Source organism: Canis lupus, chromosome 8 (genome assembly GCF_003254725.2).
Source record: "Canis lupus dingo isolate Sandy chromosome 8, ASM325472v2, whole genome shotgun sequence".
NCBI classification, from domain to species: domain Eukaryota; kingdom Metazoa; phylum Chordata; class Mammalia; order Carnivora; family Canidae; genus Canis; species Canis lupus.
In genome coordinates, this window is record NC_064250.1 from 35,652,218 (window position 1) to 35,796,396 (window position 144,179).

A 144,179-nucleotide genomic window follows, 5' to 3' on the forward strand; every position below is an offset into this window, starting at 1 on the left:
TCTACTCTAAAGGCAAATCAGAAAGGACAAAATGAGGGGTGACATCGACAAGCACAAGAAACCCCACTCTGAAGATTTCTGGTATGAACCTCACAACTTCCAGGAGGGGTGGAGGGGCACTTTGCTCTGCTGCTCCCTCACTGAATAATTAAACCCAGAATTTCCCCGGGGCATTTCCTTCTACTGAATTTTTCTCCATATTTTTTCCCTGGTAAAGTAAAACTGAGTCTGCAGAGAGCAGAATAGACCTCCTTGGATTCCCAGTGAGTATCAAGCATTTGCCTGCCCAAGGCCTCCCCAATCTACTAGCTGCAGACCAACCATAGAAAGCTGCAAACCAGGCCAAGGACTGAGCCACTGAACTTTCTAGGTTTCCTGGTCAAACACAAAAGAAAAATAAAGTGGGGGTGGCAAGAAGATGGTTGCCCGCACGGGTGGTGCAAAGTTTCAAAACTAGTAAAAATCTATCCTTCTGTAAAATTAAGAAAAGTCAACCCGAAGGTCCAGCTTTCACCTTGCACTTTAAGGGTGGGATGGGGATCACCGCCTTGTTCACAATGGGGATATTTCTAAGGAACCCAGGGGAGCTTCTCTCCTTCCCAGGGATGGGTGAGGGGCAGGGGCAGGCATGCATTTCTTCTGTTTGTGAAGGTGATGAATGAAAATGTGATCCTAAGTTTCTCAGGGGTGGTTTATTTCCTTCGAGTTAATAAAATTAAACCAAGTCCCCTGTGAGAACAAAGATAGGATTTTCTGATAGTAGACCCGGTGCTCTAGACACTTCTCAGACCTCTGCACACCTGGGGTCCAAATATAGCGTCTGGCAGAACTAAGACTCTGCTGCCCCTAACCAGAGCCCTTTAGCCTCCCTTCCAAGGTGCAGTCAAGCCAGGATTTGGGCCCCAGTTGCCTGAGAGCCCCAAACACGCAGAAGCCAACGTGCTCTCTTCTCTAATATTTGCAGAACTATTATCGAAAAAATGGGATATTCTCATTTCCTGGATAAGGAAGGTAGACTTGGAAAATTAACTCGACTTTGCTCACAAAAACTAAGGGTAAAAACCCAGTCTTCCCTGAATTCACAGTTTTCAAACTGTTTAGCAAAGGGCGGAGAGGCACAGTCCCGTGAGGTACGGGCAACTTCTCACCTCCAGCGGCTAGATGCAGGTGTTGGGGTCCTCTCTGGGCTCTGGGGTTGTGGGGTCTCCCAGACTTGCGACTTCTTCCGGACAGAAGGAGAGCTTGAGGCCATTCTGCTAAGGGGATGGGGGGAACATCCCCAGCAAGGGGATACTTTCCTTCCCTGACCAAAGGTGCGGGGACGGGGAACACAGCCTTCCTGCTTCCGCTTCACCCCTGCCCGATCCCCATAGCCAGGTTTTCTACACTGCGTATTTGGGGCACTTTGTGTGCGATGTTTCTCACTAAAAGTTGTTCGTCAAGCGGATTCGTAAATCACCCCAAGCTAGAGAGATTTGTGCTTTGACATTATCCTCACCGCCCTCTTTATTTTGCCCCTGCCTTGTCGCATTTCAAAAAAAAAAAAAAAAAAATGAACTCTTAGTAAAGAAAGCCTCTCCGTGGAGGCAGCTGGCAGTCTCACAGAAATGATGTAAATGGTTGCAGATCCCACCCCCCACCTCAGCTATTTTTTTCCGAGTGAACTGCGAAGATCTGTGAAAATAATATCAGGGTTTTCCGTCAGAACGAGCTTTGCCCTGCACTCAGGCGTAGCATAATCTGACCCGACACCTCCAACCATCTGTGCTATCTATCCGCCTTCTGATTTACCAGAGCTGTAGAAGCCGCATACAAATTGTACTTGATACTAAAGAAAAGACGCCGGGCCCAGTCCAGATCTGTGGCGAACATTCCTATCTGATTCCTTTAGGGATGGATCTACAAAGATGCTTTTTCAGCCATTTTCTTTGGAATCCGCTCTCCCAATTATTTTCTTCCAACTAAACAAGCAAGTCCCTATCAAAGGGTCAGGTGAGATCGTAGTTTCTTTTGACAGAGACCTCAGAAAATGGTATGATGTGGATGTCAATTGGTAATCAATAAAAGTTGCCAATTCAATCTGTTGGCCCTAAAGGCAGAGCTGCCAAGAAAGCCCTTCCTCTCTGCAGGGGAGGTCAATGCTCAGCAGCTTAGAAAGTGCTTTCTGCCCCCATTCCCATTGCTGAGGTTCCCCCTTCTCTATTTTACTTGCACTGAGTTTCTTTGGTGCAAAAAGGCCAAGGTTAGAGTTTCTATCCCCAGCTCAAGAATTAAATGTTCCAACACAGGGTAGGGCAAAATCAGCCTGCAAGGAGAGCAAATCAATATTTTTAAAAAGATGTTTGAAATAAGCTTTTAAGTTGCTGTCCTGACCTACCAGTGACTTCTCACTCTAGATGTGGCTATGCTGCACATTTGTTCAAGTCCATTAAACTGGGGAGAGAGGAATGAAAAGTATAAACTTTGGGAGGGGGTGCAATGCCCCTTTTCCTGAGTGTCTAACTTCATGGTCAACACCTGTGTTATCAGGTATGGGATTTGTTCTAGTTGGTATTTAAAATGATTTCAGAAGGCTTTTGAAGGTGTTGGGAATAGCTCGAACTGACCTCTTAACAGATCCCTGGTGCTGTTCCTTCTGCTTCAGACTCACTTCCCACTCGGCTGCTTTGGCAGCTGGAAAAGGGGGAAAGGCATGCGGGATAGGTGCTGGGGGAAAAAAATGAAGTAATCTACTTTCCTCCCTCCCCATCCATGCGCTACCCCCAAAGTTTTCTGTTTCATTACAATTACACTTGGCGAATTCTCGGAGGATTTCAATTTGGCCCAGTCCTCATTGTCCTCTGGAGACCTCTTGACCCAGGCAGCGCATCACTCCAAAGTGGATTCCTGTAGCACTACTGCCTCTTTTGGCAAGGGGGTTGGGGATGGAAGAAAAAGGCTGGAGGAAGGAGTTGAAACGCTGCTGTTCTTGCCTCTCTTTTTCTCCTAGCCATTCTCCAGTCTTTTCCTCCTCCAGATTCTGTAAAATACCGAGGAAATGTCCACGGGTGAACGGCGGGCGCTGTCGAGAGCGGGGAGGTGCTGAAATGACCCGGGCGCGCTGGTCGCAGTCTTGATTGGCAGAGAGGGCCGGTGACTGACAGGGGGTCTCCATGGCGCCCGCGCCGCCAATCCGCCCATTCTAGTAGCGGCGCCAGTTCGCCGGCCTGCGTGCCCTAACCGAGCCGAGCCGAACCTAGGCTGCGGGGCCGGCACCTCCTCCAATCCCTCCCGCTCGCTCACTCCCAGCCGTTGAGCCGCCGCAGCTGGCGGGGCAGTGCGTCCCCGCTGCCCTAAGCCGCTTCACGGAGGAGAGCCTGGCGCACCCGGCCAGGCCCGCGGGCATCTGCTGCGCGTCCCGCTCCGCGCTCAGCGTCCCCATTGCAGTCGGCACTGCCTCGATGTTCCAGCTGCCCATCTTGAATTTCAGTCCCCAGCAAGTGGCCGGGGTATGCGAGACTCTGGAGGAGAGCGGCGACGTTGAGCGCCTGGGTCGCTTCCTCTGGTCGCTGCCCGTGGCCCCTGCGGCCTGCGAGGCCCTCAACAAGAATGAATCGGTGCTGCGCGCGCGAGCCATCGTGGCCTTTCATGGTGGCAACTACCGCGAGCTCTACCATATTCTGGAAAACCACAAGTTCACCAAGGAGTCGCATGCCAAGCTGCAGGCGCTGTGGCTCGAAGCGCATTACCAGGAGGCCGAGAAGCTGCGTGGACGGCCCCTGGGGCCGGTGGACAAGTACCGTGTGAGAAAGAAGTTCCCGCTGCCGCGCACAATTTGGGACGGCGAACAGAAGACACACTGTTTCAAGGAGCGCACGCGGCATCTGCTAAGAGAATGGTACCTGCAGGACCCATACCCCAACCCCAGCAAAAAGCGTGAGCTCGCCCAGGCAACCGGACTGACCCCTACACAGGTGGGCAACTGGTTCAAAAACCGCCGACAAAGGGACCGGGCGGCTGCGGCCAAGAACAGGTTGGTACCTAGAGGCCTACACGCCTTGCGCTGCTCAGCCGGGTGGGGCGGGCGAAGGCACCCTGGGCGCCCTTACCCCGGGGGCCGGGCGACTTGGATCCCAGGAGTTGAGAATTCAGTCTGTCTTCAGTTACAAGCCCACTGCGTTCTGGGATCCTGGGTGGGGAGGAGGGGGAAGGTTTCCTTCAGGGCTATTGGTTCTCCATACTCTTTCTCTCGTTCTCGGTGCCTGGAGGTTGCTTCACCTGCTAGTTCCAGTCACCAAACCAAGGCTGCATTGGGAAGGAGAAAGAAATAAAAATTAAAATCCCAGCAATAATTAGGGACCCCGAGGCTAATTCTTGTCAACCTGGGCCCAGGCTCCTAATAAGTAAAGCCTGGCTTATTAGCGATGTGGCAGGTTACTGTGGTCATTTTAAAAGCCCAGATGAATTCTCCTCTAACGGTTTGAAAACAGTTTTCGATGGACTTCTGGATGGAAGTGAGTTGTTTTTTTCCACGCGTGGATAACCCTGCCTCAAAACAGCAAACTAGTCAGCTGAGGCTTTCCCTTCCGCAGAGTGGGGATCTAAATTAGCTAAACATTGCAGCAAGGAACCCAGCCTCATCCCCCCAGGCCCAAACGTTCCGTGCAGTCCTCAGGCAGCCCTTTTTGCTTTTAGCTTTGGTCTGATCCGGCCTCGAGGGCACTGACACGAGCGAGCGCCGGGAGCAGGCGCCCGCTGGGAACGGGGTCCCAATCCAGGAGCCCGATATGTCCTTGTCACCCACAGCTCATTTATCTTGACAGTACTGTAAATCTCCCAAAGGTGGCAAACAACCACGAATGATCCTGTGAGCCCAGCATCTCAGATGGGGAGCCAAGAAAGGATTCGGAAGAAGGATGAGAAAACCGCAGGGCTCTTGGGAAGGCGGCCGCAGACTCCGGCCTGTCCTGTTGCCTCACTTTTCCCACTTAAACTGCCCGGGTCTGTGGGAGATCCGTGGCCGCTGGGCTTAAGGGATGCAGACCCGGGGGGAGGGGGGGCAATGGGCGGCTGTGTTACGCGCTGTGACTGGTATCCCTTTCCTTTCCGTAGACTCCAGCAGCAGGTCCTGTCGCAGGGGTCCGGGCGGGCTCTAAGGGCTGAGGAAGAGGGCACGCCCGAGGTGCTGGGCGCCGCCGCCAGCCCGGCCGCCAGCCTATCCAGCAAGGCAGCCACTTCGGCCATCTCCATTACGTCTAGCGACAGCGAGTGCGACATCTGAACTGCCCACCCAGCACGCTCAGAAACAGAATTCAGTGTAAAAACAAGACAAAATGAAATAGGGAGGGAAGTTGAGAAACCAAGCAAACCCAGCGCTTGTGAAACCAGGTGGCCAGGGACCCGTGGGCTCGGGTTGCCCATTTCCGCCCCCCGCGCCGGCCTGGCTCCACTGGCGCCCTCCGGCCGCTATCACAGGGGTCCGCGGTGAGGCCCAACCCAACGCTACCTTCTCCTTGCTTTGCTTTTTCCCAAGAATTTTGCTGCAAAGATGCCTCCGGAATCCGAACTGCACGCTGAGCGCCTGCCCTAAATCTCCCGTGGGTATTTCACGTCGAAAGGACGCTGTTATATATGTATAACTTTTGCTTTAAAGGTTTTTTTAAAAAACAAAACAAAACAAAACATATATATGCTGTTTATTTACTTATTTAAGAGACTGCCCTGATAGGTTTCTCTGTATCTTGGGAACTTGCTGTTTCTAAAGGGGCAGGGTGGAGCAGATGTGGGTTCCGTGTGAAGAAGCCAAACAATAAAAACCTGGTGAGCAACCTTTCTTAATTAAGTGAGATGCTCTCAGATTCCTTAAAAAAAAAAAAAAAAAAAAAAAAAAATACTCTTCACCAGGTAAGCAGGAGCCCTTGTGCAAACAGTCTCAGGAGAGTCTTCTTTTCTCTTTTGTGTTCTCTGATGTCTCCTGGTTTATATTTTTTAATGGCCCATGGTAGATCCATAACCACCTGCTCAAAAATTGTCTGTATGTATATACGTGTGTATGACATAATTAAACCTAGAAAATGGCAACATGAGCATCCCGTATAAGGCAACTCCACACATCCTCAAGCACAGGTTACTATTGCTTATCTACCTGACACTCACTTTTATGAAGTGTCAATGGCTTTCAGGAACAATTTAACAAGCCAAACTCTGGGACTCAGTCCTGAGTCCTATTTTATAAAAATGCCAGAGTATTCTGATTTAGGCTCAGCAATTAGGAAGGTTTTTGGTCTCCTTTCAGGACCCCTCCTATACAAAAGCAACAGGCACCCATGACCATGCTAGAGTGAGTATGCACTACATCTAGGATTGAACTCCTATTAAAATAAGACAAAAGATAGGAGAGGTTTTAATAACTAAACTAACATCTTCTTGATGAAGAAGCAGATTTTAATCAAACATACTTTCCACAAAGGGATACTTAGATGAAGGAAAGGATGTAATCAGACATATTGAGGTGAAATAGAAGGTTGCAGAGAAATGACTGGCATTTTAGAAGTCTGATATCTGTATTAAACATGAAATGAGTCATCTAGAGCCAAATTGTCCTGTAACTGCCTCAATTGAAACTATCAAATATTTTTAGGATTTAATTTGTCCTCCCAAAGTGTGTAGGTACATGCAGGCACACACATACCAAAAAACAAAACAAACCCACTGTTCTTGCACTAAAAAAGTATATGGAGAGTCTCTAAAGTTTTTTTTTTTCCTGGTGAAATGGGTTGTATATTATAAAATTTGACACTGATCTTTAAATCACTTAAGCTGAACTTCCCTCCTTGAGCTCCTCCTGCCACACACACACACACTCACACACACATACACACACACACTGCACTTTCAATTCACCTCTCTGTCCTTAGCAGATGTCCTTTGGTTCAGAAGCCTACTAACTTATTTGGGTAGAAGTGCCAATGTGCAAACCAAAAAAAAAAAAAAAAAGTGAAGTCATGGAAGACAAAAAGCAGTCAAATGGCAAGATACATGAGAGAAGCCCAAGACATGAATAAGGTTGGTTTTTGGTTTTTAAATCACTTAAACAGATTTGGCCTCATTTGGGCTTTATAAATTGTTTTAATTGTATAGAGAGGGGCCCTTATCGAGAGAACTGTTAACAATCAAAACTCTCTTGCACAAGAGCTCTAGATAGGAGTGGGGATGTCTTTTTGATGGAGCTGGTGTTCCTCAGGAAAGCAAGCAAATGCCTTTCTGTGGATCCAGAAAAGCTAGGATGGTAGAGCTTCCGAAGACTCTTATTTTGTTTCCTAGAACCCACCCCCACCCCCACTTCCTTGAATGCCAAGGAGCTTGGTCAGGATTCCTAAGAGGCAAGGGAGGTACCTAGAGTACAAAATTTAAGGAGGCATTCATTCATTCACTCTCAAGGTCAAGCAAGTACAAAGCATCTGGGAATGAGTGCCTCCTTAAATTTTGCACTGTAAGTACTTCCCTTGCCTCACCCTCATCTTGAATCTGCCGAGGAGTATTGCACTTCAAGGAAAAATCAAGAGATTTCCAGTCTTGTTCACCAGACCTTCTAGGTACTAAGCAAGGAGCTATCCAGATCAGCATTTGGAGAAGATCCTTAGCAAATTTTCTCTCTTAAGCTGTTTTCTGGTCTATGAAGGAAGGGAAAGGACTAATTAGCAGAATGATGTAAAGGCAGTTAAGATTCTAAAAATCCCATCCCACTCACCAGTTCAATTGATGCCTAAAGGGAGAAGAAAATGTCCAAAAAGATTTTTTTTTCTCAAGAACAAAGGGCTGTACTGCTAAGAACTAAGCTATCTCTTTACAAATAATTTTTAAATAACCCTTATGGCTTGGTAAAAAAAGAGAAGACCAAACAGTTATGGAGGACTTTTCTTCCAGCTTTAGTGAAAGCCTTTAAAGTACATTTTCCTTTCAATACATTTAATTTGCTTAAAGTAACATGTTGTCTAAGGATTACATTATAAAGCAGGTATTCTGTTTCACCAATCTGTAGGTTTATTTATCTAATTTCACTTTAGAATCTTAATGGGTGACATATTATTTTAAAGAATTTTTAAAATGTTTATCTGAAACCTGGTGGCACCTAATTGCTCTTGTGAGTAATCAATTCCTTGATGATTGGTCCAAATCTTCACACAGATATTTATGATAATTGGTCCAAATCTTCCCTTGGGCAGGTATTGTAAAAGTTTTCGTTTTCTTTCCAAGATTTTTTTTTTTCTGTATCAGTTTTATCCCGGTCTAGAAAGGTTTTTGTTTTGTTTGTTTTTAATTCCAGGTAGTGGCAAGGCTGAAGGTTTCCGACTTTGGAGAAATCTCCATATGGTGGGTTTCCTTTCCGTCTTCTGAAATTTATTTCCTGTAACAATTTCCCAAAAAGCAGTTACTCCAGCAGAGTGAAAAGAAGCTGCATTTTTAAAAAAAACTGACCAATGTGTGCATTTAACCACCAGCCCCAGCTCAGGCTTTTTTATCGGTTATAAATATTTCAACCACTCGCCAGTTCTACCAAAGGAGCGATGGCTCCCGCTCCCCAAATGCCGCAGTTGCTCGCTTCCTCCACTTTAACGACCCACTTCGCTTCCACCCGCCGAGCACCCCCCCCCTCCGCCCCCTTTCCCTTCTCCAGTTTGTTTATAAAAATCTGGGAGGGAGTGAGGGAGGGAGGAGGGAGGAGGGGGGGGGATGAGAGGTCGGGGTGTGGGGGGAGGACTTGCTCTTTGTTTACATTAAACAAATGACAGGCAAAGAGCTCAATCAAAATCTTCCTTGACCTCGTTCTCTCTCCCTAATTTTAACAAAAAGGAAAAAAAAATATTGTATCCAAAGAGAACGTGAATGGGGGGGGGGGGGAGGAGGGGAGAAGCAGCTTTTCGCTCTATTCAGCCGGGACGCGGGAGCGCGGACGATTTCCGCTCCCATTGTGAGGCGGGGCCCGGGGGCGGCGGTGAATGGGGGGTCTGCGGAGCGGCCCGCGGGGCTGTCAGGCGGCTCAGCGTAATCAGGGCTAATGACGGTGGCCGGGCGCTCCGCGGGACAATGCGCGGGGCCGCGGGGTTTTGTCGGCCTGAATGGCTAATAGGTTCGCCTGGGGGTGCGAGGGGGGCGGTGTCGGGGAAGAGGCGGCGGCGAGGGGAAAAGGGGTCATTGTTCGCGCACCGGCCCGGGCGCCGAGGCGCGTCCCTCTCCCCGCGCGGCGGCCCCCGGGCCGGGAGCGGCCGACTGGAAGGCCGCGGCCGGGAGGCCCCCCGGAGGCCTGCGGCGACAGGGCGGCGGGAACGGCGGGTGCGTGGGTTCCCCGTACGGGAGGCAGCCCCGACACAGCTCTGTTCCCGCGGAGAAGCCCAGAGGCGGGCCCAGAGTCCCCGGGAAGGGGTGTCCCTCCTCCGGGGTTCGGATCGCGACTCCGGGAGGTGACGACTGCACCACACACCCACCTTTTCCGTGCAAGCGCCCTGGAACCTCTCAGACGTGTAGGCCGCGAGCCACTCCTATTGTCAGAGCCCCTGACTCAAATAGCTCGAGGAGAGGGAACCTCTCAGAACCCAGGGGGACGCGGCGTTAAAACCCGAGGCGCGGGGACAAACAAAGGCGCGCGCTCGCCCACAGCCTCGGACGGCGCGGCGGCTCGTGCGCCTCGTGCAAGACGGTGCGCCGCGCGCCGCGAGGCCGCAGCGCGGGTCTGGGCCTGCGCGGGCTGCTGCCGCGCGCGTCCGGCTTGCGTGTGAGGAGGCTGCGCGCCGACGGCCGCTCGCCACCCGCCGCGGTAAGCGCCTCGGGGCGCCGGGGCCCGACCGCCGCGGCTGTCCCGGCGGGCTCTGGGCGGCGGCCGCCACGCGAGCTGCCCGAGCGGGGGCGGGCGGCGGGCGGCGTGCGGCAGAGAGCCTCCCGACTCGGGCAGCCGCGGCCGGGGGCGGAGCGCTCGGCGCGCCCTGCAGATCCCCGCCAGCCGTCGGGGCGCCGACCGAAAGCGGAGCGCTGGAAACCACGAGCGAGCGGCGGCGCGGCTGCACTCGGGCGGGCCCCCGCCGCCACCCTCGCCGGGTCTCTCGGAAGCTTGGCGGCTCCCGTTCCGGCTCTTCTAAATCTCCTCAGGTTGGATCGCGCCTTGCAGCGCTATTTGCTAGGATTCGTATTCCCACACTGCTTCAGACTTGCCGCACCGCAGGGGACTGGTGGCTGGCGGTGTCGCGTTGTGTGGAGACGGAGGGGTGCGAGGGCGATCCCAGGGCAGAACACGCAGTGTGACGCCTGTGCCTCTGCTCGCTGAGGTGGCGGTGGCCGCGGCCGCCGCCTCTGCGCCCGCTCGGCCGCCTGCCTCCGCGGCTCGCCAGTGCAAGGGGAAGCCTGCGCCACCTCCAAGGAGGCTTTCGTGATTCAGGGCGCTCCCCTTGGAGACCTTTCCGCTTCCTTTTTAGTGCGCTCCCTGGACCTTATACGATGTGTGTTTTAGGCATTGTAATATAGGTCTGCGTTTGTCAATATGTTGGACACCCCCACCCCTCGCCCAGAGTGTAAGCTCCTTAAGGGCAGGGATTGAATTTTATCCATCTTTATATTTCCAGGACCTGGCCTAGTAGCAGGTACTCAATAAATATTTTTAAACTGAAAGAATGAATGGGTCTTTCTTGAAACCCGTCTCGAATTAGTGGAGGCTTACTGCTAGTTCTGAGTTCATTTGAAGAGCAAACGTGACGAATATAGGCTGGACCCCAACATTCACTTAAATACTTCAGGTTAGCAGCTCTGACCGACTTGTCAGGTTCTCTGGGATTGATACTCCCTCTTAAGCATACGGTTTTTCAGAATCCTGTGGCTTTGGGTTCCTAACATGAAAATTACCTTATCACATGCACATTTTCCCAAACAGGTCAGAGTCGTCCCTTTAGGTTTCAAAAATTCTAGCTATTACACTCTCTGGACGCTGTATAATAAAATTCATAATGCTTTTGTCTGTTATAGAATGATAGAAGTTTCCCCTTCCAAAATAACTTTCCCTTCTTTCTCTCTCTCCCTCCCTCCTTTACTCCCCCATTTTAGTCTAGACCTACAAATTAAAAGATAAACACACACAAAAAAAATCACAAACTCCAGGTGTCAAATTTTAAGATCTTTGATTGGCACCCCACCCCCATGCTTAGGCTAAGTAAGGGTGAAAACAAGAATTTTCAATAAAATCTTAATCACAAAAGCCCTGTGAAGATCTACTGCTATTAAATTCATCTCGATTTTAAATTTTAATGGACAGAAGCAAGTGAACTGTGTGTAATTTTGAGTTCTGTTAAAATATATATAAAGCTGCCTCGTGGAAAGTCATTTTAGCCTGGCACTGTCAATCTGCAACCTGAGAATGTTGACTTGCTATTTGTTTTCAGACTGAGGAGATTAGCCTTGAATTTTTTAGCATGAAATCAAATATCTTAGTTTAGACTGTGCATATTAATTTGATATGCACAGTCTGGTTGGTAGTCAACTAGTTTATTATGCATTACAAACATTTTCAGACATTTAAAATTCCTATTAAAGATTTGTCCATTCAAATTCAGTACGATTTAAAGGCATATTTTATTGCATTGGATATACACCCGACTTTCCATAAATTCATGATGAAGTATGCATTTGAACTAAAGACCTATCCATATATACTAGACATCTGATCTACAAAATTATTTTTGCAGACAAGTGTGACTGTATGAACCAGATTCAATAGGAATAGAAAAGACAAGCAAATAGGAAAAGAAAAACTATACTAGAAACAGCATGTAGCAATAAACTGATACTTGAAAGGGTGGGATCAAACATACCTTGCTTAAGATACCTTAATCGCGATAGATTTCACTCAACTCTTTGAGCCACAGGTTTTACTTCTACAAAATGAGGTTGGTAATATCCAGGGATATTGTGAGTGCTTGGGATAATGTACATAAAACATGAGGACCAGATGCTCACATATATTAGGTGTTCAGTGAATAGAACTTCCCATTTTTCCTTATTAAATGATAGGCCAAGGAAATAAGCTGTACATATTAAAATTATGTTTTAATAGATGTCATCTACATATTTGAAATATTACTGAATTTGAATGCTAAATGCGGTTTTTAGAAGCAGGTCTGCTCACCACCTCTACCAGGGAGGGCCCGTTATGTTGGTTTCCCAGCCATGGTAACGGATGGACTTGTGCTAATGCAACATCCTTCTTTCTTAGGCTTTTAACTCTGCCTGGGGCTGCTTGTCATCTATATGAAGCTCTCCAAAGGGACCTTAGTCCATTCTGCAATTCCGGATAACCCGAAATGTAAGTATGATCAGTGAAGAAAAGATAACCTCTTAGAGAAAATGCAAGGTCTATTTTTTGGAAGAAGCAGTGATCCCAGTTTACTTACATTTGTATTGCTCTTCATAGCTAGTAATGAGATCCTTTCAGCTGCACCATCTCACTTCCTCACAAGAATGCTGTGAGGTGAGTCAGCAGATATGGATGGTTCTTACCTTCCAGATAAAACTGGAGGCTCACGTTGCTTGTGCAGCCACAGGACCAGGGAAGAATCAAGATTTTACAGGGCTTAAAGTTTAGATAACTTGAAGGGGAGAATACTCTTTAAGATAAAGGATACAAATTTATGAGTACAAAATTGGGTATTAGAAATTACAACAATTACAAAATTTTAAAACCTAGCAAATACAACAAACATCACAAAATCCAAATGATAACAAAATAAGTTTATTAATTTTCATATATATCTCTAGAATAGTTTTTTTCCCTACTTTTTTTCCCCCTGTGTGTCCTTTTATTGCTTCTATATATGACAACAATTTTACACTACAGACTTGAATAGATAATTCAGTCTTTCCTCTATTATGGGTTGTTTTTAACATTTTATTCATGATTTAGAAAAGCTTCTTTCAGTTTCATAATTCGTTAATAATGCCATATGTAATTTTTTGGATTGGTATCAAATTGGGAAAGCCTCTGTGAAGTTTCTTTCATATATGAACAGATTTCAAGACATAGACATTTCAATTTTCCTTGACACTGACAACACTCATTAGCTAGTTTGTAATCAAGGGCCTTACATATTCATGTTGTGACATATAAATTAGCTCAACAGGCAGTAGGAATATTCCTTATAAGACATGCCTGCACCAAAAGAGCTAACAATAACCTAACAATACACAGAAATAACAACAAACCATAAAAATATATGCCAGTAAACCCAAACTATATCCCCAATTCAAGTTCCCTGTATAGCAAAAATGACTGGTTACTTCAGTGCCACCCAGCACTAAGGGAAATGTGACAAAGGGAAAATAGGAGTGGATAGAGACAGTGGTCTATTGTAATTAAATTATCTTGTTTTGCAAATTTTCCAAAAATGCATGATCATGTGAACACAGTGCTAGGATCCCTCCCAGAGCCTTTGAAGGGATCTGTGTAAATAAGGTATTTTACAACCTATGTGTCACTTGCAACCTATGTGACTGCTTCTTCACAGGCAAAGTAAGTCTTTGATGAGAACAGGTTTTCCTTTTCTTTTTTCTTTTGAGAACAGGTTTTCAGAATCCATGTCCAGGCCTGCTTTCTATCATCCAGGACATAATGTATTTCCCCAGAAAATTTTGACAAGATTCTACTCAAAAGCTGTTTTAAAGGATCCCTGGGTGGCGCAGCGGTTTGGCACCTGCCTTTGGCCCAGGGCGTGATCCTGGAGACCCAGGTTCGAATCCCACGTCAGGCTCCCGGTGTATGGAGCCTGCTTCTCCCTCTGCCTATGTCTCTGCCTCTGTGTGTGTGTGTGTGTGTGTGTGACTATCATTAAAAAAAAAAAAATACTGTTTTAAAAAAATGGTTCATTGATAGAAGAAAAGAGTTTCAGATTGTAGCTGGCCTTTGGTAGGACTGTGAGATAGACAAGTTACCCCTGAGAACCTCACCTTCCCTTTTGGGAGTTCTTTACCTTGCCTCCTTATGGGTGCTACATCCCAAACTGTAAAAAACCCTTCAGTGCTCTTCACCACCACCCTCTCCCCCCTTTTATCAAAATATATTCTTGGTTGTTACCAAAAAATCAGATAAGCCAATTCACATTGACATACAAATAGCTGCTAAAAGCTTAATAAATTACCTACAGATGGGGGCCTAAGAGGGTACTTACTAACTGCTAGGAGATAATCCTTTAATTCAATAACCCCAAATCACTAATGGTAGCAATTTGGACATCACTAGTAGGCTAGTACAAAATTATTTTTTGGTTGGAAGGGAGCCAGGAGTCCTTCAAGTCATCCCATGGAAGTAGATGACTGCTTCCTGGGTCAAATAGCACCAATATTAAAAATAAAATGAAGTAAAATAAACTTGTTGGGCCCCAACTTTCCGTTTAAATTTCAATTCCTTCTCTGTCATTCCTTTTACTACCATGCTTTGTGGGAAACAATACAGTAGTCTACATTCTTTGCCACAATTTCTTCATAGATAGTTACTCCTTAACCTCTTGCAATCTGGCTTTAACTTGCATCATTCCATCAAAATTCTCCCCTCAAAGGTCACTCTACTCAGTCCTCAACTACTCAACCTGTTGATCTTTAACACTGTTAAACATCCCCTCCTTCTAAACAGGACCAAGATAAGTTTGGGACAAGCAAGGTACCTAAGGTACAAAATTTAAGGAGGTTTGTGTGTGTGTGTCTCTCTCTCTCTCTCTCTCCCTCTCCCTCTCCCTTTCCTCACCCCTTTAGAGTTCTACAGGTTCAGGGCTGGCATCTGAGAATACCTCTGAAATTTTGCACCACAAATGCCTCAGCTCCCTTACACTAGTCCCAAGCCCTGCTTCTGAAACAAACAAACTTCTCATTACATTCACAGCATGGCCGGCAATTTCCTGCCTTCTTGCCTTTGCTCATGATGTAGGTGAAAGTGGACCTCCCTGCTTTGTGCCTCCCCTGCACTCTTTCCTACCTTCTTCTGATAGCAGCACTCTTAGAGAACTGCTCCTCCTAATTCAATTATGTTTCTGGTGAGGCTGGCAAACACAGTATCTCCCTTCCCAACTCACAACAGAGTACAACCACCAAGCTGGGCCAGTCCTTTCCAAAATTTCTGAATTGGAAGCAAAGGGGTAACTCTCTTTTTGCTCTTGGATTGAGAGCAATAAGAATATGATGCCACTTGTATCACCTGTTACCGGAAGCAGCCTGTTAGGAAAAGGAGGCAGGATGGAGGAAGGAGATACAGAGAAGGATAATGCTATAAAGTCTTTGTATGCTATTGACACTAATGGTAGCTCCAGTCTTGTCTATTCTGGTTTTGGTTACAGAAATATAGTATGAAATCTCCTACTTTTTCTTTATTTTTTAAGCTATTTTGAGTTTCTGTCACTTGGAAACAAGAGTACTGAGATATAACATAGAATGTTCTTCCTTTTTCATTATCCCATCTCTGTAAATACATGGACTCAACTTTCATGGCTCAACTCAAAGGTCACTTTTCTCCCAAAGCCTTCCTTGATCCTTAGGATTGAATTAATCTCTCCCTTCTTTGAACTGTAGTGGCATTTTATACATCTCTCATAATTATTTAGCTTCATGTCTTATATCTCTTACTATACTACATATTATTCCAGGGCAAGATCCATAATCTCTGTAATCTAAGAACTGAATACAGGATCTTTGATACAGCAAGCAAATCAATAGATTTTTGCTGAATGAATGAATGAATCAAATGGATGAATGAAAATAACTAAAGGATACCTGGGATCTTGCTTAATTTCAGGAAACTTGAATCTGAATAATCTGAAATTCTTTATTTTTTTAAAGATTTCTTTATTTGAGAGAGAGAATGAGCCTGAGTGGGGAGAGGGGCAGAGTTAAAGAATCTCAAGCAGACTCAGCACTGAGCACAGAGCTGATGTGGGGCTCGATTCCATGACCCTGAGATCATGACCCTAGCAGAAGTCTAGAGTCAGACACCTAACCGATTGGCCACTCAGGCAACCCTAAAGTTCTTTGAAAAGGAAAAGGGGCCTTTTTTTCTAAAAGAAAAATAAAAAAAGGAATGGCCCACTGATTGCTAGAGAAAATGATGAATGTTAAAGGATGCCAGAGTTCTTTCAAACATGGGAAATGAGACCTATGTTTATGTATACTCATATATGAATAAACAAATTCTAGAAGAATATACAAGAAGTTATAAACAGTAGTTTCAAGTCTGGAGGAGCAACTGAGCAGATGGTGGACAGAAGTGGAAGAGAGATTTTTCACTGTATACTTTGTATATTTTAATTTGTTTAATCATGTACATCATTACCTATTCAAAAGTTAAATTAAAACTAAATGAATAAAAGAATATCTAAATAAAGTAGTTTATTATAGAAATTATCCACCTACAAGATGAAAGGAAAAGTCTTTCTTAATGTAATGTGGTGATAGCACCATGCTCTGGTTTAAAAAGTGAAATAGCTCAAATAATTTATATAGAAAAAAAGATGTTGCAGTCTGGAAAATTCTACTGGAGATCTCAACAGGTGGAACAAATAGCCTTGGTAATGATAATGACACTGATGTTGAAGCTAAATGCAAAGGGTTCAAATAAAATTGTTCCACATTATTAAAAAAGGATAACAGAGAACAGAATTCTCCATCTACTAATTAGTGTTTTTCTTTCCAGGAATCATCCATCCATTCATTCAATATATATTGGGCTCATAGTACATGCAAGGCATTTTCTGCTCTCCAGCCACACTAAAAATCTCTTCATCTCTTAACCATTTAAGTAATTATTAGTAAATGACTGTCCAATAGTTAAAGATTAGAAGATAGAACTATGAGAGGAGTAGAGGGAGAGGGATAAGTGGACTCCATGCTGAGCACAGAGCCCCACACAGGGCTCAATTCCATGACCCCAAGATCATAACCTGAGTGGAAATCAGGAGTCAGGTTCAACTGACTGAGCCACCCAGGTGCCCCATTACATTCTTTAAAAAAAAAAGATTTTACTTTTTTTAAAGATTTATTTATTTTAAAGAAAGAGAGTGCTCACATGTGCTCACATGTGCATGAGTGGAGAGGGCCAGAAAGAGAGAAAGTCTCAAGCAGACTCACCACTGAACACAGAGTCTGAGGCAGCGCTTGATCTCAAGACCCTGAGCTGTTGACCTGAGCCGAAATCAAGAGTCCTACATTTAACCAACTGAGCTACCCAGGCACCCCAAAAAAGATTTTATTTTCAAGTAATCTCTATACCCAACATGAGGCTCAGACTTAAAACACAGAGACCAGGAGTTGCATGCTGTAGTGACTAAGCCAGTCAGGTGCCCCAGTGAATTACATTCTTGGACCTTGAAGGAAGGGACTGAGGTGGTATCTGCATCCAGAAATCTTAGAGAATAAATGGATAATGGGAGAGGTACCAGAATCCTGGAATGGGAAAATAATCTCCTTTGCTCAGAAAGAGAAAAAAGAGTAGATTTTAGAAACCATAGATTGAACCATTAGTTGTCTAACTGCAGGGAAGACCACAGTTTCCATCCTAAGTCAACATTTTTAGTCTGGACTTAAATGAAGGTTAAAAAAAAAGTCAAGTATTTTCAATGAAGAGCATTATAACCAAAAAATAATCAACACGATGGATGATAGAAACAAAATTCAAGACGATCCTACTTGACTGGAATGGTGAGCTAAAACTAGCAAGATAAACTTTAATAAGTCTCTCCCAAATATCTAGGCTTTAGCAACCTGTAACTACAAAATTAGGTCATAGGATCACAGGTCACACTTCCGCTAAATAGGAAAATTACAGTGGACCCTGTTGGCTTGGTTGAAGGAAACTACCTTGGTTGGAGAAATTTCCCCATATCATGTTACAAGTGTCTTTTTTTTTCTGCTATAACCACCTTATCTTGATCCCACACTCTTGATACTACATGAGATTACCAAAATGCTGGGCATAGTTGTTTGTGCTCTATACCTATGATTCCCTTATTGTAACTTCTCTGGCCTCAAGGAAGAAGATTCTGTTCTCCCCTTTTCACCTCTATCCATGTAGGACAGACTCCGCACTAAAATCCCTGAAGTACAGCTAATGTGTAGCCAGAACCTGTGAATAAAATTTTGCTTAAGGGTTAGAGGGTAACAGAAAGGAAGTATAAAGCAAGAAATTCAAGCGCTGCTTGAAGTGACTGTTATTAGGACCCGAAGACTGAGTTCTTGCCAGATCCTGGCCTGCCTCTTCTTCCTTGGACCATCCATTCACTGAGAGTGCTTTGACATCTCTACCCCTACAAGTTCAAACTATACCCCCCTCCCCAAGGCCCAGAGAGAAAAAGAGAGAAGTTTACCCTAACCCATCTCTCAGTCTAAGCTGCACAGTTAAAGATAGCTGAAAAGTGTAGGCCTCCATAGCATTCAACTATATGGCATCTAGAAATGTGGGCAGAAACTGAGCCCATCAGGGCATAGAGCAGTGTTGGACCACAGGGCAAAGCCAAATAAAAGGAATCCGCTAATTAGAGAAATGGTTGATTCCAGGGCTGGGGCAGGATGAGCCTGGATAATCTTGTGGTACCAGAAAACAAGGAAATTCTCAAAAAAGCATAGAATAAGTCAAAAGCCAAACTGAAGGAACCCCACAATGGTCAAATTTGGAACAATTTGACCTAACAAACTGACATCATCAATGATGATAGTATTAGATTTTAATTTATAAAATAAATATCCATGAGTCACATAATTGAATAAATAAATGAGGAAAAATGGCAGCTCTTCCTTATAGAATTCCAATTAATAAATGTAGAGAGAGGGACACCTGGGTGGCTCAGTGGTTAGGTGCCTGCCTTCAGCTCAGGGTGTGATCCTGGAGTCCTGGGATCAAGTCCCACATCAGGCTCCCTGCATGGAGCCTGCTTCTCCCTCTGCCTATGTCTCTGCCTCTCTTTCTCTTTCTGTCTCTCATGAGTAAATATATAAAATCTTAAAAAATAAATAAATAAATGTAGAGAGAGTTTAAGAAGTACAAAGTCACCACTGGGCATACTTGCAATAGTATTTGTTATAGACAAGATCTACCTATGGATGCAAAAATTAAGGGGCAAAAGTTTGAGAAGAAACAGGATATTAGCCAAACTCTCGAAATATCCCAAGATAATTATCAATTGCAAAGGGAAAATAGTGATTTTACAGTAAAGAAACCTGACATTACTAACTTAACCAAGCAATCAAGATTAGCATCACCAGTAATAAAACATATAAATATCATGTACCTCTGTTATATCCTAAGAAGGACATAAAATGACTTGTATGATATTCTTGCCAAAAATGCATAACCTTGTCATGAGAAAACATTAAACCCAAATTGGAGAGACATTCTACAAACTAACCAGTATTCCTCAAAAGTGTCAAGGTTGCAAAAGATAAGAAAAAAACTAAAGATTGACAGAGACTGAAGAGAGATACAACTAAATGCAATGTGGAATCCAAGATGAGATCCTAAATGGAAAAAAAAAAAAAAAAAAAAGACACCGGAGAAAACTGGTGAACTTTCAATAAGGTTCATAATTTAGTTAATAACAGTGTGCCACTATTAATCCTGTTCTTCCATTGTACAATGGTTAAATAATTAGTTAACATTAGGAGAAGCTGGGTGAAGTATATATATGGAATCTTTGCACTATTTTTGCATATTTTCTATTATAAAAATTTTAAAGTATCAGCTTTCTGGAATAAATTAATTAATCAGTTATTCATTTGTTAAATCAAACTGCAAAAACCAAGAAAAATAATTTTGCATAATTTTAATTCACCCAATGAAAAACATTAAATTGATTTCCTCTCTCATCCCCTCAGACACACACACACACACACACACACACACACAAACCAACTGAGGAGGCCTTCAAAAAACATCTGTGTTAAGATTACCATATTACCTTAGCTGAGTCACCATGAATCACCAGAGGACATACTGTTATTTAATTTGTATCTGCTTGTTAATATGGCATTCCCTAATCAATTTTTTAGAATCCTTTAAAATGTACTGTTCCTTAATCTTGAATTCTGCCTCAAAACACACATGTTGTCTCTGAATTATTTCTTAAATTTGCATGACTACTATTGCCTTTAGCATAGACTCTTTTGTTCTTCCCCTTCTACAAAAGAGGTTTAGCAGTTATCCAAGGAAGTCAAAGATGCATGTCTATTGTATATCTTTTTTTGTGTGTGTGTATTGTATATCTTAAGTAATATATGGGAATAAAGACTATTCCTGATTCCTTTTTCCCCTTGTTATGTCAAGTTAGACTTTGAGAGAAGTCCTGGGGACCCTCCCCATCTCAAAGAAAGTTCCAAAGGCTTCCAAAGAGAGCTCACTGCTACAGACTAATAGGAGAGAAAGAGTGAACAGGTGCAGAGTGAAAGCAATGGTAGTATTTTGAAGGTGGAATTGGAAAAAAAAAAAACAAAACCAAGTATCCCTTTAAAGTTTGAAGTCTTCACACTTTCCTATATACTCTTAAATAATTTCTTTGCTCTATCAATTTTTGGTATAAAAATTTCTGAATTTTGAAGACAAATATAATTTCTGGTTATTTGCATTATACTCTAGGTAGATAACCAATCAGATTTCTCCTTTTGCTCTAAAAACCTTATTCTTCTAAGAAATAAATCCAAAGAAGTTAAAAACTAGTCAGGCTTTCAATTTGTATCTTAGGCAAGTTCCTTTGCAGCTAACCAATGAGCTAAGAGGAAATACTACAGTTTAAAGTAAGTATCTTAGATTTAGTAGAGCGTCTGATTAAACTGACTCCTGTGGATGAGCACTGGGTATTATACTATATGGTGACAAATTGAATTTAAAATAAAATAAAATAAACTGACTCCTGTTTGCAGGACCTCTGGGCAATAATACAGACTTAGGTTACAAAAACCTAGTATCACTACTATTCTAATGGAGAGAACACATTTCTTTCTCAATTGACGCATTAACCAATAATGACTAGACTCAGTAATTATAAAATCACAATAAGGGGCTACACATAAAAGCCACGGAACTTCCTCCAAGTTATTACAATAATAACTTGTCTGATTTCTTGTTAATACATTCGTCCTGGGGCACCTGGGTGGCTCAGTCAGTTAAGCATCTGGCTTTGCCTCAGGTCATGATCCCAGGGTCCTGGGATTGAGCCCTGAGTCTCCTTCCCTGCTCAATAGGAGTCTGCTTCTCCCTCTCCCTCTGCTTCTCCCCACCCCACTCACTCATTCTCTCTCTCTCTCTCTCGCTCGCTCTTTCAAATAAATAAATAAAATATTTTTAAAAATACATTTGTCCTTTATACCTAGGCCCTTTTAATTGGGATTTGTGGCTTTACTCCTTCCACTCTCTCAAGCCCCATGACTTCTGCTCCCTCTGGCAGAGCCCTCTTCTTATGCATTAAGGGAACAGACATAAAGCTAGCCTGTTTTTCATCCTATACCTCAGATGTGGTACCTCAAGTTCAACTGTGCTTCTAAAACTAAGCCTTTGCCTTCTCCCTGGTTCCAGTGCCTTATATACTTATCTTGATAATCTGCCCTCTCCCAGTCTCTGTACTTTACCTTGGTCTTTACCTCACTTGTCCAATCTCTATATTCATCCCCCATCCTATTCACATCACTTGAATACTATCCCTAAGCCGCAGTCCTGGAGATGGAGCCCTGTTACTAGCCACCAATTCTCTCTAATTCTGAGGATCAAGAAGTCACACTCTGCCCACCTTGGCTTCTTCCACTGCCCATAGAAAGATGTTCTATTCAGTTTCAGCCTTGCTGCATGACTAGGTCACCCCACCACAGACCAGAGACCTAGCCCTACCCCCATACCCTTCTATTTCTCACATTATATCATGTTTTAAGGAGAATAGTATATTCCAGATGTATCTTACTTTAGTATTTCTTGAAACTATGTTCAAAGTAAGTGTGCTAATCATTGTTCTTCTAGTTGAGAGCACTTAACAAGTCATAAACTGTACATAGTCCAAAAGAATATCGAAATTTATATGGTAGTACTCCTGATAAAGAAAAATTCAAATAATTAAATCTAAAACCTTCACAACTCAGCCTCACACAGGTAATCTCCTTCAGTTTTCTGCTGACCAGATGCTATAAAATTATACCCAATTCGCAAATGTATTCTAGAGTACTGCTACTCAAGGATGGTCCTTGAAGCTTGCTTAGAAATAAGAATCTTGGGGCAGGGGGCAGCCCGGTGGCTCAGCAGTTTAGCACCACCTTCAGCCTAGGGCGTGATCCTGGAGACCTGGGATCGAGTCCCACATCGGGCTCCCTGCATGGAGGCTGCTTCTCCCTCTGCCTGTGTCTCTTCCTCTCTCTCTCTCTCTCTCTCTGTCTCTCATGAATAAAATAAAATCTCTAAAAAAGAAATAAAGAATCTCAGATCCCCCCACCCCAAAACTACTAAATTAGAAACAACTTTAACAAAATCCCCAAATTTGAAAAGCACTTTTCCACAGTTATTAGAACCTTAACTATATTTTCTTCAGTAACTTTAGAAAACATATAACTATTTTCATCTTTGCACTATTCCAGTTTGAGACACCACCTCTCCCCCATTCTGTGTGGATCTGGTGGAGCTACTAATCAGTATCATACTTCCATTCCCCATCACCTCCACCAAGGGGCAGAACTGCAAGCCATGCCAAGCTGACCACAGGACTGTAGTCCTCTGAAGATAGTGACTGGCCTAAGTGGCCAGTTTGACAAGTAATCCAACACAGAGAGATCAATATTCATGAAATTTTCCAAATTGAAAGCCAATAGTTTTCTCTCTCCTGTTGGAGCTGAACATATAGAACAACGACACCAGTAATGACATCTGCATTGCCAGAGGCCATATTTCCGTCATAAGGAGAAATGCCCTATAAAATAGAAAAGAACAAAACTAAGCTGAAAGGAGAGACCAATAAAAAAGGAGAATCCTAAAACTATCATTTGAGACCCTGGATCCAGGTATGCCCAAAGTCAGATAGATGTTCTTCAGATGTTCCCCACTTATGTGAACAAGTTGTTTTTTTGTTTTGTTTTTCACTTAAACTGGTTTGCATTGAGCTTCCTTCATTTGGACCCATGCTTCTTGACTAACACACAATTTATTGCTATAATATTTATTCTTTTTTATTAGTCTAATCAGCTTATTTTTCTTAATCTTTTTTTCCCATAGATTTTTTTTAAACTGACACCATTTGTGGGTTTTGGAGGACTGCTATTTGAACACCAAACTCCTAGCTGTTTTTCCTGATAGTCTGTTTATTCTACCGTCCCTTGGGAACCCCCCTGAAACTCCTAAGAACCCTCTAAAGAGCACTTCTTTCTTATCAAAGCTGACGTGTGTGGGTTTTTTCCCCTTTCTGATTGGCAATGTTTCTGAATATTTTTCAAATCTTATATATGAATACTTAGTTGAGAGGACAATAGATTGGCCTATTGCTAAGTGGATTCAGAGAACACTTAATGGAAGCTCCATGCATTAATTCTACAAGAAGAGCCACTGGACACATTGTAATAATGATGAAAGATCTAAATGGTTACAATGCCTGCTTTCGAAAACACTGAGTGCATCATAGCCATTTTAAAAGATTGCTTCAGCTCAGATCATTTGGTAAAGCTAAAGCAAAGGAATAGAAACATTTCCCTTAGAAAACCAATTCTAACTAGTTATAGGGCAAATGTGAACCATCACATTTATCCACTTATCCTTGGAAATCTAGAGACAATAAATGTGTATATAGTAAAACAGAAGGAGATCATCTGAAATCATTTTTTTTTTTTTGTCTTGAAGTGATGTAGCCATGATAACATGATAAAGCTCTTTTTTACTTGGTTCAAAAATAACCACTTCTCTGTAACACTGGAGTGAGGCTAATGTGAGAAGAAAGAAAAAAATAATACCCCAGTAACACTTCCAAACCACACTCATACAGTAAGGTCATGAGGGTTAGCAGTTCTACATTCAACATAATGGATTTATGCAAACTGGTCAGCATCACTCTGCTTCATGGTCACAAAAGCTCCCTTAACTATGTTTTACAATTGTATCTTACTTGTTATAAATAAAAACAACAACCGGTACATAGTGTTAGTCTAGGTCAGACTAATGATTCATCTACTCCTGTGGTTTTCTTTTTCTTTATTTCTAACTATATAACTTATTTAGGTGGAGAAAAGGTCAGGAAGTCCTCTTACTCTACATGTTCTCACTTTCTAGGGAAAAAAGAACTTGATAATAACAAAATGGCAGCCACACATTCATTACCTTACAAGAAAAGAATAGTAGCAATTCTGTAAATATTTTCATTTACATACCAATAAGAGCACTTTAGAACGATAAGAACTCGAGACATCACTAGTAAATAATAAAATATCCTTCTGAAAAACTGGAATACCAACTATGTATGTATATAAAAAGTAAGAGCTTTGCAATATCTTGTTCAGGCTTATTACTAAGCTATAGTGACTTAAATACATGCCATGCTGCCTTATATACCTTGTGCTATCCAATAGCCACTAGCCACATGCAGCTATTGAGTACTTGAAATACAATACAAATTTTGCTTGGGATGTGCTGTAAATTTAAAACACACATTGGGTTTTAGGGGCATCTGGGTGGCTCAGTCAGTTAAGCATCTGCCTTCTGCCCAGGTCATGATTCCAGGCCCCTGGAATGGAACCCCTTGTCAGAGTTTCTGCTCAGTGAGGTGTCTTTCTCCCTCTCCCTCTGCCTCCTGCTGCCCCCTGCTTGTACACACACTCTCTCTCTGTCAAATAAATAAATAAAATCTTTAAAATAAATAAATAAAAAAGATACACATTGGATCTCAAAAACAGTACTAAAGAAATTAAATATTAATACACGTTTATATTAAATACACATTGAAATGATATTTTGGATATATTGTGTTAAATGAAAGATGTGAAAATTAATTTTACCTGTTTCTTATTACTTTTTAAAAACCACTTTGGGGGATCCCTGGGTGGCTCAGCGGTTTAGCGCCTGCCTTTGGCCCAGGACATGATCCTGGAGTCACGGGATCGAGTCCTGCGTCAGGCTCCGGGCATGGGGCCTACTTCTCCCTTCTCCTGTGTCTCTGCCTCTCTCTCTCTCTCTGTGTCTATCATGAATTAAAAAAAAAAAAAAAAACTTTAAAAACCACCTTGTATTCTTTCTTTTAAAGATTTTATTTATTTGAGAGAGACCATGAGTGAGGAGGAGGGGCAGAGGGAGAGAGAGAAGCAGATTCCTCGCTGACCAGGAGACACAGGGCTTGATCCCAGGACCCTAAGATTATATATATATATAATTTATATATATATATATATAATCTATATATATATATATTCCTGGTAATACACTATTTTTTGTTTATGGACTCCAAATTTTATTATTTCATTTCATATTAGTGATTCATTAGTGAGTGTATTAGTCTGCTTAGACTGGTGTAACAAAATACCACAGACTAGGTGGCTCAAAAACCAGAAAATTATTTTCTCAGCTCTGGAGACTAAAAGTCCAAGAGCAAGCTGCCAACAGGGTTGGTTTCTGGTTAGGTCTCTCTCCTCAGCTTGCAGACAGTGCCTTCTTCATGTGTCCACACATGATAAGCTTGTAACGCTTTGTCTTCTTATAAGGACATCAGTCCTATTGGATTAGGGTCCTATTCTTCTGACCTCGTTTAACCTTAATTAAATGGTTTTTAATGGTTCCCTAACAGCCCTATCTCCAAAGTCACAGCGGGGGGTTAGGTTTAACAAATGAATTTGAAGGTGGGGACACAATTCAGTCCAGAGCAGTAGTTTACATTAAATAGTTCCTTAAACACATATAAAACTGAAAGCCAAAGGACTCAGTTTAGTATCCATTCACAGTCCACCAAGAGGAGCATGTAGCTGCCCATCACTGAAAAATACTCATCTTAATCAATAGGGCCGTTCGTGGCATAAAAGGTATTTGGCTGAGGGGCATGATGGTTACCCCTAACATCAACATCAAAGGACTTCTCTGTATTGCTAAACCAGCCCAAATTTTAAAGTTGGTAATGAATAGAATAGCCCTGAATTTAATAGAACTCTTACTTATTCCATATCGTCTCTTGGAGTATTGAGTTTAATAACTGCCTAGTGGGTAAAGTTGTTTCTTCTTAACTTTTTTATTAAAGGATTTTATTTATTTATTTTAGAGAGAGCTAGAAAGACAGCATGAACAGGGGGATGGGCAGAGGGAGAGGGAGAGATAATCCTAAGCAGACTCTTAGGATTTAAATTTTTTAGTTTGATAGAAATTCTTCATTTTCACCTTAAAAGTTATTTCTCTCAGATTATATTTTTACACTCAAGATCTTTATTGTCAGCCTGTCTTCACTTAACAATTCTTTTATACTCTTAATTGTTTTATCGCCTTTACAATCTTTTCTACTTTATTTGAGATTCACCATTCTAGATTCAAACAGACAGGAGTTTATACACAGGTAGAACATTTTCTGTTTCATTTCTAATTTTGATTATGAGGATATATTACTATTTTTCTCCTCTGTATTTATGATTTAATTTTTTAAAAATATTATATTTATTTATTTGAGATTGAGTGGGGTGAGGGGCAGAGGAAGAAGCAGACTCCTCACTGAGCAGGGAGCCCCATGTGGGCATGGGGCTCAATCCCAGGACTCCAAGATCATGACCTGAGCTGAAGGCAGGCACTTAACCAAATAAGCCACCCAGGCATCCCTATGATTTCATTTCTTTCTTTCTTTTTTTTTTTAAGATTTTATTTATTTATTCATAGAGACACAGAAAGAGAGAGAGAGAGAGTGAGAGGCAGAGGCAGAAGTAGGCTCCATGCAGGGAGCCTGACATGGGACTCCATCCAGGGTCCCCAGGATCAAACCCCGGGCTGCAGGTGGCGCTAAACCACTGCACCACTGGGGCTGCCCTATGATTTCATTTCCTTTTATTTTCCTTAGTTTGGTTTTTTGCTGAGGCAACATATTTGGTCAAAATCTTCAGGAAGCAATCCTGATGAACTCCTAAATCCTGTCCCTATGTTTGAAACTGTAGCTTGGAACTCATTAGCTATATCATCATTCCCAAATTTATTAGCTATATACATCATCATTCCCACATTTCAAGTCTTTTTTTAAAGACTGTATTTATTTATTCATGAGAGACAGAGAGAGAGGCAGAGACATAGGCAGAGGGAGAAGCAGGCTCCTCACAGGGGAGCCCAATTGCAGGACTAGATCCCCAGACCCTGGCATCATGCCCTGAGCCCAAGGCTCAGCCACTCAGCTCAACTGCTGAGCCACCCAGGGAGCCCCCACATTTCAAGTTTTATACTTAACCCATCTAACTACATCCTCATTATATCTTCCTCAAGTTTATCAACAGGTGTAGTGTTGTACTATCTAATGAAACTAAGTGCCATGTACGAACCTCAAATTTTTTCTAAATTACTTTGAAATATTAAATAAATTTAAGCACAGATTACTATCTTCTCTATGTAAAGAAATGGCAGTAAATTTAATTGAATAAATTCTCTCTACCAATTATATGCAAAGCATTAATAGGGATAAAAGTTAATATAATATGGGCTTTACTTTCCCTTCTGGTCTAGAGAAGCAGCTATGTAAACAGCCTTGACAAGCAGAATAAAACAGTGTCAAATAGATTGAAGTGTTAGACTGTTTCTTTCCCCCCAAATTCATATGTTGAGTCTCATTCCCCAATGTGATGATATTTGGAGGTGTGATGATATTTGGACCCTTTGGGAGGTAATTAAATCACCAGAGCAGAGCCGTCATGAATGGGATTGACTCCATTATATAAAGACACAAGAGAGAGTCAATGAGTGAAAAATAAATGTTTATTGTTTAAACCACCCAGCCTATAGTATTTTTGTTATAGCAACTTGAACTAAAATGTCCAAGTTTGAAAGAAGGGAAATGGCTTCTAACTTGGTTGAGTGAGTAAACCTCCATAGAGAATGAGATATTTGAGCTAAGGCTGGAAAAAGAGCACATTTTTTATTGCTACAACCACCTGAGGGCACAATCTACACACACTTGGGAAGAACCAAAAGAGTTCTTGGAGAAATGAAGCCAGAGCCCCGACCACAGCATGCCCAGAAACCACCGTACGATGGACTTGCCTTATCATTTAAGCCAACTTGGGCTAGTTTTTCTATTACTTGCATTCTAATTATTATAACCTTTCTAAATCTCTCTATCTATATTTGTATCTGTCAGCGAAGTGTCTCCAAGTGGATGTCCCAATAATACTTCATGTTAGTACAGGTTGTCTGAGAAGCAGACACCAAAACAGGATTAGAGGAGCAAGAGATGAATTGGGGAAAATATTAATGAGGGAAAATAGAAAAAAAGCATTAAAAATGGTTCATTTGGGACACCTGGGTGGCTCAGTGGTTGAGCGCCTGCCTGCCCAGGGCGTGATCCTGGAGACTTGGGATCAAGTCCCATGTCGGGCTCCCTGCATGGAGCCCGCTTCTCCCTCTGCCTGTGTCTCTGCCTCTCTCTGTGTCTCTCATGAATAAATAAATAAATAAAATCTTCAAAACAAAAACTTCATTTTTTTCTAGGTGCTGCATGAGGGATAATACATATGTGGAAATTTACAAAATCAATTATTAAAGCCAAATGTATTTAAAAAGTATTTCTGAATGAGAAAAAATACTAAGAGTGGATTTTGTTGCCTCAGACCCTTGCAGGATCCTCTGGCTCTAAAGATAAATATCAATCACTGGAAAGTGGCAGAATGGCCTTTAGGGATTTGACAATCTCTTCTCATCTCATCATCTCCTTATCACAGACTACAGCTAAGATCTTAGGGACTGTCTCCTTTATCATTTTATCTTCATCTACTTCAGTGGATGCAGGTTCAAGCCCACATATTTAATTCTGAACCACCTGACTTCTGCAACCTACTTGGCCTTCCCCTCTAAATGAGTGCCCCAGACACTGGCAGATTTTGGTTTGAAATACTTCTCCCTAAATTTTTGGATACAAGTTGTTTCCTATCTTCACAGAGTGGGTGAGGGTACAGAGATATCTGTATCTTCCAGGTCATCACCATCAACCTCAGGACCTTAAAGTCAAAAGAGTTTAAAATAAAAGCTCCCAAGTATATTAGCTTCTCTATTTTCCTGTGCTAGATCTGCATGTACTTTTTTGGTAGGTTTTGTTTTGTTTTGTTTTGTTTAGCTATTTAAAAAAATTAACAGGGGCACCTGGGTGGCACAATCGGTTAAGCGTCAGCTCAGGTCATAATCTCAGGGTCTTGAGATAAAGCCCAGGGTGGGGCTCCACGCTGAGCACACAGTCTGCTTAAGACTGTCTCTCCCTCTCCCTCTGCCTCTCCCTCTCTCCAGGGCACATGCGCTCTCCCTCTCTCTCCCTCTCAAATAAATAATCTTTTATATTTATTTCTTAAAGAGAGAGAGAGAGAGCAAGAGTGAGGGAGGGACAGAAGGAGAAGGAGAAGCAGACTCAGCAGAAAGCCCTCTTCAGGGCTCAATCCCAGGACCCTGGGGTCATGACCTAAGCCAGAGGCAGATGCTTAACCCTGACTGAGCCAACCAGGTGCCCCTCAAATAAATAATCTTTTTAAAAAGAAAATAGATTTTATTATTTAAAGCCATTTTAAGTTTACAGAAAAATTGAACCGAAGGTACAAGTGCCCCCATATATATCTCTCCCTGCCCTCGCTGCCACCCCACTTTCAGTTTCCTCTGTCATTAACATCTTGCATCAGTATGGCATGTTTGTTACAATTACGAACCTAAATTGATACATTATTATTAACTAAAGTTCATGTTTTATATCATGTCATAGTTTATGAGTTTTGACAAATGGATTATGACATACATCCACCATTACAAAATGATTCAGAATAGTTTTACTGCCCTAAAAATTCTCTGCAATCTGAAGGAAAAATAGACTTAACCCAGTTAAAAAATGGGGACAGCAGTGCTCCATTTGCAAAGACAAAGAGATTAGAGATTATTTATATCAAATTTGAATAAATGGAGGAACATAAGCATCCCTAGAATACAAAGTCCAGGAGTAAGAGGAATGAGAGACAAATCCAGAGGGAAGAAAGGCAGTGGAGGGATAATGAAGATAGTGGAATCTAGTGTAACTCACTGTCAGCTAGACAAAGATCTAGATAAGCTAGATCTAAAACCCCATTCCACAGGAGTTTAGAATATCTAAAGTCAGGAACCCCGGGTGGCTCAGCGGTTTAGCGCTGCCTTCAATCCAGGTCCTGATCCTGGAGACCCCAGGATTGAGTCCCACGTCGGGCTCCCTGCCTGTGTCTCTGCCTCTCTCTCTCTCTCTCTCTCTCTCTCTCTCTATATATATATATATATATATATATATATATATATATATACACACACACACACATATATACATATATATAAATAAATAAATCTAAAAAAAATCTAAAGCCTTCTTAAGGATTTCATCAAATTTCTAGTAGATTTATATGAATTTCTGCCTACTTCAGTTAAAGGATTATCACTGCTATGAGTGAGTACTGGTCCTATTTCCTATACAGTGTTGACCAAGACAGGGGACCAACCCTTTCCTTTCCTTTACACACACACACACACACACTTACATATGCATACACACAATCACTGACACACTCAGGTAATTTGTATAAGCAGATTTACAGAGAGTATGAGAAGGTTATAACATTGCACTGTAAAAATTAAATACTGGAATTCTGATTCCCCAAAGTCCTCAGCCACTTCACTGTCAGAACTTTCACCAACTTTATATTTCTATTTATTCTGACTGACAATTAACTTTGTTACCTTAACTTCTGGCATGTCATATCATTCATTAGATCTTCTCTCAGCGCATCCCCATTAGCCTGTTGAAGTATTTTTTCTTAACAAAGACCATTTTCTCCCTACTAAGAAAAATTCTGATTCCAGTTATTAGGATAATAAACGTTCCACCCTGCTACACAGGTTTAGAGATTTACATTTTGTCTAACGGCAACTGGAAGCCATTGGAGGGTTTTAAATAGAGATGTTCCCCTAAGATGTGTTTAAATGATAGATACCTTTGAATGATCAGTCTGAGTGGAGTATGAGAATGGATTGGAGGGGAGTGCTATCTGAAGCAGGAAGATCATTTGGGAGACAGTAATAGTTGTCTAAGTAAGAAACGATGAGAATCTAAATACAGATAGTGGCAATAAAGTGGTGGTAGGGATAGAGATGTAGATGGATACCAAATATAGTCAGGGGGGTGGGGTAAAAGCAACAGGACTTGAAAATTTGTTGGACGGTAAAGATCTATCAGTTTCTGCCTTGGAAAACATGATTACAAATACCAGAGAAGGAGCAGGCATGGGGGAAGATCCTCAGCTCAGTTTTGGTCTTGTGAAATTTAAAGTGCCTATGGGATCCCTGGAGGAATATCAAGCAGGCAAATGAGTGTATTGGTTTGGAGCTCAGAAGAAATTTCAGGGCAGAAGACACATATTTAGGGCTCACCAGCCTATAGATGGAGATGGATGAGCTTGCTCAAGAAAAGAGTATAAAGTAATAAGAGAAGAGGGCCTAAGGTAGAGTTCCAAGGATTCTAGTATTTAAGAGATAAGCAGAGATAGAGGAACTATGAAAGGAAACAATGACTAACCAGGAAAAAGAAAAAAAATTAAAAATATGGTATCACACAAGTGAAGAGAATATTTCAGAACAAAGGGAGTGTCTGAGCTCATCTTTACAGATAAATAAATTGAAATTTAAAAAGCCTAAGTAAGTTACCCAAAGATATGCGTTAACATATAGGGATTCAAACCCAGATCTCTGTGTTCATAACAACTCCATTTTTGAAGGCCTCAGTTTCTCATCTATCATACACTGAGGAAGTGGAATTGAGAAAGGGAGAGATTGGACTGGATAAATTCTATGATCCTCTTCCAGCTCTATAGTTGTATAAATGGGGAAGAAAGTCTGAGATGGAGTATATGGCTAATCATTGGTGTGCCCTTTAGTTCTTTGTTCCTCTACTCCTAATAGTGGGACAGAGCAGACATGCAATGAGTATTTGCTGAATTGAATATGGGCACACAATGATTATTGCCAAAGCAAATTCATAGGATGTCATTAATATCCATTAATACAGAAGGCATTAGAGGCACAATGAAATCTATTGTTAGGTAATCCTTAGTTGACCAATATCCACCCTGGCAAATGCTGTTTCTATTTTTTTTCCCCAGTGCTTTTTACTTGGTTCTTACCCCACAAGTAAAGAAGCCTAGCATCAGCTGCATCTTTTAGCGTTATTATGATATGAAAACATGACAACAGGTTCATAAATGGGATTATTCAATATCTGCAGTTGCAAGGTGGCTCTATGTGTCTGTCATTTGAATAATAAAATGATCAGAGATTAGGCCTTGCTCCATTCAGAGTCCAGAAAGAGATGTTTGGGTTTAATTTTACTAAGAAAGACAACCCTCCCCTACAACCACATACTTTCAAAAGAATTTCCTTTTAGCTGGAATACCCAGGGCAAAAGCCAGACAGATATGGATGGCCACTTGTTGGTAAGGGCCCACAGTGAAGCAAGGACAATCTCTTCCTTGTCAAATGACTCCAGCTCCCTTAACTGTGTGCCTGAATCAGAGCCCACAAATCAAGGAAATACATCTGGTCCTATTTGTTCAGTCAGTAGTTGAGTTTCACCTCAGCATTGCATATAGAGGATCTTTCTTTAAGATTATTTATTTTTTGTTTGTTTATTCATGAGAGACACAGAGAGAGAGGCAGAGACATAAGCAGAGGGAGAAGCAGGCTCCCTGAGGGGAGCCCGATGCAGGACTAGATCCCAAAACCCTGGGATCATGCCCTGAGTGGGAGGCAGATGCTCAACCACTGAGCCACTCAGGCGTCTTTAAAATCAAATATCCTAATGTAAAATTCTAAGTCTTCAAGACAATATGGTGGTTCTTAACAAAAATGAAGCATAGAATTACCATACGATCCAGAAATTCCACTTCTAGGTATATGCCCAAAAGAATTGAAAGCAGGATCTCAAATAGATATTTGAACACCAATGTTCTTAGCACCATTATTCACAATAGCCAAAAGGTGGAAACAATCCAAATATCCGTTGATGGATGAACAGATAAACAATGAATTGATAAAGCATGGTATACTTATTTTTTTAATATTTTATGTATTTATTCATGAGAGACACAGAGAGAGGCAGAGACACAGGCAAAAGGAGAAGGGTCTCCCTCCCCTGCAGGGAGACCGATGTGGGACTCAATCCCAGGACCCTGGGATCACACCCTGAGCCAAAGACAGACACTCAACCACTGAGCCACCCAGGCATCCCATCATGGTATATACTTATAATGGAATACTAAGAAAGGGATAAAATTCTGACACATGCTATAATATGGATGAATCTTGAAAACATGCTATGTGAAATAAGCCAGACACAAAAGTATAAATATTGTATGATTTCATTTATATGAAACATACAAGAGTAGTCAAGCTTGTAGAGACAAAAAGTATAATATAGATTACCAGGGGCTGAGGGGAGTAAGAAATAGGGACTTACTGTTTAAAGGGTATAGAATTTCAGTTTGAGATAAAGAAAAACTTTTTTTAAAAGATTTATTTATTTATTTTAGAGTGAGAGCATGAGCAGGAGGAGCAGGAGATAGAATCTAAAGCAGACTCCATGCTGAGCACAGAGCCAACAATCTCATGACCCTGAGATAACAATCTGAGCCAAAACCAAGAGTCAGGTGCTTAACCAAATGCTTCACCCAGGCTCCCTGAAAAGCTTTTTTTTAAAGAAAAAATTCTCGAGATGGAGGTAGTGATGATTGCACAGCAATATGAATGTACTTAATGCCACTGAACTGTATACATAAGGTGGTTTATTTTTTTTTAAGATCTTATTTATTTATTCATGAGACAGAGAGAGAGAGAGAGAGAGGCAGAGTCACAGGCAGAGGGAGAAGCAGGCTCCATGCAGTCACTGCTTACCCCACTCCATGCAGGGAGCCCAATGTGGGACTCGATCCCAAGTCTCCAGGATCAGGCCCTGGGCTGAAGGCGGTGCTAAACCGCTGAGCCACCCGGGCTGCCCACATAAAGTGGTTTAAATGGCAAATTTTATGTTAAGTATATTTTACCACGATTTTTAAAATTCTATGCCTACAACTTCTAGGGATTATGTGGTATAGTAGAAAGAGGTACTTGAGAGTTCTAGTTCTGATATTTATAGGCTGTATGACCTAGGGAAAGTCATTTAGCCTCTCCAAGGCCAGTTTCCTCATCTGAAAAATGGGATGATAATCCCTACCCTGCATGGTTGTTCTGAGATTTAGAGATAATATATGTAAGGCATCTGGCATCATATCTGATATTCAGGGGTACTCATTAAGTCATTTTTATGAACCTAAAAAAGTGTACACTTCAATTCAGAGGAATATATGTGTTTTTTTTTTAAGATTTTATTTATTTATTTATTCATGAGAGACACAGAGAGAGAGAGAGGCAGAGACACAGGCAGAGGGAGAAGCAGGCTCCATGGAGGGAGCCCGACGTGGTACTCGATTCCGGGTCTCCAGGATCAGGCCCTGGGCTGAAGGCGGCGCCGAACCGCTGAGCCACCTGGGCTGCCCCAGGAATATATGTTTAATAAAATAAATTCACTTTTCAAAATTTGAGGTTATATGCATAAATTATTTATATTACTCCTGCTAATGACCATTTGCTAAAGAGAGACTGCTTAATATCAAAATACCTTATTCCAAACTCTAGCCTCACCATCATTTCTTATGTCTAATTTGGCCATAAATCATAGCGGTAAAATGCTGCCTCCCTGTGGGTCTGAATCTCTGAACCCTGACAGCCAAGGATTATTCTGTTTTTCTCCCCTTGGGCTTCAGCTTACTAATATTTTCATTAAACATTTAAATATTTTGCCATTGACTCTTTATTCAATGCTCTATTCAAAGCTAAACAAGTGGAAAGATTTAATAAAACTCTTAATAGTAAAATATCTAGGGTTGGAATTAATCCTTAAATTACCCGTATGCAGGCATAGACATAACTTTAGGAAGACACGCTAAGGAGAAAAACAATTCCCTGTGTGCTGTTTTGTAAGGGAACAAGAAGGTTAAAGGCAGCAAAACAGCTCTGTTCAGAGAAGGCCCCCAGTGAATTAAGGTTAAAAGGATTTGCCCTTGCAGGACCCCGGGTCTCTAATTGGGACCTTCAATTCCTGTAATCCAGAAGGATTGAGACCAGACGCTTCTAGATTATTGCAAAAGCCCACAGGTGACTCATAATGAAAAAAACAATTAGTGTCCCAAAAAACCCTTCAGATAGAAAAGAGGCATTTAATGAAACCTGATGCGGGCCAAGCCAGGGCAAGGCGCTTAGTGAATATGCAGCCATTAGCAAAGGAGAGGAAAGTATGTATTTCCCTCTTCAGTTTTAATCTCACTAAATACCTGAGGTTTTTCTTAACAGAGTACATTAATTTGCTACTTTAAAGGGAATACAAAGTTGATTAGACCTGTGTTTAAGAAAGATGGTTTTCTTTATAACTCCACAATCTTTAAATAAGAGTAATAAAAATGAAGCACATCACATAAAGGACTCTAATTTTAGACACATTTGTTCTTCTTCTTCTTCTTCTTCTTTTTTTTTTTTTTTAATTTATTCATGAGAGACACAGAGAGAGAGGCAGAGACACAGGCAGAGGGAGAAGCAGGCTCCATGCAGGGAGCCGGACGACGCGGGGCTCCATCCCGGGTCTCCAGGATCGAGCCCTGGGCCGAAGGCAGCGCTAAACCGCTGAGCCACCCCGGCTGCCCCACATTTGTTCTTCTAACCCATAAAGTGTATGTGAAGAATATAAACTCTTGCAAGCCCATGAAACCACAAAGAGCAATCTAAGCAGGGAAGATTGGTATGAAAGGAGGGTTCTGAAAGTTAGGCTTCAAATTTACAGTGGTTCACAACCTGGGCTGCACATTGGAATCACCTGAGGAATTTTTTTTACTTTTTAAATTCTAGTTAGCTAACCTACAGTGTTATATTAGTTTCAAGTATACAATGTAGTGATTCAACAGTTCCATACATCACTTGCTGCTCACCACAAGTACACGCCTATGTAACCCATCCCCCATCCACTCCCCTCTGGTAATCATCAGTTTCTTCTCTATAATTGAGTCTGTTTCTTGATTTGTCTCTTTTTTCCTTTTTGGTTATTGTTTTGTTTCTTAAATTCCATATACCAGTGAAATCATATGGTATTTGTTTTTCTCTGACTTACTTGGCTTAGCATAATACTCTCTAGCTCCATCCATGTCATTTCAAATGGCAAGATTTCATTCCTTGTATGGCTGAATAAATTCCAGTGTGTGTGTGTGTGTGTGTGTGTGTGTGTGTGTGTGTGTATTACATCTTCTTTATCCATTCATCTATCAGTGACACTTGGGCTACTTCCATAGCTTGGCTACAGTAGATAATGCTGCAATAAACATAAGGGTGCACATATCCCTTTGAATTGGTGTTTTTGTATTCTTTGGGTAAATATCCAGTAGTGCAATTGTTGGCTCATAGGGTAGTTCTATTTTTTACTTTTTGAGGAACCTCCAAACTGTTTTCCAGAGTGACTGCATCAGTTTGCATTCCCCCCCAAAAGTGCAAGAGGGTTCTCCTTTTTCCACATCCTCACCAACATCTGTTGTGTCTTATGTTATTGATTTCAGCCATTCTATCAGGTATGAGGTGATATAGTTTTGATTTGCATTTCCCTGATAGCAAGTGATGATGAACATCTTTTCATGTGTCTGTTGACTATCTACATGTCTTCTTTGGAAAAACGTCCTTTCACGTCTTCTGCTCATTTTTAATTGGAATATTTTTGGGGGTGCTGAATTTTATAAGGTCTTTATATATTTTTTGATACTATCAGATAACTTCTCCGATTCTGTAGATTGCCTTATTGTTTGTTGATTGTTTCTTTTAGTGTGCAGAATCTTTTTATTTTGATGTAGTCCCAGTAGCATATTTTTGCTTTTGTTTTCCTTGCCTCAAAAGACATATTTAAAAAGAAGTTGCTATGGCTAATGTCAAAGAGGTTACTGCCGGTGTTCTCTTCTAGGATTTTGATGGTTTCAGGTCTCACATTTAATCTACTTTGAATATATTTTTGTGTACGGCATAAAAAAGTGGTCCAGTTTCTTTTGCATTTTACTGTCCAGTTTTCCCAACACCATTTGCTGAAGAGACTGAGGAATGTTTTTAAACACCAAAACCTGAAACCCTTCCATGAAGTTTGTGATGTAACCAATCTGGGGATAGCCGGTTGGGATGTTCAAAAACTTTCTAGGTAATTCTAAAGTGCAACCAAGGACAAGAACTACTTTCCTTAAAAAAAAAAAAAAGAAAAGAAAGAAAGAAAGAAAAAGAAAAACCACACATACACACACACACAACAAACAACAACAACAAAAAACAATAATAAGAGAAGACAATCATCTATTCGATTCAGGACCAGCTACATAATTTTCAGGGTCCAGTGCAAAATGAAAATACTGGCTCTTTGTTAAAAAATTATTAAGGCTTCAAGATCACAACAGAAGAGCATTAAACCAAGCATGAGATCCATCTAAGCACAGGGCTCTGTGTCACTGCACAGGTCACACACACATGAAACCAGCCTAGATTTCATTCTTTACTAAATCAAATTACTGTGTTTTATTTCGTTGTTTTTTTTTTTAGGATCAGGAAATATGTAATCTTTTCTCAGTGCAGTGTTCACTGTGTCACTATGATCCCACAAATAATTAATCTCCAAACAATATCACTGTCTATTTAAACAACTTGAAACAATTTGATTTGTCTTGAAAGTTCCCTCACTTTGTCAAGACTAACATAAGGCTAAGTTATAGAACCCATGTGTAGAGATATATGCAACTTACACTTCATATCCCCATCCATAATAGAAAAAACATTTTACCTATGAAATATTAATTCTTAATACAGGCTTCTCGATCCAGAAAGCAAAGCAAAACAAAACAAATTTCTGAGTCTAGAATAGTTTATCTCTTTAAAAAAAACTCACTCATTCTCACACCCTACACATCTGGCAATTATACTACAAATTTTAGTAACCAAATCCATAATAAAGACTCAAAACTATCAAACCTCCATTTACTTATTGTTCTTATATTATTGTTCTTTCCTATGTAAAAATTAGTGATTCTTTAAATCTTATTATAATTTCAGGGAAAACCTAATAATCAAAATATTGCAGAAATTCCCTAATTGCAAATTCTGTCAAAATTTCCAATCTTTTCAGGTTTACAGATTGCTTCCGTTTCTTCTGCTAGGGCAGTATCCATTTATACAATGTTAGGAGAGCCCTCTGGTGGCCAAAGTAAAATTCTAATGTTGGCAAATGTAAATAAATAGAGCTCAGTAGATTTCAGGAAATGCACAATTCCAGAAGAGCCTTAGCTTCCATGTCCTGTCTCTCCCCACCCAGCTTATGCTCTTACAGTCACTGCTATTGGAACTACTAAGGGGTAGATCTAGAATTATATTAGAAAGAAGCTGTAAAAATCAAGGTCTGATTTAGGGGAAAAAATCCAGTCAGATTCTTAGATCTCAGGATGCTCACTCATCTCACCCAGAAGTTCTAACCCTCTGCATTTTTCTCATTTTCACTTTGCAATGCTCCACCATCTAAGATCCAATTGGGTTAGTTAGCAGCCTCTTTATTTTTTCAAAATCTATTTTCTTGAAACTATTGATCACAACTTTTTTTTTTAGTATAGCTGACATATGTTATGTTTCAGGAGTACAACATAGTGATTCAACTTCTTTATGCATTATACTATGTTCACCACAACTGTCCCCATGTAATACTATTACAATATTATTGACTGTATTCCCTATACTGTGCCTTTTATTCTCATGACATATTCATCTCATAACTAGAACCCTGTATCTACCCATCCCCTTCACTTATTTTACCCTTCCCCTCTCTCCTCCCATCTAGCAATCATCCCTTTGTTCTCTGTATTTATAGGTCTGGTTTGTAAGCAGCCTGTTTTTAAAATGCAAATATCTCTAGATTCCATAGAGTCTATATAATAAATCAATAGTTTTCAAAGTGTGTCTCTCAAACCAGCAGTATGAAGGTCACCTAGGGATTTAATAGAAATGAAAATTCTGGGGTCTATCCCGGACCTACTGAATCAGAAACTTTGGGGGTAAGGGCTCCGTGATTTCTGTTTTAATAAGCACATCAGGTGATTCTGATGCATGCCAAAGTTTGAGATTTATACTACTTTATACTATTTATCAGATTTATACTGATTTATACTATTGGTGATTCTTATTATTTTTTATTTTTAATAAAAATTGTGTATATTTAAGCTATATAACATGATGTTTTGGTATATATATAAAATGATAACTACAATCAAGCTAATTAATATATCCATCCCCCGTGGTGCCTAAGTGGCTCAGTGGGCTAAACGACCAACTCTTTTTTAAGATTTTATTTATTTAGGGCAGCCAGGGTGGCTCAGCGATTTAGCGCCGCCTTTGGCCCAGGGTGTGATCCTGGAGACCCCGGATTGAGTCCCACGTCGGGCTCCCTGCATGGAGCCTGCTTTTCCCTCTGCCTGTGTCTCTGCCTCTCTCTCTCTCTCCATCTCTAATAAATAAATAAAATTTTTAAAAATGTATTTTATTTATTTCAAAAAATAAATAAATAAATAAATAAATAAAAATGTATTTTATTTATTTCAGATACAGAGCGTGAGCAAGAAAGCTAGGCAGGGGGGAGGGGCAGAGAGAGAGGGAGAAGCAGACTCTTTGCTGAGCAGAGAGCCCAATGCAGGTCTTAATCCCAGGATCCCAAGATCATGACCTCAGCTGAAGGCAGGCATTTAACTGACTGAGCTACCCAGGTGCCCCAGCAACCAACTCTTGATTTCAGCTCATGCCATGATCTCAGGGTTGTGAGATTGAGCCTTGTGTCTGTCAGGCTCCACGCTGGGTGTAGAGCCTGCTTAAAATTCTCTCTCAGTCTCCCTTTGCCCCTCCCTCCTTTAAACAAAATCCATCTCCCTGTATAATTATCATTTGTGTGTGTGTGTGGTAAGAACCATTGAAATATACTCTTAGCAAATTTCCAATTACAATACAATATTATTAACTATAGTCATCATACTGTACATTATATCTCTAGACTTATTCAGCCTACATAGCTGTAACTTTTTACTCTCTGACCAACATCTCCTCATTTCCCCCATATCCCTGTCCCAGGTTCATCCACATGGTTACAAACAGTGGAATCTCCTACTTTTTAAAGACTGAATAGTTTACATTATTGGCTTTTCTGATGAAATAGGAGATTTCATTTCAGAGGTGCCCAATCTAAATGTGATTCAAAGATTTATTGTAAATCCAGATAGATTCCCAGTCCACATCATTGGATATTCTGATTCACAGTAGGTCTACAAGTAGGGTTCAGAAATCTGTTTTAATAAGTATTCCAAGTGATTCTGATACAGGTGGCACAAAGACCATATTTTCCAAATCACTGATATAGTATGTTAGATTTCAGTGGGGAGCCACAAGGTAGAAACATTTAAGATAACATGAGTGCCCTGGATCCTGGGAGAAGGGTACAGAAAGAGAAGTAGGCACTGGCCAAATATAAATTTTTCTTGTTTTAAAATGGTTTGCCTAGGGTTGGCTCTGCCTCATAAAAACAGAGAAATTCTATTTTCTTCTCATCTCTACTTGTTTCTCATCTCATCTCATGGCCCCTTCCCTCCAACCCCAGAAATCAGATTGGAGTTATTATAAAGGTCATCATAGTTTAACTGAGCTTTTGTTGGGTACCCAAAAAAACTAGCCATCTTATATGATCTTTTTAACAGGAATGTGTTCGATTTACAAATACTTAAACTTTTAGTACACAATCCATTTATAAGTTGGGTATTGGCTGATTCATTTGATTTTTCATAATTTTCTCCTGGACTTATGGATATCTCAAATAGTGACTAGAAAATTTTTACATATGGGACTCCTGGGTGGCTCAGTGGTTGAGTATCTATCTGCCTTTGGCTCAGGGCGTGACCCTGGAGTTCTGGGATCAAGTCCCACATCAGCTTTCTGCGAGGAGTCTGCTTCTCCCTCTGCCTATGTCTCTGCCTTCCTTCTGTGTCTCTCATGAATAAATAAAATTTTAAAAAAAAGAAAAATTTTTTACATAGAGTTCCAAATTAACATTTAATTTGATTTGAACTTTAGAACACATAATTACTGATTTATATAGCCCTAAGTCTTTACCAAGCAGTAGTCTTTTTATTGCTTGCTGCCTCCCACAATATACCATAAAAAGCAGCCATACATTAATGTATAATTAAAGTATGTATTACTTATGTTAATGTTGATGCATCACACCAGCACAGTGTATTATATAATTGTCCCATATAATATGCATTTATTGTTACAGGTACTTTATATAACACAGTGTAATGCATATATATATATATGTATATATATATATATATTAAATCAATTTAGGAACAAACAGTGTAATGAGATGTTATGTGGCAGGACACTTTTTTTTAAAGATTTACTTATTTATTTGAGAGACACAGCATGGGTGAGCACAGGGGAGAGGGGCAGAAGAAGAGAGAGAGAGAACCTTAAGCTGACTCCAGGCTGAGCACAGAGCCCCACAAGGGGTTCAAACTCATTATGCTGGGATCAAGACCTGAGCTGAAGTCAAGAGTCGGGTGCCTAACAAGCTTAGCCACCCAGGTGCTCCAGGACACTGTATTTTTATCACCTTCACACCAAAGAGATTAGAAGGATGTGAACATCGGGTCCCATTATTCATACCACTTATTCAAAACAATGTCTTGAAAAAACTATCTGGCATAATTTTCATAGCATTTTAAAGCATATCTTATAGATTTTCTTCCCAGAATATTCCAAAACTTGAATGTGAAAGGAACCAATGGCCAAATGCTAGATTCTGAATGGTAAATGTGTCTTGTGGATTCCAAAGTGCATCAGACTGGACCAGGTTAAAGCCACTCCCTCACCTGCTCTGCAAAAACCAATTCAAAGCAACTTCGTGTCCAATGAGGAGGAAAATCATTTTAATCATTTTAATCTATAACAGTAACCCAAAATTACTAGCCAAAAATACTTCCTCTTTATGCCTCTTATGGAACTCTGAGTTTTTACCTCTTCCCATACATTTGCTTCCCTCCACACCTCCTAGAGGAGGCAGACAAGGAAAAAACTCTTCATTAACTGAGCTGGGTTTTCCTTGTTTAAGAAGTTGGGTGTGACTCAGTAGGAGGAAAACCTGTATTCCTGATCCACCTGGCCAAGCCAGCCTATCCTCCCCAGGGAATGCTCTGGCAAACCCTTTCCTCTTGGACTGCATCCAGCTAACACCCCCATGTTAGAAACAACTGCTGGTTTACGCTGATCACACCCCTTGGCATTCCCAGCCTAGGTTCTGTTCTGAGTGTTAAGGGTCCCCAAGTGGATATTTCAACATGGAATCTGCTTTTTTTTTCCCTTGGTCTTTTGAAACATCCATAAACACCTAATAACTTTTCTTACCAGAAATACTGCAGCAATTGTAAAAAAAAAAAAACTCTAATGCAATTCAGTACTTTGGGGCCTCCATCTCCTGCCTTCATTCCACCCTTTCTAAAAAGTCCTTCCACAGCCAAAGCCATTCCAAAAGTTTGTCAGGCCAACCAAAAATCACAAAACAAAACAAAAATCCCAGAGTATATAGGTAGTAAATACCATATTTCTCAAGAACACTCCCAGGAAAGCCTGTTAACTTTTAGTTAAAGCAAAAGCATTTCCTTTTAAGATGAGAGGGGAATAGCTCTTCAAAAATGAAGCAGATATTTTCATTCAGAAAGTAAACGTACCTAGGAATTAAAAGCTTTAGAAGGCTGAAGACGGTAAAGTCTAAAAACCTAGCTTTTCAGCACAAGCCAAAATATAATAAGAATCTCTTACCTTCCTCTTAGTGATGCCCTGTTCTTGCTACAGAGCAGCAGCACCACCTCGTGTGCAAAAGCTTCTTGTTTTCATTTGTTTCCTCAAGAACCAGCCAACTGGAAACCGACACCCCTTCTGTGCTCTGAATCATGGAGTCTTCCCTAGTTTTCAGGAGAGGCTGAAGATGGAGAAAGACCATCCCTGCCTTCGTCTGGCAAGGAGGAAATAGTGGAAATTTGCTTTAGGCATTATCTCCAGCACAGCCCTAAGCACATTGTATTGGATTGTTTTTCTCACCTGCCACCCTCTTGACTGTGAGCTCCTGAGAGAAGAGACTGGTGTCCACCTCTGCATTCCCATGGTATCCCAACCTTTAGCCCAGGGGTTAGCAGATGGCAGAGACTTAACAAATGTCTGACAAATTAAAGGATTCACTGGAATTTTTATTTTTATTTATTTATTTTTTTAAATTTATTTATGATAGTCACAGAGAGAGAGAGAGAGAGTGAGGCAGAGACATAGGCAGAGGGAGAAGCAGGCTCCATGCACCGGGAGCCCGACGTGGGATTCGCTCCCGGGTCTCCAGGATAGCGCCCTGGGCCAAAGGCAGGCGCTAAACCGCTGCGCCACCCAGGGTTCCCTCACTGGAATTTTTAGATGGGAAAACAAATCAGCTGTAACATCATTACTAAATGTTTTCCATCAACTGGCTCTGCAGGTTGAATTGCAAAACTTACCATTAGAATTTGATCAAATACAAGAAATGAAACCAACTTTGAAATACAAAGACACACTGATACCTAAGAGCACTCCTACCTACATACTTCTTTCTAGGAGCACTGAATGTCCCAACATTCAGAAAGTAAATAAAACTGGTTTATTAAAAGTCACCCAGTGCAGAGTTTGGCCTGACACAACAAAGAAATCATAGCCAATTCACACACACCCTTCATCTGTCGAGAACCACAGCAGTGAATTCAGCAAGCCAAAAAACTAACAAAATTACACAGGCCTTAGCTTCCAAGAACAATCTCTCCATCCAAAACTCTTACAAATTCCAAGGCCAGAAAACAGTGTGACTAATTCTAACTAAAATAAAAACCAGCTGCCTAAAGCACTATAATAACTATATATAAAAATCTAAGAACAATGCTCTGTGATTTAAGTAAGGATAGAGAAAGGTACAAAGTGTAATGGTAGTGAAGAGAAGTGAGCTTGAAAGTATCCTCAGCTCAGTTCTGATTCTCAAAGTTCTGTTTTAATATTAGTTGAAAGGGAATACCCTCCGATATACCGATTTCTGACCAAAAACATTTCTAATCATTTGTAATGGGATTCAATGATGTAATGACATCATTACAAAGCCCTGATTACTGAAACACCACCACCAATGTCCTACAAACTAAATTTAGGTATTTTATCATGAATGTAATAATTTTCATTTGTTTAACATACTCTTAGTCCATAAAGTATATGAGATTTATGTAGCGAAACTTTATGCTTCTAGAATTAATTATTATTTGTCTTTTGAAAGTGCCAGTTAAATCTTAGAAAGTAGATAAAATTTCAGGAGGAGAAAATAAAAAGGAAAGGCAGGCTTAAAAAGCAGTGTTTTCTGAAAGCTTAATTATTTTTGTAAGTGAGCATTTATACAATTCATATTAAAATCATTCACAATGAGATATCATAGTGAAGGGAGGCTGTACTAAGATACCTGGAGATACCAGTGACCTCCAAAAAATACTTGGAGCTCAAACACGGCTGTGGGGGAAACTTGTGCCTGTTTTCTTTGAATATTTGAAAATTGAAGGCACCCTAGAAATTCTGAGATGCTATATAGACACTTTTTCATAGCAGCCCTGGGAAGTAAATTGAAATAACTAACTTTCTCCCTTTCCCAGATGAGGAAATCAAGGAATTCAGGAAACTCAATCAGGATCACACTAGGCAGGACTGAGATTGACATGTGTGAAGCTTATGTTTTAATCAAGTTGAAGTTCTCCTGTCTAGCTAACACTCAGGCACTGTGACATGAAAACCAAATATAAGATTCAGTCCCTGCCCAGGAGAATTGGAATCTAATTAGGAAGAAGAGATACATCTATGAAACACTCTGAACAAGAGATTGTGATAGATACTTTTAAAGTACTTTAAACATTGTGTGTCTCTGCAGGTAAACCTATACTTTGTCCCCACCATCAAGGCTGTTTAGGACTGATTATCTGGATGAAATAGCATGCCAGAAAGTTGAGGGATTTACAAGGTACCTGATCAAACCATCCAAATAATTCCACCAGCACTCAATCAGTTTCAGGGCCTAAGGATATCCTCTGGCTCCTTGGTTCCTAAATGTTGGTGTGCATAAAGAACTATAAGACTTATATTCATTTAAAAAAACATAATTAACATCTATTAAAAGCTTGCTGTGGGCCAGACCCTATGGTAAGCACTCTACACATATTACCTCATTTAATCCTCATAACAGATAAGAAAGTGGAACAGAATTAACTTACCCAAGTCACACACTAGCACTAGAAGGTGAGTCCATGCTCTACCCTGACTATACATTTTCATCACCTGGGAAGTTTTGAAAAAAAAAAAAACTTGTGCTAGATCTTCCCCCAAATCCAAAGAATCAGAATCTCTAGGAACAAAGTCAGAATACTGGGTTTTGTTTTTTTTTTAAGTCTTGCCCAGTTACTTCTAATATGCAGCCAGTGTTGAAACTACAGCTGTTTCATGCACCCAGAGACTCTGGAATGGGGTCTGCCATCTTTAGCTTGAATGGTCAGCCTAAATGATTCCAAAATGTGGGGTCCACAGTCATAGTTTGAGAAATACTAGCCTAGGATGGTGGTTCTCACACATTAGCATACATCCAAAATACCTTAAGGGCTTACTGAAACAGTTTACTGGGCCCCACCTCCAAAATTTCTGATTTAGGAAGTATGGGATGAAGCATCTGCCTTTCTAACAAATTTCCAGGTGATGCTGATGCAAGGATACCACACTTTAAGAATCACTTTGACCAAGGCACCAGGGTGGCTCAGCCCATTAAGCATCTGATTTCACTAGGGTCATGATCTGAGTCCTGGGATGTGGCCTTGTGTTAGGCCTCAAGTTGGCCTACATCAGGCTCTGACGTCAGAGGGGAGTCTGCTTGTTCCTCCCTCTCTTCCTCTGCCCCTCCCTCTATTGGTGCATGTGCAAGTGCTCTCTCTCTCTTTCTCTCTCCCTCTCAAGTGAATAAATACAATCTTTTTTTTTTTTTTTTTTTTTTAAAGAATAACTTTGATCTTCTGAAAAACCACAGAAGGAAAAGACAGATTGATAAGTGGTCATTTGGGTAATTACATATGTGTAAATTTTTTTGTAGGGCTTTGTTGATTCTTTCTTTTGATAATGTTTGTAAGGCTCCACAGTGTGTGAACTGTACTAGCTTCTGGAACTTGAATACGTATCTTTTTATCTAGGAGTTTGTAACCTAGAATCACAATTCCATACTGTGACTGAAAAACATAAACCTCCATGGGAACTCAAAAAAGGGAGTGCTCAATGCTACGCAAGAATAGGGAGAGGTTAGGGTGCCTAGGTGGTTGAGTAGGTTAAGCCTCTGACTCTTCATTTTGATTTCATGGGTCATGAGGGCTCCACGCTCAGTGGGGAGTCTGTTTGAAGATTCTCTCCCCTACTTTCTTTCTCTCTCTAAAATAAATAAATAAATAAATCTTATTTTAAAAAAAGAATTGGGAGAAGTTAGAACTAAAGAAAACTTACTTCATAATGGCAGTGATGGCTGGGTTGAATATTGAAAGTGAAGAAGAAGCTGCCTGGAATGACAGGATGGAGAAGGGCATTCTGGGTGGTCTTGAAAATTTCAAGCCATAATAAGGCTGGTGCATGATGTCCAAGGTAGGTAGACATGATGAAAATTAAGGCTGAGCAAAAAACTAACCATGAAGGATGAGAAAGGAGCTTAGGTTTTATCACTGGGGAGTCCTTGCATAGCTTTAAGATGGAGAGTAATACAAGAAGATTTTCATTTTAAAATATTCACTCATAGTATAGAAAACAAAAAAATTGGAACATGATCTGAGTCAAGGAGACAAGTTAAGGACAATCCAGGCAAGAGAAGATTAGAGTGTGAACAAAGCCTTAACAGTAGCTGTGAAGAAAAAATGTGGGGCTAATGTTTTATTGTAGATGATTCTAAGCAAATGTAAGATGACAAAGGGAGAAAACAGGTACTTTTTTACTTTTTGAGAAAGTTGGCAGTAAATGAAAGAAATCAATAAGGAGATAATTAAAGAGACAATTAGCTATCTGGGTCCCAGAAAAGAGCATCCTGAAGGCAGCTCCTTCCTGTCCATTCCCACAAGGTAACTATCTCTCTTGAGTCACAATGTACTGGGACCTTCAGGCAACTAACTGGGCAGAGGTGAGGCTGTAGCCATTCAGACTCCCAGTGGAGTGACCTGAGGTGAGGCTTCTCTCCCTGTGACCAGACTCAGGAGTGAGGAACAGAGGCAGTGGTTACTGGAAAGATCTTGTCATTTAGCAAACTATGACTCCTGAGATTACCTACCTTAACCCCACATGTAAGTATGCTGGTCTTCCTGACTCCCAAGATCCAAGAGAGAGCCAATGGTAAGACTAATCTTCCCTGAGCTCCAAGATAAGAAGGCAGAGAGCAGACAGCCTTCTCGAGGTGCCTTAGGAGGGACAGGGTTCTGGGCCAAAGATCCATTTACCTTGTACTTCCTGCATTTAAGAATGGCAACCAGGTATATGAGGCCAAGAGATAAATAATGTCTTACCTAAGGCAATCCAGCAGCCATAAAGAGGTGAAACAAATAGGATGGTTAGAATGTAAGCCCAATGGTATAGACCTGCTCCTGGAGGAAGCAGGTAAACTCTTGAATAATTAACACGAGCATTTCATAAAGCAGCAAGCACCTCCTTGTATGACCAGATGAAAGGAAGTGATAGAGAATGCAGATCTTGATAAGGTTATAAACATGAGGTGAGAAGATGAAGGAGCATGTCCCTAAATGACCTTAGTGATGTGTGCATGTTGTCTGCATTGTGTACATTTACAGAGAGGGGATAAGACACACAAAGCTGCTCTACAAAATCACACAATTATAGTGATCAGAGTTATACAAATGTACTGTCTCTAACCTCCAGAAAGTCTTCATAACTATATGATTTTTCATCATCAGTACTTAACAACAAGGGTATAGATACAGAGAAGGTGAATGTATGGAATTGGAGTTTCAGTGAGAAAAAAACTGGGATTAGCAGTGAGAAAGGGTTAAGGCTGCTGGGCCTGTGGCTTCTAGACAAGTACTTTTCAAATCCTGGGTCACACTTCATCAGTGGATCATCAAACCGATTTAGTGGGTGATGTCCATTTTTAAAAATAAAGTTAAGTGAAATGGAACAAAAAATAACTGAGTAAATTACTTTTTAGTAATCTTTGTATCAGTTAAGTACATGCATATGTGTAATTATATATTCAGTTGTGATGTAAAAGGTTTTCATAATGGGATATAGTCAAAAAGCTTGAAAACCACTGGTATAGTCTATACAGAAAAGAATGTTGTATTAGTCCTGAGAGTTTCTGGCAAATATTCTGATTTCATTTCTGACAGGTATATGATATAATTGTACTTCTCTGCATTCCTTAAAGTTAGGTATGGCCATTTAGCTTGTTTTGACCATGAAAAGTGAGAAAATACACAAGTCTGAATTTAAGAGCTAGTGCATTATTAGCCACGTCTTTTTGCCCTGTCACTGCATTAGGCAATGTTCCAGATTTTGCTTCTTAACCTGCCTGTCCTTGAATAAGGCAGCAGGGAGCAGAGCCTCCAATCAACTCAAAAAAGATGCATATTATAGGTAACAAATAAGCCTTTATTGTTAGAAACCATTAAGATCTGATACTTCACTACTGCAGGATAACTTAGCCTATCCACTGGCTAATATAGAAGTCAGGTCTAGAAGGAGATGATGATCCAAGAGAAAATGGAGAGATCAAGGAACATCTTACACATTGGTACTCAATATGTCCTGATAGTCTACCAGAAAATAGATTGGCAAGTAATTGAATAATTATATAACTCAAAAACAGTGAATAGTACATAGAAGGTACATATAATTGTTGATAGAAGCCCTGAAGTGAAAGATTAATTGAATGGGCAAAGGAAGTAGGCCCATTCAGTGAGGGGGAAACAATGAGCCAAGGATATTGGGAGTGGCATTTGGGGCAGAGGATGGGGGTGGATACAGAAATGAGACATAGTCCCATCAGAGCAGAGTTTATGTTAAAACAGAGAAAATGCAATTGGAAAAGGCAGGTAAAATCCAATTTTGGAAGGGTGCTTAAACTATACAGAAATATTTGGAATGAAGTAAAAATAAGGTATGGAAAGCCCTTAGCACAATGTCTAACCATAACTAAGGACTCAGCTTATATTTATTGCTGTTTTTGTTGATGTTGTTGTGCAAGGAAGAACCATGGGAGATTTCTAAGAAGAGATGTACCATGAAAGCAGTGCTTAAAACTAATCTGGCAGTTGTGCACAGAACAGCCTGAAGAAGAAATAAGTAAATATGACAAAAAAGTAAGGAGGCAGTGGTCCAGAGGTGTGACAATGAGAGAAGAAGGAAAAAATAAATTCCACTGTAACTACTATTTTTTTAGTCTACCAGCCATTTCTCCACATGGCCACCAAGTGAATACTCATAAGAACAAAATCATGTTAAGAACCTGTAAAAATAGGGTTCTCTAATCCTATAAGGCACTCAGGGACTATTCTAGTGGTCTCTGGAGTGATTCAGAATTTTTGTGCTTTTATGAAAAGTGAGAGACCATTTATCCAACCCTTAGCCTGCTTTGCTTAGACCCCGAACTCCCCAGTAGTACCCAGAGTAATACCTTGCCAGAGTATCCCCATTCCTCAAAAATCCTGCTTTTACAAACCTCACCTAATAGTATAGAATAGTATAGAACTTATCTAGCATACCAGGTGGAAATGAAGCCTGCAACTTCTGAAGAGAAGACAGAACCAAAGAACCTTGGTAACTTTCCCTCCCTCACTTAGTGTTGCCTCCATTTCTGCATAGAAGACAAACATTCTAATGTCTCTAAGAACTTTAGTCAGTGGCACCAAGACCAACTAGCCTTCTTTCAAAAGTTTCTTAATTACTTAACCTCTACCAAGTAGCTATATAGTGTTGTAGATTAGACCAAGTAATTTATAGTAGTTCCTCTGGTTCTTGATGCTACTGTTCATCTGCATAATCTTGGGCAGCCTCTCAAGTGTTCTATGTCTTAGTCTGCTGTTCTGTGTACCAGGAAAACAATCACATTCACTTCACAGGGAAGATCCAAATCTTAATTAACATTTGCAAAACATTGAAATCATCTAATGAAAAGTGCCATACCTAAGCATCATGTAATTATAGGCAGGTTTGTCCCTATGATCCTTCATGAGAAGGAGGCCACATAGAAGCAATAATTTGCATGTCTATTGTTGTTCATTCATTGATCCAATTTCTGACAAATACATATCACCATCCTTTCTGGTTAAGAAAGCAAGTCTTAAATAACTAAAAATAAAACACATAAAATTACCACATCACCTCCTACTTGTCCAGCCAAGGACACATATTCCTCTCCTATCAGACGAGCAAATCTGGGATCCAGTCCAGTTTACTTAAATGCAGCAGGGGGTAGAAAACACTAGACCCAAAGTGGTAAATGACTTGCCCAAGGTCAGTCTGAATTTGGTCCCAGAAATTTTTATTCCGATTCTATAGCTCTAATTCTTCTTTCTCAAAGTAGTCTGAAGTGATGAGCCAAGTCAGAAAGAATTAAAAGGCAGAAGGGATATCTTTTTTTTTTTTCTAGTTAGAATATCAGACTTTCTAGAATAGAGTAATTCTCTATGCCAACTGGGGTAAGGACTCCTGGAATGTCCGAATTAAGTAGATGTAGGCCAATGACTTCTCTTCTAAAATATTTTAAGTTTGCAATAATGTCCCTTCCATATCTGGGAAAGAGCATTTCTAAATACATAGCAGATTCCTCATATTTTCTCTGGAAGCCTTCCTCAAGCTGTTTCATAATAAGTGGCTTGCTGCTAAAGCCCATTCCATTCTCTCAAAGCAAAACTCTCCCAGTGAGTTCAGCTCCTTGGCCCCAAAGACCACAGTGTATGGGCAGGTCTGGTACAAAGGAATCCTCTTGAAAAATTCTACATTCTTACATTGAAATGCCTAATTTGTGTGCATTTTCTTCTATCAAAAAGAACTTTGCAAGATATAAAGTAATTTTTTTACTCTCATTCGTTTATCAAAAAATTGTGAAAGAATTGCAATTTTGCTCTGAAAACACCATGATTTATAGAGTAGCTCCTTAGATGCTAAGGATTCATTTTCTCCAAGGTAAATTTTGTCCCTACAATAGTACGTCTTGCAAGATTCCTGCAAGAAAATTCTTGAGAAGGTAATTATATGAATATTTACTTCATTTCAGTATCTTTTCTTAGATTGCAATATATGAAACTTAAAGATACTACGTTTGCTTATATATTAACAAATGTGGAATGTATCTTATTTTTTAGTTAATTTTTAGTTTCTACTATAAAAATATATTAGAACTGACCAGTCCCACTTTTTCAATAGGAAGTCATAATAGGGCAGCCCCGGTGGCGCAGCGGTTTAGCGCCGCCTGCAGCCCAGGGCGTGATCCTGGAGACCCGGGATCAAGTCCCACGTTGGGCTCTCTGCATGGAGCCTGCTTCTCCCTCTGCCTGTGTCTCTGCCTCTCTCTCTCTGCATCTCTATGAATAAATAAATTAAAAATCTTAAAAAAAAAAAAAAAGGAAAAAAAATAAATAAAATTAAAAATTAAAAAAAAAAGGAAGTCATAATAATTTTTTAAGAATTGAGAAGGGGCGCCTAGGCAGCTCAATTGGTTAAGCAGCTGCCATCCGCTCAGGCCCTGATCTGCTCCTTGCAGGAGGCTGCTTCTCTCTCTCCCTCTGCCTGCAGCTTCCCCTGCTTGTGCTTTCTCTCTGTGTCAAATAAATGAATAAAATCTACAAAATAAACAAATAAATAAATATCACAGGAAGTTGCTTTTAAAGGGGAGGGGGGATTGAGGAGGGAGACTCTAGATGCAAAATTGCTCATTTCTAGAAAAGAAAATTAGGATATTCCTCACTTGATAATCTACATAATGTGTTTTTACCTTGGTGAAATGAAAACAGCATTAATTATAAATACATTTATAGATTCCATTACTCTATATAGTTTTTTAAAATCCTGATTAAATGGTATAATAGCCCTGAAATATACAATTGGCTCTTTATTATTTAATCCAGAGGTTGGCAGCATCAACCACAAAGCAGAGCCAACTACATCATGTCACAAGAAGGGCACCATAACTTCACGCTCATGGTGAGAATCATATGTTGAAAGCAAATCTGGTAACAAAAACCAGGCTTGGAATGCATGTGGTGCTTGGTGTTGCTTTTCCAGAAAGGTTTTCATTATAATAGTTAATAGCATTTTTAAGGAGGGAAAACAGGAGAAAAGGAGCAAAAAAATATTGTTGGTGGTGGGCAAGAGTACAAGGAATGTTGTCGGGGGGCCAAGGGGAGAACCAGGAATGCACGTGATGGATTACATAGGTGTGCAGCTTTCCTCCTGGGAACTTCACACACCTCTGCCTTTGCCGATATTATATATTTATACTTGGGTTCTAACTCCGGCTCCACAGCAACTAGCTTTGTGACCTTGCCAAGTTACTTTACCCCTCTCTGTCTCAGTTTCCTCATTTGAAAAATGAGGGTTATTAGGATTTGCTTCATAGTGTTGATCTGATGATTCAATAAGATGATATATGTAAAGCACTTAATGCACTACCCAGAACATAATAGGGCTTTTATTTATTTTTTTTTAAAGATTTTATTTATTTATTCATGAGAGACAGAGAGAGAGGCAGAGACACAGGCAGAGAGAGAAGCAGGCTCCACACAGGGAGCTCCATGTGGGACTCAATCCCAGGACTCCAGGACCATGCCCTAGGCCAAAGGCAGGCACTAAACCGCTGAGCCACCCAGGGATCCCCTAATAGGGCTTTTATGATTAGCTTCTTGACTACCTGTAGTATTATCATCCACATTTCCATTTTATTTTTTTTTAAGATTTTATTTATTTATTCATGAGAGAGAGAGAGAGAGGCAGAGATATAGACAGAGAGAGAAGCAGGCTCCTCTCAGGGAGCCTGATGCGGGACTCGATCCCTAGACCCAGGATCAATCTGAGCTGAAGCAGATGCTCAACTGCTGAGCCACCCAGGCGTCCCCACATTTCCATTTCAAAACTTACTCTCAAAGCGTCCTTATTAGAATGAAACCAGTTACTCACATACCAAATTCTAATTATTGCTATCATTTCTATGCAAATATGACATCACTAATCCTTCCCTGCCACTTCAATCACACCCTCAACTCTTTGGAGAGCACTTACAGGATATAGACCTGTCAGACACAAACATGAATAGAACACAAGTCATCTGTGATAAACACATGGTTGAGAGTCACACAAAATACTGGGCACAGAGAAAAAAGCACTTATGCTGAATTGGGGGAATCAAGGAATACTTTACAAAGGAAATGACATGTGAGCTAACTCTTAAATGATAAACAGAGGTTTAGAGTACCTGGGTGGCACAGTTGGTTGAGTGTCTCACTCTTGATTTCAGCTCAGGTCATGATCTCAGGTTTCTGGGATCGAGCGCTGCATCAGGCTCCACACTCAGCACAGAGTCTGCTTAAGATTTAAGACTCTCTCTTTGGGGCACCTGGGTGGCTCAGTGGTTGAGTGTCTGCCTTTGGCTCAGGTCATGATCCCTGGAGTCCTGGGATAAAGTCCCTCGTGGGGCTCCCCACAGGGAGCCTGCTTCTCCCTCTGCCTATGTCTTTGTCTCTCTCTCTCTATCTTATGAATAAATAAATAAAATCTTAAAAAAAAAAAAGACTCTCTCTTCTCTCTGCCCCCGCCCCTACCCTCTCTCTAAAATAAATAAATAGATCTTTAAAAAAAAAAAATAGAAGAAGAAGTTTGAAGGGGAGGAAGGTGGAGATGCATGAGTCTACTCTGGGATGTAGAACTAATATCCTGGTGTGAAAAGAGGAAGGGAAGAGGGAAGGGAAGTGAGAAGAGATGAGCCTAGAGAGTTGACCCATATAATGGAAAGTATGTGAGAGATACAAGTGTGTGGGGTGCGATGGTTAATTTTATGTGTCAACTTGACTGGGCCTCGGAGTACCAGGCATTATTCTGGAAATGTCTGTGAGGGTGTTTCTGTGTGACAATAGTATTTGAATTAGTAAAGTGGGCAAAGCAGGTTGCTCTTCCTAATATGGATGAGTATCACCCAATCAGCTGAAGGAGTGAATAGAACAAAAAGGCTGGCACTCCCTAAAGTAAAGAGGAATTCCTGCTGACTGCCTGGGAGCTAGAACACTGTTGTTTTTCTTTTTTTTTTTTTTTTCTCCCTTTGGACTCAAACTGAAACATTGGATTTTCTTGGGTCTTGAGCCACCAGCTTTCAGACTAAAACCACACCATTGGCAATTCTGACTCCAAAGTGCCAAATGTAAATCTTGGGACTCAAAAGCCTCCATAATCACCTGAGCCAATCCCTCAAAACCAATTGCCAACCAACCAACCAACCAACCCATCAATCCTTTTGGTTCCATTTTTCTAGAGAACCTTGGCTAACACATGGAGGCAGGGTAGTGGGGGAGGGAATATTCAAGTGTCCCTATTCATAGCTCTCTCCCTCAGTTGCCTTCTGAAAACAAGTCTATAACTGCACATGAATTCTTTTTTTTTTTAATTCTTTTTTTTAAATGTTTTATTTATTGATTTGAGAGGGAGAGAGAGAGCACGAGCAGGTGGAGGGGAGGAGGGACAAGCAACTCCCTGCTGATCAGGGAGCCTGATGTGAGGCTCCATCCCAGCACCCTGAGATCAGAACCTGATCCGGAAGTCAGATGCTTAACTAACCAAGCCACCCAGGCACCCCTACACATGGATTATTTGATGTGCTGCCAGGGCTAATAGGTAAAGCTGCAAAATAAAGGAATCAATCTGACAGAGACAGATTGATTTGCAAGTGCTGACATGAAGCTTCTTGAAAAGTTTCAACTCAAAGCCTGAAAACAGAGTATGAAAGAGTGGTGGGCAGAGTTTTGAGAAGATTAGCAAAGAGAGATGGAAAGAAGTATAGTTCAGTGCGTGACTTCAGAGAGAAAGCTGTGCAAAAAAGGGTTCAGGAAAGTTTTGCTGTGAGCTATATGTGGCAATTGTCCCTGTATTCAAGAGATTCCAATGGGCAGCCCCAGTGGCCCAGCGATTTGGTGCCGCCTTCGGCCTGGGGTGTGATTCTGGAGACCCGGGATCAAGTCCCACGTCAGGCTCCCTGAGTGGAGCCTGCTTCTCTCCCTCTCCCTCTGCCTGTGTCTCTGCCTCTCTCTCTCTCTGTCTGTCATGAATAAATAAATAAAATCTTAAAAAAAAAAAAAAGAGGCTCCAATGAATACCATATTGCTTTTTGCAGGCAGATTCCTGTTACTTTTAGATAAGTCACCATGCTGAGGAAGGCATTAAGTAGGGAATAAAAAGGCCCAGTTTTATTTGAGTTGTTCAAAATAAGCCCTTCAGAAAAGATAAAAATAGAAAAGGAAATAAACTACCTCACCAGAATGCCTTTTGGGAAGAGCACTATATTAGCCAGGAGGGTATAATAGATACCCAATAAGCAGAGACTTAATTAAACATGAGCTTTCGTTCTATTCTACGACAGTAGGTCCAAAGATTGATAACCTGAGCAAATAAAGCAGCTCAACAAAGTCTCAAGGTAGTTCTGCTATTTTCCTGCTCTGGTATCTACCTCCCAAGTTTATCAGATGGCTGCAGCCCTATGAATCACGGTGCCTGTTTATCCAGAAAGAAGGGGAAAGGACAGAAAGTTACTACTGCCAGCTGAATCTGGCCTTTTATATCAGGAAATCATAGTTTTTCCCATATAGCCCACATACATCTTATTGGCTCTAAGAAAAGCTTGGGGAAATTAATTCTTTATTTGGGTTCTGTTAGTAAGAAAAGAAGTAAATAAATTTTGAATAGGGAAGGGGCAGGATCTGCCTTATACAAAATATTTAATTGGAAGAAATCTCCTGAATAGTCAATTTAGAGGTTTGAATGGACCTGAAGAAGGAAAGAATTTCCCTGCTTGAGAAGAGGAGAGGAAATAATTGCTCCCAAAGCAGACAAGGAGAGACAAAGAAGAGAAGGAAGGAAGGAGCCAGCAAGATGATTTTAGAGCATTGCACACCACGACTCCCCACTTGAGATCTCTCCGAACCTCAGTAAAAGGGTACTACCCCCCTCTCACTCCTCCAAAGAAATCATAAAATACTTGGTGTCAGTGGCTTTCTTGTGGAAATCATAAAGGTCTGGAACTCTACATCTGTCATGGGCTAGAATGTTAAAATCCTTCTTGATTTTGGGAGCATAGAGACAGGGAAAATCAGAAAGAACAAAAAAGCCATATTTCACATGGGGATTGGAATCCTAGAGAAAGGCCATGAAAATAGCTTTCTTAAGGCTTGCACTTGGAAATCCCAGAAAGTCACTTCTGCGACATTCTACCAGTCGTTTTTTCTTTTTTTCTACCAGTCTTTATGCCTCCATTGACTGTTCCTTATCTTATTACACTGGCTTAGACCCCTCCCCCAATGCAATATTGAATACAAGTGTTAGTGAAGTACATATTTCTCTGGTTTCTGATTTTAAAGGAACTATTTTTAATGTCCCACTATTTGGGATGATGTTTGTGCTATGCATTTGGTAAATATTTATCAGAATAAAGAGCTCCCATTTCTGTTTACTAAATGTGTATGTATGTATGTATGAATTTTTTGAGAGAGAGGGAGCACACATGCTCAAGTGCCAGCAAGGGAGGTACAGGCAGAGGGGGAGGGAGGGAGAGAGAATCTAATGAAGGCTCCAGGCCTACCAAAGAGGCTAGCAAGGGACTTGATCTCACAACCCTGAGATCATGACCTGAACCAAAATCCAGGTTCAACCAACTAAGCCATCCAGGCGCCTCTAAATGTTTATTTTTTATGATGAATGCTTTCTTTGCAACTTTCGAAACGAAATGCGTACATTTCCCACATTTACTAAACCATCCTTGCAAATCTGGGATGATCCAACTTGATTATAGTGTATTATCTTTTTTTACATAGTTGTTTCAATTTGCAAATGTTTTGTTTAGAATTATTGTATTGATATTCATTAGTGAAATAGGCCTGTAATTTTTCTTTCTCATAATGTGTTTCCTGGTTTTATTTTGTATGTTATACTGGCCTTGAAGAACAAACTGGGTAGTATTTCCTCTTTTTATGTTGTCCTAAATGATTTTTGTATTTTATCTGTTCTTTAAAAATTTAATAAAAATTTCCCAAAAAAATATCAATGCTTTCTCTGTGGGAAGACTTTATTGTTTCAATTATTTCAATTACTATAATACTGTAAGATTATTCAAGCCTTTTATTTCTTTTGGTAAATTTTTTTTTTCATATGGTCTTTTCCTCATTTATATTTGCAAAATTGTTGGCAGAAGGTTGTTGGTAGTGTTTTCTTACTTATTAATCTTTACTTTATCTGAGTTATGTTCCCCTTTTCACTCATAAAATTGTATCTTCTCCCTTTGGCTCTTGATAAATCTTGTCAATAATTTGTTTTTACTGTTAGTTGTTTTGAAAAATCATCTTTAGCTTTGTTGGCCTATACTGAATCTTTGTTTTCTATTTCATTTCTATTGTATTATCATATATATATGATATACATATATTATTTAACCAATATCTTAAAATAGACATTTATCTCATTAATTCTCAGGCTTTGCTGAGAAATTATGGGTTTTCTATGTAGTAATTATTATTTGCTTGTAAGTATTTTTAAAATCTCTACTTTAAAAAAACCCATAATTCATTTACTAAAATATTTCATAGATTTTAAAATATGCACAGGACTTAAAATTTTTATGTTTTTGTAATTAATTTCTAGATTACTTACCTTGTGTTGAAAGATTATGGTATAATGATAATTAGTCTATCCATGTCTTCTGCCCATTTTTAACTGGATTTTTTCTTTGTGGTGCTGAGTTTTATAAGTCCTTTAAATATGGTGAATATTAACCCTTTATCAGGCATGTCATTAGCAAATATCTTCTCCCATTCTGTAGGTTGTCTTTTAGTTTGTTGATTGTTTCCTTTTGTGTGCAAAAGCTTTTTATTTTGATGTAGTCCCAATAGTTTATTATCACTTTTGTTTTTCTTGAAAATGGGCAAACAACCTAGACAGACATTTTTCTGAAAAAGATATATGAGAAAGGGAGACAGAACATGAAAGACTCTTAACTCTGGGAAACGAACTAGGGGTGGTGGAAGGGGAAGTGGATGGGGGTGGGGATGACTGGGTGACAGGCACTGAGGTGGGCACTTGACGGGATGAGCACTGGGTATTATTCTATATGTTGGTAAATAGAACACCAATAAAAAATAAATTTAAAAAAAGAAAAAGATATATGAATGGCCAACAGGCATATGAAAAATCGCTCAACATCATTATCATCAGGGAAATGCAAATTAAACCACAAAGAGATATACTTCATGCCTATTAGAATGGCTATTATCAGAAAGATAAAAGATAAATGCTGGCATGGATGTGTAGAAAAGGGGACCCTTGTGCACTGTTGATGGGATTATAAACAGGTACAGCCATTATGGAAAACAGTATGGACTATCCACAAAAAATTAAAAATAGAACTGCCAAATGACCCAGCAATGCCACTTTTGGAACTATATCCAAAGGGAATAAAAACATTAACTTGAAAAAATATATGCACCCCCATGTTCATAGCAGCATTATTTACAATAGCCAAGACAATGAAACAGCCTAAGTATCGTCTATCAGTGGTTGAATAAAGAAGTTGAGCCGGGGTGGCTCAGCGGTTTAGCGCCACCTTCAGCCCAAGGCCTGATCCTGGAGACCCAGGATCGAGTCCCACGTCGGGCTCCCTGCACGGAGCCTGCTTCTCCCCCCTGCCTGTGTCTCTGCCTCTCTCTCTCTCTCTCTCTCTCTCTCTCACTCTCTCTCTCTCTCTGTCTGTCATGAATAAATAAATAAAATCTTTAAAAAAGAAGTTGTTATATCTATATTTATCTGTACATGCACACACATACACAGTGGAGTATTATTCAGCCATGAAAAATGAGGACATCCTACAACTTGTGACAATATTGAAAGCATAATGCTAAGTGAAATAAGTCAAAGAAAAACAAATTGCTGTATGATCTCATTTATGTGTAGAATCTAAAAACAAAACAAATCCCCCAAAACCTCAGCAAACTCCTAGAAAAAGAGATCAGATTTGTGGTTACCAAAGATGGGGGATGGTAGAGGGAGAGTTGAAAGGAGGTGGTCAAAATGTACAAACTTCCAGTTATAAAATAAATAAGTACTAGAGATGTACAACATGATGACTATATAATACTACTGTATAACATATAGGAAAGTTGTATCCTAGAAATTCTCATCACAAGGAGAAATTTTTTCATTTGTTTTATTGTGTCTATATGAGATGATGGATGTTAACTAAATCTAGGGTGGTAATCATTTCACAATATATATAAATCCAACCATCATGCTGTCTACCCAAAACTTACACAGTGATTTATGTCAATTATTTTTCAATAAAATGAAAACTATTTAACATAGCTATCACTTCCCATATCTTTTGGTGTGTTTGTGAGAGAGCTTAACTTCTACTCTCTTAGCAAATCCAATTATTGGCTTAAAGACATTCATAGCATTCTTTTATCATCTTTTTAATTTCTGCAGAATGTGCACCAGGTATCTGTTTCATTATTAATACTGTTTATTTATTCATCTTCTCTTTTTCCTCATCATCAGTCCTGCCAAAGTTTTGTCTACTTTATTAGTCTTTCCAAAGAACCAACTCCTGGTCTTGTTGCTCCTTTCTGTTTTTTATCTTTACTTTTTCTATGTCATTAATGTCTGCTCTTATTTTTCTTCCCTCCTGTTTTCCTTGGTTTGTTCTGCTGATCTTTTGCTCTCTAAATTTAGATGCTTACTCCATTAATTTTTCAGACTTCCCTGTTTTATAATGTAAACATTCAAAGATCAGACATTTCCCTCTGCTTTTTTTTTAAGATTTTATTTATTTATTTATTCATGAGAGACACAGAGCGAGCGAGAGACACACACAGAGAGAGGCAGAGACACAGGCAGAGGGAGAAGCAGGCTCCATGCAGGGAGCCCGACGCAGGACTCGATCCCAGGTCTCCAGGATCACAACCTGGGTGGAAGGCAGCACTAACCCGCCGAACCACCCGAGCTGCCCCATTTCCCTCTGCTTTGGCTATATTTCATTCATTTTGATTTAGTATTTTCATTATGGTAGTTCTAGGCATTTACAAATTTCCATTTTGACTATACTCTTATTTATAAGTTACTTAGTAAATGCTTTTAAATTTCCAAATATAAGAAAGTCATATGGGTTTAATTTTAACTCTTCATTGAAGAATAATATGCATACACAAAGTACATATTATAATTATAAATGCATAGCTCAGTGAATTTTTACAAACTAACTACAACCATGTCACCAACACAAAAATCAAGAAACAGAACGTTGCCAGTACCCTAGAATCCACCCTTATGCTCCCTTCCCATATCTACCCCTTCCTCAAGAATAAACACTATCCTGACTTCTAACAGTATAGACCTGCCTGCTTTTGTATTTAATGTAAATGAAATAATACAATATGTACAGTTTATTTCATTCAGCCTTATGTTTGTGAGATCATCCATATTGTTGCATGTAACTATAGTTTGTTAATAGTCTTTGCTGTAGAATACTTCATTGTATGAATGTACCATAATTTCTTTGTCCATTCTACAGTTGATGGACATTTGAGTAGTTTCTAGCTTAAGGCTGTTGTGAATACTGCTGCTATGAAAATTCTAGTGCATATTTTTTGTTGAACGAACGTATGTATTTCTGTTAGAGGCAAATAATTGCTGGCCCAGAGCTTATGTGTATATTCATGTTTAATTGACATGGCCAAACAGTTTTCCAAAGCGGTTGGACCAATTTATACCCTTACCAACAGGGTTGGGTTTTTTAAATATATTTTATTTGTTTATTCATGAGAGACAGAGAGAGAGATGGAGGCAGAAGGAGAGGGAGAAGCAGACTCCCTGAGGAGTAGGGTGCCCGATGTGAGACTCCATCCCAAGACCCTGGGATCATGACCTGAGCCGAAGGCAGACGTTTGACTGACAGAGACACTCAGATGCCCCATGGTAGGCTATTTTTTGTACTTGACTTCTAACTTAAGTGTGCTATGGACACAGAATATGGTTGGTATACTACTGATTCTTTGAACTTCATTAAGATTCCTTGATGTTTGGACACCTGAGTGGCGCAGTGGTTGAGTGTCTGCCTTTGGCTCAGGTCATGATCCCAGGGTCCTGGGATCAAGTCCTGCATCAGGGTCCCCATAGGGAGCTGCTTCTCCCTCTGCCTCTGTCTCTGCCTCTCTGTGTCTCTCATAAATAAATAAATAAATAAATAAATAAATAAATAAAATCTTTAAAAAAGAGAGATTCCTTGATGTTTGATTTTTCAGAGCTTTCTATGTGTGCTTGAGAAAAATGTGCATTCTATATTATGAAAAATTATATGTCAACATATTGGACAACCTAAAAGAAATGGATAAATTCCTGGAAACATATAAATTACCCAAACTGAACAGACCAACAACCAACAAAGTAATTGAATCAGTAATCAACAAACTCCCAACAAACAAAAGTCCAGTACAAAATGGCTTCACAGGCAAATTCTACCAAACATTTTTTTTTCTACCAAACATTTAAAGAAGAGTTAATATCTATTCTTCTCAAACTATTACAAAAAAAAAAAAAGAAAGAAAGAAAAGGAGGAAAATTTCTAAATTCATTCTATGAGGACAGCATTACCCTAATACCAAAACCAGATAAAGACACCACTAAAAAGAGAACAAGAAAACAGGCCAATATCCCTGATGAACTGTACCACCCAAAGCAATCTACACATTTAATGCAATCCTTATCAAAATACCAACAGCATTTTTTCACAGAGCTAGAACAAACAATCCTAAAATTTTAATGGAACTACAAAAAAACCAAATAGCCAAAGCAACCTTGAAAAAGAAAAGCAAAACTGGAGACATCACAATTCAGGACTTCTAGTTATATTGCAAACCTATAGTAATCAAAACAGTATGACTGACACAAAAATAGACACATGGATCAATAGGACAGAATAGAAAGCCCAGAAATGAACCCACAGTTATATGGCCAATTAATCTTTGACAATGCAGGAAAGGATATCCAGTGGGAAAAAGACAATCTGTTCAACAAATGGTGTGGGGAAAGCTGGACAGCCACATGCAAAAGAGTGAAACTGGACCACTTTCTCACACCATACACAAAATAAATACAAAATGAATTAAAGACCTACATGTGAGACCTGAAACTATAGAAATCCAGAATAGAACACAGTAACTTCTTTGACAGCAGCAGTAGCAAAATCTTTCTAGATATGTCTCCTGAGTCTAGGGAAAATAAAAGCAAAAATAAACTATTAGGACTTCATCAAAATAAAAAGCTCTGCACACTGGAGGAAATAATCAACAAAACAAAAAGACAATCTACAGAATGGGAGAAGATATTTGCTAATGACATAGCTGATAAAGGGTTACTATCCAAAATATATAAAAAACTTATAAAACTCAACACCCCAAAAACAATCCAATTTAAATAGGCAGAAGATATGAATAGACATTTTTCCAAAGAAGACATACAGATGGCCAACAGACACATGAAAAGTTGCTCAGTATCACTGATTGTTAGGGAAATGCAATTTAAAACTACAATGAGGGCAGCCTGGGTAGCTCAGCGGTTTGGTACCGCCTTTGGCCCAAGGTGTAATCTTGGAGCCCCAGGATCGAGTCCCACGTTGGGCTCCGTGCATGGAGCCTGCTCCTCCCTCTGCCTGTGTCTCTGCCTCTCCCTCTCTCTGTGTCTCTCATGAATAAATAAATAAATATAAATAAATACATACATACATACATACATACTACAATGAGATATTACTTCACACCTATCAGAATGACTAAAGTAAAAAACACAAGAAACATGGGCAGCCCCAGTGGCCCAGCGGTTTGGCGCCGCCTTCAGCCCAGGGCTTGATCCTGGAGACCCGGAATCAAATCCCACGTCGGGCTCCCTGCATGGAGCCTGCTTCTCCCTCTGCTTGTGTCTCTGCCTCTCTCTGTGTGTCTCTCATGAATAAATAAATAAAATCTTAAATTAAAAAAAAAAGCACACACAAGAAACAAGAAATGTTGGCAAAGATGTGGAGAAAGGGAAATTCTCTTGTACTGTTGATGGGAAGGCAAACTGGTGCAGTCATTCTGATAAACAGTAGGGAGTTTCTTCAAAAAGTTAAAAATAGAACTACTCTATGGTCCGGCAATTGTACTACTAGGTATTTAACCAAAGAATACAAAAACTAATCCAAAGAGACACATGCACCCAATATTTACAGCAGCATTATCTACAATAGCCAAATTGTGGAAAGAGTCTAAGTGTCCATTGACTGATGAAAATGGATAAGGAGGTGATATAGATATACAATGGAATATTACTCAGCCGTAAAAGGAATGAAATATTGCCACTTGTAGCAATATGGATGGAGGTAGAGAGTACAATGCTAAGGGAAATAAGTCATGGAAAGAAAAATACAGTATGGTTTCCCTCACATGTAGAATTGAAGGAACAAAACGAACAAGCAAAGGAAAAAAAGAGAGGGGTGCCTGGGTGGCTCAGTCAGTTAAGCGTCTGCCTTCAGCTCAGGTCATGATCCCAGGGTCCTGAGATGGAGCTCCACAATGGGTTCCCTGCTCAACCGGAGGCCTGCTTCTCCCTCTCCCTCTGCTATTCCCCCTGCTTGTGCTCTTTGGCTCTCTGGCTCTCTCGCTCTCTCTCTGCCAAATAAATAAATAAAATGTTTTTAAAGTGAAATTTATTTCAGAGATTTTTTTTTTCAAATAACCAACCAATTGCCTTAAAGCAATTCATTCATCAAATAAGCCATCCTTCTACTTATTTGGATTGATTTCTGGGTTCTTGCTTTTGCTCCACTGATCAATCCCTTCAGAAGTACTAACAGAGTTAATAAATGTCGTTTTATAATATGTTTTAAGCATATATTGGGGCTAGTTTCCCCCTACTATTACCCATTACTCTCATTTTCTCATACTTTAACTAGACTTACATTTTAACTAGTAACTTTAGAATTAGCTTATCTAGTTAAAAAAAATCATAGGAATTAACTACTGTATTGCAATTAATTGTTTAAATCTTTCTTTTTTAAAAAAAGATTTTATTTATTTATTCATGAGAGGCACAGAGAGAGGGGCAGAGACATAGGCAGAGGGAGAAGCAGGTTCCATGCAGGGAGCCCGATGTGGAACTCGATCCCAGGACTCCAGGATCACGTGCTGAGCCGAAGGCAGAGGCTTAACTGCTGAGTCACCCAGGCATCCCTAAATCTCTTTCTCCCATTATGAGATTATAAACTCATCATGTCAGGGACCAAGTCAATCTTGTTCACCATTGCCAGAATCTAATATAAAGTGCATTGCAAGTACTCAATAAATATTTGTTGAATAAACTATTGAATGAGTGGGACCAAAATCACACTCTCCTATTCTGCAATTCTGTTAATCTCATTAATGCAGGAAGAAGAAATTGACTCACAGCTAAGCTTCTCTTCTTATTCCTGTTTCCTACTCCCTCCTCATGTTGATCCTGGGAATATTCTTCAGTAAATGTCCTGCACACAAATTTCCATCTGAGCCTGTTTCCCAGGCAGCTTGACCTAAGACATAGAGGAATGGATGGCTTGAATACTCTCCAGGAAATACCCTATAAACATTATTTTATAAGATATTTGATAAGTTAGGCAGCAGAGTTTCAGGTTATATTCCTTGACAAGTACTTGAAGTTCTCTTTTGCTATAAAAGATTTGTCTATGCACTTAAGAAAACTGACGACCCAAAAGAATCATCAATCCTAGATAAAATGCATCCCAATTATCACTTTTGCACATATTCTGAATATCTCTTCTATAAATTGCATCTTGCTAGATACCACTGACATATATTACCTCATTTAATAACAGTGAGAAATAGGTATTATTTCCATGTTATAGATAAGAAGTTAAAGGTTCTGAGATCTCACTGATTATTACATGGCCAGTCAGTAATCAACTCTGGGCTTCAAATTCAGATATATGTGATTCTAAAAATTATGCTTTCCTAAAATCATTATGCCTCATTTAAAAAATCAAGCATTTAATATAGTTCTTAAATGTTTACATGGTTTCTAATTCTAACTTTCTCAAATCTGTCACTTCAATTAATGAATAAATAATCATTTCTTGCCACTTTACTACAGTGGGGCAAAGGATGATCTTTTTGATTGAAATGCTGGATCATTTGGAAGTTGTAGAGAGATGGCTACTTCAGGGTGCCCTGGTAACCTTTATGTGTCTAAATGGGCCATGCAGGAAAATGCTTGAACCACATCTAATTTGAGTGTTGGCAGGATAACTTGTGATCCAGGGCCTGGGAGCATAAAGGCCTGTGAGGAGCCACTCCAAAGCCACATCCTATTTGCCTCCCTATATCCCCTGAAAGCTGTTGTGAAACAGTTTCTCACTGCCTCCTGAGTTCTGATGACATTCAAGGCTTTCTGCTCCATCCTCCTAAGAACAATGCCACAGAATATAAAACCACTTGGCTTCAGTTTAGAATTGGCTCCTCCATAACAGGGTATCCCACAAACTTCAATGCAGTCATCTAGCCTCTGTTTTAGTGTTGTCCTTGGTGTGTGGGACAAGATGCGTCCTCGGTATGTGGGAAGCTTTTATTCTTTCACTGTCTGTACAGTAAAAACTACTTGAATCTAGAAGTGGCTTGTTGTATCTTTATGACTAAGTCAACCAGGTCTTAGTCTTACCTTGCCTTGTGTGTGCTTGACAGATACTCATATGAAAAAGAGCAGAACTTGATCCCTGCCTCACATCACACATAAAGTTGATTTGAGATGGATTGCAAACCTAAATGTGAAAGACAAAACAATAAAGCTTTTACTTTCTTAAGACTTCTTTGACGCATGGATTATTTAGTAGTGTGTTGCTTATTCTCCACATATTTTGGAATTTTCTAGCTTTCTGTTTTTTATTTCTCGTTTAATTCTGTTGTGGTGTGAGGAACACACTAATATACTTTTATGTTTCCTATTCCTCTAAGTTTGCTCAGGTGTGTTTTCTGGTAGAGAATATGGTCTATTTTGATGGATGTTCTGTGTAAACTTGAAAAGAATGTGTATTCTGCTATTGTTGAATGCAGTACTTTGTGTCAGTATTGGATCAAGATGATTGGTGGTGCTATTCAGTTCAGCTATATCCTTACTGATTTTCTGCCTGCTTGATCTACCAATTACTGAAAGAAGGATGTTCAAGTCTCCAAATATAAAGTAAGGGATGTTTGTCTCAGTCTTCTGGTGGCCCTGGATTTCTGGGCTATGATCTTATTTTTCCTCATAGGTGAGATAGGCTAGAAGAGGCTGGAATTGGGTAATTTTCCTTCTCACACTTCAGATAAAGCTCCAGTAATCTTTTCTGTTGCTAAGTATGCCTTTGTTAAGGGGAATACACTAGATGTATTTCAAAATGATTGCTTTCTCCTCCCCCTAGCAGAAACATGAAGGTTTTTCTTGGCTCTTCACTAAAAAACTGGTAGAGTTCCTGGAGGTGAAACTTATAAAAAGTATGAGAGCTTCCTAGGACGACATAAAAAGTTTCTTCCAGCTTTTAAAAATCAAAATATGAAAAGGCAACCTGTTGAATAGAAAAAAATTAAATTAAATAGAAAAAAACAATTGTAAAATTTGTATGGAACCACAAAAGACCCCAAGTAGCCCATGCAACCTTGAGAAAGAACCAAGCTGGAAACATCACACTTCCTGATTTCAAACTGTACACCAAGATGTAGTAATCAAAACAGTATGGGACTAGCATACCATAGTGCAGACACATCGACCAAGGGAACAGAATCAAGAGCCCAAAAATAAACCCAGACATATACAGTCAACTGATACTTTGACAAAGGAACCAAGAATACTCAATGGGGAAAGTATAGTCTCTTCAATAAATGGTGCTAGAAAAACTAGATAATCCACCAGCAAAAGAGTGAAATTGGACTATGTTAGGCAATCATGAAAAAAAGTCACTATAAACATCCATGTGCAGATTCATTTGGTGCATGTAAGTTTTCATTTCCTTTGGGGAAATACCCAAGTTCAATTGCTGGATCATATAGTAAGAATCCGCTTAGTTTTGTAAGAAAGTGCCAATTGTATTCCAAAGTAGCTGTAGCACTTTGGAGTCCCACCAGTAAAATATGAAAGTTCCTATTGCTCCTGATCCTCACTAGCATTTAGTGTTGTCAGGTATTAGATTTGAGCCATGTTAATAGGTATGCAGTTGTACCTCATTGCTGTTTTATTTACAATTCTCTAGTGACATAAGATATTGAACATTTTTTCATATGTTTATTTGCCATCTGTATCTATTCTTTTGTAAGATGTTTAGATCTTTGGCCCATTTTTTTTTTTTTTTTTTTTTTTTTAGATTTTACTTATTTATTTGAGAGAGAGAGAGAGAAAAAAAAAGCACAAGCAGTGGGAGGAGCAGAGAGAGATACGGGGCTCCATCCCTGGAACCTGGGATCATGACCTGAACTGAAGTCAGACACTTAACCAACTGAGCCACCCAGGTGCCCCTAGTCCATTTTTAATCAAGTGGGATTTTTTTCTTATTGTTGAGTTTCAAGAGCTCTTCATATATTTTGGATAACCGTTCTTTATTACATGTGTCTCTTGCAAATATTTTCTTCTGGTCTATGGCTTTTCTTCTCATTCTCTTGACTGTGTCTTTTGCAGGACAGGTATATTGATGGTAAGCCATACTGATAACATAAACGCTCAATTAACACATATTTTGTATGTTATACATATTTTATACTGTTTTCTCACAATAAAGTAAACTAAAGAAAATGTTATGAAGAAAACCATAGGGAAGAGAAGACACATTTACAGCACTGTACAGTAAAAAAAAAGTATATATCTGTGTAAGTGAAACAGCACAGTTCAAATCCCTGTTCAATGGTCAACAGTACACAGAGTTTATTGACTCTTTTCCTATTGTTGAATATGTCTGTTGTGGTTCTAATACTTTGCTTTAGATTAGTATATTTATGCACTATATGTTTTATGTAATATTATGCCCTTAGAATAGATTCCTAGAGGTATATATTCACTGAAAATGAAGTGTGAGTACTTTTAAGAAGCCTCGTGCCGTTTTCCAACTTACTTTGCAAAACAGTCTTATTAATTTGTGCATCCAGAAATTATGTGAGACTGTACCTATCTCACCATACTCTTAGCAGTATTATAATCTTCCCAGTACTAATTTGGCCAGGCAAAATAAAAGCATCTGTTAATTGTATACCTATGACACTAGTGAGACTGACCAATTTTCCCTGTTAATTGAACTCTCTCTTTTGTTTGTTTATATCCTTTCTTCATTCACTTAACCTATTCTTAACAATTTTCTTTTTTTTAAGATTTTATTTATTTTTTCATGAGAGACACAGAGAGACAGACAGACAGACACAGACAGAGGGAGAAGCAGGCTCCATGCAGGGACCCCGATGCAGGACTTGATCCCGGATTATGAGATCACGCCCTGAGCCAAAAGGCAGACGCTCAACCACTGAGCCACCCAGGCGTCCCACAATTTTCTTATAAATTTATATAACATAAGTGGCAATTATTTGTCTATCCTATGTTCTGTGAGTACTTTCTCTGCATATTTGCTTTTAAATTCTTATTTCTTTTTAAACATAGAGTGCTTTTGAGGAATTAAAAAAAAATAGGATACAGTCAGGAGAAGGAAGAACGGTCATGATCAACTTTAGAATTCTCTTTCACGCATGTGACTTCACAGGACATTAATTATTCATCCCTAAGAGAGTCAAATTCTCCAAGACTAAGTTTTCTACAACTGAGCCAATGCTTTTGCATAATATTTAAAAGCAAATTGGCAATTAACCTTGGACAATAAAGCAATGATGTAAGATGACCTTTCAATAAACACTGTTTAAGAGTCAGGTGGCTCCAGTCAGCACCAGCTGGAACTACTCTGTAGAATAAAATGTGTATTACTCTGCTGTTTTCAATGCAAAATACAACAAAGGTCATCATTAATTTGTACCGAAGTTTTCAGAGCAACTGACAGACCATAACCAAGATTCACAATTCTTATCTTGTGAATCAAGGCCAAACCATTTAAGTGATCACTGATTTCACTATGCGGAGCCTAATTTTTCTTTATCCAGAATAAGCATCTTTCCTTGGTAGGCCAGATAACAGAATTTAGGGATAAAGACCAGAAAAGACCTCAAACATAGAAAATGTAGAAATTATCACAACTTTGAACCAGCCACAGATAGTCCAAGAACATTTGTTTATGCACCTGGGCATTTATGAAAACGAGAGGAAAAGAGAAGGTGCGCTTGTTGTGACAGAGCACTCCACTTGGCTTTGCAAGAGGAGGCAGTTCCACCATAATTTCTCTGCCCACACCTGCCATGTGAGGACATTTTGCAAAAGAAATTAGTGAGGATGAAAATTTAAGTCACTTGAGGTCTACATGACTCAAAAAGCAAAACTAGTCACAGCTTCCTCTTCTACCAAACTGGAGTGAAGAGTATAACTCGGGGGGCTCACAGAGGACAAGGTGAATGGTAGAGGAGTAGCTTGTTTCTTGATGATTCTCATATACACATACAAACACAAAGTAGCATGATGCTTTAAGATAGAAAGGGTTGATTACATTTTATTAAATGAGTCACATCAGTTACCATAACTTTCCTGCACTTAAGCCAAACCAATTCTACTTTTTTCCAATTTTATTGAGAAATAATTAATGTATAATACTGTATAAGTCTAAGGAATACAAGAAGATAGTATGATTTATAGACCATGAAATGATTAAAATAGGTTTAGCTAACATGTATCTTCTCATATAGATAAAAAGACAATAAAGGATAAAAGAAAAATAGTTTTCTCCTTCTGATGAGAACTATTAGGATTTACTCTCTTAACAACTCTCCCGTATATCATACAGCAATAGTCATCATGTTGTGTATTACATCCTTAGAGCTTATTTATCTCATAACTGAACATTTGTACCTTTGACAATCTTCCTCCAGTTTTCCCTCCCAGGACCCTGCCTGGTTACTACTTTTTAATGCTGTAACAAGATATTCTGAAATAATATTTTTTGAAAACTACATAAGCATAGGGTATAGCATCTAGTCTATTAGTTATCCCGGATTGAGCGGGTTGTAATGGGGAAAATGGACAGTGTCTGGAAGTCCAGGAAGATGACATGATGTTCCATCAAGGTTTGCCAACGTGATACAAGGAGAGCTCAGAAAGTAGGATTCGAAAATTTCCTGCAGTCCTCCCCTGCTCCAAACTGGTAATTCTGGGGCATAAGATTGAAAATAGGAGTTTACAACGACTTTAGTGGGCAAAATGTGGCTCAGAAAGGATACACATTTAAAAAAATCAAGAAATCTTATGTCAAAATGTGGGCAAAATAGTGAGAAGGCAAAAAGTGTATGAATGAAAAATAATATCATATAATACATGACAAACAAATCCACTTCAAGACAAATGAGAAGGTATATTTAGATTAAGAAGTTGAGACCAGGGGGATCCCTGGGTGGTGCAGCGGTTTGGCGCCTGTCTTCGGCCCAGGACGCGATCCTGGAGACCCAGGATCGAGTCCCGCGTCGGGCTCCCGGCATGGAGCCTGCTTCTCCCTCTGCCTGTGTCTCTGCCTCTCTCTTTCTCTCTCTCTATCATGAATAAATAAATCTTTAAAAAAAAAAAAAAAAAGAAGTTGAGACCATTTCCAAAAATTACTTTGTGTTATAATTTATTTTATGCGATACATCTTCCATGGCCCTTCTTTACTTCTTCCCCTGTACTGTAATATTTATGAGTCTATCTGCACCCTTGAGTTTTAGCTCCTGTCATGTAACCATGCATCATACTTCATTGTATTCTCAGGAATGGGGATGCTGAGGAGTTAAAAAAAAAAAAAAAAAAAAAAGCTCTTTTTTCTCCAGATTTTTCTCCATACCATTTTATAAAAGGATGTTTAGTTCAAAATAAACTATCAAAATAAGCCAACAAGCCCTGGGTTTTAATCCCAATTAATTCTCTGTGAGATTTTGGGAAAATTACTTAACAGCATTTTTGAACCTTGGATTTCCACTCTCACATAATGATGACAATGACGATGGTGATGGCTATTAACTACTTAGTTGCTGGGGCTCCTGGGTGCTTCAGTCGGTTTAGCATCAGACTCTTGGTTTCGGCTCAGGTCATGATCTCATGGGTTATGGAATCAAGCCCCACATTCAGCCCTGAGTGGGGCTCCGTGCTCAGCAGAGGGTCTGCTAGAGATTCTCCCTCTGCCCTTCTCTCTCAAATAAATAAATAAATCTTTTTAAAAAATTAGTTGCTGCTATATACCATGTGGTGTAACAATTTTATGACTGATCTTTGTAGTAACCATTCCAAGTATGTATTATTATCTGTATTTTATAGAAGAGGACTCAAGGTCTCAGATAAGAAGTTGGGAAATATATATAGTTAATAATTAAGAGCTAGCAATTGGACCAGCAGTTCTGGCTACAACACCCATGATGTACCTCAGATTTTGCACCCTATACCATTTGTAATATTCCTATAGGGTGCACTGTAGGTCTTCATTACTTCTCTCCTTTATGCTTTTCTAATGTGGAAGACCTTATTTCTTCTTTTTTCCTTTTAATGCTTCTATATATGTTTATTTTTTTCTTTCCTTCTCCAAATTTTTATTTAAATTACAGTTAGTTAACATAGAATGTAATATTAGTTTCTGGTATAGCATTTAGTGACTCATCACTTACATACAATACCCAGTGCTCATCACAAGTGCCCTCCTTAATACTCATGACATTTAACCCATTCCTCCACTCACCTCCCCTCCAGGAACCCTCAGTTTGTTCTCTATCATTAAGAGTCTGTTTCCTGATTTGCTTCTCTTTTTTTTCCCCCTATGTTCCTCTATTTTGTTTCTTAAATTCCACATATGAGTAAAATCATACAGTATTTGCCTTTCTCTGATGGACTTATTTCACTTGACATAATACTCTCTCACTCCAACCACATTGTTGCAAATGGCAAGATTTCATTCTTTTGATGGCTGAGTAATATTCCATTCTATATACATATAACATCTTTAACCATTCATCAGTTGGTAGACATTTGGGTTTTTTCCATATGCAAAAAAAACTTTTCTTAAAGGAATAAATAAATTCATTTTCCTTTTTATGTCCTGCCTTTTCTCCTACCTCCTCCTTTTATCCTTCGTCTTCCTTTTTTTTTTTTTTTTTTTTCTTTTTCTCTTGTTAAAATAGAAATCAAAACACTTGTGTTCCAGCCCTGGTTCTGACATTAACTCTGTGAGTTGGTGTTTTTCAAAAAAATGGGAATAATAGCACCTATCCTTCTCTAACTCCCTGACAGAAATATTGTATAAATTCTAGTGAAATCACACATGGGACATCAATCAAGAGTAAGGAATTTGATAAATCAAAGATATTATTTGGAATATTTTTATCTACTTACCAAACCATAGACTGGTCTATAAAACTAGAAGACAATTAGGAAAACCTAGAAGTAAATAAATAGGTGTAGCAAGGGAAAGGGGCTAAACTCTCCAAGTGGTATCCAAGGACCCACTAGCGCACCATCAACTTGTCTTCCTTTTCTAGTTAAAAATATAGCATTATGAGAGGCTCATGGATGGCTCAGTCGGTTAAGCATCCAACTCTTTTTTTTTTTAAGATTTTATTTATTTATGAGAGACACAGAGAGAGAGAGAGAGAGAGAGGCAGAGACACAGGCAGAGGGAGAAGCAGGCTCCACGCAGGGAGCCCAACATGGGACTCAGTCCTGGGTCTCCAGGATCAGGCCCTGGGTTGAAGGCAGCGCTAAACCGCTGAGCCACCCGGGCTGCCCAGCATCCAACTCTTGATTTCAGCTCTGGTCATAATCTCAGGGTTGTGAGATTAAGTCCTGAGTCAGGCTCTGCACTGGGTATGGGGTCTCCTTAAGACTCTCTCTCTCCTTCTCTTTCTGTACCCCCTCTCAAAAAAAAAAAATATATATATATAGCATTAATCAAAACATTCTCTGGGAGGTTAAGCAAAACTATCCCCAAATTGGACAACTGACTTCAGAGTATGTCTGAGTTTACCAAAAGCTCTGAAGGAGTTTAGCTTAAAATAAGATTAGAAATAGCATCCCCTCCACTACAACCATTCCCTCCCCACCAGCTTGCCTCATTCTGTTCTACACCTAACATATACTTGAGATCTGACTCTTCAGATAATGTTAACAGTTCTCTAGTGGTTTTTTCTAAAGGGGTGGAGAGGTGTGTTCCTGCTTAGAAATTGCTATATTCTAATTCCAGATCAGTCCCATTCAATGGAAAGTTGATCTAACTAGTAACTGGCAAAGATGCATCGTGTAAAAGAGAAAACCATAATTATAGGAGAAAATTAAGGCGTACTTGGCTCAAAAAAAAATCTCAGCTACTGCCAGAATCCCTCAGTATTTGCAATAAAAAATAAAAAGCCAGGGAAAGTTAACTGCTTTCCCATAAAAATGAACCTGCTCATTTGTGAAGCAAATAAAACAAAACTTTGGTTTATATGAGTCTTTGCTCCTCACAGGTATTACAGCTGTGAAATGTTTGCATTTGCTGCACCAGTAACACAATTATATAGAAAAATCCAAAGGTGAACTACCTTTTTGTATCAAACTAATAAATGTACACTCATGCCTCATGGAGCTCCAGACTTTAATACAAACTGCACTCTTAACATCACTACTTAAATGTTTCAAAGTTACCCTAAACTCAAACTCAATGTGCCCCAAACCAAAATCATTATTTCTTTCACTCCTCAAAACTTGGTCCTCTTCCAGGGATTCCCAAATGAATTAATCCACCATCCGTCTAGTTCTACCACTCAGAAACGTATTATGTTTGACATCATCTTCTTACTCTCCCATATTCAATATGTCACCAAGTCCTGTCCATTTTACCTCCCCAGTGTCTCTCAAAATATCTACTCTCTTCTGTCTCCACCACCACTACCACCGCAACCCACTACCTCCCAAATGGACAACAGCATTGGCCTCCGAACATTCACTTTTTTTGTACATCCACTCTGGCCCCTTCCAATCTGTTCTTCACACTTTAGCCAGAGTTATCATTTCAGAATACAAAACCAATCTTGTCACAGTCATATCCTGTTTAAAAATCCTCAGATTTCTCCCTGTTGCTCTTGGGATCAGGACGAAACTCCTTAGGACAGTCTACAATGCCCTGCATGATCTGATTTCTACCTACCTCACCAACTTCAATTCACACCACACTCCCTCTCACTAGAGAGAGAGAAAGGGTAGTAGACTTGCTTCCAGGACATAATCTCCAGAAATGACAACTTTCCAACAATTTTTTGAGATAATTTGTTGACAAGACAGTCATTATGACTGATGGCATAATTTTAGCCAAAAACAAGACAAAAAGGCAGAGAAAGTATATGCTTGTTCTAAACTTGACACAGTCAGCCTCAAGCACACCAACACCATCCCCACCCCCAAACATGCACACAAAGATGTTTTAAAGCAGCCATAACTCTACTCTTGCCATCCTTGCCCTCGCCATGTTTCTCCCTTCTCAGGACTTTGGAGTGCAGGTGAGATTCAAACCACCTTTGTCTGACTTTTAAGACAGTGCACTTTCCACCATTTTTTCTTGTCCCAAAAGAAGTATTTCTCCACATAAATTTAGATATTCTAATGACAAAACTTAAACATACCTATGACCCAGTATTTTTTAAAAAGCTGAAAATATGCTCTATTCTCTATTTCCTTTCTAATGTAAAATTTCAAACGCATAAGAACAGAATAGACAATAACCCTCCATATGCATATCACCCACACTCAAGAATGGCAAACATTTGCCATTATGTCATCTATTCCTTTTTGTTTCTGTTTTTCTTTGTTGAACCACTTTAAATAAATCTAAGAGGATATATCGTTTTCCCCTCACGTTTCAATATGCATCTCTAAAAAATATGAACACTTTCTTACATAACCATAAGGCCATTTTTATATTCAACAAAATTAACAATAATTCTTTGGTATCATCTAACATCCAGTCTGTGATCAAATTTCCACAATTGTCTCAAAAATCTTTTTATCATTGGTGTGTTTGAATCATGTTCTAAACAAGGTCTGCACATTCATTTAGTTATTATGTCTCAAATCTCTCATTTCCCCCCATGTCATTGACTTACTGCAGAAACCAGGTCAATTGTCCTGTATAATGGCTCATATTCTGGATATATCTGATTCCTTGACGTATGATTTAACCTGTTCCTTTCTCCCTCTGCTCCCTATAGACTGCAAGTTAATTCTAAAACCTTGATTAGACTCAGTTTCAAGTTTTTGGCAAGAATATTTTATCAGGAGAGCTGTGTACTTCAAAGTGCATCTTATCAAGAAATTCACAAGGCTCATTGTTCCATTTTAAATGATACTTAGTGTCATTTTATTTTTATCATTATTTATGAATTTTCATAAAGTCAACAACTTTTGAATCAGATATGAGGTATATTTCCAGGTTTCTGCAAAAAGAAGTAAACATGATAGCAAGGTTCCTGCCTTCATGAAGATTTCACATATTATTATTTCAATGTTTGATCTACAGATTCTTTTTTATGTTAGTGTTCACTAATACTAGTGTTGGTGTTATTAACACTAGCTAGTGTTAATATGAAATTTACATTTAAATACATACACATAAGTATATGTATTTGTACGTTTGCATGTACATGTGTAAATACACATACACACACATCCTTCATCCATTTCTCATACTTATTAGACACTGACTAACTTTCGGGATATCTTCCCACATGCAACTGAAGTCCTCTTCAGTGAGAACTGCCCCTCCCCCTACATTTGTAGTAAATGGCCTGTCCTCTCCACCAGGCCTGATTGAATGAGGAATGGACACCTGACCCGAGATAGCCAATCACAATCTCTCTCTTAAGAATGTAAACAGAGGGCCACCTGGGTGGGTTAATGCGTTAAGACGCTGCCTTCATGGGCAGCCCGGGTGTCTCAGCGGTTTAGCACCACCTTCAGCCCAGGGAGTGATCCTGGAGTCCGGGGATCAAATCCCACATCAGGCTCCCTGCGTGGAGCCTGCTTCTCCCTCTGCCTATGTCTCTGCCTCACTCTTTCTCTCATGAATAAATAAAATCTTTAAGAAAAATAAAAAAGAGGCTGCCTTTGGCTCAGGTGGTGATCCCAGGGTCCTGGGATTGAGCCCCTGGGGGTGGGGATGGGGGTGCCTCCCTGCTCAGTGGGAAGTCTGCTCCTCCCCTCTATCCCTCACTCATGCTTTTGCTTTCTCCCTCTCTCAAATAAATACATAAAATCTTTATTTAAAAAAAAAAAAAAGGATGTAAACAGAGAGACACAGCAAGTGGGAATAGTGGCCTGGGTCTGACAGCCTTCTAACTTCCGGTCATTTCCTTTCCTGAAACCTTATTTAATGATCAACTTCTTGAATTTCATAATCTGTTTGTTTGAGGGGTTTTTGTATGTGTGTGTGTGGTTTTTTGTTTTGTTTTGTTTTGTTTTTTGTTTGCTTTCCTCTTTGGCTAAGCTATTCCAAGTTATTTTCTGTTACTGGCAATCAAAAGAACTTTACAACATTGACTGTAACACAGTGTGTGAGAGAGATCAGATGTCATTGTCAAATAATGTCTTTCTTTTCAGGTGAACACTTCCTCAATGCCTTTGAACATGAGCCTTTCAACCAGATCAGTGTGTAAATGAAGTAAGCTGCAGTCCACTGAGTTGCTTGATAGTTACTGCACTAAAGGCCATGCCTACCAAAAAGCTGTCACCCTAGCCTGCCAAGGTGTTTCCCTTCCTTCCTATGAAATTCCATCCCTACAATCATCCTTTTTATGGAATAATAAAGATGGAAGCATTATCTTCAGATCTTCAGATGCCATCTATGCATTACCATGCAGGAGATGAGGGATTTAGAAGGAAGACCCTAGATCTTCCTCTTTCCTTTCATTTAACATACCTGAATAATTTATCAAGTTAGCAAACTGACATCAAGTTTCAGTAAAAGGTACATGAGATTAGTGCTCAGCATCACTAATCATCAGGAAAATACAAATCAAAACCACTATGAGATATTACCTCATGCCTCATGCTTCTTAGGATGGCTCTTATCAAAGGATAACAAGTATTGGTGAGGATGTAGAGAAAAGGGAGCCTTTGTGCACTGTTCATGAATGTAAATTGCTGCAGCCACTGTGGAAAACAGTTTGGAGGTTCCTCAAAAATTAAAAATGTCCATATGATCCTATAATTCTACTTTTAGGTATATACCCAAAGGAAATGAAATCAATATCTCGAACAGATATCTGCACTCCCGTGTTTATCATAGTAATATTCACAATAGCCAAGACATAGGAAAAGACCTAAAGGTCTATCAACTGATGAATGGATAATGAAGATGTTATACACACATACACACACACACACACACACACACACACACACAAGACTATTATTCAGCCACAAAAATGAAAGCAATCCTGCCATTTGCATCAATATGGATGAATGTGTAGCACAATTTTCAAAGTAAAATAAGCCAAACACAAAAAGACAAATACTGTATATTCTTGCTTATATTTCAGAATCCAAAAAAAGTCAATCTCATGGAGCCAGAGAGTAGAAAGGTGGTTGCCAGGGTTTGAGGTGGAGGAAATGGGGAAATGTTGGTCAAAGGGTACAAAGTTTGGATTATAGAATGAATAAGTTCTGGAAATCTATTGTACAGAATGGTGACTATAGTTAATAATATTGTATTGCATACTTGAAATTTGCTAAGAGAGTAAATCTTAAGTGTTCTCACCACCCACAAAAAATAATAACTATGTGAAATGATAGATGTGTGAATTAACTTGATTGTCATAATCGTTTCACAATGTATATATATTAAATCATCACACTGTACACCTTAAATATAAACAATTTAATTTGTTAATTGTAACTCAAAAAAGGTGGAAAAAATAAAAAAGAGAAAGAAAGTGTGACAACATCAAGTGCTGGCAAAAATTTGGAAAAATCAGATCACTCATGCATTGTTGGTGGGAATGTAAAATGATATAGCCACTCTGGAAAACAGTTTGGCAGTTTATTTTAAAAGGTAATCATATAACTACTATACTACCCAGAAATTGTACTCCTGAGCATTATTACAGAGATATAAAAACTTACACTTACAGAAAACCTGTGCATAAAAGCTTATAGCAGCTTTATTTCTAATAGCCAAAACCCAGAAATAATGTAGACATCCTTCAGGGGGTGAACAGTTTTAAATCCATGGCATGAAATATTATTCAGCAATTTTTAAAAAAAGAACAAACTATTTACCAAAAAAGCAAAACTATTGATAGAACAACTTGGATAACTCTTCAGAGAATTATACTGAGTAAAAAAAAAGTAATCCCATAAGTTTACATACTGTATGGTTCCATTTATATAACATTCTCAAAATGAAAAAATTTAGAGATGAAGAACAGATTAGTCGTTGCCAGGGAGGGGAGCACTGAAAGGAAGAGAGCATGATTTTTAAAGGGAAGCATGATAAATCTTTTTGGTGATGGAAATGTTCTGTACCTTGACTATATCCTGGTACTATAGTTTTGCAGGATGTTACCATTGAAAGAAACTGGGTAAAAGGTATATGAGACCTCTCAGATTTATATCTTACAATTGTGTGTAAAAATAAATTATCTCAAAATAAAAAGCTTACTAAAAGAAAAAAGTTTGTTTCAATAAAAGAGAGAGTGAGGCCATGCCAATGATTATGCCTTGAGAAGTTAGAGAGTAAGAAGGAGAAAGGGTGTTTACGATTAAAGAGTATGAAACTCTTTTTTTAAGATTTTATTTATTTATGAGAGACAGAGAGAGGCAGAGATATAGGCAGAGGGAGAAGCATGCTCTCTGTGGGGAGCCTGATGTGGGACTCGATCCCAGGACCCCAGGATCACGACCTGAGCCGAAGGCAGATGCTCAACTACTGAGCCACCAGATGCCCCAAGAGTAAGAAATTCTTGTTTAAAAATTGCAACTCTAGGGCAGCCCGGGTGGCTCAGTGGTTTAGCACTGCCTTCGGCCCAGGGTGTGATCCTGGGGATCCGGGATGGAGTCCCACGTCAGGCTCCCTGCATGGAGCCTGCTTCTCCCTCTGCCTGTGTCTCTGCCTCTCTCTCTCTCTTTGTGTGTGTCTCCCATGAGTAAATAAATAAATCTTTTAAAAATAAATAAAAATAAAAATAAATAAAAATTGCAACTCTAGGGACGCTTGGGTAGCTCAGTAGATTGAGCATCTGATTCTTGGTTTCGGCTTAGGTCATGTTCTCCAGGTCAGGAGAGATAGAGCCCTGTCTGGCTCCACACTCAGTGGGGAATTTGCTTGAGATTCTCTGCCTCTGCTCCTCCCCCGACTCGTGTGTGTCTCTCTCTCTCTCTAAAATAAATAAGTAAACCTCTACAAAAAAATTAAATAAAAATTGAACTTGCAACTCTACACCATATGAATGTTATCAGTATTTATCTACCACCAGTAATGGTGTTCACGTTGCCAGCTAAAAGGCAGATGATCCAGCTCTGAAATCCCATTTTACATTTTCCTTGCTCAGAGTGCTCCTAGTATCAACTGTAGGTCAGGGTTCCTAAGAAATAGACTCTGATGTGGTGATTTGTGCCAGGCGTTTTACTGGAGAGCAGCCACAGAAACATACCTGAAAGGAGTGAGGGGAACAAGTTTGGGCAAAGGAAGAAATTGAGCTGTGATGTAATCACAACTGATGTCTTAGTCCTATAGGAAGTTCTAGAGTTGAGATCGTCCTTCAGAGTTGTCCTAAATTGAAGCCAGAAAGCCAAGCCTTTTTAGTCTCTAAACAATCAGTCATTAGATGCATGCTGTGGGTCTGGCAGCTACTGGAATGAGTACTTTGGTCATGAAGAAGAGAGCTGGGCAGCACACCACAGCAGCCACTACATCAAAGTTCTACAAACAGCGACAGTGGGGGAGGGGAGGGTTTGGTGGGGGTCGATGACAGAATAAGAGATTTAAAAAGCAGAATGACCAAAAGTAATGTGTGGACTTTGCTTTGATCTTCATTTACACAAACCAACTGAAAAAAAAAAAAAACCACCTTTGAGATAACTGGGGGAAAATTTGCATGTGGAAGGAATGTTAAAGGATAGTATGTGATTATTATTGATTCTGTCACATGTGATAATGGCATGATGGTTATGTAAAAAAAAAAGTCTTTGCCTGCTTGAGATGCAGGCTGAAATAAAGGTGAAAGGATAGGATGTCTGGAATTGGCATGAGAATATTTCAGGAAAACAGTGGAGGAGGGAGGAGATATAACAAGACCAATAAAATGATGATAACTATTAAAGCTGAGTGATGGGGACGCCTGGGTGGCTCAGGGGTTGAGCATCTGTCTTTGGCTCAGGTCGTGATCCTGGGATTCCGGGATCGAGTCCTGCGTCGGGCTCCCTGTGAGGAGCCTGCTTCTCCCTCTGCCTATGTCTCTACCTGTCTCTCATGAATAAATAAATAAAATCCTTATAAAGCTGAATGATGGGTCATGAACATTCATTATGCTCTTCTCTCTACATTTGCTTAAAATTTCCACAATAAAAATATTTAAGGACACGTAATGGGTAGTCAGTGGTGTGCCACCAACCATTGTCCACAAACACAGCAAGACCTACTGTTGCGTCTCAAGCCACAGGCTCCCTTCCATGGTGGTTCTCGATAGAAAACTAGATCCAAATTTAAAATACTAGATATGAGCTGCAGGGAGAGTCTAACTCTTTAGAACACAACTGGAACTATCAAAGGCTGCTAAAGACAAAACTGTTGGTCATCAAATGATACCCAAAGTCTAGCACACTGGTTGGCCCCAGCATAGGTGATGAATAAATGTTTGTGGGAATTAAGATGCAAGAAATATCCCCTGGCTTCTCCCTTCTGTCACCACCCACCACTCCCTTAGCTTGTTTCTGTCCTCTGGACTCTGGATTCTATTAAGAATCTGAGCCCAGTGGAATAGGGTCATGAGTTCCTGCTGTCTTGTTTTTGGCCTTATGGGAGCCTTGGGTGCTTCCTATTATTGCTATTATCCATAATGACCTTCCCCTCTTCAAAAACAACTCCTCTTCCAAGTGGGTGTTCCATATAAGTGAAACGCTGGAGAGGAGCCGTAATAGGTAAAATATGTTTCAGAGAAAGCAAAGCAGCAGGAAGTTGGGGAGGGAGAAGCAGAGCTCTACTGAAACCAGATAGAGAGAAAGGGAGGGAAGAGGGAGCATAAAGTCAGGGCAGATTCAAAAATTCTGAGGACCTGCGGGGGTGGAAAAAGCGACAGACTTCTGGCCAGGAACTGAAGTGTATATCTGCAAAATATGGATAGCCAAGCCAGGGACTGTTTCAACCTCCCAATAGCCTTTCTCTGGGGCCTGTAAGAGCGGTGTTCCCACACCTTCCACCCTCCTTTCCTCGGCAAAGTCCAAAATCAGCAGTCGGTGTTGACATCAGTGTGCAAAGGGCTAGAGCCCCAGGTAAAACAAAAGACGCCTGCAAAAAGGCAAATGAGAAAGGAACTCAAGGAAAGTTCACGATGGAAAAATAAACACAGGCAAAACAAACATCCACAGAGAGGAGAGAGAGGAAAACCAAAGAGACAAGATCAGCCAGAAAAAATAAGAACAAAAACAATGAGAAAAGCCAAGAACAGGAAGAGAGAGAGAGAGAGAGAGAGAGAGAGAGAGAAAGGATGGACTGGAATAAAATACAGACATAATCCTCCAAAGAGAAGTAGAGGAAAAGACACGGACAAAATTAGCAAGGGGGGTGGCGGGAGACACAGAGCTAAAAGCTTTTACACACAATTTCTCACTTAATCTTCACACCACTTTGAAAAGTGAATGTTGATAATATCCATTTTGTAGAGGGAAAAATAGAGGCTTAGAAGCTGAACACATTGTCTAAAGCTTTAACAGGAAATGGAGCAGAATTTGTTTTTGTTTTTTAAGATTTTATTTTATTTATTTATTCATGAGAGACAACAGAGAGAGAGGCAGAGACATAGGCAGAAGGAGAAGCAGGCTCCATGCAGGAAGTCTGACGTGGGACTCAATCCTGGGTCCCCAGGATCACGCCCTGGGCCAAAGGTGGCGCTAAACCACTGAGCCACCCGAGCTGCCCGGTGGAAGAGTTTGAACACAATATAGGAATCTACAGATAGACCATCAAACTACATCCAAACAGCTATAAGGTAAAAGGAGACAACACTACCCACACCTGTTCAGGTCACTGTAAAGCTGTTTTTTAAAAATTCCTTTAGGGACATCTGGGTGGCTCAGTGGTTAAGCATCTGCCTTCGGCTCAGGGCATGATCCTGGGTCTGGGGATCGAGCTCTGCACCGGGTTTCCTGCAAGGAAGGAGCCTGCGTCTCCCTCTGTCTACATCTCTGCCTCTCTGTGTGTGTCTCTCATGAATAAATATATAAAATCTTTAATTAAATAAATAAAAAAATTTAAATTCCTCTAAGTCCACTCTGAAGGCTTGAAAGAGTCGGGGTAACAGGTATTGACACTGTCTCCCATAGGAAAACATCCCAGAAGCTGATGATGAAAGAGTAGGAGCCATGGATATATGGATTTGGCGCGGGTGTTAGGGGAGCCGAATGTGATATATCTTGTATCCCCATTCAATCATAAGTGTCTAAAGGGCAAGGTCCCAAACTGCACCTTTATTTTGTCCTTTAAATTCACAGATATTCAGAGATTCATCAAATTACTAAATGAATATTGGGTGTTACAGCCTTGTGCATCTGGGGGGTATCAAGACACACTTTACCTTTTGAAACATAAAGTTACTCTTCAATTTCATGTTTAATTCTAGGAAGAAGGAAGTCAGGACAATGCCATTACTAAGTTTTGGGACTAAACTAGCTCCTTTTTTAGCAAAAAGGAAAGTAGTGAAGGTCTGGGACATTAGGAGGTATCAGGAAGAAGTGCTAACCTGTCAGCAGTCACAGGATATTGACTTCCCTTTATCCCTTGGATTTCTTCCCTACCAGTTTTTCTGTGTGCCCACCACCCCCCCTCCCACCCCTCCTTCGGAGTTCTTATAGTTTGCATTTAGTAGCATAGAACACATAAGTAGGATACAGAGTCGGTGCAGACAAATACCAGCTGGAGATTTGTGAGCCCGTGGAAGTTTGGATCCTTCCACAAAGAACCTTCTCCAACATGACTTTACAGGCCCCTCAGATTTACTGGCTGAGCTCTGAATACAGTGTTGATTTTCCTGGTTCATAAAGCCAGGCAGAGTTCCTGTTGCCAGACAGGTGTATTTGTTTTTGAATGATAAGGACACTTACTTGCTCTCAGTTTAGGCTAATAATAAACACTTTAGACATCCTTCCAAGTCTGAAAGAGGAAAGAATAAAAAACCCTCAGGCGACAAAGTCTGTTAATGGACTCCTATTCCTTAGAGAACATATGGCCTTGTACAAAAGGTGGTTGCTTGCTGGCAAGAATACCCTCTGAATATTGCATTTGAAAGCTCTCTCCCATCAGCAGAGGCCTGAGGTTAGTTTTACCTGATTAAAAAGAAAGAAGATTTTGAGAGTCAAGAGAAATAGAATAATTAAAACAAGAGTATATTGGCCCTAAAGAGAAACCAAAGAAAGTGAGTGCCAGCAAGGAAACCTTTTCACCTCTTTTAGCCTAGCAGCCTATAAACATGCTGCCTGTGAGAGTGGGGGTTTGATAAGACCAGCAGCAGCAAAAGCAGACACAAGTGGGTAACCAGGGAAAAATAAGTATGACAAAGGAAAATTGAAGAAGAAAGGAAATAACTCTGCTTGTCCTTCAGGCCACTTAACAACCTAATCTTTCAAATAAGGTGTTTTAGAAAGAGATGTATGTCCATATTCACAGTTATAGTTCTCTCTGCCTTAGCTACCAAGCTAATTTCTGGGATCAAGTGAGTGGTCCAGCAACGTAAAGAAGGATAGAAAAAAGCCATTGGCATCTTGGGCACTGATGCCGTAATCCATCCCTACCCCAGGTTGACTGAGTTTAAATCACTAGTTTCACTTTTCACCCTTGATTCTCGCAATCTACCCCATTGTGGGTTTTTTTTCCTTTAACCCCCACCAATCACCTGAGAGGAGCTCTCTGCTTTGGCTAGAATCTGATGGGCCTGGGCACCACGGGCCATGGATTGGTTCCCTCACAGCTCTTGATGGGCTCATGGTTAGTTCTGTGAAGGAGGAAGAAACAGCCCTGCCCCTGGAAGAGGTGATAGAGGTACAGCGCATCAATCATCTCCTACTCCGTCTGCAACTGACCGTCAGCACTGGCCACCAGTGAGATTTGGGCTTTTCTGCTGAGCAATACTTCAGGAACTCTGACACCAATGGTAGAAAGAAATGGCAGCTCTTCTCATAAGGTAGGCATGAAAGAGTGCCTGGGACCAATTTATCTTCTTTTGTTTCACCCTTTTCATTTGTGGATATTTTAGTCTCCACAAATCAAACTAACCCTTCTCTTTCTCCATTGTTCTATCTTGTTTTAATTCACAAAACAACCCTTCTCTGGAATATTTTACTTACACCTTCATTTCTTTCCCTCCAATACATTTGCACTTGAAGATTAAGATTTGTTGTTCTCTTTTCTAAAAGCAAAGTTGTCCCTAAATTTCCATTTTTAATTCTAGGTGGCACAGAAATGAATATTTATTTGAACAACTTTTCTCTAACTTTAATTTTTTCATAATTTAAGAGGAAAGCAAAGGGTAGTAAAAGAACTTGAAAATGTTTCACATTCTGACTTTTTTCTCTTCCTTAAAGTTAGGATACAGTTGGAAAAATTACTACTTAGAAAATTAAGTGTATGTTTCTGGGCCATGACTCTCTCTGATGTGAGCTTTGTGTACAGGGAACACCATGTGTTTGTCAGGTATTAGTAAGGTAGCATCATCCTTAAGGATGAAGCTGTATGGGCACTCCTCATTCCGTGCATACTTGCTTCATGGATTCCCCTTGCTTCTCTTTCTTTATAAATTGTATTTCTTTTTTCAGTCTTTTTGCCACAGCTCTGTGCTGCAATTACACATCCATGTAGAAGTATCTCCTTAAGAGATATATGCTCATGTTATTTAAGGGTGAAGAATCTACAATCTACTTAAATAGCTCAGAGGTAGATAGATAGGTAGATATGTGTATGTGTATATGTATATATGTAGATGCAGACATGTATACACATATACATATGTGTATATCTCATAAACGTGTGTTTAATGATTTTGCATGCAGAATGAAAGGTAAGGTAAAACATGTAAATAATTTATTGAAACTTAATGGGAGTTATGTGGGTATTAGTTCTTTTTCTGTATGCTGAGGTTTTTCATGACTAAAAACTTATATTAAGTCAATCGGAGGACAAACATTATATGGTCTCATTCATTTGGGGAATATGAAAAATAGTGAAAGGGAATAAAGGGGAAAGGAGAGAAAATGAGTGAAAATATCAGTGAGGATGACAGAACATGGGAGACTCATAACTCTGGGAAACGAACAAGGGGTAGTGGAAAGGGAGGTGGGCGGGGGGTTGGGGTGACTGGGTGATGGGCACTGAGGGGGGCACTTGACGGGATGAGCACTGGGTGATATGCTATATGTTGGCAAATTGAACGCCAATAAAAAATAAAAATATATTAATAGAAGGAAAGAGGAAAAATGGAAAGAAAGAGAAGCAGAATGGGAGAAGGAGGGAAGGATGGAAGAAAAAAAAGAAGGAAGGAAGGAAGTCTTCCTTAAGAGCCTGAAAGATGTGAGTTTAGCTGGTTTGCTCCTTCTGAAAATTTTAATGGTCAACAAATGACTTGTAACATCACATTTTAACCATTCCCATGCCCAATTATTGTTTACACAATTACCTTGTGATCACCTGATACTGCCTCCCCTGGACTTCTCCATCAGAGAACCTTCTCTTTGAGAGTCCTCTCAAGTTCAGCTGTAAGGCTCTCTACTGGCCATTATTCCATTGGTCTGATCTGTAGGTGAGATCTCTCTCAGCATGAACACTTCCCAAGTGCTCTTTTGTGCAGTTACAGGGTATCTTTTTATCATTGACCAACTATCTTGAGCTAGTTAAGGTGGATATTATTGAGTGGATGACCCAGTCAACACATGTTGAAATCTGCTGGGGTAGTCCTCTGGATAAGCTCTTGTTTTCTACATGAAATGAGCCTTTTCATCATTTTGCCCTTAAGCCTTTCCCTTCTACCCTTCAGCTCCTTTTTTCCTTCTTCCTGTATGGAATACAAACATGAAGTCTGGAACCACAGCAGCCATCTTAAGATCCTAAGGTGACCACGATAAGAATGTGGAATGGAAAGAAGTCTGGACTCCTGATGGCATCAGTGAACCTCTGTGCCAGTCTCAAAATTGCTATTGAGAAAAACAAATAACACCCTATAAGATTGAAACCTTATGGAAAGGTTTTCCATAATTTGCTGAAAATATATCCAACTGACTTGATGGATTTGCCACCTTCTAGCATATTTGGTAGCATAATTGGAGTCACTCCCAGCTTTATATTATTCACTGATAATGCTCTAATTAGAACTTGGGCTCCCCACAAGTTGCCAAAGGAGTGTCTTTCATGTGTCACATTTCACACACTTCACTGGCAGACAGGTCTTAGGCTCTGAACTTGACTATTTCTTTTGTTTTCTTCAAATTCTTATTCTGAAAGTACAACATGATTTTTTCAAATTATTGCATTGGGCCCAATTCTTTCAGAGTAGGTGACCTTGCTGCTTTTACTCCTAGAGAATTACTCAAATATTGAGCTGATGAAATTGAATACAGTCTATGAGTCCTGGTAAGTACAGGCATGAAATTTTTCAGGAAATAAATCTTCCTGTGGTCTGTAGAAACATCTGGAGATTCTGGGAGAAGAATCCTGGTCTTCTTTTTAGGCAGGAAGACAAGAAGAAAAGACATACTTTGGTTTTGTAAACTTCCAAAGAACAGTTTGAGTAAATAAGGCTCAGCTAGTAACTGGAGATAAAATCCCTCACCTTGGCATTGCTAAAGTGCAAACCAAGACAGAACAACTTTCCCTTACCCTTAGTCCCTAGGCCTCAGCTTTGGACTGGGCTCCAAAATGCTTTCTGTTTTGGAAACCCCAAATCATACAAAATTCAGTAGGTCTGGAGTTTGAACATATGAATAAAACAAGCCAAGTTTCCGCCTGACCTTAGCTAACCTTGAAATCGATCATTCTTCCAGTGCTGGTCTGGCTAACAGTGAAACTTGTGGTTTCATCTTGGTTTTACCACAAAACTTTGTGATGAAACACTAAGACCCACTGAGATTTTCACTTCCATTCCTGTCTTGTTTCAAACTCTTTTTGCAAAATCTGATGACTTCTATAGTATATGACTGTGTAAATCTGCAATTTCTCTTCTGTTCCAAAGAAGCTCAGAACCAAATTTCTGCCCAGCAATATTTTTGGAAAACCCAATGATGAAAAAACAGAGAATACTAAAATCCATTTAGTGTAAAATCAAGAAGATTCTAAGTTATGCTGCAAATCTACATGATAGCACTGTTAGACCAACTGCAATAAAAACTCCATTTGAAAGTCACATTTGAAAAAACTTCCAGGAGTTGCACATTATGGCGTAGAATTGCTAGAGGACAGAAACCCAAGCACTGATAAATGTTGTCCCAGACTGGGAGTGCAAGAAACGTAGAACTGTTATGGCATCCTGAAAGATCCTGAGAAGCCAAAAATCTGAACATGCAATCATTAGCAAGGACAAAATACCTCAATCTCATGAGCTGATTGTACCATTGTAGGTATAAGAAGTCGCATCTCCATTCTGTGTTCTGGCTTGGCATTGATATACGTACAGACAAGAGTGCTAAATGTCATGTAATGTCATATATAGATTCTTTTTTATTGAAGTATATTTGACATATAACACATTATATCAGTTTCAGGTGTTCAACATAATGATTCTGTAATTGTATATATCGCAAAAATAACTCTAGCTAACATCTACAACATAGATTCTTGTCAAGAACCCATCATTTTTCCATAAAATACTGAATTCCAACACCATTGTTATCATGGTCCTAAGCTGCACATAACGAAAAATAAAAACAGAAAGCTCTATCTGCCTTAATCCCCTTCCAAATCTGAATCCTATTTTGTAGTTTTAGAAATTTTAGCCACAAAAATCCATTAACCAACTTTGGAACAAAGAAAGAGAATTTTTGCTTTACCCCAGAAGACTCCTTTGTGAATTATGCATGATGTTTTTCAGTACTAGGAAAAGGGAACTGGGGCAGGAGAAATATATGCCACCAGCTTTTTGTAAAATCCTGAAAGCAGGAAACTGGTCCTCTCATGCCAATAATATACTAAAGAAAATATTTGGGTCAGTGACAACCTACAGACCAACTTTTTTTTTTTTTTTAAGAGTTCAACTTTTTCTTTTTTTTTTAAGATTTTATTTATTTATTCATAGATACAGAGAGAGAGGCAGAGACACAGGCAGAGGGAGGAGCAGGCTCCATGCAGGGAGCCCGACGTGGGACTCGATCCCGGGTCTCCAGGATCACACCCCAGGCTGCAGGCAGCGCCAAACCGCTGCACCACCAGGGCTGCCCTCAACTTTTTATTGAATAGGTTACAGAAGAGGTGTGGTCAAAAAGACCAAAGCCCATGTCATCATCAGACTCCTCTGATTCTTCTTTGCTTCAACTTTCTTCACCTCAGCTGGCACAGCACTGGTGAAAGAAGCAGGACCTTCTACTGGTGCAGTACCCAGCAGCTGGGCAGGTCCACCACCCCCTACACTGCAGATGAAGCTCACGATGTTGACAGTGGCCAGGGCCTTTACAAGCAAGCCTGGCAAGAAAGGGTCAACATTTACACCGGCTGCTTTAACGAGGGCATTGGTCTTATCCCCTGTGGCTGTTACCTCATCATCATGCAGGCGAGCTCCTAGAGGCCATGGGCTGAGGAGTGCTGAGCAGGTGCTGTGAGGCACAGTGCTAGCCCCTGGAACAAGTCAGGGCCTCGCCCCCAATGTAGCCTTAGCTTTCTCAGAAGCACAGAGCCCCTTAGAAGCAGCGGAGGAGGGCAGCCCCGTGGCGCAGTGGTTTAGCGCCACCTGCAGCCTAGGGTGTGACCCTGGAGACCTGGGATCGAGTCCCACATCAGGCTCTCTGTATGATGCCTGCTTCTCCCTCTGCCTGTGTCTCTCTCTGTCTCTATGAATAAATGCAAAGTTTAAAAAAAAAAAAAAGGCCCACATATAAAACTTATGGCAAAAGCAATCAAAATTTTTAAATTTCTGCAAAAGTGGTCAAAAATGATCCAAGGAGAAGAAAGTTAGACAATTGTCCCTTTCCCCCTACCACTCCTAGGTAGCTACCACACAAACAATGCTTTGCAATTTTCATGTCCTTCCCAAGGATCAATCTGGCAGAAATTTCATGAAGCTCTTGATAGGCCAAGACATGTATTTACTTCCCTTAAAGATCCATTTCTACCTTCTTGCCCTCAATGGAAATCACAAGTTGTTCCAATGCTACTATGAGCCCCCATAAAGTCCATAATTCACAGATGAAGTTATCTTCACAGAGCTCATTAACGCGAAACAAAGAGGGGCACCGGGGTGGCTCAGTCAGTTAAGCAACTGCCTTCTGCTCAGGCCCTGACCCCCCCCCCCCCCAGCCCCACAATGCACTCCACAATCAGCAGGGAGTCTGCTTCTCCCTCAGCCCTTACCTGCCTCCCTCCTCTTTTTCTCTCTCTCAATAAATAAAATCTTGGCTGGAAAAGTGAAACAAGAAACAATTTTCCCCAAAGTCCCAAACAGGGAATATAGCACCAAAACTAAAATTGATGAGATTACATATTTAGTATTGAAGCCAACACGTGATCATAGCCAAGGGGTCCCTAATTTCCTACCCTTCTGCAAGATATAGGTACAGGCTCCTTAAGGTAAAAAGCCACCCACCAACTGCCTATGTCACCAATGTGTAAAACTCAGTGAGCTCATAATATAAACAGAGAACTATTTACTATATTCTTGGCACTCGCAAGCTTATAAACAATAGCTCAGTGGAATATTTTGCATTGGATTTGTTTCCAGTGTTTTTCTTATAAAATCTGCACATTTGCCCAAAGATTACATTACTCATTAGGTATTACAGCTGGCCATGTGACCTAAAATCAAAAGGGGTGTTACCTGGGCATTTTCCCATTAAGAACTGAAATGGGTGTTGCTGCCCAAGAACCAGAGATGGTCCTGCTGCGGCCATAGTTCTTTCAGCAGCCCAACAGTGTCGTCTCATTTAGAGCAGCCGCCACATCGCCCCCCAACAACAACAACAACAACAACAACTGAGAGGAAGGTGAACAGCCTTTGCCCCTGCCAGCCAGGCTCAACAGTTCCTGGGTGAAGTTACCCATGAACAGCAGCAATGGCAATGATAATGGCAATGGGAAAAATGGGGGGCTAGAACATGTACCTTCTTCATCCTCTATCCACAATGGAGACATGGAGAAAATTCTTTTGGATGCACAGCATGAATCAGGACAGAGTAGTTCAAGAGCCAGTTCTCACTGCAGCAGCCCTTCCCCACAAGAGGATGGGCAGACTATGTCTGATGTGGAGATGCACACCAGCAGGGACCATAGCTCTCAGTCAGAAGAAGAAGCTGCAGAAAGAGAGAAAGAAGTCGATGCTTTGAAGAAAAGTATAGACTGGGTGTCCGACTGGTCCAGTAGACCTGAAAACATTCCACCTAAGGAGTTCCACTTCAGACACTCCAAATGCTCCGTCTCTTTAAGCAGAGGAAAAGTGGGGCCATGAAGAAAGGGGATATTTTCTCCGCAGGATTCCTTAAGGTGTTCATTCCGTCTCTCTTCCTCTCTCATGTTTTGGCTTTGGGGCTAGGCATCTATATTGGAAAGCGACTGAGCACACTTTCTGCCAGCACCTACTGAAGGAAAGGAAAGAACAGCCCAGGAAAAGCGTGTGGCCATGAAGTGGTATATTGTCACAGTAGTTTCTTTGAACTTGAGACCACTGTAAGCATGACCCAACCTACCACCCTAATTTTACATATCCAAGTTCCAGCAACTCTCAAATCCAGTATTTTATTCATCTCTGTTGAGGCATTTTACTAACCTCATTCCCTTTTTGGCCTGTAAGACACTAGAATTTCCTAACAGAGTTTACTGTTATTTGCAAGAGCTTCTTTTCCTCAAATGCCACCAGCACATTATAATTTTGTCAACAATGCTATTGTCTCCTTTTAGTGCCACCAGGCTTAGACCTGCATCGTTCATGGTATAAATTTTACTCTTGCAAGATGACTACCATCTCTGTTTTAAGATGAGATCAGGTTAGCAAATGATAGAACAGCTTTCTTGTTACTGTTTTTTTTCCCAAGACAAAGCAAGCTTCCCTAAGCTTGAATTTATAGTTGTTAAAAAAGAAAACAAACAAACAAAATAAGACACAAGAAAAAATTTTCTGGGCAATAAAAAACTATTTTAAACAAAACAAAACAATTGAAATGATTCGCCGTTCTTGGGTTGAGGTACAGAAAAGGCTTTGTGCACAGCATGCAGCAGGTGGCGCTCACATCCAAGGCTACAGGGAGCTTTTCCACCCGCAAGGGAAATCTTTGTTCACAAAAGATGGGTTCAATTGCTACTCAGTAAATAGTAGACAGATGGCTTAAAAAAAGACCATGAATTTCACTCCTACTCTCTTCTTAAATGAAGTTTTGACGTTGGATATAGCAGCCAGTCAGTTTATGTGGGATTTTTTTGTGTAAGTAACCCAAGACTAGAGAAATTTCATACTGAAAATTTAGCTTTGTAGACCATGTTTATGCCCCCCACCCCCTGCCAAAATTCATATGTTGAGCTCTAATGCCCCAATACGATGACATTTAGTGGTGGGGGCTTTGGATATAATTAGGTTACAAGAATAGAGCTCTTGGGGGTGCCTGGATGGTCAGTGAATGGAGTTTGCAATTCTTGATCTCGAGGTTGTGAGTTGGAGCCTCACATTGGGTGTAGAGATTACTTAAAAATAAAATCTTAAGGGGAAGCCCAAGTGGCCCAGCGGTTTAAGGCTGCCTTCAGCTCAGGGTGTGGTCCTGGAGACCAGGGATCTAGTCCCACGTCGGGCTCCCTGCATGGAGCCTGCTTCTCTCTCTGCCTGTGTCTCTGCCTCTCTCTCTCTCTCTCTCTCTCTCTCTCTCTCTCTGTGTGTGTGTGTGTGTGTGTGTGTGTGTCTCATGAATAAATAAAATCTTTAAAAAAAAAAAGATTGGGTAAACTAATACTACCTAACAATGTCACTTGTTGAGCACTTATTATATATATAAAGAAAACCTGAAACATAGTGCAATTTAATCTCTATAGCAACTCTATGAGGTAAGTAGCACAATTATCTCCACTTTGTAGGAAAGAAAAATAAAGTTTATAAGCAAATTAAATAACCCATTTTGCCTCATATCTTTATCTGTAAAGTGAGAAAGTATAAGCTATTTCTTACAGTTGTGAGAATTAAATAAAAGAATCCATACAAAGCACTTAGCCTCATAAGAGTGAATCATAACTGTTATTACTAACACTACTGCTGCTCCTGCTGCTGCAATTACTACTACTGCTACTACTACTACATTATAATATGATATGATGTTTTATTATTTTGTTGTATATTGTATAATTATATAGTATTAATCACATTAATAGTCTGTATTATATTATTTTATTACTAATATGGAAGCTAAGTTATTTGTTCAGAGTCACACAGTATGTGGCAGGGTCAGAATCTGAACTCAGGTCTTTTTTTACCCCAACCTTAGGAGCTTAGTATGTAGAAGACAATGCTTTTGAATGACTAAATCAGGGTAATTCTGAGAATAAAATAACACTTCTGGACATACGGAAAATACTCCCTTTTATAGAGAGAATATATAAGAACCATCAATAGAAAACAGCCATCTCTTCAAGTTTCTCCTGTCAGACCCAAATACACACTTGAGCAAGCAAATGCCTTGCCTCCCCTAGCTCATCCTGTAGGTCAAGATGACCTTTTATCTTTCTGACCAAAATACAATATCCTAATGGTCATAAAATTACCTCCTTCTCAAGAGAGGAGAGCAAGGAACTAAAATTTAAGGAAGATGCATGGCTGGTGTAAGCAAGAACTACCCAGCATTGAGCCAAGGTGACCACACCATGTGATGCAGTGCCAAGTCTTGGTCCTGGTTTATCCAGTATCAGCAACGTGGCACAGTGAGCTATGATCCAGGCATATCAGTCACAGCGGATGGTGGTGCCAAATCATGGCATCAAAGGACAAGTTTAACTTTAATAAGCTTGGTGTGGGGGCACGTGGGTGGCTCAGTCAGATAAGCCTCCTGTTCTTGATTTCAGCTCAGGTCATGATTTCAGGGTCCTGAGGTCAAGCCACAAGTCAAGCTCTTTGCTCAGAAAGGAGTCTGCTTGAGATTCTCTCCCTCCTTCTCCCTTTGCCCTTCCCCCACCCATTCTCTCTCTCTTTCTCTCTAAAATAAATAAATAAATAAATAAATAAATAAATAAATAAATAAATCATTTTAAAAATATAAGCTTGGTGTGACTTTGAATATTTCTTGATAGGGTTCTAATCCATCCACCAAGTTAGTTTCATTTGCCAATCTTCTAACTGCCTTCAATGTATATGTGAAATTGACTTGGAGTAGTATATTTTAATATACTGGATTGAAATCCCATCCCTAGTTTATGAGGATAAAGTGAATTGATTTAAATTACATTATTTTTTGTTTTGTATTCCCAAGATTCCTGTGGATCTTTGTGTTTTAAGCTATCATTTATTCAACATCTATCATGTACTAGGCATTATGCTTAGCACTTCAAATACATCACTATATAATTTAATATACATAATACTATATATGTAATTACTGCATATAATATAATAAAATAAATTGCTATTAATTTAATTCAAGTCATTAGTGTTGGCCAGGAGTTCTCACCATCTGCCCCTCCCCCCACTCATCAGCTCTTACAGATATCTCAAAATAAATAAATTTAAAAAAAAATAAATCACCAACATCTCAAAATATCACTTTATACTATACACTTCTTAAAAATTACATTATTAGGGGCGCCTGGGTGGCTCAGTCAGTTGAGAGTCTGCCTTTGGCTCGGGTAGTGATCCCAGGGTCCTGGGATCAAGCCCCACGTCGTCGGGCTCCCTGCTCAATGGGGAGTCTGATTCTCCCTCTGCCCCTGTCCCCACTTGTGCTCTCTCACTCTCTCAATCACTCTCTCTCTCTCTCAAATAAGTAAATAAAATCTTTTTAAAAATGACATTATTATTAGACCAATTATTGTTAATTTCTATTAGGGTCTAATGATAACAAAAGATAATATATGTTAGTAGATCACAAATTTAGTAATTTTGTGAAGTATAGTTCTTTATAGCTGATCTTAATAGTATGCATTTAAAAACATTATTCTAGTGACACCTGTATGGCTCAGCAGTTGATCATCTGCCTTTAGCTCAGGGCGTGACTCCGGAGTCCCAGGATGGAGACCCACATCGGGCTCCCTGCATGGAGCCTGCTTCTCCCCCTGCCTATGTCTCTGCCTATCTCTGTGTGTGTGTGTCTCTCATGAATAAATAAATAAAATATTTAAAATAAATAAACAAACATTATTCTTAAAAGGTGTCTGTGGATGTCACAAAACTACCCCAGGTGTGCTTGGTACAGAATGGAATAAAAACCTCCAATCAAAGCTAATCACAATAACTCCACTTCCCCCCACCAGAGATTGATTTATCAGTTATCATATGACCCAATTCTGGCCAATGAAATAAAAATCTATTGGGCTGGGCTTCCTCCTTCCTTTGAGCTCCAAGAAGAGATAGTTGCTCTGGCCCCTCTGCTTGCAGCTGTGCCTCAGTGAGATGGCTAGAACTGCTGCCACCATTTTGCAACCAATCTAGGGATGGATGACATTGCCACACAGAAGGTGGTCTGCCCTGGAGGACTGCTGTGAGGAGGTTGCCTGGAGGGTCAGGCCTGGAGCTTGCACTACTGTTTTAGCCAGTTTAGGTTGTGGTTTTCTGACATTTGCAGCCATAAGCACCTTAATTCTGCAACTATACTTAGAGAAAAGACTTCTCAGAGAAGGTGACACTCAAGTGGCAGCAAGGATTAGGCAGATGAGTGGCGATTCTAAGGGTTTGAGGAAACAGTGTCTGCAAAGTCTTGGAAGAGTGAGTGAGTTCGGCTTGTTTGAGACACGAGAAGCTCATAGGACTGGATAATGGTGACTGAAGGGGAGAGTGAAATAGATAAGATTACCAAAAAAGGGACGCCTGGGTGGCTCAGCAGTTGAGCATCTGCCTTCAGCTCAGGGCATGGTCCTGGGGTCCTGGGATCAAGTCCCGCATCAGGCTCCTGCAGGGAGCCTGCTTCTCCCTCTGCCTATGTCTCTGCCTCTGTGTGTGTGTGTGTGTGTGTGTGTGTGTGTGTGTGTGTGTCTCATGAATAAATAAATAAAATCTTAAAAAAAAAAAAGATGAGCAAAAAAGATCACGCAGGGCCTTCTAGACCACAGTGAGAAGTTTAGACTTAATTTTAAGTGTAATAGAAAGTCATTGAAGGACTTAGAGCAGAGAAGTGACATGAAGCGAGCTCATTCTGGCTGCTGCTGTTTGAAGAATATACTGGAGGGAGAATATAGCTATGGGGAGATGTGAGGCTATGGTAGGAATCCAGGTAGGAGATGATGATGGCCTGGGCTCTATAATGGAAATATTTATTGGAATTGTTAATCTCAAATTTTAGTTTGTGAAACAATCACTCATTGCATTTGTTTAAAATGCAAGTAAGCTCACCACTAGATTTTGTTGTAAATGGTCTACAGACCACATCCATGAAACACCAATGTAGAAACATTGGTTAGGACCTTTGACTCTCTGGATAAGACCGCTTTCCAAAAATAACCATGTCCCATTCTTTAAATGATCCCAATATAGGGGTTTACAGCTTTCCCAAATAAAAGGTCCTTAAGTCCCAAACTTCTTGGAGTCACATGTTTTTTCCTATAGTCTCACTCAATCTGGCCCAGCAGAGGCTTTCTGTTCCCTCTTATGCTGTAGATAGACGTGTTCCTATTATTTACTATCCCTTACATTCATTTTTTTTAAGATTTTACTTATTTATTCATGAGAAACACAGAGAGAGAGAGAGGCAGAGACACAGGCAGAGGGAGAAGCAGGTCCCATGCAGGAAGTCCGATATGGGACTCGATCCCAGGACTCCAGGATCACACCCTGAGCCAAAGGCAGATGCTCAACCACTGAGCCACCCAGGCGTCCCTATCCCTTACATTTCTGAGCATTATTCTTTTATGCACTCAAAAAGCATCTATTAAGTTTTATCTAGGTGCTTGGTGCTGATCTGGACACTGGTCATACCAAAATAAATAAAACACACCCTGTCACATGAGAAATGTTCATTATTTTCCTTATCTTCCCTTGGATGCCATTCGTGCTATAAAACTTAGTATTATGAAGGAGAAAAGAAAGAACACAAAGGGAAATTAGATTCAGTAGAAAATAGGAGCAGGGGAATAGTCAAGAACAAGACTTTGGAAAAATACAGACTGATGAGACTGTTCCTAGATCCTGCATGCACATCGGGTCTTCTTATGAATATCTTACCTGAACCTTAGACAAAGAACAGCCAGCCTCTAATATCAGGACAGCATCTGACAACCTGAGAGCACTCCAGAGACATGGATTGAATACCCAGAAGAGAAAGTGATGTGTGTAGATTGTTTTATAAATCACTAGGGTCAAGATTTTCTTGTCATGGGGAGGAAGAAACAAAAAGGAGCTCTCGTGCCATCTTCTGAAGTTGTCCAAGACAAAGTCCCCAAATCACTTCATGCTGATCCCATCAGAAAGGTGGACAATTTGAGAATTCATGAGATATATTGGGATTTTAGCCCCGTCCTAGCCCCTTTGATATTAATACACTCGGCTCTCTAACCCTCTCCTGAATAAGACTAGAAGGGGTTTATTGAGAGCATAATTACTGCTTCTAGAAATACCAGAAATTCTTCTCTAAAGGATAAATATTGAGTTATTTGGAGTAGGCATCAAAGGTGACATTAAAGCTTTAAACACCAAAAGCCTTAAAAGCAACAATCATTCAGTAAGTAACAGTCTGTTCTCATGAGTTATCTAGAACCTAATATTTTTTTCCTAGCCCCGCTGAACTCTTCACAATGTGACAAACAATAGGTTAGACAGGAAACAAGTTGACAAACAATAGGTTGCAATAAAGGAATTACGTATTATATACGAGTTACATTATCAATAAATTGACTTTGCCAACATGCTGGCACAGCACATCTTTCAAGTTGCTGGCATATCTCTGATTTAAAATACAAAGAAATACGGGGATCCCTGGGTGGCGCAGCGGTTTGGCGCCTGCCTTTGGCCCAGGGCGCGATCCTGGAGACCCGGGATCGAATCCCACGTCGGGCTCCCGGTGCATGGAGCCTGCTTCTCCCTCTGCCTGTGTCTCTGCGCCTCTCTCTCTCTCTCTGTGACTATCATAAATAAATAAAAATTAAAAAAAAAAATAAATAAAATACAAAGAAATAAATAAATAAAATAAAATAAAATACAAAGAAATTTGGGATGCTCAGTTGGTTAAGTGTCTGCCTTCAGCTTGGATCATGATCCTCGGAATCCTGGGATCAAACCCTGTGACTCCTTGCTCAACGAGGAGTCTGGTTCTCCCTTCCCTCTGCCCCTCACCTTGTGCATGCTCTCTCTAGTGCTCTCTCAAATAAATTAATTAAATAAATATAGAAAGAAATTTAAAAGTATAAAAATACGGGAGCACCTGGCTGGCTCAGTCCAGAGAGGATGCAACTCTTGATCTTGAGGTCATGAGTTTGAGCTGCACTTGGGGATAGAGTTTACTTTAAAAAAAATTTTTAAGATAAAAATAAAAGTATAAAAATAGAGAAATGGAACCCTGGGTTTTATTGTACATTAACAGACCTATGGCTTACTGAAGGGTGGGGGAAAGAGGATGAGGAAACTACCAGGGTTTAACCTAATTTAAATTTACAAACTATTTATAAAATTGGAGCATTCAGTTTAATAAGTATTTTTGCTTTCTGGGATTCCAAATAGCCAGTTTCACAGGGTTTGGGGTAGTCGTTTTGTTTTGTTTTTTCCTGAATTGTGATGCCAGCTTCTGAGACACAATCTCAGGCACTTGGAAAAGTCTAGTTTTAAAAGTGTAACTGTAGCTCGTACACATGCTTATACTTGTCAACCCATACAACTACAATTGTTCCCAAAAGGTACTCTGTTTATATTAGGTTTATTTTCCTGGTTTGGTACACAGTTAAACACCAATAAATTCACTAAATCTAGTCAGATAAAAATCTTTCTTTCATTGCCTTATGAATATTTACTATGGTTAACACCTTCCTAGGGTGTCCTGGCAGCATTTTTGTTTGGCGCTTTTTTAAATGAAAACCATTCCTAGAAAAAGTCTAAAGTCACCTCTTAACACAAAGATCCTCTTGTAAAAATTTTTGGAATAAAAGTATTTATCCTCCAAACATGAGTGCTAATGTAGGTTATATGCAACTGAGTGAAACCAGTCTATACTTTTGTTATAAAATATGTGAAAGCACCATGATGCTTTTCTATATGATTATGCTTCCTACTTCTCAGGGACAATCTGTCTCAAAGGCAGTCATTCAGCTACCTGAGCAGTTTTCAATTTCCAACAGCACAATCTCATCAGGAGAGATTGGACAGAGAGATAAGACTATCCTATATACAGTTGCATCTAGAGTCCAAGGCCAAATCCCACTGTTAATGCTACATTTCACTCAAGAGCCATTTTGTGGACTGCTCATGAGTAACATTTTTAACCGTAATTCTGTATTCGTTGTTAGAAGGAAAAGCTTTTTTTGTATTTAACTGGTCAATTCTTTTAAGTAAATATGACCTCAGTTCTATGAATTAGCTAGTGACCATGAGCAGATTCTTTCTGAGACAGCCACTTTAAATTATACTACTAGCAGGAGAAAGAACTTTCTCAATGGTGGTTTTCTAACTACTGCCAAATTTTCAAGGTAGAAAATCGTCCTTAAATGAGTTAAAGGTAGGTCCCTCCACCCCTTTCCTTACACCCCTTTCCTTACATCCTAAACAAAGACAGTACTGAGTTTGAAATCTCATGAGGGGTTTATTATTTTAAACCTTACTTTTATTATCATTTCTTGTATGTACATGGCTACAAATTTCACTTTTTCTAAGATTTCATTCTAGGCAAATTTTCTAATTAAATTGTAACACTGAGAGCATATCTAAATATTTGAATTCATTTCTGATGAAAGCAGAGGGGCCAGACGTTTAGCAGAGATCACTGTGCTGACATGTCTGCTTTCTATATGTGAAGCTATTGGCTCAACCAAGCAGCACAAGCCCAGAAAAGTTCACTCAATCATCTAATCCCTTCTAGCATTACCTTTTTCCGTTTTTAAATCTTTAGCTAATTAGAGGCACAACCTTATCATGAAAGAAGAGAAAATATTTCCTCTTAGCCCTTTTAATCCACCTTCGTTACCAACTGCACTGTCTCCTCCCACCAGCCTTAATTGACTACCCACTGTTGATGAACAAATCGATCATTCAATAAAGATAGTGCTCATTTCCATTTGAAAAGACAAGTGCATCATATCTACCTGGAATGTTTATGAAGATATGTGCAAAAGGAAGAGATAATGAAAAGGATACAGGAGGATACAGGATTTAAGAGATGACTACATAAGTCAAATTGCTGAGAAATAAGTTACAGTGATCTCTCACTTCCTATATGTTACCATTAGAAATTCACTGCTGGTCTTGTTTACTTTCTCCAAATAGCTGATCCAACATAAGACCTCTTTTGACACTGAGTTGAGACATGGATAATGTACTTTACCTGAGATGGTACTTCATTCATTCTAATAATCCATTGATTTTTTGTAAAATCCAATAACTGATTTTTTTCTTACCAAAAAATTATCAATCAGGTAGCCCATATAGATATATACATTTGCACATGTAGCCATTAATATCACAGCCTCAATAATTTGCCAAAAACATGAAGGTTTTATATTTTTCTCCCATCAAAAGAAGTTGTAGATATTATGATTATTTGTTCAGTTGTAAAAGGTTGAATCAATTAAAATATGTCTAAAAAGAAAGTCTTCAAATGTTCCTCAGCCTCAGTTTAACAGCCATCCGCAAAAAAAAAAAAAAAAAGTAAAAGAAATAAAAATAAAAATACCACACCAAAGTCTAGAACAGGAAGTAAAGAATAAATACCACTTTCAGTTATGGCTGGGACATAAATGAGCACAAGGAGGTCTTAAACTTGAATTTCAGCCAGGACACCAGGATTGTTGATACCATTTCCAAGAGAACTAAAGAATATTAAGGCGAATTATGTGGTCAGGACTTGAGGTTTTCTTTCTCAGCTAAGAAATATGGCATGTTAGAACTTTCTTCTCTTAATGGATGAAAGATATAATTTCAACTCTTAACCAGTTGATATGTTTAGTCAAAGAAGGCCAATGCTGGAATGACAAATAATAATCTGCATCAAATTAGTCTTCACAATATAGACTGCCCTGTGAACCAACAAGGAACCATAGATTAGGCTCTGGACCTTCTACCTCCGTAGAAGGGGATACAATCACCAAAAGAATTTCCCACAGGAAACCGCAAACCCCAAAACCACCTGTCCTTTGCACAAAGGTTGGCCCACCCCAACTTTGTTTAATTCTTGAGAGCCAGTCGGTATACAACCGACCAAAAACCACTGAATTTCACAACGCACCTTGAGACAAACTGAATTTGAGAGGCTATTTTATGGGTATTTTGCCTCCACTCCTACAGGTAATATAATCCACAGTACCCCCACTGGTTAGCAGTATTTGACTCTCCTAATCCTCATTACCATACTTCCGTTGGAATACTTCTCAAGGGAAGTATGGGTGAGGGCACCAGCAAAGAAAATAAGTCTTTCTTAATAATTTGTGTTGTTCATAAAAAGTGTAATGGAAGATGAGAAACAACCTTGAGTCTTGTTTGTGAATTTTGTTCATATCGTCACAAAAATTTGGTACCTTTGTTTTCCTATACTTTATCCACCTATTTTAGGTGGATTCAATTCAAGTCTTTATAAATCCAAAGTTATGCATAGTTTGGCTTTTAAAAAGGGAAGGTGAGGGCAGCCTAGGCTGCTCAGTGGTTTAGCACTGCCCTCAGCCCAAGGCCTGATCCTGGAGACCCGGGATCGAGTCCCATTTCTGGCTCCCTGCATGGAGCCTGTTTCTCCCTCTGCTTGTCTCTCTCTCCCTCTCTCTCTCTCTCTCTCTCTCATAAAAAAATAAAATCTTAAAAAAAAAAAGGGAAGGTGATCACAAATTATAACATTTGTCATATGCATACTTTTACAGTAAATTTACTACCATGTGATGCTAAAAACTTGAACTTGGAAAAATACAGCATTTGTATTTCATTTCATTCCTTGTTTAGCTCAACTGACTAATGCCAAAATCTTCAAATTTTATAAGACATTTTACTTATTTTCCCCTTGTCTTTAGACTTAACAGAAGGAAAAATGCTTTCAACAGTTAAAGAACCAGTTAGGTATTTGAAATCGACCTATAATTAAAATCATAACATGTCATGCATCATGAAATATAGTGAGAATATCCAGCATGTTATCTTCTGAGTACTCCATGCGGGCTAATTCATTTTAGCTATAACTAATTTCCACTGGAAAGAAAGTTACTATACTTCTGAGCATATTGACAAATAAGTCTTTCAGCTTCGTGGAGGTTAAGTGGTTGAGCAGGAAGTACTGCCTCAGCACATATATATCAATCCTTTAGAGAAATTCTAAAATCCAGGGGCCTGGATTTCCACACTTATTTTATTCCACTATGATACATCTGTAAAGCAGAAATAAGACTCCCCTCTTTATCCAGCCTTCAAGTTCAGTCATATATTTTTTTATTTGAAATGAACTAAAGCTGATTTAGAGCGGACATGCCTTTTGGAATGCCCCGAGGCCTTTCATTTCTTGAATGATATGCTAAAGCTTGGAATCCACCCAAACCTCCTTGAAGCACCCTCTGCAAAGTTTAATCTAATTTAAATTAACTTATCCCTCAGCATAAAATGCTCTTACTTATTTCTCTTTATTTTTCAAGTGAGCACATGGACTTATTTTTGTTTCTAAATGTGTAGATGCTGAAACAACTTAGAAAGAAAAAAACCTACATATTTCTTTATTTCAGTCATGTTAAAAGCAATGACAGAAAGCGTAATTATGAGAACTCCTGGCCTGGCACCATGCAAATCATTTCATAATATGCATATGATAGAGCTGCAACATAGTCATAGTGCCTACTAAACGTTTCTCTGATTATGAGACATATTCTTAAAAGTAATGGACCTGGACTCTCATTTTTTCTATTCATTTCTGTGTACTGTTTACATACAAATCTTTACTTTGCAAATAAAAGTAATGTTAGAAGATGTACTTGCCAAAAATAAGCATTTTGTGGACAAGTGCAATTCTGCAGGCATAAGGTAGAGTACATGTATATAACAGACCTTTTTGGTAAATTTCTAAACACTCCTCCACTCCCTCTACCTCTACCTAAAGGGCAATGTGAGTGTAATATAGGGTTTGCTAAACAAACAAACAAAAAAGTGTTGAACTCTTCCTGAGTGTGTATAGTAATTGACCACAAATTGATCTACTTCTCTAAACTAAAAACTTAAATATGGACAGTTTTTAGTTGGCTAGGATACTTGAAAATATGAAAATGCTGGAGAAAAAGGCAATGTTAAAGAATTGAATACAAAATGCTTCCTCCAATAATGACAATGAAATAATTGTGAAGGGATTGAGGTATGTTAAGGATCCATCCTTAAAGACATCTACCACATGTATGCTTCACCTACTCTCTGGGATTGATTTTTATTTTTGCTGGGGTTGTTCCTCCTATGGGTAAAAGTAAATCCCAACATAATCCCAGAAGAAAGTTTCTCTCTCTCTCTCTCACTCTCTCTCTCTCCCCCCCCCCCATTTACCCATGCAAATTTCAGCTATGCATTTTGCTTTCACTAATACCTGAATGAGAAAGTCCTTGAAATGAGAGAAGGATGTGCAATATGTCAAAATGAGCTATTTATCCCTGGTGATTATTAGAGAGTGTCACAAGAGAAGAAATGCACCCAAGAGGGTCCTGCACAATTCCAACTCTGGGAATTGTGTTCTATCTAAAGACTCTGTCATTTCAGCAGCCCATTCATTTACTCAAAAAAATATTTATCAGGTGCTATTATATCCAGCACTGTGTTAACATCAGCAAAGCATTAAATCTTCAAAGTAGTTTCTTACTCTACACTTATGTTGACACATTTAGGTGGGGCCTTAAATTCTCTACTCAGCTGAATGCTTTAGTTCCCTTCTAAGTAATTTGTCATTTTCAGGCACATTTAAGTGGGTTTTATTTTTCATCAATGGAATTCTACCAAATAGGATGGCATCCACAGAAGTGTTCAAATCATGAAGAAGAGATAGGACAAAATCCAAGCATTGTAGATATAAACGCCATTCCAGAATTAAATTACTGGAGTTAAAATGGAAGATTCTAGACTTAGAGCTTCAAGAAATATGTTTTGACCATCCCCGAAGGCTAATCAGACCTAATGTCTCTATTACAGACTTGTGCTTCTTTCAGTGTTTCAGACAAAAGGAGGCCGTGACCAAAACCGGCCCTCACTGGAAACACCAGCATCATGGGAATCTTCCCAGGCGGCTTTGTGCAAATATAAGGAGGCTTCAAGCATGTTATAATTATAGCTATTATTCATTAAATGTCTATTGTGCCAAGCACTCCACATTTAATACTTCCGCTCATTTAAGCTTCACGGTACCCCTGCAGGGTGAGTATCATAGTTCTATTTTCCCTGGAGAGGATCAGAGAAGTTAGGTAACTGGTGCAAAGTCACACAGTTTGCAAGTGTGTCTCAGTGATGGACCGGTGAGGACGCATCATTCTGATTCCCACTTCAGTTTCTCTGTAATGTCTTTCTACTTAAAACCAAACAAAGCCATCTGCCTAGATTCCATGATGGTTGAGGAGAGAGAGATGGGAACCGATAATGCTGTCTGAACTCACAGAGAAAAGGAGATTCTGTAAGAGGACAAGCAGCCGCAGCTGTCTAGATTAAGGAGAAAAGGGCGTCTTTAGGGGCCTTGGGTTTCCTACCTTCTACCAACCCGAGGTTGCGCGGTGACTGGCAGGAGAGTACGACCCAAGGACGGCTGGCCTCGAGGGGGTCTGAGTCAACTTCTCAGCTCCCTTTTCTCTCCTCCCCCCCCCCCCAACACACACACACACACACACACACACACACACCATCTCCCAACCACCCGCGCAGAGCTTCCACTGCCGGGCCTGGTGAGGCGAGGCGAGGCGAGGGGACAGATGGATGCTGCTGACGGATGGGGGCGGCCGAGCGCGAGGGCGCTGAGTGAGGCCCAGCGGCGACGAGGTGCAGGCAGCTCCCCCGCGGGCCCCGGCTGGGGTCGCAGCGGAGCCCTCTGCCCAAGAGCTGGCGCAGCCCGGCACGGGGGGCCCCGGGGGGGCCGAGGCCGCGGGTGTCCCATCTCGCTCAGAGGTGACCCGAAGGCGGATGTGGCGGCTGCGGCCCACGCGGCCTGCAGGTCGGGCCTGGAGGCGCCCAGCGCCCTCCCCGCTCCCCTCCCCGTCGCGGGCGCGGAAGGCCGGGCCGCCGCGGCCCCACGCCTCTCCCTCCCCCGGCCCCGCGCCGGGCTCCGCTTTCCCTCCACCAGCTCTAGGCCGAATTCAATCCGAGAAGGCTCCTTTGAGCTTTTGTGTTTGCTGGGGGAGATGTGGGCGCAGGAGGGATCGCGTTACAACTTTCATTTCCTGAAATGTTTGAGGGAACATCCAGGGTTTTTATCCCCCCATCAGGCCGGGCGATGGGCTCAGGTTTCAGGCCTTGTCACTCAGCTGTCACCAAACAAACGAAGCTCTCAGAGCTCCGGAGAGGGAGTGCTACCTGCTATTCGTGACCCCTGGAGCAGGTGATCGCTCATGGGAAAAACAGGTAGAATTAATCATAGGGCTGTTCTCTGTTTCCTCTCCTTTTTGGCAGACCTGCCCACAGTGTGAAACCTGTCAGAAAACAAATTAACTCTTTCTTGTCCCCCAGGGGAACCAAAAATAAATTTTCGGAAAACCCAACACACATTCACATCAAATGACCCCCGAATGAGAGCTGGAGAGAACAGCTTTACAGCTGACTCCACTTGACAACGTCTTAGTTTGTGGGGTTCCTATCTTTTTGGGACTTGAAACCCGAAGGAACCAGGAGAGAATGGTGCATATTCCTGCCTCCTGGCTCTGCCTACTGAAAGGAGGCCCAGGAGTGGTCTCTGAACTTAGGAGGAGTTCATCTCCTTTCTTCCTGGGTGTCAGTGCTGTTGGGCTTGACCCTGGTTAAAAGAAAACCTTTACCCTACCACAAGTTCCTAAGAAATGTCTGCAAATGTGTGTTTTCCCTCTGCCAGATGCTTGCCTAAGTCAACCTTGTTGAGCATCCATGCTGGGCTCTGCATTAGAAAATCCAAATTATTTCAGAATCCCCCACCCCCACCCCCCGCCATTTATTTCTAACTTAATTTGGAAGTAATCGTTTAACAATTATTTCTTGCCTTAGTTGCTCAAAAACAGAAACTTAGCATACTAGTGTTCTTTGTTGTGTGGATACTGTGTAACTGCTACATATTATATAGTATAATACAAATTTTAAATTATACCTTTATTTTCCATTTTGTTCTACCTTTATTTGTCCTATATCTCTTTCCCTCCCTGGGGGAAAAAAAAAATTTTTTTTTAATTAGAAGGAAAGAGGAAATCCATACAGATTTGCCTCTGAGATACATTAATGTTGGAAAAGTTAACAAGGACAGCTTTAGAGCTTTAAAACAGACTGATTTTTTTTTTAAAACAGAAGTATGATAACGGGATTGCATTGTCATTCAGCCTTTTAGTTTTTCCATAAAAGATTTTTTTGTGTGAGAAATCAGGAGATATATTGTATGTAAAAATAATCCTTCTGGCTTTCTTTATGAAGATTTTGTATGTTTATTTTGAAAACAGCCATTGGTTCCAGATTCCCAGAACTGATTTTCTTAGATTAGCTATTTGTACTCAGAGGTAGAGCCCTGAGCAATATTATTCTTCAATTAAAATCAAGAACTTGACTTTAGGAGGAAGCATGTTATGTTTATATAGCATCAGCAACGCATAGAAAATATTCACCACACATATCTGCAGACAGACAAGGCTTCAATTGTTTAAATGTTCTTTTCACTTCGTAGATTACTAAGGCACATTGACTTTCTATCTGGCTTAATTTTTTTAAGCTTGTTTGTTACCTACTTTCACATTCACGGCATTCTAAATAAATACAGAGCGAATGCTTCTTCCATATAACTATCTCCTTGACTTAGAGGTAAAGCTGCCTTCTGCAAGGTATTGCAGACTATGCCACCTCTCTCCCCCTCAAAATGGAAATTTTCTGTACAAGCACTGTAAGCTTTTGCTCCCTTCCATCCACCAACCACACCAGTCCCTACCACTATCACCCCCACCCTTGCAACACACACAAGCTGCAGAGGTTAAGGGAGTGTTACTACATACTGAGGCTTCCAGTTTAAATATAATATCTGTGTGAGGGCCAACTAAAGATGTCACAGCTATGTGGGTTTGGTTTGGTTTGTTGTTGTTTTTGTTGTTTCACAGTCCCAAAGCCTTTTCCTGGTATTTTGATTATTTGGATAAGTGGCAACTCAAATTAGAATTGAAGTGCTGCAAAGCAGCTAAAGCCAGGCCTGGGGTAGGGGAGCAAAAAAGAGAGTAGTTGAGTTTATAAAAGAAAAATATATATATATATATAAAGAAACCTAGAAAGTTGGTTTTACAGGCTTGCTGACAAGAACCTTCAGATTTTGTATCCAGGATGATGACTAACCAGCTCTATGAAGTGTTAAGGAAGGTTTCAATGTTCTTTAAGAGTCCCAAAACAGTTTAACACCCTATGTTTAGTAAAAATATGTAGTCTAGGGCTGTTTTTTCCTCTAAGATCCCGCATCCATATCAGCTCAGGTCCTGAGGCACTACTCCCAAAAAAACCATGTATCTATTATAAATAAGCCATGATGTTTAAAAAGCCATAATCAATTTTTAAATCCTGAGTTAAATTATCTAGCATATTAAAATAAATTTGACTTGTGTTAATGCATGAGTGCTTCTATTTGGGTGTGCCTATGTCAGTCCTATAAAAGATTTATCTCTAAGTTAGAGTAGGAAGAACAGGGGACCAGATGGAGGGAGCTAGTATGTATTTCCATGTCTCCCTACTATAGTAAGGGCCAGAATCTATCGACTTACCTGTCCTTTTAACGAAACCACTAATGGCAGCGAAGAAAGGAGCGCAACCAATATCACCCAATAGAATTTTAATTACAGTTGGGTGGCCGCTGCAGGTAAGCTTAATAAGTATGTGTTAAATCCGAAGTTAACCTTTTTTTCCTCTCAAGGCTAAGATTGTTTGGGCTTTGGTTTTCAGGTGTTGAGCTTTGTTCTTCTTTCTACATTTTCCTGTCTGATCCAGAAAAAAAGCAAATGTGACTTTTAAGAATATTTTAACATTATGGCAAAGGAAAACAACGAGCACTTTCCCAAAAGGAGAGAGAGAAAAAAGAGACCCCCCCCTGTAGCAAAGAAAAAGAGACAAGCTACTTCTGGTTGTTGGTGCTCTACCTGCTGAGAACGGGGTCTCAGCCGTCCATTAACAAGTTAAACGGAGAGAAGCTGAAACTCAAACTGGAAGAGCCAGCGTCCACGCGCCTCAAGCAGTCTCTTTCTCTTTGTTTTTCAATGCTACTGTAGTGTTGTTTTTCGCTGTCTGAAAGGACCACAGCGTCTAAAACACTGATTGTCATCCTCAGTGGGAGAACAGGTTTCCAATTTCATCAGCTGGAACGAAATTCTGTGTGTATACTCGGCTTAAAACACTAGAGAAAACGCGGCCTTCCCAGATCTGGGCTTTTTCTGGGTGGACAGTAAGCTACCCATGTGCCCGCCCGGGGTTTTGACTCTTTTTGCTCCTGGCGGGCTCATCCATCTCTTTAGAGAACCTTCCAGGTGGAGCTACTGGAGTCAATCAGGCTGGGGGAGGGGTCACTATGTTGTTGAGGGGCTCAGGAGTTTCCACCTGAGGTCGCAGAGCATACCTGCTGGGGAAGGGACTGAGCCCGCGGGTAGCCTCAGTGCGCTTTGCCCTTTGCGGGCGAAATGGGCGCAGGCCCTGGTTCCGCTGGCCTCCGGCCGCTGTTAGGAGGGAGCTTGGGAGTCTTTAGGGTTCCTCCCTGGGCAAAGCTCAGAAAAAGGAGAACCAGCTCCGAGAGAGCACGTGGGCCCCCAGAGACTCTCCTCACCTTATCCCTGACCCCCCTGCCCCTGCCCCTGTCCCTGTCCCCGTCACTAGCCCACCAGAGAAGGCAGATTTGCGCGGCCACAGCCCGGCCCGAAGCGCACTGCAGGCCTCAGCGGGTGCCTTTCCCACCGGGCGGGTGGTGCGCAGGGAAGAGGCGGCGGCAGGCCCAGGGCCACCGGCCAAGGGCAGAGCGTCCGCCCAGGCCCCGCCGCCGAAGTGAGCTGCCGGCCGAGACCAGGGCCGCTCTCCCCGCCATGGACGTTCCAGCACAAGCCCGGGAAGGGACGCCCTCTCCGGCGGGCACTCCTTCGCCAAGGGCGCGAGGGGAAGAGCCCACATCCGAACGCAGAGGCCGAGGCCTCAGGAAGCAGAGGAGACGGGATGCGTCCGAAGCAGGAAGGGCAAGTCGGGAACCGGCGGCGGGGCCTAGGCCGCCCCCCGACGGGGCTCGGAGGCCGGAGGCAGCTGTCCTGGAACCGAAGCGCGGCGTCGGAGAACCGGGGAGCGTCCACACCTGCGGCGGGGCCGGGACCAGCAAGGGGCCGGCTCCAACCCCGCAGTCGTGCGTCCTGGGGCCACCTACGTGCCTCGCCCGGAATCTGGCTCCACGACTCCAAGAGGGACACCCGGACCTGGCCCGGGGAGGTGGCTCCGGGGTGCACAAGACGATGGCCGCTTATTGCTGGGCGCAGCTTGGGCTGCAGCCTCCTGGTCTGGCCCTTCGAGGAGAGCCTCGCAGCCTCTGTTCCCCAAGGTCTCCGCGGGCCGGGCCACGAGGCCCCGCGCGGGAGCGGAGCTGGGAGGCGGGACCCGCGCACGACTCTGCGACCTGGTGGAGACGCAGCCACGGCTGGCGGGGGAGGGCAGCGGCGCCCGGACCCCGCGCTCGGGGGCGCACAGTGGCCAGCGCTGCCTCGGAGTCTGCGGGGGCAGGAGGCGCTCCGCCGGCGTTCTGCAGCAGGAGTCGCGCGGCGTGGAAGCCCTGGATTCCCGGGACCGGGAGGTCCGCCTGCAGCCCTCACCGCAGACCTCCAGGCGGCGGGGGCCGGAGGACCGGAGTCCGGGCGGCTCTGCGTGGTTCAGTGCCAGGTGCCCTGACTGGCCTCAGGGTGCGGGGGAGAGAGGCGTTAACGAGGGTCACCGCTCAGCAAATAGACTTCGCCCATAAACGCCAATGCCAATGCCTCTTCCTGGAAGTTTCCACTTCGGCTCGGGGTCAAGACCGAGCCGTCCTAGCCTGGAGAGTTGGTTTGGGACCCGCAGCGCCCCGCCCCAGTGGCGCCAGGCTCCTTGCCTACAGCTCCTGGGGCTTTGAGGGCTCCCGAGCCCCTACTTTCTAAGCCAAAGTCTCAGAACCGCCGGCCAAGTCCCTTTACCTCCGAATATTTAGGAAGCTTCGTTCTCAGCCAAGAGGTCAAGGCCAGCAGGCATCTGGGACCCGAACAATTGTGTGTTCAGATTTAAAACGTCCAAAAAAAAAAAAAAAATCGCCCTATTTTTTTTTCATTTTACTTGGCAAAAGGCTGTAAGGTTTCGTCCTAAAAACACTATTTATAAGCCGTTGTTCACGGCTTTTGGCTATCCTTATGAAACTTGCAGAGGAGAAAGGAAAAGTGGCTTTTGATTCCGTTAAACTGCGCCGCCGAGAAGAAAAATTGGAGGTCCCTTAACAGCTGGTCCTCGAAGATTTCCTCAAGGAAAAAAAAAATGTGGTTAGTTCCCCCAAAGATCGCTCTAAAATGATTGCCAAGAAAACTCGCAGCTATATCCAGCTTTCTCGCCTCCTCCTGCTTGTCCCTGTTTTAGCCAGACTGAGCAGGGGATGGCGGAGGAAGGCATATTGTGCAATTTCTTATTAAACACATCTGGAATATGCACACTCTGAGTCGAGTGCCAGGGATTTTACAAAGAGTTTATGACTCTGACAGAAAATTGTCCTTTTAACGAGTTTACAAGCAGTAATCACAGGGGTTTTTACAGGACTGGCCGGCTCTGCTCCTCGCCCGATCTGCGGACATTTCATTCCAAGATTCACCAACGGAGGGAGCAGGAAGTGGGCCTGGGCGCCCAGGGAGACAGATCTTCCACGAGTCTAAAATTATACCAAGCAGAGCTGGGAGAGTGGGGGGTAGTCATCAGAGGAGGAAGAGAGGGCATGTAAGAAATTAACGTAATTGGCCCTTCCTTATTTTCCAGGGAGATTTCCGCGGTGTCCTTTGAAGCCTGTCAGGGTCATTGAAAGCTATCTTTGTGCAGGGTGTTTGTTTTGGGGAGTGAATGTGAAGAATGTGCAGAGATCCCCTGTGAGAGCCCCTCCTGCAGAGGGTGGCATTTCTCCGTGGCCCAAGACGTGGAGAATAAACACCCTAGTGACTTAAATAAACACCAACTTAATGATCCAAAACACTAACAAGGGAGATTGGGACCCTGAGCTCCCAATCCAAATGATGGTCTCCCAGCGGCTGTGTGCACATCTGTCCATCACTGATGGGAAAAAAATGACTTTATAAGTAAAAGTGACTACAGTTAAGTACAGTGATTCTTTCTCCTTTGAACTCAATCAAAGCTATTTGACATATAAAAAAAACACCTCATAATAAGTCCTAAATTCTACTGCCCACTCCATACATACACCCTAGTCTCCTAGATCCAGGAAAGGTAGGAAAGAGTAAGAAAGAAATGAATATATTAATAGTGACACAGAGGGGGGAAAAATCAAAATTAGGAAACTGTCATGTCAGAAAATAGACTCTCTGGGGAGCAATATTTTTACAAAGCACAAGCAAGCCAATCCTGTTATCCTGAGTAGAATTTTAATAAATAATGCCATTTGTTTCACTAATTTTAAAAGCTAAATACAAAGATACATCACTTTTGCCCCAGGCAAAAATAATATGGAGCCTACATGATTCCTGGGAGTTTTCTGGACACTATCCGGCAGCAGTGCAAAGAGCTCCTGTCCTACTGGTCTGCTTTCTATTTATACAGATTCACAATGTTGTTTTCCTTGTTCTAGTGCCCCCCCTTTCTTTCCAAGCAGATAAATTATTATACTTTCACAGTCTTGTCATAAACTCCTTAATACAAAAGAGTTAACATATGAATGCTGTGGAGAAGAGCTAGTGGTAAACCAAACTGCATATCTAAATAATAAAAAAAATAAATAAATACCCCAAAGCTAACTTCACTCTTTTTCTGTCACATAATCAATTCAAGTCACCACTCTGGGTTCAGGTGGTGGCCTTCAAAGTACCCTGCAATTCACAACTACCATCAAGTAAGAAAGCAAGAAAACTTCAAAAAAAAAAAAAAAAAAGGGGGGCCCAATGACAGCAATACACAACTCACCTTTCAGAAACAGAATCGTACTCCTGGTGTTCTACTAAGTTTTAATTTAGACTGGTTTAGGTACAATAGAAAAGAAACCTGAAAACACATGCTGTTTTAGTAACAAATACCAGGTTGCCAGATTTGTCGTATATTTTTGCAGGCTAGAAACTAGGAACAAGAGAAACCCTTAACAGGAGTAGGCTACAGATATGAAAGGTTCAAGGGCATGAGAAGTAATGGCATTCAGGAAAGTGTTTTTTTCACATTGATACATTTTTTAAAGTTTGCCATTTAAAAAACCCAAGAAAACAAACAACCCAAAAACCCCACTAAATTTGACAAAAATAGTTGTATTACTAATGGTCACTGCTATTTCTAACTGCCTTACACAGAGAGCATTAAGACATTTAGGCACTTGTTTTTTTCCCCCTAATACTGTTCTTTCATTTTAATCTAAATAAAAGTGTTTAACACTAAATAATGAAAAAAATGTAAACTTAATTTTTCCCCATCAAGAAGTTACAAGATCATATTTTTCCTATTCACCTTACGAATGCAACCAATTCCTCCTGGCTGGAGGATCTTATTTTCACTATTTTGACTTCTTTCTCTCTTTCTTCATTTCCTTTTCTCTTCCCAAAAGACATTTCCATAAATAAATTAAAAGGAAATATTTAAAATCCAGTTGATTTATAATACCCATTCACTGGGGAAAAAAAAAAAAAGGCTACTGAAGTGGCACATGGATTGCCCAGAACCAAGACTGGGTGACTGGGTGCTTTTGTTTGTTTGGGTTTTTTTTGTTTTGTTTTGGTTTGGTTTTTGGTTTGTTTTTTTTTGTTTTGTTTTGTTTTTTGTTTTTTTTTTTCCTGATCTCTGCACTGGGATAGGAAATGCAAGAGTCGGAGAAAAGAAGGCGACTAAGCTTGAAATTGCTGTTGGTTTTGAGTTTTAAAAAGATATTTGTGAAAGTCCACCATTCCTTTATGCGCAGAGAACCCCAGAAACAAGCTGCAAAAAATGTTCCTGATTTCTATTTACAAGTGTCCCTAGTCACTGCTTCCAGGCCCGGTCCCTCCCCATTTAAGACCCCAAGTCCACCAGACTGGAGGTGAGGGGGCCCAGCAGGGAGTCCTGGAGCTGATGCTGGTGGGCTTGCAGGCCGTGGCTGGGTTGTGAGGCCGTTAGGCCAGGGAGAGAATAGTTTGAGCTCCTGGCGTGGCCCATATTGCCCTGCAGCAGAAGTACCGAGTTCTGGTCTGGACTTTGGGGAGGTGAGAATTCTTCTTCTGAGCTGGACATGAGCGGCTTGCCCCCTTCCAGAGGAGAGAGTTGATTCTGCTTGTTGGAGGAGGAGTTATTGTTTTCGGTGTTCTCCCTAAGAAATAGAGGACAACACCATATGGTTAAAAAAAAAAAAAAAAAAAAAAGGTTAAAAAAAGTGTGAGTGGAGGGAGGGGAGCTGGAAGGAGGAAAGGGCCATTGTGCAATCAGTCATATACCCAAATGGAGGAGCTGTGCTCTCCCACCCATCCCCAAGGGTCCTGGGTGGGTGGGTGGGGGAGTAAGTAGGCAGACGAGTCTGGAGAAATGGGGAACTATAGACAGAGCTTGTGGGGAGCCAGGTCCTTTCCTCTTCCAGATTTTAGAGAGCCAGATCAGTAGGACTGATTTGAAACACAAAAATTATTTTCAAAAATGTGTTCAAGCGGCTGTTTTTAAATACTTCTCAACCGGCACCACATTTAGAAGTGATTGAGTTTGAAAATCTTCCAACAAATGGTTGTTGGTGATAAAGAAACACGATCGGGGACAAACAGCCCCACGCGCAGATGTCTAGGGTGAATCAAGTCAATTGTCCTGCTCCCATCTGAGGAAACAATTAAACGTCGAGTTCCCCTGCCCCTGCCCGGAGGTTGCGGTTTCAGAGGCACAGGACAGGTCATGGGAAGTGGTGTCCAGAGCGGCCCAGTGACCTGAGTAAACACAGGGAGCGCAGCCAGTCTCTCGGATTTCATCAGGGAGTGGGCCCTCGGTCCTGGCTTATAGGACGGCCGTTTTGTAACAAAAGTCTAACTGGAACCGTGTCGTCCCCGTCCCCGTCCCCGTCCCCGGGAGGGTCGCTCAATCCTCAGCGCCTGACACCCCGCTCTCAACCCCCTGTCGGACACCCACAACCACAGCGCACCGGCTGCCGGCACAGGCAACTTGGAGAGCTCGCGCAGCCGGGAGCGGGCGCGGCGGGGGCGCGGTGCGGGTGCTCTGGGCGGGTGAACGTTCGCAAGCCCGGGCCGCTCGGGCCTTCGAGCGCCGGCCCAGCCTCCTGGGCCCCAGCGCCGGCCTGGCTCCCCCTGCCCCCCACCCCTTCCCTTACAGTCTCCACCGCGGCCGAGGGGATCCAGGCTCCGAGCCTCTCCACCCAGAGGGCAACGCAGAGGCGACCCCGGCGGCCCCCAGGCTCGGAAGCGAACAAAGGAAACCCAGCCCTCCCGGGCGCTCCGGTTCCCCCCAAACTCCGCGGGTTCCCGGAGCGCTCTCGCCGCCGCGGGCTCGCGCTCCGCCGCATCTGTCTCGGAGGCCCTACAGCAAACCGACGGAGCCGGGCCAGGCGGCCGGGGGTGCTCGCGCGGGCAGGGCGGAGGCACACAGGTTAAAACGGGGGCGCGTGCGGCTGGGGAGCCCTTCCTCCTCGGGGCGGCGGCGCGCGCGCGAGGGAGCCGGGACCCCGGCGGTGCTCTCTGGGCCCGCACGCAGCGCCAGCTCTGCCGAAGCCCCCTCTTCTGCGGATTTCTTTGGGAAGGCTCCTCCCTGCACACAGCTAGTGCGGAGGGAAGCGGCGACCTCTCGCCCGAAAGCCTAGCCCGGAGGGAGCGAGTCAGGGACGCGGCGGCAGTGGGCGCACGGCAGACGCGTCGGGCCGGCTCCACCCCTGCGGGCGCCCGCCGGGAGCGGGGAGCTACCCTCAGCCCCCGCCGCACCCCTTTCCTCGACACACTCATCAACACTTCCCCTGTAGTTGATCTCGAGACTCACTCCGCACCCCCACCCCCACTCGTCGCCCCAGCCAACCAGGGAGGCACGAAAAACAAACCTAGCGCCAGTATTTCCTGACACTCACACCCCGAGGAACCCACGCGCGGGCGCTCAAATCCAGTGACTCCCCATGCCTTGCAAGCGATCTCTGAGTTCATGAACTTTTGCAGCAGTGCCGCGGAGGCCCGGGCGCCGCCCCGCGGACGCGCTCCAGCCGGCCGGGAGGACGCGGTGGCGGGTGCCAGCGGGGGCGAGAAGGGGCGGAGGGGACAGGAAGGCTTCCCGGGGTCGCCCGAGCAGCGAGAAGCACGCCGCGTACCTTTCCTTGGCCTCCGCGGCCCGGTCTCTTTGCCTCCGGTTCTTAAACCAGTTGCTGACCTGGGTGGTGGTGAGCCCAGTGGCCTCGGCCAGCTCCCGCTTCTCACGAGGCGAGGGGTACGGGTTGTGCGCGTACCACTCCCGCAGCACGCCCCGTGACTTCTCCTTGAAACAGTAGCTGGTCTCCTCGCCGTCCCAGATAGTGCGCGGCAGCGGGAATTTTCGGCGCACCCGGTATTTGCCCACTGCGCCCAGGGGCCGGCCGCGCAGCTTCTCGGCCTCCACGTAGTGCGCCTTCAGCCACAGTTGCTGCAGCTTGGGGTGGTTGTGAGGCGAGAACTGGTGGCTCTCCAGGATCTTGTAGAGCTCGCGGAAGTTCCCGCGGTGGAAGGCAACCACGGCCTTGGCCTTGAGCACGCTTTCGTTCTTGTGCAGGTGGTCGCAGGCGGGGAGCGACCACAGGAACCTGCCCAGACGCTCCAGGTTCCCGCCTTGCTGCAGAACTTCGCACACGCACGCCACTTGCTCCTGCGTGAAGCCGAACGACGGCAGCATCGACATGGCTGGGGCCTGCCGGGGTGCACCGCCCGGGCGCACGCGGCAGGGAGCAGCGCCGACAAGGCAGGGGGCGGCGGCCGCAGGGAGGGGGGCGCAGCTGCTCCTAACCCCCTCCCTAGGATTTCCGTAGGCGAAAGAGCCGGTCGAAATCTGGGGCTGGGCGGCCGAGGAAGGAGGAGGAGGGGGGCGCGCTGGGCACCGAGCGGCCGGCTCACTCCGCAGCCTTCTGGGCCTCTCTGGCTCCGGCCTCCCGCCGGGTTGATGCTGCTCGTTGCCGGGGAACTTGGTTTCTGTTCTCCCCGCAGCGGCCTTAAAGCGCGCAGCGTCCCCGGCGCGCTGATTGGCTGCGGGCGGCGCCTATCCGGGGCTGGCCAGCCCGCGCGCCGCCGGGCCAGGCTGCGAGGCCGCGCCGCCCCGCGCGGGGAGGGCGCGGCTGTGGAGCCGGGGGTAGGGAGCGGTGGGAGGAGAAGGACCCTGAGAGGTGGGAAGCGGGGAGGAGAGGAGAGGAGCGAGCCGCGCGGCCGGGGGCGGGGGGGGGGGGTGCTGTGTGAGTGGGTGAGCGCGTCAGGACCCTGCAACGTGAGCCCCCCTCCAGTGTCACGTAAGGCCAGCCGTGCACATCTCTGCACAAATCAATGACTCCAGACCTTGTAATTCCCCCCCTCTCCCTCCATACCCCTGTCCCTGTCCCTTGCAGACTTGCCCTTTCCCGGTGAGCTCATATTTAATTACCTTAATGTTGGAATGAATAAATAATGGATTGATGAATAGCTTAGGGAACGCGATAAATAATACAAGATCAGAGCTGGGCTCCGAGCTGCAGCCTCTGGAAGAGTAGCTGCTCCCTGGCTGACTTCAGTTCTAGGAGCCTCATTTCCTCCACTGTTCTTCCTTCACCCCACCGCCCTCCAAAGGGCACAAGTATTCTCAGCTGGTTAGCGCTTCCCTCATTTTCAAGAGGCCAAGACTATTTGGGACCATGAGAAGAGCTGTTTGGAGCAAATAAAGATTCTGAGGGTTCATTTGTGATTTGGTATCTTCGCGTTCGATGGTTTAAGCGAGCAGCCTTCTGGACTCAGTTTCCCCATGTGCGCGATTGCGTTTTCCAAGGCCATCTCTGCTACTGAGGAATGCCGAGAGGCTTTACTTGCTATTAGCAAAAATGCTTTGGGAACCTCGTACAAAAGGCGCTGGACGGGGTGTAAATTAAATAAAACTGTGTCCGGCTCCAATAGCCTTCTGATTGTAACCTAATCCTTGCCCTGCTCTGAGAGGGACACTGCCCTCAAAGCCAGGACGACAGCGGCTCCAGGAAGATTAAATAAAGAGGGGTGTGTGTGTGTGTGTGTGTGTGTGTGTGTGTGTGTAGATTGCAATGCTGGCCTATTTTACTGCCAGGGAATGAGAGACTGTCCCGCAATTTCAATCCCATCATCTGTTACTTTGTGTATATGTGGAGAATGTTTAGTAAAACTGTACAAACAAATGAAGCTGTAATTATCTTAAGCCTCATTTGCACACCTTGTTCCAAAGCAATTATTAAAAAGATTTTGAAAACAATTAGCGTCTCTAAACAAAGATAATCTATTGTCAGTAGCTGAGACTGGCAGCAGATAAGAACAATGTGGGAAGATAAGGGGAGCAGAATGGTAGATGGAGAGTGACTTTATAACCATACTTATCTCTGATTAGATAAGTGCAAAACAGAATTTTAAGTACACTTCAAAAATGCTTTTGATTTAAATGCACCCTCTTAGTGAATGTGAAGAACAAACTCTAGGTTCTTTAAACTTGCTTGTCTTCTTCAAATATGTTTTGATTACATGAGCCAGAACCCAGCTCCACAGAACCATTTATATATTGAGACTTAAGTGGGCACTGCGTAAGTTTCCCCCTGTATTATTTATATGGTTTCACAATAATGCACCCAGTTTAGTGCACCCTGCAATGCACATTTAAACTCATGAAGGGTTTCACCCTCCTGACTGTCTCTCCAGAGATTCCAAGTAGAGAGAAGCTGCTTCTCCTCTGAACTCCCACACAGTGCATTTTGCATCCTTAAAATTCTGCAGTATCCCATGCAATTAGACCTTGGAAATAGATGCTGATATTTCATTACCTTTAGAGTTATTTTTAAAATACAGTTAATGGGTGCATTAGTATTTCTTTTCCTTTGTCCCTTCCTTTCTTTCTCTCTCTTTTTCTTTTCTCTCTTTTTTGGTGCATATTATTTCAAAAGAGCCCCAACCCTATGGTGTGTCCAATGACTTACTTTCTAAACTGGAAGCCTGGCATGGCTGAGCCCAAACCCATGTGTCTGGTAATTTTCCCTCGCTGTCTTATTTTAGTGCTCATGATGTTTCAGCTCCTAAGGAGCTGCAGTGTCCTGCCAGAAGGAACATCTCTGTTTTCAATAGTCCTTATTGACATGGCAGCTGTGTGAAGACCAGAACGGAGGCTTAAACTCGGCTCTAAAAATCAGTTAATACCCTCAAGTCCGGAGCAAGTGCGCAGAATTAAAATGTGTGCATAGGGAGTGGAGGGTCTGTAAGTACAGTCTCATCTCTTAAAAGACAAACGGTAAGTTGAGTGTGGGGTGTACTTTATAATTAACAATTTTGTATTAGGAAATGAGGCGTAGCTTGGACAAATAAGGGCAGGTATAAATTTACAGGGGATGACGAGGAGCAGAAAGATGGCAATTAGACACCAATAGGACCACCTTTTTTTTTTTTTTTTCTGCTTCCTCCAGACCTCTCTGCCCGCTTCTTTTCATCTTTCTTCAAAAGGAACGCGGACGTGAGATATGTTGGCGACAACTGGGGAGATGACCGCGTGGGTGCCGCAAGTGGGTGCACCGAGGTTGATGAGATGTGGTGCTTGTCCTCAGAGGCCGAGCCGGGACCCGCCGGCCTTTCTCCTTGCGTTTAATCCAATAGATCGCGTAACTAGAAAGGAGAAGTGCTATTCGCTTTGTACCAATGAACCTACCTACTATTTCGATCCCTTGGTTAGGGAAACCAATTGTTATAAATGTTAATTGTTGGCTCGGATATATAAGGTTTCCCAAAATGGAGCCTTTCAGTGAAAACCACTAAAAGAGGTAAAATGACATGAATTTACAAACCACATAAACCAAATGATCCATTTTAAATCGTACACAGAAAGCTTTGAGTTGTTCTAGTAACTTAAAACCTTTGCTGTCAATGCAAATCACACGAAAAACGGAGATGCGTCGGAGATTTAAAGGGAACGAGCAACTAGCTCCTGCCCTTGCTGCTTCTCGGCGGCTCCCGAGGGTAACGCGGCTGGCGACCGACAACCGGCACCCGACGCCGGGCTCGGGCTCTTCTGTGCCTCCTCTGTGCAAGTAACGGCCCGGTGCGCTCAGCTGCTTTATGCAAAAGGCCAATGCACTAGTTGCTGGCAGGGGTTCTCGGCTGGGTCGGTATAAGGCCTTGGTTCAGAAACCTCTGTGTGGAGCCCATCTGTTTCCCCTCTGGCTTGGAGAGAGATGCTTTGGGGCTCCCGGCCCGCTTTCTTGGAATTGCTTCGCCAACAAGAAGAACTACCGCGGGGATCCTGCTCTACCTACGGATATCTGGAAGGGAAGAGCATCGGGAGGTGTTTCTTCAGTATATTAGCGTCGTCGCTCTAGGGCCGTGCGGAGACTCCCCAAATCCAGGGTGCAGTGACAACATTCGTCTTTTTTCCTCTGCCTCGTTGGGAACTCCGGGTGCCCCCGACCCTTGGGATCCCTGCTCCGACGGCCAGCGCGGCGCCGGAGCAGCCGCCCACCTGCCTCCTGGGGGACCGTGCTCCCTGCGAGGTCTGAATGGGCGGAGGACTCAGGCAGGGAGATTTGCGGACCCCGAGAAGAGAAACTCAAAACCAGTCCATTAGTAAATGAGTTTTGTGTTGTCAAGGTTCTTTCCCATCCACTTGCTGTTCTGAAAAATAGATCACGTTTCGTTATCTTTAGTGGGAATCTGCAACGTGACACCGGATCCGCGCGGCCCCCGCCTCTTTCCCTCCCTCCCTCCCGCCCTTCCAACCTCGTTCGGCTGGGCCAGGGGGAGTCGGCCGGCCTCCTCGGCTTATTTCCGAACAATGAAGATTTGTCTGTTCCACTAATATATGCATGTATGTAGGGAAGGAGGGAGTTTTCTCCTGGAAGCGGGAAGCCGCGAGGAGAGCCTCCCGCTTCCTTGGTGAGAAAATCCAGCGCCAGCCGGGGACTGGCCGCTGGGAGCCCGCCGCCCCCCGCCCACACCTGGACAAACAGCGGCTCGGAGCCCGGCTGGCTGCTGAAAACCCTGCCGCCCCGCGCGGCTCCTGAAAATACAGGCTCTACATTGTCCCCGGGCCTGGGAGAGGGGAGAGAAGGACCAGTACTGAGAGTCAGCGCTGCTGCGAGGGAGCCCAGACCGGAGGACAGAGCGGGGTGTGTGTTTGGAGAGCTTATGCTCCTCTGCGTGTGCCCTCTCACCTCCGGTCTCTCTGTGTGTCCTTCTAACTCCTTCCCTCTTTTCATTCTGAAAGAGGAAACTCGGTTATTTTGCGTAGGGACCTCGTTTCTCATTTCTCCTTCATTCTCTTATCTCTATCTCCCTTCCCTCTCTCTTTCCCTTTGCTCTCTCAATCTCATTGTTGTTTCTCTCTCTGTCTCTCCCTGTCTCTTTTTGTGTTTGTCTCTCTGTGTGTCTCTATCTCTCTCTGACACACACACACACACACACACACACCTCTCCAGATCTCCCGATTTCTCTCTCTGTCTCTGGGTTCCCTCCCTCCCGGCAAGGCTCTGGGCGCCTGTGCCTGTCCCTCTCTGCCGGGGACCTGAGATCTCACAGACCGCGGGCGCTGGCCCAGGCAAATCGACTCTGAAGTCCACGCAGGAGCATCAGGCTCAAGCCTGGAGACCAGCTAAGCTGAGTGGTGGTCGTCAAACCGTTGGGGAGCCTGTGGAGTAGGGCGGAAGAAGTTGAGCTGGCCACCTGGAGGGAAAGGGCCAGACTTTAGCTGAGTTCTGAGAAGGCTGTGGCTCAGGGACTTGCCAATGGCCCTATGTGAACCAGAATATGCCACTCAACATCAGATGCCAAGCACCTTTCTAGAAAATAAAGGGGAGTGTTACAAGAATCCATTCTTAAGAATATAAGACCCTCTTGTCACCTGCTCTATATTAATATCGTCCTGGGGCAAGTTTACAAAAAAATACTCTTCAAGAGTCCTTATCTTCCATTGAATTTCCAATCAACTTTTTTTTTTTTTCTCAACTAATGTACATCCTGAATACCGCATCTGTCTAAGCTAAGAAGAATTTCCTTTTGGGAGGTGAAAGCCTGCAGCTCCTCCTGTTCAGAGGAAAGTGCTAGTGACGGTAATGCAGGGTGACACTAAATAAACAGTTAGGGTGGACTGGAAAGATGGAGTTAATTATCCAGTGAGCTGCATTTCAGCCCAGACCATCAGGGGCTGATTTGTTTTGGCTCATAGTCCGAGGAAGGAGACAAACCACTCTCTTCTCTACATCTCTTAGGGATCCTGATCTCTGATGTCTCAAACAAAACAAAAACCCACTACTCAGGTATCACCATTTCAATTAAAATTTGGGTTATTACACCTCTGTACACTCTGCAGAAAATGTCCATTGCATTAACCCCTAGCCCTGGAGAGAAGACCCAAAGTGACCCAAAATTACACTCTCCAAATCCTTTTTTTTTTTTTAAGAGGCCTGTTGGTAAGGGAAGTGGACATCCAGCATCCCCACCCCATCTCTTCACTTAGATTCTCACAATTTTATATAACTACATGTTCATAAAAACTGAGATGTTGGCCTGGTTTTCACGATGGTTTTACTCCTCCCCCTCCCCCCACCCAAATCAGGCTTCGTGAAATTTAAGATGCAATTAGATTTATTGTTTGCGTGATTCACTGACTATCCGGTTTCTTCAGGTAAGCCTGCACTTATATATAAATCCTAGTAACTTAAAACTTCTCCCTCCCCACTTTACTCTTCCCTCCCTCCCCTCAGCAGCTCCTCCCCACCTCCCCAGCACATTCTGATATTAATAATCCCCGGCTGCCCCTCTTTCCGGGTCATTACGGTACTGCTGGTCTCTAATCAATCCTAATGCGATGGCAATTGGAGTCCCTGATGACTGCGGCTCGGGTTTCTTGTAATGGCTCTACCACATTTTCCTGGACCTCCTCCTTTAACCTGAGATGCCAGGGGGACGAGTCCCTTCTCGGCTGCTGATTACTTCAAGATGTGGGGGCTGGTTTGAGCAGAAGGAGAAAGAGACACGCGCACAGCGTGGCTACCACTGTGGGCTGGGCGGCTGGGGCGGGCAAGGCGTCTGCACACCCCGCGGCGCCGGCACCCGAACGCCTTTTGCTACATCTCTTTTTTCTTTTCTCCCCATTTTCCAGGCCCAAACTCACCCTGGCGGACAGAGATGAAGACTCTTAAATGCTCCCCGCACGCCCCCCACCCCCTTCTCCTGGTGTGGAGATGCTTCGTAGTGCCCGGGCCTCTGCGATTCCCGCGGGGCCCCAAAAAGCAGCGTCTGCCTGGGCTCCCAGGCCAGGCCTGACCCTACCCTCGCTCAGGAGCGAAAGCCTGTCCCCGTTCTTCAGGGCCCACTCTCTTCTCGCGGTTATTTTCTCCCAGTGCAATTCTCTCCTTCCCGGTTTAGTGTACTTGTCCCTCAGAGGAGCAGGAGAGTCTTACCCATCTTTCCCGCTGAGCCTCGACGTCTCTTCCCTTCCTTGCTCCAGCAGTGCCTGAAACTCAACCCTTTGCTGACCCAAAGCCAAGGCCCGATCTTGCCAGAATATGACCCTCTTCTCTGTCAACACCGGAGGCTCCATCTCTCAGAATCTTTAACCTCTAGGGACAAAGGCCCGACACTTCTCTCTGGCTGGTGCCATTGGGAGAGCGCGCCAAGAGTGGGAACTTGCGCGGGACCCCCTTCTCCTCCTATGAAATCTCGCTAGCTTCCCCAACCTGGGCCCAGGCCCCGCGGCCAGGACGTTCGTTCAGCACGTTCGCGGCATTTGTATCCTTCCATTTCTCAGCCTAAAGCCATTTAGCGAAACCCGAGCCCAGGATAATTGCCACGTTTCTGCCGCGATACTTCTAAAAACAAGATAATGCTTCTGAATTGCGGAAGAAAGTGCTGTGGACAAATTGGGCGCTGAGCTGCCGAGATGGATCACTTTGTTAGGGCGGCCGGTGGTTTGCGACTCAATTAGTGCATTTCTGAGAGCTGCTCGCGCTCTGGAGCCGGGTCAGCTTGGGGGTGGACTACCCCTTGGGGCTCCCGGGCGCAAGGAGAGTTTGGGAAGGTGAAAGCCCTTCAGCCCTGTACCTGTGTCGGTGCAATCCACGCCATAGGACGTGTCTTTGCAGTCCCACACGAATACACTGGGTTCTAAAGGATCCAGATTTTTACAGACAGAAGCTTGACTGCCTGCCTGGGCTCCCGAATGGGCCGCGCGGCATTTGTCTGAAGCACTCGTCCCCTGGGCTGTGCGGAAAGAAATATTGGGTGGAGGGTACTGGGAAGGTGACCGCCCACCCAAGCCCCTCCACGCGTCTCGCCCACTCGCCTGGGTTTGGCTTTTGCAACAACTTTTCCAACACCGGGGCTGTGCCGGTCTGCAAGCCCGCAGGGTGAGGCTTCCAGAGCCGGCCGGCCGCGAGGGACGCGTTTAGGGTTTGGAACAAGGCTAAGAGAACGCTCCTTGCCTCCACTCAAGTTTGCTCGCCACCCTCCCATCACCCCGCTTGCAGGCCCAGCTGCACCTCTGGCGGCCCCTCTTGGCGTCCGGGATACGCCGCTCTGCCAGGTGCGCGCGCGCGGAGGGGAGCGCGCAGCCCGCCCGCTGGAGGGCAGTGCCCAGCCTGCCCAGCCCGGCCTCCCTCCCGGCCCGCCGCCTGCGCCAGGAGCCCCCCCGGCCCCCGGGGGCCACGCGAGAGCTCGGGGGCGCCGCGTCTGCGTCGGGGACAGCTCCGCCCAGTCCTGCAGCCGGAGGTCGGGCGGCCCTGCCCCGCCGAGCGCAGGCCGGGGACCTGGCCGCTGTCTCGGGTTGTTCCTTGGCTGTTGGTCGTTGGGACCGAGAGGCGCAGGGCGAGAGGGAGGGGGCAGGGCTGAGGGGGCAGGGCTGAGGGGGGCGGGGGCAGAAAGCCGGGGCGCGGAGGTCAGCGGACCCGGGAGGGGGTGCAGGCCGGCGGCGGGCGCGGCCGCAGGAGAGAGAGGGCGCTGTCTTCCTGGCAAAGGATCCCGGGGCTGGCGGGCAGGAACTGAAACAAAAAAAGAAGAAGAAAAAAATCTGCCAGCTGAATCCCGGGGGCGGGGGGCGGGGGGTGCGCGGCGGCGGAGCGGGGGGGGTTACGCGGGCAGGGCGGCTTCTCGGCCCGCCGCCCGGAGCGCCCGGGGAGCCCCGCGCCGGACTCGCACAGCGGGGATCTTCCATGGGTTCCTTTAGCTTTCTCCACTGTTGCCTTCCTTCAGGGCCATCCTGCCCTCGTCTTCTTCCTCTCCTCGGAGAACTGGGGGTGTCGGGTAGGGTCGGGCACGCTTCACTGACGTTCGAGGTGCCCCAGTGTCCCCGAGGCGAGCGGGGAGCGGAGGGAGTCCGGATCCCCTTGCCGGGGGCGGGGCGGGCCTTTCGGTCCCGTGAGTCCTGCAGAAGGAAACCGAGACGCCGACCCACGTTCCTATCGAAGCGCCCCAGCGCAGTGGCCTCGCCTCGTCCTGGAACAACCAAGAGACGACCCCCTTATTTACTGTCACCAATTAACTGGGGCGCACACTCGGGACCACAAGGTCCCGAAGACAACTGCTATCAAACGCTCCCCCATCCGAAACCACAGATCTAAGAACTGATTGTGTATTAATTCAGGAGAAACTGCCATCCCTCCATTCCAAAAGTACATTCTTCTCCTCCGTCCTCTACAAGAGATAACGTGTTCTTGTCTTTCCATGTTCATTATAAAGAAGGCAAAGCAGACCAGAAGGATCCCAAACGCCCTCATCTTCTGTCTTGAGAGGTCCCTCTGTAGTAACAGATGGAGTGGTTAAAAGGCCCTCCTGATTCTTGGGTTAAAAGGCCCTCCTGATTCTTGACCAGAAGCGAACATCTCTTACAGGTCCCAAGCTCTAGTCTCCTCGTGAATTTCTTGGGGAGCAGCGACTCTTCCGTAGCCCTTCCTGCAGAATTTACGTGGCCCTGTAGTTCCGCCTTTGGCAAAAGAGCAATTTCCTAGGAGTAACTGGGTGGGCTGGCTGCAATCCGCCTGCCTCTTTACATTGAGAAACGCTTCTCTTGTGGGAACGTCTGTTTCTATTCATCTGATTCTCTAATTTCTTTGATCAGCTTAAATATTTTCTTGGCAAACGGAAATTGACCATGCCATGAATATGATAACAACCTGCTTGGAAAAAAAGCTATTTTGTTTCCAAGCAGCAGGGGAAAAAAGGGGCGGAGGAGGGAGGAGCTGGCTGGGAGGAATGCCTGTAACAGATTTCTGCACATACATCTTTGCAGTCTGGAGCAGCTTTGTGAAGCTGCCTCCCTCCCCCCCCCCCCCCCCCCCCCCCCCGCAATATAGTTTCTTCCTTTTCTCTCCTCCCCTCAGATAAACACACACCTGGCCTCCTAAAAGTCTTTGATAGTCTTTATAAAAAAAAAATATAGAACTTCAATAGACGCCCCTGGAGAATTTCCCTTTAAAACATAGATGAAAGGCAAGGTTAATACAATGTTCTCTTAATCCCTTTGCCTTCTGAGTCAAAATAAATATTTTCTTCTGCATATGATTGCACATCCTGCCATTTGACTGTGGCTATAAGCAAATCGACCGGTAATAAAAGTGTTTTGAGGCTGTGTATTAAATGCAGTTCTCTTGAAATCAAGGGGATGGTGAGGGAGAGAGGGAGGAGTCTTACTTCACAGGCAAGAGTTGGTGGGTTCCTGAAAAAGCTGCAAGAAAAGGACCTTTCACCTCTCATTAGTGATGGCATCAGTGCTCGGGCAGAGTGGAGCTGAGGTCATGTTACATATGGCACACAGTCTGCTCTGCACTTGAAACGTCAGCTTTGAAATTTTAGAGAGGGGAAAGGTCATCTTTAATAAGCTAAAGTCTGGGGCTCCCATTGCCCTCCTCACAAACTGGGTGGGTGTCCATATGCTTCAAACCTTCTGCAGAAGTTCTTTTTTTTTTTTTAATTTGTAGTTTTAAGCTGATTTTTTGTTTCACATCTTCATTTAAGTCATAATGTTTTCAGCTGTTAATACTCCAAAAGGCCTTTCATTTTTATAGCAACTCTGTCATCTTTCCTTTTCTTTTTATGTAATCATAAAACCGTCTGTTCTGAGTGATAGCTTTTAGAACTCAACTTCCCAGGAGAAATGAAGTGTATCTGTCCATCTGCATATATGGATCCAGACATGTATGCTATAGGGTTACTCTTCCGAGTGAGCAATTTAGACTTCACTCTTACACACTACATAATTTACTGAACCTTCAAAACATTAAAACTTCCATATTATGTAAAAGCTCTAGTTTCTGAAAACTTCCTGGGTACAACCAACATTTTTCATGCCAGTTACTGAAATTTCACATTTTATTTTTACCATGTGGGGGAAACTCTCAAATCAGAATGTATTGATTCTCCCATAAGGCTTAAAGCTAAGGCTGACAGATGCTACAATGGTAGATACAGCACTGAAAAAAAAAAAAGTGCTATCTTACTTCCTTGTTCAGAAAATATTAGGAACATTTGTGAATGTTTAATCCTCAGATTTGTTCAAGAAGTGAAGTCAACCAAACCCAAGCCACTGAACTATACCCAGATCTCTTTGTGCCACTGTCAAGATGGATGTAAATATTTTTCTTTCATGTAACTCTGCAAGGAACTTCTCAATAGTGACTTAGTTCCAGAAACTTTTTCCCCATACGGACCCACTCTCCAAGAGGAGCAGCTTTACCACACCATTACATGGCATTTCTCATTTACTTTTCTTTATATATCTGTCAATCTATTTAGTCTATCATAGACTCCAGATTTGGGTTGTGTTTCAGTTTTTTCTTCCTTTGAATAAAACTTAGGTATTTTATCCATATAAAAAAGTAAACTCTACACCCAAGGTGGGGCTCAAACTGAAGACCCCTGAAATCAAGAGTCGCATGTTCTAACTGACGGAGTCAACAGGGCCCCCCTGGTTGGTCCTTATAAAATAAACTTTAAAATATAAGACAACTCGTCATAATAATCAGGATTGAATAGTAGACTCTATTTTAGAAATTTCTTCTTCCACTCTGCAAATTGAAAACATTGGGACAATCTTCAAACATCCTCTTGAACCAAATAAGGGTTCCCAATTACTAAAGAATGTAATGATTGTGATATGCAGAGAAATGTTAGTTTTGCTTTGTTTCTAGTTAGATTCTCAAAAATGCTTAATTTTGCAAAAGAATAATCCACAAACTAGCAATTGAAACTACAGATGAGTAGAATGATTTCACAACCAAGAATGACATCAAATAAATAATTTATTTCTAATCACTTCCCTACATTATTAGGCTCTGCTGCTAATAAGCCAGCAGACTTTGTGATACTTCAGCTAACCCAAAGCACTTGAGGCTTTGATGACCCAAATGGTTTATTAAGTGCAATCAATTTAGTCGATAGATAGTCAAGATAAAGATGTAAACACTATATAGTCTTAGGGAATGCATGTGTGTTTGGGAGGGAGGTAATACTGCCTTTTCTGTTTGTCTGGGGGGTTTTTTGACTAAATTTCAAGGTTCCTAAAAGTACTCCAAGAAAATTTTGCAAAATTTAAGGCTTACTGGGGGTGACACAATTAGTGAAACAAACAAGAAGTGAAATATTTCAAGAGGGAGTTTCATCATAGACAGGTCGATAACTCATTAAAGGCCTATAAAAGGAATACTAATAATTTACACTTTTTATGGGATCCCTTACTCAAGAAACTTTAACATTTTATGAGCCTTATCTCACTCATGTTCTCAGAACTTTGGAAGATATTATCCTTATTGCAAAGAGTAATTTTTCTGTAATACAAAAATATGGCAGAGAGTTTGTATAATTTGCCCACAGAATTTATATTTCAGAGGCAATGTGAGAATAAGAGCTATGAATCTCAGTTCCTTCCTAACATATTTAAAAAGCAATTTTCCAGAAAGAGCTCAATGATTAAAGTGATTTAGATTTAGTGAGTCCTTGTAAAATATCATTCTCCTTAAATAGACTAAAAAATTCAGGTTCAGGATTTGTGAGAAATTTCATAAACGTCTTTAACTTATCAAGAAAAAGAGAATGTAACACGAAGTGGCATCAGTCCACAAAGGTCTGGTAGTTCTTCCATCCTGTCTGGAAATAAGCAATAGTCTTGGTACAAATGTCATGTGGGAGGAGACGTACAGATTACAGAACCATGAAGTAATTACTACAGCTTAACTGTCCCACAGAGAAACTATTAAGTGTTCATAAACAGGGTTACGATAGAATACATATTCTATGACAAGATTGGCCTGTTCTTTCAATGCTTATAATTCTTTCCTTGGCTTATTTAGGAGAATATTAGAAATTCCAGAAAATTAAGGATATAGTTAATCTCAAAGGCAATGCTTCACAAATTTAGTGGGCAAGCAAATTACCTGAGGCACTTGTAAAAATTCAGCTTACTGGGCCCTACCCCTAGAGTTTTTGATCCCTTAGGTTTAAAGTGAGACCCTGGAATCTGCATTTTAGCGAGCACCCTAGATGATTTTAATACAACTGATTATGTGCTATTCTTTGAGGATAAACATTCACTCTGCCCAAAGTAAGAGCATTAGAAAAAGAAGGTTCTCTCAACAGGAATAAAGTTTAAACTCCAAATTTTGACCTAACCAGAATTTACTCTTCTCTGTATAATTTCAAAAGAGGTCCTTTAGATTAGGTTTTTGTTGTTGGGGAGGATCTTTGGGTTTCTGAAGATTTTTGTAGGAATAAAATGTTTCTGGCTAGTAATTAGATAGAAATTGTCTTCTTTAAAAAAAATATTTTATTTATTTATTCATGAGAGACACAGAGAGAAAGAAGCAGAGACACAGGCAGAGGAAGAAGTAGGCTCCCCACAAGATGCCCGATGTGGGACTCGATCCCAGATCCCAGGATCACACCCCGAGCCAATGGCAGACGCTCAACCGCTGAGCCACCCAGGCATCCCAGAAATTGTCTTCTTTAAGAGATTGTTTCTGCTGAATGTATTAGTAGGGACGTGACACCAGGAGAATAAGATAGGAAGGAAAAATTTTTGAGGAAAATCTAAGCACCAGTCACAAAAATAAACCAAATCTCATCGGCTAAAGAATAGTGCCTAGGAGTGTGACAGAAAACAAGGAGCCACTAATGCCTCCCAAAAGCCACTTATAAAACCAAAAGGTTGGGGGATCCCTGGGTGGCTCAGTGGTTTGGCGCCTTCCTTTGGCCCAGGGCGTGATCCTGGAGACCCGGGATCGAGTCCCACGTCGGGCTCCCGGCATGGAGCCTGTTTCTCCCTCCTCCTGTGTCTCTGCCTCTCTCTCTCCTTCTCTCTGTGTCTATCATAAATAAATCTTAAAAAAAAAAAAAAAGGTTTTTTTAAACATCTCTCCGAATACATGATCCCTTTAGAGTAGTGTAACCCAAATGGGTGGCAATCTCTCAAGATCTGCAAGAAATAAAGATGCTCTGGAGAGTTGCCACAATATGATACAAGGAATGGAAAATAAAATTTAGGAGGAAGTGAAATGTGGTTGTCTACACTGCAAATACTGGTCATTGTTTCTTATAGAGGTATAGAAGAGTTTTATGATAAATAACACAACCAGGGACGCCTGGGTGGCTCAGCAGTTGAGGGTCTGTCTGCCTTGGGGTCAGGGCGTGATCCTAGGATCTGGGATCAAGTCCCACATCAGGCTTTCTGCATGGGACCTGCTTCTCCCTCTGCCTGTGTCTCTGCCTCTCTCTGCAACTCTCATGAATAAATAAATAAATCTTTTTAAAAAAAATAACACAACCATATAAATTATAGCTTCTTGCTTAGAAGAGGGCGATTAAATATTGGAAAAGGTTAGCAATCATAATTTATTATTTTTCTCCTTTAAAGATCATTTGAAAATGAGATCATGGAAACATAGATACCAAATTCTGCCATTGAAAGAGGCCAAGAAGTCATTAGCTGAGCCTGACCCTTGAAGTAGAATCCCTCAAAAAACAATTTAGATGGGACAGCCCCAGCTCTGCTTAAACACTTGAGTGATGGAGAGCTCACTACCTCACATCTATATTGGGTGTTTTGAGAGTCGCCAAAACAAGAAAGATATGAATGGTGGTAACAAAATCACTTGGAATCCATGGTCCTATACAAAGGAGATAAAATGTGAAAAAAATAAGTAAATAAATAAAATAAAATGTGAGAGAACCATGAAGGGGATCTTCTGACTACTTGTTGGCCAAGTAGAAAGTTCGAGTACACTGTACTAGCTAAACTGCTTTCTCCAGTTTCCATTTTAGGCATTTCTGCTGTTTGCCCACTGCCTAGTAGGCGGCAGGAGTTCACTATAGGAAAAGTAAATATTGTCATTTCAAATAAAGAACTGTTTATTATATAACAGAACAGAAGCTGCCTTCTATTTTTGAGACTCTGCTAAGTTAATTGGGGACAGTAGCCAAAGCAGCTGCCCAGGAGATGGTGTTTTCCAACAGCTACAGTCCTTCAAACTAAACTGTGTTTGTGTGTGTCTGCAAAGTGGCAATCACATTGTTCTTGTCATTGAAGGTTCTTTGGCTCCTGTTGGGATTGAGTAAGTAGGGGCACCATTTGTACTATTTTACCAATCCATTTGATTCCTGCAGTGAGAGCAAACTGTAAGCAGACAGATCAAAGCTAAACCTAGTGGCCAGCTACCATTAATGGGACTTAGTCCAGACTCTTCTGAGTGAACAGGGAAAGGTTGACTTAAGGCCTATTTCCATCTAACTCAGTAGTTCCAAAATTTTGGTAGATTTGCACCTAAGCTCAATTTATTTGTCTTTTTTAAAATAACTTTTCCACATCCATTTTGATGGATGTTTTGTCTGCTGTCCACATTTTGAGAAACACTGGTTTAAGTGCATGATAGGGAAAGGAAATTGTAGACTGAGTGATGATTTAAGATAAACACAAAGTTTTGGTTAATAAAAGAATGTTTTTCAGGAAAAATACTTTGCACATTTATAATGCTTCTATTTTTCAAAGGGCTTCTTCTTCTTTTTTTTTTTTTAAGATTTTATTTATTCTTGAGAGGTACAGAGAGGCAGAGACGTAGGCAGAGGAAGAAGCAGGCTCCCTGTGGGGAGCCTCATGCAGACTCCATACCAGGACCCCAGGATCACGACCTGAGTCAAAGGCAGATGCTCAACCACTGAGCCACCCAGGTGTCCCTCAAAGGGCGTCTTACATCTGATTCTCATTTGTGAGATGGACAAGGAAGAACAATATTGTTAAGTCCATTTTACAAATAAAGAAACTCAGATAATGAGTGTATAAGTGACCAAATATGTGGTAGAATGGAAGCTAAAAGCACAAGTTTTCCCCTTTTTGTTTATCCACTTTTTAGTCTCATTTCTAGCAAGTCAAAATATGTACACATTCCTCAAAATTTTTTAAAGCTTTACTTATTTATTTATTCATGAAAGACACACAGAGAGAGGCAGAGACATAGGCAGAGGGAGAAGTGGACTCCCTGCAGGAGCCCAGCGTGGAACTAGATCCCAGAACTCCAGGATCGCACCCTGAGCCGAAGGCAGACGCTCAACCCTTGAGCCACCCAGGCATCCCCCTCAAACTTTTTAATGAACTTAACACACTTCATGAATTTAAAAATTTTATCTAATTGTTCTCTAATATAAATAGACATGCTTTTTTTTCCTCTAACCTTTTTGTTTTGTAAATTATGACTGTGATTATCTTCACACATCTATCTTCGAGTACTTGGGTGAATAGTTCATTAGGGTAAATGGCTAAAAGTGAAATTCCTAAGTTAAAGGGTATGAATTTTATTTTATTTTTTAAATATTTTATTTATCTATTCATGAGAGACAGAGAATGAGGCAGAGACACAGGCAGAGGGAGAAGCAGGCTTCATGCAGGGAGCCGGACATGGAACTCGATCCCGGGACTCCAAGATTGAGCCCTGGGACGAAGGCAGGCGCTCAACCGCTGAGTCACCTGGGCATCCCAAGGGTATGAATTTTAAAAATTAGGTTTTGGGATGCCTGGGTGGCTCAGCGGTTGAGCACCTGCCTTCCACCCAGGGCAGGATCCTAGAGATCTGGAATCGAGTCCCACATCAGGCTCCCTGCATGGAGCCTGCTTCTTCCTCTGCCTGTCTTTCTGCCTCTCTCTCTCTGCGTCTCTCATGAATGAATAAATTAAATCTTTTTTAAAAAAATAAATATTAGGTGTATATTGCTAAATTGTCCTTCAAAATTTATACCATTTTGCACTCCCCTTGACAGTATACAATAGACTATTTTCCTCAGATGCCTATCAATACTGATTAGTCTTTGCCAATTTGATTGGGAAAATGTGACTAATTTTTAAATTTTAATCTTGTTGTTAAAGCATAGCGTATTTTAGATTATGTTTAATATATTTAATTAGGCAGGAAAATGTACAAATCTGAAGTGTACAGCTCAATAACTTTTTACTTAGGTAGACATCTGAGTAACCACTATCCGGCTCAAGATAAAAAACAATTCCATCACCTCAGAAAGTTCTTTCTCACCACTTCACCTACCCACCTACCCTAATGACTCTTCTGACTTCTATCAATACCAATTCACTTTCCCTGCCTGTTCTTGAATTGAATATAAATGAAATCAAACAATTGTATATCTTCCTTTGCTCAATATATCTGTGGGACTCATCTTTGTTGCTGTTATGTATCAGTAGTTCACTCCTTTTTTTTTTTTTAAAGATTTTATTTACTTATTTGAGAGAGAGAGAGAACATGCACAGTCATGCATACACAGTTAAAGGAGGGTAGGAAAGACGGGGAGGGAGAGGACAAGCAGACTCCTGTCCCCCCTCCTATCCCACGACCCTGAGATCAGGACCTGAGCTGAAACCAAGAGTCAGACAATCAACTGAGACTCCCAGGCGCCCCTTTTGTTATTGTTTTATATTCCATTCCATGAATACACTATAGATTTGTAATGCATTCTCCTGTTGATGGACATTTGAGTTGTTTTAGTTTTTTACTGCAATAAATAAAGCTGCTATGAACATTTTTTTAAAAGACTTTATTTATTCACAAGATACACAGAGAGAGAGAGGCAGAGACACAGGCAGAGAGAGAAGCTGGCTCCATGGTGGGCTTCGGTCCTGGGTCTCCAGGATCATACCCCAGGCTGAAGGCGACGCTAAACCACTGGGGCCACCAGGGCTGCCCTGCTATGAACATTCTTGAACATGTCCTTCGTTAGAGATATATACTCATTTGTCTCAGTCATATACCTAAAGTAGAATTGCTGAGTCATAGGGTAGCTTAATAGACACTGCTTAATAGTTTTCTAAAGTTGCACTCCCACCAGCAATTGTATGAGAGTTCCACCTTCCCCACATCCTCCCAATACTCAGTGTTTTTATGATTTTATATCTTAGACTTCCTAATGCATGTATAATAGTAGCTTGTGTTTTTAATTTGCATTCTTCTGAAGAATGAATAATGATGTTGACCATGTTTTCATATGCTTATTGGCTTGGATATTCTCTTTTGTGTGGTATTTGTCCAAATCTTTGCCTATTCTTTAAATTGTTTGGTGATGAGGGCGGGGGGGGGGGGGGGGGGGGCCTGGGTGGCTCAGTAGGTTGAACATCTGCCTTTGGCTCAGGTCATGATCTCAGGGTCCTAGGATTGAGGCCCTGTTCAGGCTCCCTGCTCAGCATGGAGTCTGCTTCTCCCTCTCTCTCCACCCCTTCCCCCTGCTTGTGCTCTCTCTTTCTGTGTCTCTCAAATAAATAAATAAATAAATAAATAAATAAATAAACAGTTTGTGGGTTTTGTGGGGTTTTTTTTGTGTGTGTCTTTTTTGATTTATATGAGTTCTTTATAGATTCTGGTTGTAACTCCTTGGTCAGATGGATGGATGAATGGATGGATGGATAGATGATGGATAGATAGATAGATAGATAGATAGATAAATTATTTTAGTTTGTAACTTGCCCCTTTACTTTCACAGATATATTTCTAACAAACAGAAGTTCTAAATTTCAGTTAAGTCCAATTATGTTTTTATTCTTTTATGGTTATTGTCTCTCTTTTTTAAAGATTTTATTTATTCATGAGAGGCACAGAGAGAGGCAGAGACACAGGCAGAAGGAGAAGAAGCAGGCTTCTCGCAGGGAGCCCAATGTGGGACTAGATTTGAGACCCCAGGATCACGCCCTAAGCCAAAGGCAGACGCTCAACCACTGAGCCACCCAGGCATATCTTATAGACGAAATCTTTGGGACGCCTGGGTGGCTCAGTGGTTGAGCATCTGCCTTTGGCTCAGGGCATGATCCCGGGGTCCTGGCATGGCGTCTGGCATCAGACTCCTTGAGAGGAGCCTGCTTCTCCCTCTACCTGTGTTTCTGCCTCTCTCCGCGTGTCTCTCCTGAATAAATAAAATCTTTATTTTTTATTTTATTTTTAAAATATTTTATTTATTTATTCAGGAATGACACAGACTGAGAAAGAGACAGAGGGAGAAGCAGGCTCCATGCAAGGAGCCCGATGTGGGACTCGATCCAGGGACTCCAGGATCACACCCTGGGCCGAAGGCAGGTGCTAAACCACTGAGCCACCCAGGAATCCCCAAATAAAATCTTTAAAACAGAAATCTTGGGGGTTCTGGGCTGGCTCAGTTGGGACAGTCTGTAATTCTTGATCTCGGGGTAATGAGTTTGAGCCCCATGTGGAGGGTAGAATTTACTTAAAGAAAATCTTTGGGGGCAGCCCAGGTGGCTCAGCGGTTTAGCACCGCCTTCAGCCCAGGGCCTGATCTTGGAGACCCGGGATCGAGTCCCATGTCAGACTCCCTGCATGGAGCCTGCTTCTCCCTCTCCCTGTGCCTCTGTCTCTCTCTCTGTGTGTCTCTCATGAATAAATAAATAAAATCTAAAAAATATATATATTTAAAAAAAAAAGAAAATCTTTGGCTATCCCAAGCTCAGAAGGATATTCTCCAATGTTTTCTTATAAAACCATGAGTATTTTAATTTGATACTTTGGTATTTTTAATTTTGACACTTTTATACTTATGAGCCTTCTTTAATTTTTGCCTATGGTCTAAGGAAAGAGTTATGTTGTGAAGTTTTTTATGCCTGTATGGATATACAATAGTTCCAGCGTCACAGGTTAAAACAAACATATTTTCTTCTGCAATTACATTACCACCTTAGAGAGAAAGTATTTGATATTTTACCACTAAATATGTTAGGCATGGCTTTTGGGGTTTTTTTGTAGGTTTTGTCAGAGTGATAAAGTTCACTTCTATTCTTAATTTGCTGAGAATTTTTTTCCCTGAGTGAAGATTTACTCTATCAATGCATTTTTCTGTAGCTATTGAGCTTTTATATGGTTTTTCTCTTGTTTTCTGTTAATGTGGTGAATTACATTATTTTAGAATATGAAATCATTTACCTTGCATTCCTGGGATGAACATATTTGGTTATTGCATTTTTTAATCTCTTTATTCAATTTGCTGACTTTTTTACTTAGAATTTTTGCATCCATATGCAGAAAGGATTTTGGTTTTGTATCAGATTTATGTTATCCTCATAAAACAAGTAGGTAGTTTTTCCTTTTTGTCTAAACTCTTATAGGGGGTTGAGAAAGATTATCATTATTTCTTCTTAAATATCTGGCACAATTTATCTGGAAAGGCACCTGGGCCTGGATTATCTTTATGAAATTTTAACTATAAATTCCATTTCTTTAATATGTATCAGAGCATTAGCATTTTACTTTTTTGTATCTGCTTTGCTAAATTGTATTTCTCAAAGAATTTGTCCACATTGTCAAATTTATTGGCATAAAGTTGTTCATTGTGTTCTCTTAGTATCTGTAGGAAGTATAGTAAATCACATTTTGAAACGCCTGATATTGGTCATTTGTATTCTCTCTTTCTTTTATTGACTTTTATAAAGATTTTATTTTTAAGTAATCTCTGCACCCAACGTGAGGCCCAAACATACAACTCCAAGATCAAAAGTAACATGCTCCAAGTAACCTAACTGAGCCAGCCAGGTGCCCCAATTTTTGCTTCATATATGTTGAAGCTATGTTATTATGTCCATATAAACAGGATTGTTGGTTTTATGAAATGTTTTTTCTTATCTCTAGTAACACTTCTTGCCTGAAAGTACATTTTGTATCATAAATAGTCACATCAGCTTTCTTTTGATTAGTCATGCTATGTCTTTTTTCCATCCTTATGCTTTCGAGTTATCTGTGCCTTATGTTTAAATGTGTTTCTAATGAACAGAATACAGTTTTTTCTGAAAGTGGACATCTACCTACTTTTAATGAGGCTGTTGATACAATGGAGTGTTAAGTCTACCATCTTCAGTTTGTTTTCTATTGGTTTCATTTTTTTTTTTTAAGATTTTATTTATTTATTCATGAGAGACACACAGAGAGAGAGAGGCAGAGATACAGGCAGAGGGCAAAGCAGGCTCCATGCAGGGAGCCTGAGGTGGGACTCAATCCCGGGTCTCCAGGATCACGCCCTGGACTGAAGGCGGCGCTAAACCGCTGAGCCACCTGGGCTGCCCTTTTAGAACATTTCCATTTTGGGACCCCTGGATGGCTCAGCGGTTTAGCGCCTGCCTTTGGCCCAGGGCGCGATCCTGGGGTCTGAGGATTGAGTCCCACGTCGGGCTCCCTGCATGGAGCCTGCTTCTCCTTCCTCCTGTGTCTTTGCCTCTCTCTCTAAGTCTATCATAAATCAATCAATCAATCTTTTTTTTTTTTAAAGAACATTTCCATTTGATTTTATCTACTTTTAATTTTTGTTGCTTACTATCATTTTTAGTAGTTACTAAGTGATATGTCTTTTTTATTTAAATTTTTTAATTGGACTTTTTGGGAGAGAGAAAGAGTGAGCATGTTCATGAGCAGGGGTGGTGGCAGAGGGAGAGAGAGAATATTAAACAGGTTCCACACTGGGCATGGAGCCCAATGAAGGACTTGACGTCATGACCCAGAGATCGTGATGTGAGCCAAAATCAAGAGTTGGATGCTTAACCAAATGAGCCACCCACGTACCCGTTATTTAATTTTTTTAATGTTTCACCAAATGATATATTTAAAATATTAAGTTCTTATATTTAAGAATATAGTATATGTATTTACTCAGATTGTTAAGCTTGTAATGAGTTGAATAATGCCCCCCCCCCAAAATTCATGTCTATTCAAACCCCCAAAATGTAACCTTATTTGGAAATAGGGTCTTTGCAGACGTAATTAAGGTAAAGATTAAGATGAGATCATATCGGGGCACCTGAGTGGCTCAGATGGTTAAGTATCTGCCTTTGGCACAGATCATGATCCCAGGGTCCTGGAATCTAGCCCCATGACAAGCTCCCTGCTCAATGAGGAGTCTGCTTCTCTTTCCCTCTGCCCCTCCCCCTGCTTGTGTTCTCTGTCTGTCAAATAAATAAATAAAACCTTTCTTTAAAAACGTTTTACTTTATTAAGATAAAGATTGCAAAATTCTTTTTTTTATTATTTTTTTATTTTTATTTTTTTTGCAAAATTCTTAATAAATCTATTCCTAAGTTATTGGATTCCATACATATTTATATTAACATTTCTTATTTTATATTATTTATAAAATTTTTAAATTTTATGTTTTAAAATATTTATATATTTTTATATAAAAAATTTTTAAATATTTTATTTATTTATTTGAGAGACAACAGTGAAGCACAAGTGGGCAGAGGAGCAGAGGGAGAGGGAGAAGCAGACTCCCTGCTAAGCAGGGAACCCAATGGAGGGGTTGATCCCAGGACCCTGGAATCATGACCTGAGCCCAAGGCAGACACTTGACTGACTGAGCCACTCAGGCACCACTTTTTTTTTTTTTTTAAGTAATCTCTACATCCAAGTTAGGGCTCAGACTCACAACTCTGACATCAAGAATCACATGCTCCCTGTTGGTGGAAATGCAAACTGGTACAACCACTCTGGAGAAGAGTTTGGAGATTCCTCAAAAAGTTAAAAATAGGGATGCCTGGGTGGTTCAGTGGTTGAGCATCTGCCTTCAGCTCAGGGCGTGATCCCGTGGTCCTGGAATCAAGTCCCACATCGGGCTCCCTGCATGGAACCTGCTTCTCCCTCTGTCTCTGCCTCTCTCTGTGTCTCTCATGAATAAATAAATAAAATTGTTTTAAAAGTTAAAAATAGAACTATTCTATGATCCAGCAATTGCACTACTAGGTATTTACCCAAAGGATTTGAAAAATACAGATTCAAAGGGATACATGCACCCTTATGTTTAAAGTAGCATTATCACTAATAGACAAACTATGGAGAGAGCCCAAATGTTCATCAACTGATGAGTGAATCAAGAAGTTGTAGTGTATATATACACAATTAATATTATTCAGCCATTCAAAAAGAAAGAAATCTTACCATTTGCAACAGCATGGATGGAACTAGAGTGTGTTGTGCTAACTGTAATAAGTCAGAGAAAGAATACCATATGATCTCACTCATATGTGGAATTTAAGAAAAAGAAAAAACAGATGAACATATGGGAAAGAGGAAAAGAAAAAAAGGAGAGAGGGAAACAAGCCATAAATGACTCTTTTTTTTTTTAAGATTTTATTTTATTTATTCATGAGAGACAGAGAGAGAGAGACAGGCAGAGAGAGAAGCAGGCTCCATGCAGGGAGCCAGACGTGGGACTGGATCCCATCCCAGGACTCCAGCATCACGCCCTGGGTGGAAGGCAGGCACCAAACGGATGAGCCACTCAGGGATCTCCCGCCCTAAGTGACTCTTTTTTTTTTTTAATTTTTATTTATTTATGATAGGCATACAGTGAGAGAGAGAGAGAGGCAGAGACACAGGCAGAGGGAGAAGCAGGCTCCATGCACCGGAAGCCCGACGTGGGATTCGATCCCGGGTCTCCAGGATCGCGCCCTGCGCCAAAGGCAGGCGCCAAACCGCTGCGCCACCCAGGGATCCCCCCAAGTGACTTTTTTTTTTTTTTTCCCCCTAAGTGACTCTTAATGATAGAGAACAAACTGAAAGTTGATGGAGGGAGGTGGGTGGGGGAGGGGCAAGATGAGTGGTGGGTATTAAGGAGGGCACTTGTGATGAGCACTGGGTGTTATATATAAGTGATGAATCAATGAATTCTACTCCAGAAACCAATATTGCACTATATATTGGCTAACAAAATTTAAATTAAAAAAAAAAAATCAATTAAAAAAAAAAAAGAGTCACATGCTCTACCGACTGAGTGAGCCCAGGCACCTCTATATTAAAAACTTTTAAAATCTTCTATCTGATTAATACTGGGAATCTAGAAAAGCTGTTATCTTTTATCTGGCCTCTTTATTGAACTCTTATATTTGTTGTAACTATATTTTTATTATTCCCGTGGATTTTCCAATTTAATAAATTATCTGCAAAAAATGTTAAGTGCCTCTTCTTTATTTATTTATTTTTATTTATTTATTTTTAAGATATTTATTCATGAGAGACACAGAGAGAGAGGCAGAGATAGGCAGAGAGAGAAGTAGATTTCCTGTGGGGAGCCTGATATGGGACTAGATCCTGGAACTCCGGGGTCACGCCATGAGCCAAAGGCTGATGCCCAACCACTGAACCATCCAGCATCCCGGATTTTTTTCTTCTTAAATCAACTTTAGTTATTTGTTTTCCTAGAAAATGTTTATTTTACCTAAAATATTAACTTTCATTTACTCTATCTATATGGGTCATTAAATCTATATTGAGGACAATTTCCTTTTGTAATCTGCATCTTGGGGGATCCCTGGGTGGCTCAGCGGTTTAGCACCTGCCTTGAGTCCAGGTGTGATCCTGGGGTCCTGGGATCAAGTCCCATGTCAGGCTCCCTGCGTGGAGCCTGCTTCTCCCTCTGCCTCTCTCTCCCTCTCTCTCACTCATGAATAAATAAATAAAATAAAATGTAATCTGGGTCTTTAAATCAATGCATTTTTTAACCAATGCATTTTATAATGATACTTTTTATTATTTATTTATTTATTCATTCATTCATTCATTCATTCATTCATTCATCTATTCATTTATTTATAAAGATTTATTTATTTTGGTGGGGAGGAGAAGGAGAGGAAGAGAGAAACTCAAGCAGACTCCTTGGTGAGTACAGAGCCCCAGGTGGGGCTCCACCCCAGGCTCAATCTCATGACATGAGATCACTATTCCCAGCCAGAAACAAGAGTTGGATGCTTTAACTGACTATGCCACTCAGGCCCCCCTACACTGAGATTTTATTAAAAGTAATCTCACTGTTTTGGGATGCCTGGGTGGCTCAGTTAAGCATCTGCCTTTGGCACAGGTTGAGGTCCCAGGGTCCTGAAATCAAGTCCTTCATTGGGCTCCTTGCTCCACAGGAAGCCTGCTTTTCCCTCTGCTTCCCTTGCTCTGTCTTTCATGAATAAAGGAAATAAAATCTTTTTTAAAAAATAAAAGTAATCTCAGTCTCCTAAATTAATTGAAGTCTATAGACCTTAAAAAAACATTGACTGGGAATCCCTGGGTGGCTCAGGAGTTTAGCACCTGCTTTGGGCCTAGGGTGTGATCCTGGAGTCTCGGGATCGAGTCCCACGTCAGGCTCCCTGCATGGAGCCTGCTTCTCCCTCTGCCTGTGTCTCTGCCCCTCTCTGTGTGTATCTCTCATGAATAAATAAATAAATATTTATTTTTAAAAAAGACCATTGACTAAGTAAACTTGATTATAAAGCAGCAATCTTGATTTAGGTCAAGACTTATGCTGAAATAAAGCTGTGCTGTTGACTTTTTATCTATCTATCTATCTATCTATCTATCTATCTATCTATCCATCCATCCATCTATTGTGGTTTCTTGGGTGTGGGTAGCCCGGATCTGAATGTCTGGATGACCAATAGAGAGGGTTTGGTGACTGTCTCCCCAGGGCAATCTGAGGCAACAGGACCCAGAGCTCCCAGGGCATTTCAACTGTGAAAGAACAATTTCTGCTGAACTGGAAGAGGACAGACTCATTTTCGTCAGGAATTTCTTCTCAAATAGTGCCCAACTTCTTTCTCTCTGATGGACTCCAAATCTTGAATGAAATGGGAGAGAAACAGAGACTTTTAAGTGCTCTCTAGCTAAGGATCCTCCTCTTTGTTTTCCAATATAACTGAGGAGAATAGGAAGTAGCATTAAAGATTGTTTTTAGTTTACTCTGTCTTAAGGGTGTGTGAAGGCTCACATATTCAGAAGGGGGAAAATGTATTTTTTCTCTCGTTTTGACACTAGAAAATCTGTCTTTGATCCAAGTTACAAATATCTCTCTTAATGTCTTAAAATATCTTTGTCTTCAAAAACCAGCTAGTGCTTTAACATTTTACTTATCATTTCTATTGTTACTCTGTTTTTTTTTTTCTCCCTTATTAGTTTTTACTCTCATCTTTATCAATTCTGCCTATTTCCCTTAGACTTATTTTGTTGTTCTTTTTTTGGCTTCTTGAGTTGAAATCTTGGGCCACCCATTACGAATGTTTCTTGTGTAATAATGATATAATTATTCCCATGGATTTTCCTCTGAAATTTTATCCTATAGGTTTTCCTACATAGAATATTACTTTTTGTTAATGCACAAATAAAAAGACATGGTCTTGGAGATAAAAATTCAACCTCCAGATTTAGTTATGTATAAATTAATAAGTATAGGTCTCTCTGCTCTCCTTCCAGCCTTACAACCACTAGTTTCATGCCTTGGAGTTAACCACTTTGGACCATTTCTGGGTTTGATTCTTCATATGTATCTATCTAGAACTCTAAAGACTATGCTATGTCTATTATTTGGATTACCAACTGTCAGGAGCACTCTTGACTTCCTTCAATGAAAGATATGGAGTGCAGATATGCCTGAGTGGCTCAGTCAGTTAAATATCTGACTCTTGATCTTGTCTGGGGTTTTTATCTCAGGGTCATGAGTTCAAGTTTCACATTGGCCCACATGGGCCCTGCATGGGCCCCTGGATAATCCTTAAAAAAGAGGGGGCACTTGGGTGGCTCAGTCAGTTGGATGTCCAACTCTTAGTTTCAGTTCAGGTCAAGATCTCAGGGTCATGGGATCAGCTCTGTGCTGTGTGTAGAGCCTGCTTGGGATTCTTTCCCTCTCCATCTGTCCCTCCCCCACTATCATGTGTGTTCTCTCTCTCCAAATAAATTTTTTTTAAGATTTTATTCATTTATTCATGAGATACACAGAAGCAGAGACACAGGCAGAGGGAGGAGAAGCAGGCTCCATGCAGGAGCCCGATGTGGGACTCAATCCCAGAACTCTGGAATCACGACCTCAGCCGAAGGCAGATGCTCAACTGCTGAGCCACCCAGGCGTCCCTCAAAATAAATTAAAAAAAAAAAAAAAAAAAGCCTGAGTAGCTCAGTCAGTTAAGAGACCAATTTTTTTTTTTTTTTTTTTTTTTTTTTTGACACCAACTCTTGATTTCAGCTCAGAATACAATCCCAGGGTCATGGGATCAAGACCTTCTTGGGGCTCTGTGCTCTGCACTTATCCCTTTCCCTCGTTACTCCCCCATTCATGCTCTCTCTCTCTCTCTCTCACTGTCTCTCTCTCTCTCTCTCAGATAGATAGATAAATTAATTAATTTTAAAAATCTTTTTTAAAAAAAATTAACAAATAAATTTGAAATGTCAAAAAAAAAAAAAAGATACGGTGTGTAGACCATTTAACACCCCTCAGTTCCCCACCCTTTCACATAACTTTGATCATTTTATAAATTATTGTAGAGCTTACAAAACTATATTCTTAAGCCTATTTTTTCTTTATCCATCAACTATTTAGTAAAACTTGATTCTGTATGGTTACTTTTCTCTTTATTTCATTCTGTGTCTACCTCCCAGTTTCCCTCTATTTTGTTTATAATCATGGAACACATTGTCGCTCTTATTATCTTAAACAAACTGTTATTTGTTAGATCAACTAAGATTAAAGAAAAAGTTTTTAATTTACCTTCACCTATTCCTTCCTTAATGCCCTCCTCCTCCTCCTCCTTTTTCTTCTTTACATAGACATGCATTTCTGGCATATCATTTTCCTTCCCTCTGAAGAACTTCTTTTAACATTTCTTACAAAGTAGGTCTACTGGTAGCAAATTCTCTCAAGTTTGGTTTG

At 41.6% G+C, this 144,179-nt stretch overlaps 2 protein-coding genes, 2 long non-coding RNA genes and 1 pseudogene across 7 annotated transcripts; 3 read left to right on the forward strand and 2 right to left on the reverse strand.

Annotated features, from left to right (window-relative positions):
• The first annotated feature begins 3,014 nt into the window (after positions 1-3,014).
• On the forward strand, positions 3,015-5,817 carry SIX6 (SIX homeobox 6). Its single transcript, XM_025443249.3, has 2 exons — positions 3,015-4,012; positions 5,092-5,817. The coding sequence occupies exons 1-2, from the start codon at positions 3,441-3,443 to the stop codon at positions 5,258-5,260; spliced, it is 741 nt and encodes a 246-aa protein (XP_025299034.1). The 5' UTR covers positions 3,015-3,440; the 3' UTR covers positions 5,261-5,817.
• A 2,074-nt stretch (positions 5,818-7,891) lies between these two features.
• On the reverse strand, positions 7,892-9,775 carry LOC112657279 (uncharacterized). Its single transcript, XR_003134945.3, has 2 exons — positions 9,465-9,775; positions 7,892-8,386 (listed from the first exon to the last, which is right to left on the reverse strand). It is a non-coding gene; the product is annotated as an uncharacterized LOC112657279 (long non-coding RNA).
• LOC112657278 (uncharacterized) lies at positions 8,996-77,636 on the forward strand. Of its 4 annotated transcripts, XR_003134943.3 has the most exons (4): positions 9,908-10,122; positions 12,233-12,322; positions 13,578-13,742; positions 77,411-77,636. It is a non-coding gene; the product is annotated as an uncharacterized LOC112657278 (long non-coding RNA). The 4 variants fall into 4 exon arrangements; XR_003134944.3 differs by lacking the exons at positions 9,908-10,122; positions 77,411-77,636 and adding an exon at positions 8,996-9,109 and having other exon boundaries at positions 13,578-14,418; XR_007412707.1 differs by lacking the exons at positions 9,908-10,122; positions 77,411-77,636 and adding an exon at positions 9,222-9,312 and having other exon boundaries at positions 13,578-14,418.
• Positions 77,637-91,174: 13,538 nt separating this feature from the next.
• On the forward strand, positions 91,175-91,831 carry LOC112657282 (BCL2/adenovirus E1B 19 kDa protein-interacting protein 3-like; annotated as a pseudogene).
• A 21,005-nt stretch (positions 91,832-112,836) lies between these two features.
• On the reverse strand, positions 112,837-117,008 carry SIX1 (SIX homeobox 1). The gene is made up of 2 exons (XM_025443482.3): positions 116,147-117,008; positions 112,837-114,172 (listed from the first exon to the last, which is right to left on the reverse strand). Exons 1-2 carry the CDS (start codon positions 116,704-116,706, stop codon positions 113,878-113,880), a joined length of 855 nt encoding a protein of 284 aa, XP_025299267.1. The 5' UTR covers positions 116,707-117,008; the 3' UTR covers positions 112,837-113,877.
• Between the last annotated feature and the right edge of the window lie 27,171 nt (positions 117,009-144,179).

Bases quoted from the DNA above. Each gene is read 5' to 3' on its own strand.
- SIX6 (XM_025443249.3), top strand. From the start codon at position 3,441: ATGTTCCAGCTGCCCATCTTGAATTTCAGTCCCCAGCAAGTGGCCGGG. The intron at 4,013-5,091 runs GTTGGTACCTAG...TCCTTTCCGTAG, and splicing joins GCGGCTGCGGCCAAGAACAG to ACTCCAGCAGCAGGTCCTGT.
- SIX1 (XM_025443482.3), bottom strand. From the start codon at position 116,706: ATGTCGATGCTGCCGTCGTTCGGCTTCACGCAGGAGCAAGTGGCGTGC. The intron at 114,173-116,146 runs GTACGCGGCGTG...TCTATTTCTTAG, and splicing joins GCCGCGGAGGCCAAGGAAAG to GGAGAACACCGAAAACAATA.